At 39.8% G+C, this 115684-nt stretch overlaps 2 protein-coding genes across 9 annotated transcripts in view; both read right to left on the bottom strand.

Annotated features, from left to right (window-relative positions):
- Nucleotides 1–16790: 16790 nt before the first annotated feature.
- YAP1 (Yes1 associated transcriptional regulator) lies at nt 16791–110350 on the bottom strand. Of its 8 annotated transcripts, none has more exons than XM_054188210.1 (9): nt 109740–110348; nt 106512–106759; nt 61878–61993; nt 53535–53648; nt 40486–40679; nt 38956–39003; nt 27947–28077; nt 21551–21663; nt 16791–20955 (listed from the first exon to the last, which is right to left on the bottom strand). In XM_054188210.1, exons 1-9 carry the CDS (start codon nt 110058–110060, stop codon nt 20717–20719), a joined length of 1524 nt encoding a protein of 507 aa, XP_054044185.1. In that variant the 5' UTR covers nt 110061–110348; the 3' UTR covers nt 16791–20716. The 8 variants fall into 8 exon arrangements, with proteins under 8 accessions (XP_054044185.1, XP_054044186.1, XP_054044189.1 ...); XM_054188211.1 differs by having other exon boundaries at nt 40498–40679; XM_054188214.1 differs by lacking the exon at nt 53535–53648 and having other exon boundaries at nt 109740–110350.
- A 1008-nt stretch (nt 110351–111358) lies between these two features.
- CFAP300 (cilia and flagella associated protein 300) overlaps nt 111359–115684 on the bottom strand; it is a 21310-nt gene continuing 16984 nt past the window's right edge. Inside the window, exon 7 of the mRNA XM_054187862.1 lies at nt 111359–111496. Within this exon, the coding sequence (XP_054043837.1) occupies nt 111359–111496 (138 nt within the window). The remainder of the gene's footprint in view (nt 111497–115684) is intronic.

Below are 115684 nucleotides of genomic sequence, written 5' to 3'. Positions count from 1 at the left end.
CTAGCAAAGAGCCCAGGACCTGAAGTAGGCTGACTGGTAGGACAAGAGGAGCAGGGTGGTCAGGAGGAGATGGAGGGGAAAACGGAAGGGAGAGGGAAGGAAAACATCTTGGTAATAGCTACCACCTCCTTTCCAGAGCCCAGAGCAGAGCTGAGGTCACCCCCTTCCCCTTTTACCAGCAGAAATCTGGAAGTCGACTGGCACTTGTGGTTCATCCTGCTTGCAGGGCTTCCTGCCCTGGTGGAAAACCTGTTACTCCTGTTCCTTGATTAGGTGTAACGCTTCGATTCTCCAGCAGGGAGACGCGTTAGCGCTTCTCCTTGGTGGAGCACCTCAGCTTGGGATCAGGGCAGACTTCTCTGCCATCTGTCACGCCTGGTCTCCCCTGGTGCTGCGGGGGAGATGGAGTGAGACGTGGTGCTCAACCAGACTAGCTGTCTGTGCTCCCTTCCTTGCTGCTTGGGGGGGAAGAAAGAGCAGCTGTCGCCAGCCTGGGCTGCAGAGGGATGATAAAAGGCCCTAATACCACGTGTTGCTGCAGGCCCTGAAGCATAACACAGAGCAGCTACGGAGGAAGAACTTGAAGAAAGGCGAGAGGCAATGGCCAGTAACTGTATCCTTACTCATATGTCCTAATGACCTCTTTCTTCCCCAGCCAAGTTAACAGCCAGTCTCCCCTCACACCCCCACCAGCTCCTCACCCCAATATTTTCAATCCCCATAAAACTAAACCTCTGCTCCAGTCATGCCAGCATGTCCTTGTTCTAAACATCAGCATCTTCCAAATACCATTGCCCCCAGCCGTTGTTATCCCTCAGGCCTCTTAGCCCCAGCATCTTCTGAATGCTCCATCATCTTCTGAATACCCCAGCATCCTCCCAACTCAACCCCAGTGGCACCACCCTGGAGCCCTTCTAGCTCACGCGTTAACCTTGTTATTCTGTAACCTCTATACCCTCACGTCGCAGTCATCTCCGTATCGCCTGTGACCCTGCTCACCTTCAGATTTAGCCGCTTCATCCCAAATGACTATTTCTACAACTCCCTTATCCCTGGTGCTGCCCAAGTCTCCAAGATCTAGTTCCCAGTGCCACCCTGAGCCCCTTCTTCCAGCTGCCTCCTCCTCTCCACACGAGGGGAGCTGGATGCAGAGACCTCACCAGCAAAGCAGCACAACGCTTCCTTGTCTTTTCTAGGCAGAGTCAACTCCATGCCAAGGGCTGGGGTTCCTCCCAGCTGACCTCCCACATCCAACCAAGCGAGCATCACTTTCCTTTACAGTGAATGGAGATAACTGGATACCTTTAGGGCACTATTGATCTAACTCAGCTTAGACATATACTTTGGCTGCCCCAAAAGCACCATTAGGTCTCTAATCACCGTAAGTGGAGACAAGGATTTAGCTCAGTTTAGATCTCTCCGTTGTTGACTTATAAAGTTTGTTGAGATGATTGCACCTCAAACAACCTTGCATATCTACCCTTGTTATTTTTTAATTCATGCTCAGTGATGATCTTTATTTTCCTTCAAATCAGCGTTGCAATTTTCCAGGGGAGTGTCCTGCCTCATGAGCTCGCCCAGCGAGGGGTGGCTCAGCAGCAGCACCCTTGGCTGATGGATGTTTTCAGCACACAACGGTCCATACAGTACAATAAAGTAAAATAGAATACAATACCACCTAGTGGTAAGAGCTTGGATCTCAAAGCATGGTGTAGAAAAAAAATTCATAGCGCAGCTGGGCACAGAAATGCCCCAGCAGTAACCATTATTGAAAAGCAGGAATAAGGGAAAGCTCCAGGAATGATTTTTCCACCATTTCCATCCTTGTTCCTAGAAAGTGCTGTTCTCAGCTAGGCGTTGTTTAGAATACATTTAAGTGATATCTTTTGTTAAGGTCAGTATGTTCCAGTTTGATCAGCTTGACCAGAATGGGTTGAAAGTTACAGAGACTGGAGAACGGAGGAGAAGACAACATTACGCGCTGGAGAAATCCAGGATGGGCTCATGCCTGGAAATCTTGGGCCAGTTTTTGCCATTGAAAATGGTAGTGTTGAAACCCAAAGGTTCAAAGAAGGGGCTACAAGGGCATGGAGGTTTGGGACCAATTTCACAAGCTACAGTTTTTCACCTCAAAACCAGAGAGGACTAAGAAGAAAAAGATTAAATATTAAAACAGGCAGGAAGAAAGTGAACAACTCCTCCCCCTCTCTTTTGATACCAGAATTGGATGACATCAAATGAAATTAGCAGGGACCAGGTTCAAGACAAGTAAGATGCAATGGCTGTTTGCACAACAGTTAATTAGGCAAAGAAGCGTGTAACTCTTTGCCACGTGATGTAGTGAATACTGAAATGCTTACCCCCCCCTCAGGAGAGTACTCAGGGCTTCTACGCCATACTGACAGAGTGCAGTCCGTGACAATCCTTCCATGCGCTGGACTTCAAACGCTCTGTGTTTTCCTGTGCTCGCAGCCTCTCTGCTGCTGGCGATGGGGTACCTGCCTCGGCAGAGCTTTGCTCTGGGAACTGCAGCTGCTCCTAGGGGAAAAAAAATTGTGTTTAAGTATGAAAAACAAAATTCAGAAACAAAAACACAGTGTGCAAAGATATATAGATAAACATACCTAGCTACGATTTTCTTGTCAGCTGATCCTGAAGAGTTGTTTTCAATGTTTTAGAATAGGAAATCACTGGGAATTCACTGGGTAACAAAACAAGAAAATCTGAAGTAACATCATCTTGCAAAAATTAGTCTTGGCTCCAAGTTCATTTTACATAACATAGGTTGGTTGCTCATTCACTGAATATTTTCATTATGCGCTTCTGTAGGGAAGATGATTTGTAGCCATATTTATTTGAAGACTATATTACAATGAATAAGTGTAAATAATGTATATGAGAAGGCAGGGTAGGATTGCCTGGCAGCCTTCAATCTGCCATTCCCGTGACTGCTAACTTGGCAACCTTAACATGGCTCTTTGTGTGGGACAAATTATAAACCAAATAGTCCCGAGGTAAGGCTTTCATTGCCTACACAGTACTGAATCTATTTATTTTTCAATTCCATTCAAGTCCCAAGTGCTGTCAGAGTGCCAAAGTTTCAGTCAATGTGATTTTTCATACTGCAAATCTTCTATGTTTAGTTTAAAATGGAGCTGTCACAACCCTCGCAATGACTGGGGCAGTGCTTTTTACAAAGATATCAAAAACTATTAGAACTTCCCAAAGTCTCCTGAAAATTTCCGCAGGGGGATGAGGCCGTTGAGGTGCAGAGCCACATCCAGCATCAGCTTCTCTGGAGACTGACAGAGGACCTTACCATATCTTGAGCCTTTCTCCTTCAGTCTGGTGGTTTAGCAGGTGACTTGGTGCCCAACGAGAGATGCAACGAGCATGTCACGTAGCCAAGAACCTGAAGGTCCCTCTGCAAAAGCATCACCTGAAAGCAAGGGCTCTGCCGGTTCCCCTCAGCGTGCACCTTCAGCAACACCAAGCACGGTAACTCTTCATGGTGTCTCAGCATCGACTCGCTGTAATGGAGGAATATTACTCCTTAATGCACATTGTCCGCCTTCCAAGGTGCTTTCAAAGGCTTTTTCTCCCCTTTGTCTCTGGGCAGGTGGTGGTTTGCCTGGGAGTTGGGAGGGGAGCAGGTCTCCTAACGCTCTCCAGCAGTTCTTTCCCTCCTCCTTCTTCATAGACAAGTGAACAAGGGGAAGGAAGGAGGAAACAGCCCGCTGCTGGGGATGCAGCAGCTGAAGATCCAGTTTAAGCTGCCAAAGAGATTTCCTCTTTATTTACTACTGTGGAACAAAGTACAATTACCGAGGATTTGGTTAATGTATCATTAAAAAAAAAAAAAAATCTATTAACCTAGAAGTCTGATGTTTTTCTTTATATCACTACAAATGACACATCCTTTTGCTGTTCCAACACTGGTGGCATTCAAGTTTTAACAATTAAAAAAAAAAAAGAGCTAAAGTAACCACATTAATTTTATAAGTATGCACCGGGAACAAAATAAAAATAGCTTAGGATGCTAGAATCATTCCAAAGCAAACAAAACCTACAAATAGTGAAGATAAAGTTAAATTTAACAAAAAATCAAATATATTAAGATCCGGGAAATCTTAAGCTAAAAAAAAACCCGCTTTGCTCTGACTCTTTAAAAAGTTATTTCAGGATCATAAACACTATTCAGATTTATACTGAGCTGGAATTTTTTTTTGATGCCTTATCTATGTATTTTCTTCCGTTTGTAATTCCAGCCTTTACAAGTGTTTACCATTGGGCATTTATGAAGCAATTAAGCATTTTTAGAAATGGACGTTCCCAATTGACTATTATGGCTAGATTATTTTTAGGAGGCAAAGGACTGAAGACAAAGGAAATTCCTCGGTTTAAGACATAATCAGTTCAAAAGTTGAGCACTGCTCTGCATAAGTGAATTTTGAATAATGAAATCTTTAAACAAAACCGAGAAACGTTTTTACTCCATACCTGGTAAAAATATCATTCGAGCACACAATTAAATGTAATCTGGGATGAGGTTCTCTTCTGGTTTTCAAAACATCAGCAAGATATTCAGGTGGTAGATACTGGGTCCATGCTGATGCATTACCTTTTCAAAATTAGTGCAGTTGCTACTAATGCTCCTCTGAAAAGCGCTGAGGTTTCTGAATTGCTGTTGGGGTTGTCTTATTGACCTGCGGGTCCATGGTTTGGCGGATGCATTAGCCACCACCGCTATGTAGGCTACATTCCCTTTTTTACATAAGCATCTGGTGCAAACACCATTTCTTAAAAAATTAGTTGTCAAGTATTTTCTTCTTTCCTAGGAGGCAGTTTTTATTTATCTCAATTTTCCGTAAAGGTGGCTTGAGGGGGCCATTCGGTTTGGGAGAAGGAGGGGGAAGACAACTGCTTCAAATAGAACTGGCTGCATCCATTTCAAAGTCCTTTGGTTTGGAGAAAGTACCAGAGTTAGGCCAAAAGAAAAAATGGGAAGGGCCAAAAAGAACCACCACAAAAAAAAAAAAAAAAAGGCAGTTATAATTTGTAGACTGTTCATTTATTGTGAAGGAGAAAAAGAGATGAAGTCCCAGTTTCTTCTGTCCATCAGTGAGTAACTGAGATTATTCCAGCTGGTAACAGAGCAAAATTCACCCTGAGTCTGATGTTATGAACTCTCTCCCCCAGAAAAACATGAATTTAAGAGCTGCTATTCACAAAACTGCCACAAAATTATGAAAATCAGGTTCAACTGGAGAGCAACCCCTCTCAGCCGATTTCAAAGGCGCTAGCATTATAAGGACCATCTCACCAGCAGGAGTTAGTTGGCGGCTCCTCCAAACCCATCAAGCTAAATCTCTCAGCAAACACTTGTTTTCAGATATTCCTAAAGCTACATGGATATCTTAAAAACAAACAAACAAAGAATGCCCTGCCCAGGTATACCACTGTCACAGAAGACGAGCTTTTTGGGGGGATCCCTGTTGTTACTGGATTTAATGGTTTAATCCCATTGGCACAGGGCCTTTCAGATGCGTGGGCCTTTCTCAGGCAAGGATGCTGGGGCCCGAGTCACTGAATCACTGGTGGGAGAGGCGATCCCAGGCTTTTATATATAGTCCCCTGTGTTTTGGGGGGTCCCCACTGAGAGGAGCACAACGCAGGGAGGGCTGTTGGAGTACCTGGCACCCTGGCAGGAACACGGGAGGTTCAAAGCAGACCGGCATTGTAGCATTGTGGTTATTTTTTCAGTTCCTCCCAGATCTTTCAATGCAAAGGTGGAATTTACACTGCAAAGGGAAGGTTAAAAACATGGAAGTGTTCATCAAACAAAACTGGACTTTGTTGGAGGTCCCGTACTCAGATCTGTGATTTACTTTAGGCTGGAAGCAACGTTTAGAGTTCCCTGTCACGGCTCTTAATTATGTTGTGCAGAGTGCCAAGCTTATTTAAAATTGTAGCAGACAAGTATAATTTGCGTGTTTAGGATGAGGGTGATTCACTCAGCCACACAAAAACCCGTGGCCTGGCTGGCAGGGGGACAGCTCGAGGTCTGCGGGGAGGGGGCTCTGCTGGTATCCACTGCAGCTATTCTCTTACGTTATTTAAGGCCAAAACCAAGGAGCAATTTGAAAGTACTAGATGTAAATGAATTACTATTGTAAATCAGGGGGAAAAAAATCCAACTAAATGGAGAGATCGCTTTTAGAGCATGCACCTCCAACCACCCTTCAGCTGTGCTACATAGTTTTTTTCCCCAGACAGAAAAATAAAATAGGACCTAAAACAACGCTTGCATTATGAACTTGCAATTTACGGCACAGCAACAGCTATCCAAAGGACGCTGGATTAGCCGGCTTTGTGTTTGCTTTTATCTATCCACATTCTGGAAGGATGCTCTTAATTCGGTGTTCCTTAAGTTTTAGCTACAGTCATGCTTTGGTAATTGAACTAAACCCTGGGAACGGGATTTATATATATTTCTGACACCTGGCTGTCACACCCTATACTAAAGAATCACTGCAAAGGTAATTTAATGATTTATTTGTAGTTGATGTGGAGACTCCACACGCCTACTGAACGGATGGATGAATCAAGCAACTTACCTTTCAGCAAGAACATTTTAAGGTAGCTTTACAGGATTAGTAAAATTCGTGGGAAACAACAGATGAATGAGTGTGCTCTCAGTGATGTAATTGTACAGAGCATGACCGCATGTTTACTTATGCCTTTGCAACCTCTTTTTTTCAGCGCTGAGACGGACTACACGTTTCTGTTTCCCTCACCTCGCTAGCCAGGATAGCGTTTAACAGGTTTACACTGAACAGCAAATGCAGTTAGAGAATATCCTAGGGAGAATTTCCCCAGGACTGCACTACCTGTGATAATTCATTTCTACACTTGTCGTTTGATTTAGTAGCATTTTGCTCCTGCTTTTCGTAGAAGCAGCTGCGCAGTATCTGAAGCACGACGGAATCCAGGCGGCCGCTGGTACAAACAGGACGTGCCAGGCTTGCCAGGGCAGCTTTCTGGCGTGCCAGGGTTTTGTGGCAGATGCAAGCGCTGCCAAGCCTACAAAGATGACACCGTTGGCGAGCGAGGCTCCAAGAGAAGGCACTCGGAATACCTCTGGAGAACAGCAGGCCAAATGCACCTTGGCTCCCAGGGAAGCCCTTCTGGGACAGGTTTTTGCACTTTTGGGAAATATTTGAGTAGTTTTTGACTCTACTTTTCTGTGTGAATGCCTTTCAAGAATGACTTGCTAGATCAAAGGGAAAAATACCCCTTGATATTGCTTGATCAAGCAAGTGGTCTTCATAGTGGCAGATTAACTACACCCATTTCACAGGTGAGGCACGTGGAGGGAGGAGGTTTGCCAGAAGTCTGTGCTCTCTTACATCTCGGGGTTTGGCTTGTGACCCTGTGCATGACTCCTACCCGTCCACTCACCGGTGACTGACTGCCTCATAGTCAGAAGTATCGCGTTCCCGGTTTCACCGTTTGCCTTTACGCACCAAGCAAACTAGAAAAGCTTGCTCGTATAAAGTGACTGTATTTTAAATCTCCCTTCTTTTCCATATCAAGGAATGAAGAGAATCGGTACATTTGGTAGAGATCAGGCATCTTGATTGCTGGCCTCAGGTGCAGGCTGGGTATCAAGCAGTGAGCAACCTCAGAAAGATGGTGTGTTGCCATTTGTGCAGACGGAAACACAGGCTAAGGAGTTCTCTGCTAACTGAGCTCAAATACTACTTGCAGGGAACAAAGTGTTCCCATCCCTCCATCCAAAAATAGAAGAGAGAGAGACAATACTTCTTCAGTCATCTGCCAAAAAGATAAGGGAGACAAAACCACCCCCAGCTCCAAAGCTCCAGTTTAAGCTCACCAAAACGCAGCTTCCCCTACTCCGGTGCTGCCACGGCTGATCCCAAACTCCCTCAAGTCCCATCCCTTCAATGCGAGGCAGAGAGAAGCAGCAATACTGTCTGGCCTGCATTTTAAAATAAAATCATTTGAAGGAAAAAATAAATAAATAAATAAATAAATGCTAGCGAACTTCTGAAGTGACAAACGCTGTGATGGTATCACCTAAATTGGCGTGCCCGGGCTTGAAACTCCACCTCTTGCGCGTTGTTCGCTGTACATTTAGTTCACTAAAGTACATCTTCGGGGAGGGGCCGGCTCCTGAAAGCTGCAAGATATATTGCTTCCTGTCTCCCTAATCAGCTGTGCAACAGGGTAAATTTAGAAACGAAAAGGCAGCGCTGGCAAATGGGTTTTAGCGCACACTGAAACCTGTTTTGGAAAAGTCAGAACAGGTCGCGCATGTCTCCAGCTCAGGCAGAACCGGCAGGCTCCGAGCAAAATAAGAAGCGACTTGCAGCACGCACGGAGCACCTCTCATCCCGAGGGAGCCTGGAGTATTTTACGTAACGGGAGTTATCGCCCGCCCACCCACGCGTGAAACAGGCACCTGCGGGAGGCAGGCGGCTCCGGCCAGGTGGGGCACAGGCGCTTGAAGGAGGCCAGCGAAGACTATCATCTCCTCTACTCAAACACACAGGAGGAATTCAGGTGGGCATGTGAATTAGCCAGGCTGGAACTGAGCCAGGAGAACAGTCCTTGCTTGGCAATAAGTACAGTGGATTATTTAATGACCCTGAGCCAAATGCAGCGCATTTCATCTCAACTTACTGAAATTGCTCCAGAGTCCCAAACAGGTTTACATTCCAGAAAAATGCCCTTTCAAGTCTCATGAAGCTTGTTTACTCAAGGGCAGAATTGCAAACAGCAGAAAGTCAACTACAAGGAAGACCTTCCTCAGCAGGGAAAAAAAAAAAAAAAAAAAGATATCGTAAAGAGAAAGTTTTGAGGTGAAGGGGGTGGGAAATATGCCACTCCCTTCAGGGAGATATATACCAGTAAACAAATGATGTATAAGTCTGCAGGCCATCATTTTTACCACACAGTTCTGCACCGGAGAATGTGCAAATGACTCTTCCATTAGAAAAGACCACACACTTCTTCTGCTGGATTTTTTCCCCTCTTACCCAGTTTGATGCTTTTGTTTTTGCTGAGACTGGTATCTGGGCTTAGCTTCAAGCTCATCAGTAGTTCCCTTAGAGTTTCAGCCAAAAATACATCTTTTCCACAAAGGCTGGATGATTTTCAGGATGATTTTACTTCTCCGCAGGAGGTTTTTCTCCTACTAAGTGGGAGCTGTGCTCAATCTATTGTATCTTGGCCACACTCAGACTTGACTAGCTGGGTTAATTCGCAGACAAATTGAACACATGCAGTACGTTTAGTCAGAAGACAGATAGCACTAAAGCACCCTTTACCACAGTGGAAACATTTTTGTCCAGTTTATTAAAGCATTCGAGCTTAATTAAAGCACGAACATATTTTCAATAGAAGAAAAGAGCAGGTACTAAAGGACTTCTTAAGCAGAGAAAAAAACCCCAATGTTTGGAAACCAAAACTGGACAAATGTAAATAGCAAGTAAGGTTTTTTTCCATTTTTACACCATCGGTGTGATCATCCATTGGGAAGAATTACCAGAGGGAGTGGTAGACCTTGTTAGAGTCAAAACTGCGTGTTTCTGAGGTGTTTACCTTAGCTAACAACAAATAACCGGAGCAACGGGGGTTACCAGTTGAACCAAAGATGGAAGGGGCCTGCTGATCTGAAACGCCAGGAACCTGCATTTTCTAACTCGGTGCTCGAGCTCTAACAGTGACCCCAGTTCTTTGAGGTGGTGCCCAGGAGTGGACCTCAGAGGTCAGGGAGCCCACCCAGCTCTATCCCATTTCTGAGAGATGCTCGTCTGACTTGTTCTTGGAATTCTCCCCCGATGGAGCTATTACAGTCTCCTCAGGCACCCCAACGAGGCACCCAGAAGAGTAAAACCTTACTGCAATGTAACCCGATGACTTCTTGTCCCGTGCACCACGGACAACAGATTCTTAGTAGCAGTTGCTTTTTACATGAAGACCATCTTTAACTATTTAATCTGCTTTTTTCTTGATAAACGGCCCAACTACTGTACTCTTCCTCTCTCACATTTTCCTCATGATCACCGCTCTCCTCTGGACCATCTTCGGGCCATGTCTTTCACCAAAGGCCGGACCCAAAAGGCTGGCCGGCACTCCAGCTGCTCACCGATACGAAACAGTGTAGAATCACTTTGTGCCTGTTGTATTTGCATTCGTGCACCTCAGGAGAGCATATGCTTTTTTGTAACAGCAAAACACTGACAGATAAATGAATTTTGTGATGTTTTCCTGAGTCATAAAAGCAATTTTATCTACCGAGCTACCAGGTCCTAATCTTCAGTTCCTGTAGCTGACTATTTCTGAGCACATACTGGTGTATCCGTCTTTATCGGTTTGCCTCCGTTTTTTCTCCAAACACTTCGCTGTCTGATCTTGTCTTATAGCATGCTCGCAGCCCCTCCAAATTTTGTGTGTGTGTTTCTAAATACAGTTCACGGATCCATGCACGTGTATTAATACAGATAAATGCATAAAATGCAAACATCCTTGCTGAGATCCGAGTATTTGAGTAACGCAGAAAGTATAGCATACGTTTTTACAGATGACACAATGGAAAAAAAAAAAAAAAGACAAGACTGAGAGAGTGGCCACTGGAGTCAGTGCTAGGAGCAGTCAGAGCACTCAGTTTGCCTATTATGGGATATAAAAATCTCCTCTCTGTTCCAGTAGCAGACTATGTCCTGGGCAAGCACAGCACACGATCCAAAGGGCTGATTCAAAACCCAAGGTCAAAGACTTCCAACTTCAAAAAGCACCCGGAGTCAGCTTCAAATGGCCAGTCATCAGCTTGTCATCTTACATCCCACTGCTACTGTTCTACCAAAGAAATACCTAGCAACAAATGTCACAGCACAGAAATAGTTATACTCAATCCACACGATAATACATTTTAAAATAGTCTAGGCCCACCCATGGAGGCAGCTTAAATCTTCAAAAAACAAAAGAAACCCCAGCAACTGTCACGGGATCTTGAGGATGGGGAAGTAATCCAAAACCATCTTAATCTCTATTTAAAACGAATAACTCAAGCAAGCGTGTGCTATGTACCAGTGGAACATGGTACTCGGTTGTACTAGGCACTCATTAGGGGTTTAATCCCTGCCATGAGTAAACATTTAGCTCCATAACGTACCAGTTCTCCAGCTCCTCAGCCACACATACACAGCTCTGCGTTTGTGTATGCACGAATACGACCAGGCGGTTCAGAATGTGCATATAGCAAGACATGTCGCGTGGGTTACGTATTAAACTTGAAGGTAATCTTCAGCATAGACAAATCCTATCTGAAGCCAACTGCCCTCCTGTCCCAGACTGAAAGCGACAGATGCACTCGCACAGGAGGGGAGCGACCGGCACCCGTCCTCTTTTACCCCACCCCTTTGGGTTTGGGATTTGGTTTGGTTTGGTTTGTTTATTTCACAGTGCCTTCAAGTCCCAAAAAGCTACACTAACGTATGGGGGCTGAAACTACTTGAGACTGGTTTCTTGGGAGGCAGCATAGCTGAGGAACGTGTGCATTCATGTTCCCCCCTCATTATTCATTTTGGGTTTGTGATTGAAATGCTCCTACGTCACACCTAAAAACCTGGAGATTTAAAAATAAGCAACAACCGTACAGACTTCTATAACTGGGATGGCACTTCTATTGGTTTTTTTTCCTTATGAGCCTGGATCGAATATCACAATGCTCATGAGAACCTGAGTTGTCTTTAGGCAAGAAATTCATGTTTATATATAGTGTGTCTATACATAGATACATAACCAAATGCATGCAACATTACTCTATGCGTATATATGTGTAATGATGTGAGATTTCCCTCCCCCCCGCCATGCTCATAATTAATCAATGTACTTTTACACTTAAAAGATTACTTTGGTTTCCCAGGAAGACGACCAGATAAAGCTCAACGGGAAAGCTGAATCTGAAAAATAGCTAAACCCCTATGGCCTCAGGCAGAAATGTTTCCAGAGAAGGACAAACGGGTGCACATTAATCTGTCAGTGGTAAATGTTTGTGCACTCCCGTCTTCCAGCAAAGACAAGGTAACTTAAGTTAACTTTGGTGAGCAGCAGAGGAGGGCTAACTTCAGTCAGCTCATCCTTCCGGCCGAGTATCCACACACCAGTGAAAACTACCATTCGATATACACTAACACATCACCTTTCTGTGATTTGTGGGTTTAAGCCAGTAGAATCAGGTACGTACCTTGTACTGCGTTGCAAAAATGACACTTCTTGGTGACGCCACTCAGCAAAAGACCCCCAAAATAGCACGGTTTGGAGAATAAACAAACAGGAAGCTCTTAAATACGGATTTACCCTCTAAAGCATTTTGCAGCCACTAACATCTCAATGCTCCCTAGGCAAGTAAACCCCCCCCTACATTTTTGTAGGGAAAAATGGTAGGTAAAATGCCTCACTGAAAAGCTCAGCAGAGTCAGATGGGGCACTGCAAGGTGGGAGCCCTCTTTATCCAGGGCAATGCCTACCCAGCTCCAGCGCATCTTAGAAAAACCATCTTTATCCTTTGTTTCAGTCATCACCAATGCACTCACTTCAATAACGTGACCATATGTTAGAAGTTAGTGTCATTAAAAATAAAAGCCAGTTGCCACAGAGAGACGAGTCCACCAGATGTCTTCGCTTTGTTAGAAGCGCGACATTTCTAAAAGCAGCTGAGAAACGCTGCCCTCCTGCAGCCGCGCACACCTTCCTCCCTGTTTTCATGGACCTCACCAGACTTCACCACTTTAAATTCAAGGTAAAGAAAAATCCAGGTATCACAACAGTAAGCTTCACCGGCAGAGATCACAGTTGTAAAGAACCTGAGCCTTACTGCAATCACGGATTTTCATGTAAAACCAGCTGATTTTCCAAGCCAGGGCTGGCACGCGGATGACAAACTCGGATAGCGGTATCACGGGCTGGCTGACGGGTTTCTAGCATTCTTGCCACTAAGTTGCAAAGGGAAATTTCTATTTCTCAGTGATCTGTTGGTGCATACCACATTCAGATAATTCTCAGAGGAATCTATACCCATAACAAAGGTTACCAAATTTAATTCAAGTGCCTCAAAAGACTGAGTTAAACGCCTGTGGGTCAAACTCCTTACTACTTCAGTAAGAATGCAGAGAATGCTAAGAGGAATGATCTTTGTCTCTCTTTCTATTTTGAACTGGAACCAGGTACGCGTTTCAGTGTCTAACAATAAACATGCTTTTAGGGAAAACTCTGGGGTATTTCTCCTTGTAAGCTCTGCTTTCCCGGAACATTACTGCATGCTCAAAAGGCTATTTTAATCCTGCATTCGAGCAAGATCCTGAAAGGCTGTTTACAGGAGTGAAGGCCTTTAAAAGGAGAGTCCTGTCTCAAGTGAAAAACTACAATTAAGAAAAGGAGGAGGTTGCGCAGTTTTAGATACTGGTGTATATAAATCTAAATGCCGGGGCTTTAAAGCAGTCCTTAGAATCACCCATGGGCAGAGATGAAGGTGGTGGCAGGTGACGGCAGCAGCAGAGTTGTAACAAGTTGTTATGGTTTGAGAAAACCCGTAACAATTTATTGTCGTTTAGACAATTATTCTATCACCCGATGACCCCTCCCCACCCGGAAAGGGGAATCGGGGGAAAGCAAGGAAACACAAGGGTTGAAATATAAATAGATTTAATAGGATAAGACTAAGTAATTAACAATAATACTAAAGAACCAGTATTGATCCCAATACCAATATAAAATACACAAGGATTACACTCAGCCAATTCTGTCGGCAGCAAGCCGTGCACTCCCCGCAGCGGACAGCAAATGTTGGACACTGCGAGCGCTGCGGCTTTGGGAGGAAGGGAAGTGCTCAGGGGTCCGGCACCAGGGAAAGGAGTTTCTCTGGACTGCCGCCATCAGGGGAGAGAGAAACTACACAGCAAACTTCCTAATTTGTATAGAATGTGACGTTCATGGTATGAACGAATCCTGTTGGCCAGCCTGGGTCAAACGCCCAGGCCTCGCTCCTCCTCATCCCTGCACCTGGCAAGGCTGGAAAACACCGAGACCTTGAATCCCACATAGCCTAGCTGGCTATAAAGTAAATATTTTCACAAATTCAGACACTAGAGTCTTACAAAAAGGGGGGTTTCCCCAGCGTTAGAAGAGAAATTAGTCCTGTGTTGCTCAACCCAGGACACGAGTCCAGCAGTTGTCACCTTTTGCAGGCACTGAAACTTTCCTCGGCAGCACTCCGAATGTCTCCTGTACGGAAAGCATAGGGCTGACACACCGGCTTCCCTTTTGCTGGCAACTTCGCGGTCTGAACGGCCACCCAGAGCCCACCGCAGCCTGCAGGGCACTGGTCTAACCAGGCCTCTCTCAGCTACTGCCATTTGCCGTGAGATGTCACCACCTAAGTCATGCCATTTCTTAGAAACGTGGCCCTGGGATTTTGTCGTATGCTCGCACGACCAGTACCTTGGTTTTAACTGTAGGCTTTGGAAGCCCAGAACTACAGCTGGACCTCTGGGAGGCCTCTGGGTCACACCCTTCAACAGCAGACGATGGGTATGAACGGATTATATCGCTTGGTGGAGCCTGAAAAGTGTCACTTGTCAGTCAAGAGAGCTGAGACAATTGTGTTTGCATACCTAACAATCAAACTAGGAGTGAAAGGCTGAATAAAACTGTCAGCTTTTAAAAACTAAAAATATAAGAAGAAACCGCTGTTCACACCAGGTTGAAGCGCTGGTGAGGAGTGCTCCAGCAGGCAGGGTGGCACCGGCGCCGGGAGGACTCCCTGCCCCTGGCTACAGAAATCAAAGTAACGCAAGAGGGAAGGTGAACTTCCCCAGTCCCTGGGAAGTCAAACCAGAATAGGAATCCACCATCGCTCAAAAAAAAAAAAAAAAACCCAACAAACAAAAAACAAAAAACCCCCACCATGCTCGCCAATAACCACCCCGCAACAGTGGCTGTGTAGCATGTCTGGAGCCAGGCTGTGATTTCTGCATCATACTACAGAGTTCACACAGGATGAGAGCTGGATGCTGGAGAGGAGGAACTCTCTTCTCCTTTGGGGACAGAACAGCACCAAGCGCTACAGCCCCAGCCTTTAGGTGTTAGGCAAGCAAAACTCACAGATGGTAAATACAAGAAATAATTTAAACCACACTAGAGTATCTCGGAAATAACATACATGGGAAAAGGAGAAAGAGCATTTCAGGTGAGATCTAACATGCCATTCTTACAGAGCTCTATTTTGTTGCTGCGTAACAAGAAAGAAAAAGCCTCCCGGGCTGCTCCTGGCTTCCCCCACCTTTTTAAAAAAAAAAAAAAAAAAAAAAAAAAAATCACTCACTAATAAAAAGACAGGAAAATCCAATAAAATGACTTTGCCTCTCATGTTCTAATACAAGCAACTTTAATATAGAAAATACTGTAATCAGAGTGACCAACTACATCTGCAGCATTCAGTGTTACCACCTCTGCATTAAGGAGAGGAGTACGTCAGGAAAAGTAAAAATCGTGAGTTCCACCCCCCACAAAAAAAAATAAATTAGGCAGCTTTGTTAGATGTACTGGCATTTAAACGTTTCTTATTCAACATGCTTCCTCAATTTTTTTTCTTTAGAGAAAAACATAGTGGCATTTTGATTAAGAGACATGAAGTAGTGGATGTGGTAGTTGTTACAAAGCTCTACCCTATCTTCTAAAGACAATTTGCTTCTTCAGTTAGTGTTTGTTTTACCATTTCATGTCAGCCAAGATTTGTCATGCTGTACGGATGTCTTTGACTTTGATGACATCTAAATTTAGAGGGTGCGGATAACTACTGTTAGCAATAATAAGTGGTGATGACAAAGGGCAAAAAACACATTTACTCTTCAACAGGAACATATGAGCTATGGACGCTGATGCTGTAAATAAAATCGATGGCCCCACTTAATCTCCAGATGAACCGCCAGAACAGGAGGCGCTAGACAGAGCACAGCCTGATCTCAAATAATTATTTTGTTAATGATCCTAGGTGAAAAATGCTTTTTTTGTTTTTGCTGATAACTTGCACATTAGCATAGGGAAGACTCAAGAGCTTCCTTGGAAGCATGCTATTTCTAGCTTACTGAAACCAATACTTTTTATGTTTAACTAAGCGTTGAAAATATTTCAAAAAGAATTGCCAAGTGAGCCTGGACCACCTGGACCAGATCTCCTGCTTTGCCATAGCACCGTCTATTCAGGGCTGCCTCAGAAGGTCACTCGTACTTCCACTACTGCAATATCTCACCATCTTATAAATGGGAGAGAGATATCAGCAAGTCAAATTCCGTGCCTTGCCTTGCCCTGGCACTGCCTTTCTATTCCCCAGCGCAAGGTGTGATGTGAGGTTTAAATCTACAGGATGTGAGTGAGTAATGCTACGAAATCACAAATAAAAGACAGTGATTTAGAAGCATTGAGCTCTGAACTTCTAACTAAGAAAGCACACAACTGCACTGAATTTCTCAGGGTTGAGGCATTTCAGTGCTGAACAGCAGCAACTCTGGAACTGCTAAAATGCAAATAGTGTGTGACTTCAGCCACCACGAATTGCATTACATTAAAAAGAAAAACCACCTTTCAGAATTTCTGCTTTACAGAAGGTCAGAATTAATGAATCCTGTCAAGAATTTTTTAAACTAAAATCTTCAGGCACTTTCAAGGTATGTCATTACATTATCTCACAATTCATAACTCAAAACTTGGAAATGAAAATAGTGTGTCTTTATTGATAGTCTAACACAAATTATTGTATAAACTCAAGAGTTAGCCAAAAAAAACATATCTTCTACGTGGGAAGATCCTGAACATTGCAAGTATATCTGCAAAAAGAGGATGCTTTCTTATAGTAGATAAGAGATGTTCTGTTACCGGCTCTCACTGTAGTGCCGTATCAATTAAAGTATTGCTTTACACAGACTACGAGGCTCAGCAGAGTCACTGTCTCTACGTTACTGCAAGCGCACAGAGATGGGTACGTTAATGTTAAGCCTTCTCTGGCTTCAGTGGGACTCCTCTGTCTCTTAGGTGAGCTTGTACACAATGTCTGCAGGACTGGAGTTCTACGACTACAAAAGCTGTGACAAGGGGGACGAGAACAGACATACCACAACAGGAATGCCAACAGTTCAATGCATCCATCTTACGGAAGGAAATCAGTCTCTTTACATACTATTGAGTGTTAAAAACAAACAAAGATGTTTAAGCACAAAGTATATATTTATACCAAATAAAACAACTGAAAAAGTATTACATAAAGAAAAATAATGTAACAGAATGTACTTAAGTACCTAACTTACAGTCATGCTCATATCTAAAAGTAACATTGGTAACTAATATATATAATTTTTGACAAGGGTGCATTTAAGAGTTCTCTAACATACAACATATTCTAAACGTGGAGAGTATTTTTTCCAAGATACAGAAAACAAATTATTTTACACAGGCACACCTGTTAATTTGTATAAAAAAAAAAAAAACATGCTTGTAAGTGAAAAGGTCACTTTAGTACTAATTTACCAGATGCATGAAAGCTACGTAGTGTTAATCATGTTGAAATCGTCTCTTCTCCTTTTGCATTGGTGAGCGCCAACACTGAATGGTACAATATTTGATCCGTGTGGTTTACTGACACTGCAACCTGTTTCCAGGCAGTGGCCCTGCCCGGGTGTTGAACAGCACAGTACTGTACAGCCCCTTCTGTCTGCATGTAGTGTATTTATAACTAAAAGCTATTACAATTATTACAATGATTTCTGTTTCAATATATACATCAGTATAAAATACTACGCAAAACACTTTCGCATTTCAAACAATTTTAACCACTTCATCAAACAATGCATTTGTAGAATTAAAAAAAAAAAAGTAAAATCCAAATTAATGTTGATTGCCAACAGTACAGCATCTCTATGGTACGTTTCCTAATAAATGAGAGAACGGAAATGTATTAAAATCAATTAAAATAAGTATTACAAAACAGAATTAATGTTAGAGCAGTTCAAGGATTCCCAGTTTGTCAGTATCTACCCTAAGCAGTGCTACCCAAATACAGTATAAGCCATTTAGTGTTTCTACAATGAGAAGAAAACATTCAAATATTAAAGCTGTGACAAACACACAAAAGCAAGGAAAGAAAATTTGTTCTGTACTCATCCCTGTTGTAGCAAGGTACAGCATGTCAGGAGTTCGCACTCGGTGCATCGTATGTGCTGTTATACCCGGATACAACTGTGGAAGACAACTGAAACGGAATAAACTCTGAATTTCCTTGCTGTTGTGGTTTAACGTCAGACCATTCAAGTTATAACAGCTTAGTGTCTTTTTTTCCTGAAGGGAAGGAGAGAGAAGAATTCATAATGAAATTGTAAAAATGCTACTAAAATCCCTATCTTGGACACAATATACTGCTTTAGGAGCTACTGTGTCATTGCACAATATAAGTGGCCTATTAATCGCTGAATTATTGGTGTAGCAGAATATATTTATCATTATGGATGTGTTTTGAAAAATTGGTATTTTAAAACCTGTCTGTATTCCATAACAAGCCACAAACAAATTTTGTGTATTTCAAACACTAATATCCTTACGTAAAGTAGTAAATATACATTTATAGTGGCAAATTTCAAATCTCTGCCTCTGCTGCTTCAGTTTTTAAAATGAGACTTGGTTCAGAATTTTCATTCATTACATTATCCTAAACCAGAACTATTTCTGAAGCATAAAAGAATCCAGATGATAATAACAACATGGGGGTTTTTGTTTTGTTTTGTTTTGCTGATTCATTCCTAAGTTGAAAAATAATCAATGTCTTTTAAAAAAACGACAAAACAAAAAAAAACCCAAAAATCTCTCCCAGGAGAAGTCCCTGCTAGCTGAGATTTTTTTCAAAACGGTTTCACACTTACAGTATCTTTATAGTCATGTTATACACCCTAGAAAATAAAGGCTCATGTTGAGAATGGTGACAGGCCCTTAATTATAGAGGTGTTAATGGGTGACACTATTTTTCATCATAAAAAAACCCAAAAGCCCCAGAAAACTTCATAGCTTATACTGAAAGTTTGATTCATGCTCATTTTGTTCATTTAAAAAATACTCTTTGGAAACTGTGTCAACTCCTGGAGACAACTTAGTGATACGTCTTTTCCTGTTAAAATAAAGATAATTCATACTCACCTCTACCCCATGCTAAGCTCTACTACTAATATACACTTCATTACCTGCTCATGTCACCATCTAACACATATCTTTACATTCTTCTACATATAGTGTCCAGGGCTTATTTTTCACCAAACAGAATTGGATAACTATTACACTTAACGAGTTTTTCTTCAGGATATTATTTTTTTGGTGTTCTAGCCTTTTCATTGCAACTTAGGAGTGATACTAATAGTTCAGACTTTTTCCGTACTAACTTAAGAGAAACTTTTCATAGTTTTTTTCCCCATGAAGGATTTTAAAATCTAAACTCGCTTAGATATCAAAACTGAAAAAAACAGAAGAGAGATTAGATGCATCTGTCATTTTAAAATGGCTTCTGCTACTTTAAAATCCATTTTTAAAATTGTACATAGGACACTTAGGATTCTACCTTTTACATTGCTGCAATCAGCTTCTAATTGAAAATCTTGCAAATAACCATGAAAAATAAGCCACTGGTCATGAATTCTAATGATTACATTCAAAACTAGCCTTTAAAAAAAAATAAAAAAGTTACAGGCAAAACATACTGGTTTATGTACTCACTAGCTTATCAGGCTACAATAGGCATGTTTTAAGTATAAAAAAAGCAGACAATTCAGATTTAAATAAGACTATGTGAAATCAGAAAAAACCCTTAGATTTCACTATTTTAAAAAAAAAAAAAAGAACACCTATAATTACTTCCCATCCTACAGCTACAGTTAAACCAACTAACAAAAATAATCAAAGTATTTTTGACAAAAAAAAGTTAGGCTAGAATATGTGGCAACAATCAAAGTTCATATATGTTTCTATGTAAAATGACTCATGATTTACTAATAACATAAAATATGAACAAGAGCACTTTGTGACTAATGAAAGAGCTACTAGTAGAAACACTTAATGCCAAACAGTCTTCAGCCCTCCTTTAAGTCATATCTCCAAATCAGTATTGACTTCTTTTGACCAGATACATCATTTTTGGCTTGTCACCCCAGTATGTCATGTTTTACCACTTGCCACAGGCAGCAGGAGACAACTAGCCGAGCAAACTACAAGCAGTGACATGCAGAAATTAACTCCCAAATCTGAGTACTTAGATAAAATGATATGCAAGCGCACACTAGGACAAAAGGAATGGCATTCGTCATCCAAATAGGCTCATCATCCCTCCCCACCCCCCTTGAACAGTAGTTGCAACAGCAATAGAAAAAGATCAAGAAGATGTCTGTTCTTCAGAGTCAACTGTGGAAAAAAGTCAGCAATATATAACAGCAGCGATGGACAAGGAAGAGCAAAACGAAAGAATCTTGTTGAATATTTGTTCATTTACTTTTTCTGAACACAAGCCAAAGCGTGCCACACTGGCTTGTTCTGAACTTCAGATACAGATGTCCTATTCTCCTTAGATCCTTCACAGATTTAGAATTCAGTCTCCCTGAGGCCCCTATAACCAAGTAAGAAAACTCTCTTTATCTAGCTTGGTGGCTGCCAAGACAGATTCCATGTCATTAAGGATGTCAGAGCTCAAAGCCTCTTGCAGACTTGGCATCAGTTCTTCTCCTTCTATATTCATCCCATCTCCTTCCAGTGTCCCAAGGTCCACATTTGTCCCTGGAATGGCTTCAAGGTAGTCTGGGAAACGGTTCTGATGGGACGGTATGTTACTTTGGCTGATACTGTCACCTAGTTATAACACAGAGAAGGATGGATATTAAACATACAGGAAGTACCAAACCCACAGTTTATCAGGACAACTGGTTAAAGGTCAATCCTGTATCTCTTGCATCATACAAGCAATATGATTCACAGAAATGCATCACAAAACCCAAAGATGACTTGCCTGCATGCAGGTGTACAAAGAACATGCCTTTGTTTCAACCTTTTCACCTACTGACCCAAATCTCTAAAGATCTTTGATGTCATTTAGTGTATTTTCATTTTTACGCTTAAAGGAAAGACACAATACTGAGTCAAATATTGGTTTGGAGCGGTATTAGCAACACTGGATGAGGTACTGTTCTCAGCATTAACAAACAATATTACTTAAAAAAGCAAACGGACACTCAAATTCCATATAACAGGAGCGATACTATTTATCGGCAATCCCCCATCGTCCCAGTAGAGCTGATTACAAGCATGTTTTCACAAATCTAACTACGATACTTCTATCACAGAAATAGGAGAAAGTATCACAGCTTCTCAGAGTAGGTTGTTTTCATTGTAAGTGGACACGAGCATATACAGAAAACATGCGTTAAGGATGTACAGAGAAACAGACCTGTATCCATCTCATCAACACTGTTCAGGAAGTCATCGGGGGTTCTGGGTACACTATAACTGCTCATGCTGAGTCCACTGTCCGTGCTTTCGTCTCTGGAGTGATACGTGCCACTGTAACAGAAGAAAGGGAGCAGAAAAAATGAGGGCAGTGTACTGAAGAAATTAAAATAAATGCTTGGTTTTGGCCCGATTCAAGGGCTTTGAGAAGATTGCTGTCATGAGAAATGCTCTATTCCAATAAAAAACTGAAGCTTTTGTCTGTGTGAGACACCTGGGGCTTATTTTATGCAGACCTTTTCCAACTAACACTGTATTATTTAGATTCAATTTAACTTGATGAGAGCACACTTATGCAGCTTAAAAAAACTGCCTACCTGCGTTTTGCATGGTTTTAAACTTTTCACGCCCACCCACAGCCGAAAACCACTGGAAGCATATCGCAGATAGTCCCTAATGACTATAATAATGGCGTACCCTTTCACGCTTCTCCAAGGATAATAAAAATATTTCTAACTATTAATGTCCCATGTTTAATCAACCACTGAGGCGTATTTTTAGGTCACTGCTGTTATAAATAGGAGCTATAGTTGGAACTCCTTTAGTGGTTCTTCAATTGCTTCCCACTGCTGCATTACTACGAGCTCAGTCACACGTGTCACGGCACGAGAGCGCCCTAACATAAATCAAATCCTGGTACAGAAGCTGTCCTGTAAACAAACCCTGTTCAGAACAATCTTGTTGACAGAACAGTTAACAAAACAGTGAGGGCACAGGGCCTTACATGTATTCCCTTTCGCATTGCCATCTTACTGCCAGCGGAGTGAGCAAGACAAAGAAAGCTGCAGTGGGAAATTTGGGATGGGACGGAGGGCAAGTAGGCCAGTGTATTGAGTTTACACAGCAAGGTTTTGGTAGCAGGGGGGCTGCAGGGATGGCCCCTGTGAGAAGACACCAGGAGCTGAGCCCATGTCAGACACAGCTGGTTCCAGCTGGCTCCAAAATGGTCCTGCTGCTGCCCAAAGCTGGGCCCATGGGTGACAGTGGTGGCATCTCTGTGATAACATATTTAAGAAAGGGTAGAAAGCCACTGTGCAGCAGCTGGGAGAGACGAGTGAGAAAATGTGAGAGGAACAGCCCTGCAGACACCAAGGTCAGTGAAAGAGGAGGAGGAGGTGCTCCAGGTACCAAAGCAGAGATTCCCCTGCAGCCCATGGAGAAGATCATGGTGACAGAGGTTGTCTCCCTGCAGCCCACAGAGGACCACGGTGGAGCAGAGATCCACCCTACAGCCTGTGGAGGACCCCACACTGCAGCAGGTGGATATATAGAATCATATAATCATAGGGTTGGAAGGGACCTCTGGAGATCATCTAGTCCAGCCCCCCTGCCAGAGCAGGGTCACCCAGAGCAGGTTGCACAGGAACGCGTCCAGGCGGGTTTGGAATGTCTCCAGAGTTGGAGACTCCACCACCTCTCTGGGCAGCCTGTTCCAGTGCTCTGCCACCCTCAAAGGAAAGAAGTTCCTCCTCATGTTTAGGTGGAACTTCCTATGCTCAAGTTATGCCCATTACCTCTTGTCCTGTCCCCGGGCACCACTGAAAAGAGCCTGGCCCCATCCTCCTGACACCCACTCTTTCAGTCTTCCAGACTGAACAGACCCAAATCCCTCAGCCTTTCTTCATAAGAGAGGTGTTCCAGTCCCCTAATCATCTTGGTAGCTCTCTGCTGCACCCTCTCCAGCAGTTCTCTGTCCTTCTTGAACCGGGGAGCCCAGAACTGGACACGGTACTCCAGGTGTGGCCTCACCAAGGCAGAGTAGAGGGGGAGGATGACCTCCCTCCACCTGCTGGCCACACTCTTCTTGATGCACCCCAGGATGCCATTGGCCTTTTTGGTCACGAGGGCACATTGCTGGCTCATGGTCATCCTGTTGTCCACCAGGACTCCCAGGTCTCTTTCAGCTGAGCTGCTCTCCAGCAGGTCAGCCCCCAACCTGGACTGGTGCATGGGGTTATTCCTCCCCAGGTGCAGCACCCTACACGTGCCCTTATTGGATTTCATAAGGTTCCTCTTTGCCCAGATCTCCAGCCTGTCCAGGTCTCTCTGTATGGCGGCACAGCCTTCCGGTGTGTCAGCCACCCCCCCAGCTTTGTGTCATCAGCAAACGTGCTGAGGGTGCACTCTATCCCCTCATCCAGGTCATTGATGAATATATTGAAGAGGACTGGACCCAGTACTGACCCCTGGGGAACACCACTCATCACTGACCTCCAACTACACTCTGTGCCCCTAATCACTACCCTCTGAGCTCTGTCTTTCAACCAGTTATCTATGCACCTTACTGTCCATTCATCAATCCCACTCTTCCTAAGCTTCCCTATGAGGATGCTGTGGGAGACCGTGTCAAACGCTGCAGTCCATGGAGAGCCCATGCTGGAGCAGGTTCCTGGCGAGAATTAAGACCCGTGGAGAGAAGCCCAAGCAGGAGCAGGTTTGCTGGCAGGAGCTGTGGCCCGCGTAAGCAGCTGTAGAAATATACCCTCCCCCTGCATCTCCTAATATCCAAGCTTCACAACATATTTTCAAAAAAATCTGTATTTTTTCAGGTTGTGGTAGCATTCACTGAGAATCCTTACTGATTTTCCAGCTTGAATAATAAATGAAGATCAACTTGACATACTGTTCAAATTAGCATTTGAAAACATATTGATCCTTCTCATAATGTGCTCATGAAATATATAGTGTATGCCTTTTTGTCAAGTATGAAGAACCAAACAGAGGATGGTTGAACAGCTACTGAACGCTGTATCAAAGTAGAATGCCATCAGCCATGAATAAATACACATATAGATACATATAAATATAAAAGATTTCATGAAGACATCTTTGCCATACAAGAAGGAAAGCTAACATTTCTTTATAGTGAAGTCATAATTTTTTTTTTTTTTTAGATTGATTTAAAAATAGTATCCTCACACATTTGATAACAATCGTAATAATTAAGCTATTTAAAACTTCTGTGAAAAAAAATGCTGCTTTACTTTGTGGCACAAAATACTAAAAACAGAACCGAGACTATGCTGCACTAAATCACTCTAGTTGAGAAGGCTTTTTGGCTGCTGCTCTCACACTTGGAATGTCCAGCCTTTCTCTTGAAATCACTCTTTAATACACATTTCCTCTTTCTTCAACAAGGATTTCTTCATTTAGTCGTCACATCACCCAAAATTACCGCACGCAACTAAACTGCATTACCCAAAATAGAGTGGATGCTTCTTCAAGTAATATGTGTTAAAATACGTGTATACAAAAGAAGAAATCCCAAATTAGGAGAACAGAGAATTACTGTCACTACCAATATAAATCTAATAGACAAAAATATATGAACAGAGTGGGAAAACAAAAGGTGAAATAGTCTAATAGTCTGCCTCGCTGGATGTCCCGTTCAAAAAACCAAAATCTACCACAATGACAGTAGGTACCGGAGACAGCAGGCAGAAGACTGACTACAAAAATGAAAACACTACTGTGCATTTTCTCAAATTGCTCCAATATAGCAATTATTTTCTAAGATTTTTTGGATGTTCTGATTATGTAGGCAGTGGAAATTATTTAACTACCTCAACTATGGATATCCAACTTTGGTACCTAAAGTTAGGGGTATTTTCTCACCAGGAACTTATTTGTACCCCACAAAGATAGAAAGAAGCATTTCTGTGAGTCTGAACTTTAACACAAGGCACATCAAGGAGATCTTTAGGTCAAAACTATTGGACTGTTGTATCTAATTCAGAGACAGAAATGAATATCCACAAATGTCCTTTTTTAAAATCCCTTTCCCTTACCTATATGACAGAATTAAGTGCTGTGATGTACATAAAATTACCTAGAAGGAGACAATGCTCAAAACAAAATGCAAATTAAGATATTCTGAACTTGAGTCAGGTACAGATCTTCAGTATTCCGTATCAAGTAAGGGCTACCAAAAAAAGCCCACTTAAACCTATTTGCAACTAGGCAAGTAGTATCTTTGTGCACTTTACAGTAAATAGTCCTTGCTAACTATCAACCTGCCAAAAAAATTACAAACAACATGAATTGGCGCTTTCTAGCTTTTTTCCTGTTTCTAATTAAAGGTAAAGATCCATGATTTTATATGTTATGTGTGCCATTTGAAATCTGAAGATGTGTTCCTTTCGGGTCAGAAAGAAGGTTTTGAAGATGTGAGGATTCTATGTCATTTAAGAACAAATGTCAAAATATACCTGGCCTCAACGTATGATGGCAACAGCCTTCCAGAAATTCAAGCTAGTATGTTACCACACCACATCAAGGCCATCATTTATCTACAGAGCCTTCTCATAGGAAAGCAGGTCAGTTTTAAGAATTTTTTGGTCCTTTTTATTCCTTAGGACGGGGCCAGCACAGTTAAGGCTCACACCAGATCCCAGGATGAACTCCACGGAGGAGAATCCCTCCCTCTAACAAAAAAAAAAAAAAAAAAAAAAAAAAAAAAAAAAAAAAAAAACCACCACCAAAAACCAACCAAAACATGAAGTTTTCCAATCAGATTTGTCTGTGTAGGAGAAAAGCCTTCCTGAAGGGCTTACTCAAAACGTGGAAATACCACTTACTTCCTTAGGGAGTTTAATAACAACACACAACTATTCTTCTCCATGTGCAAGACCTTTTTTTTTTTTTAAACTTGTTTTTCTCCAATATATAACAAAGCACTGTGTACCTCGAGACAGAAACTCTTCTCCTGCTCTCACAGTAGCACAGACAATGCTACCACAGATAATACTTCATGCAGTAGGAAAGAAGCCTAAGAGCAACAGATGTTATTTACGTAACCTAAACTATATGAACGACAATGGATTTCACTGGCAAGATGGAGGGTATGTTCTTGCACCAGCTTCACTGAACTTTACTAATTTTGAGAATTAGATTGAGGATAGAGCATATGAAATGATGGAAGAGTCTCCTGGAAAAGGCAGAAAATGAAACAAACTTAAGCTAATTAGCTGCTGATAGAAAGTCAATAACTGGAAAAGTTACGTACAATGACAGTACATCTTTAGGGATGAAGAACCTAAGCGTGAGACATCAGCAACATTAAGTTATTTAAAAGAATATGGGAAGGGATTTACAACTGCAGCAAAGGTTTAAAAAAAAGATTATAACTGTTTTCAGTATCTAAAATTACGTCAGGTATTTAAGCTTGACCTACTCCAAAATCATGCCAATGCTATCGTGATGTGGACTTTTTACCTTACAAGCAGGTTTGAAACTGTATTGATGGCAAAAACCATGAAGTTAAGACTTATATTGAAAGAATCAAGATGAATTTAACGGGGTTTCCCATGAGTATAATAACGTACCATTAAACAGAAGGATGAGCATATTCTTATACTTCATGAGTATTTACAGTAAGCATCCCAAAGTTAGGCTAACATTTCAAAGTAATGCAGAAAAGCAGTAATTAACTCTGACAGAATACATAATTTTTCTCTTTTATGGTATGGGATACTGAGTCAGTATCAGTTTAGAATGCTGGCAAAATATAGTCCAATGAAGGTCTAAAAATTAACTACTCCAACTTAAGATCAACTACTTGATACCGCTGAAACGTTAGTAGATTTGTACTCTATCAATTAAAAGTTTATGTGGCTTGGAGATTTGACTATTTTACCATTTTCATCTTTTCTTTCCAGCATGCTAAGCAAAAAATACAGATACAAGTTATCTCATGTTGCAACAGTTTCTCCAAAGTTGTTAGTACGAAGCATCCGCAAGTTTTAATTAGAACAGTATTTCCAACAAAAAACACACTCCAACTCAGCAGGATTAAGGAAAAAGTTACATGAAAAAGACTTGCCTATACTGTGAAATTCTAAATCTTGAGTTAAAAGACCCACTTCAAAATAATACATCATTTAAAATGAACCATGCCACTATTTGCAGACCTAACATTAACAGAGTAAAAATACTGCTAAATTAAATACCTGAAGTGGAGGGAAGGGGTGAATGGAGAAACCTTAAAATGAACCTCAAGGTGTAGTCCTAAATGTGCCTCACGGTTCATTTGATCTCACAGCAAGCTATTCACAAATTCTTCTGAGTCAGTAATTTGAAATGACTGTTAGTCAACAGATTATGCAGAGGCAAACATGTTATGACTTTGAATAAGAAACCTTCCTACAAGTCTGAACAGACTACTTCCTCCCACAGGAGACAGCTTTTAATCCTCAACTTTTACTAGACTTGCCATTTAAGGAAAGATTCATTTACAGCTGTGGCTTTTGGCACAGACAGATGTTCAAAATAAACTATTACATGTACTAAACAGAATTTTAAATCAATTTTTTTCCCTCTAGCAGCTATTCCTACAAACCTGTTAAGAAAGGGATCAGAACTATTTGTAGTCATTGTTCTCAGTTCCTGAGACATTCCAGGAGATGACACAGGATTTTGAGATCCACCGTCTTGTTCCATCGTTGGAAGCTGGCTACGGAGAGCCAATTCCTAGAACAGGGGGAAGGGGAGAAAGAAAGATCACGTTAGGCATTTGAACGCACTTTTCAGATACATAAACACATGACATTATAGGCAATTGATGCTTTTAATGTTTTGAGTTACAAGATTTAAATGAAATTAAGTTTCTGAAGACAAATCAAGAATTTTTACTGTCTACAGTGATAATGAAAGTTCCACCAGTCAAGCCCAGTATTACAGACTTCACTGTAAATATATTTATGGATATAAATATCTGTATGTTTACATAAATCTTTTCTAGCTCATTTCAATATGCTTTTGCTAAGTCTATTCTTAAGATGAAAAATAAGAATTATTAACACTATCTGATCCCTAAGATACATCTGTCTAGCTCTGCTGACTAGCACTTTCCCTCCCATTTCTTCGAAGTTCCAATTTAGTCCCTGGTTTCCTTTTTACCTCGTTTGTTTCATTCAGCAAAAGTTTAGTCTTTACAAGTTCCCATTCACTCCTGTTTGAGGCACGCATTTAGCAATTTCTCATTGATCGTATCAGTGATTGTCCCACATGTAAATCTTAAAGCTCTTCAAATGCCTAGCAATTGCTTCGTAAAACTAAGGCACTGCACTTCTGAAGTTACAAACCAAGATTAGATATATATTTTTTACATATCTGACCATGCGCCAACTTGAACCAATCCATCCATAAAGGTTGTCATTGCTATTTAATGAAAATAAATTTTAACATAAAATACACAAGATTTAAGGTGGGTGGAGATAAGCTGCACTTTACGTAACTTCCCAGTGCCCCTTCTCTCCCTTTAAACAGGTAATCCATGAGTTACACATGTGAAAAATACAATAATTTTCTTCAAGCAACTCTCCTAAAACATCATCAATGGTTCACTGAGTCTGTGCTTTGTTAATGTAGACACTCGTAAAGAAATGTATTGACCATCTTGTTACCATTATTAACAGTATGTGATTTCCAGACTGTGCCTGGGAAAGTAATCTCAGGCAAAACCAATCTTGTCAGTCTTGACAATACTCAACATTTCTCACTTGTAATAGGAGAGGTCTTAATCCATTCTCAATTATGAGCCTAAGAACTACTGTAGACTTTTAATATGTAATCTTTCTCCAATTCTTCCTCAAAGTGATCTCTTAAAAAAAGTCTAGGTCTTAAGTCTAAAAGTCTTATTTTTCAGCAGATTGTGCCAAATATTGAATGCTTCCCTACCACCTGTTTTTTTTTTTTTTCCCTTTTCTAATGTGCGTATGCTTCACTCCCATTCCTGTGGATTATCATTCTACATATTCCTTTAATACCAAGTTTCATGTCTTGTACTAGAAGTTTTTCTCACTCCAGTTGATTAGACCTTGGCAGAAGGTGTACAAACATACCATTGGTTTCTGCGTCCGTCACACCCAATTGCCTACTCCAAGTAAATCCAGTCCTCTGCTCACCACCGCTTACTTGGCCACTGTTCTTAATAAATAGTAATAATACTCCTTCTCCTCATTTTCAGATCACAGGATGTTAGGTACCTTTTAATCATTTCTATAGGCTTATCTGTATGATTTTCATTTGCTTATGTAATAAAACCAAGTGCAAAGACTATATAATGAAGTCTTACTTCACAGCTAAATTTACAAACTTCTGCTACATCAGCCTTGATGGAAGAAGGCTGATACACAGGTGGACTCAATCTGTAAAAAAAAAAAGGTTTCCTTTCCTGGAATGCTTCCCAAATGGTGATGTGAAGAAGGTAGAAGGTCTTAGAGCAGCCACCCCAGAGATGGCTCAAGAGCTGCTCCCTCACAACACAATCTTTATGCCCTTCTCTATGCCCTTCTTCTGGAGACTAGAATTCTTCCAGATGTCACCTGAGCCTTCCCTTCTCTGAGAAGCTGACTTCGTGTGATGTAGCTACTTTTAACTAATTCTATCTTGCTATTTGTCCAATTAAAAAAGAGGAAGGGAAAATAATTATTAAAAAAAAATCAATTGATTTTGCACCGCTGCCTCTAGAATCTTTCCATTCTTGGGTTCGTAGCTGGAATACAGCGCACCTTCCTTCTGCGCTCTCATAGCAGAGCTCTGCTCTTACGTAGCTACAACCACCTGGCTATGGCAAGAACGCTCTGTCCTTCTCCCCTTCCCTCTTGCTTTGATCTGTGCGTTGCGTTTTCATTTCCTTGGGCTGCAGTCCCTGCCTGGGATGAAGAGGAGGGGCCAGAAGCACCAGCGCCTGGGGAAGAAGCTTAATCACACACCAGTGTCCCAAAGAATGATGACAAAGCAAAACCAACACGGAGTCATTTCCGTATATAAAGCACTAAAGTGACATTATATCTCATTGCATGGTAGGCTTGTCTTTCTAATCAGCACTGCCTTCTGATGCAATAGTTTAAAAAACAAAACAAAAAAAAACCCCAACCAAACAATACCCTCCCCCCCAAAAAACCCAAACCCGAGAGAGAGGAGAAATCCATACAAGTCCTGTTCTCAAGGGCTACTGACACCAGAAAAGAAAACACTCACACATTTCTCCTTCAGTACCTTAAGAAAAAAGTCATTACAAAGGAATAAGCAATTTGGAAAAAGCAGGAAAGTTACCTTTGTGTTTTCTAAATCCTTAGAGGGTAGGAGAGATTGAAGCTTCCTCAATATATGAATTTAAATAGTATGGTAAAAATTACCTTAACTCAGATACTATTCAGCTAAAAAAGAAAAATTACATTTCACTGAAGGCCCAACTAAAAAGAGATGTATTAAACCACAGGAGAGAACTGTATTTTGCCTATTCTTTGGCATGTACAACATATTGAAATAAGTCTTTTAAGTATTAGTACTACTTTTATCCTTGTTTCAACAACACTGCTAAAAAGTGCAAACCTACAACTCTTTTTAACTATTTATAAGTAGCATTACTGCTAATTATTCAGGAGGCAGAAGTACAGCACTTCACCCTAGAAAGAATGTTATTCCATTACGCATTCAAGTAATAAATTTATGTCAATCTGGGAGTCAGAAAGAGAGAGAAAGGAATTACCAAAAAAAGACGAGCTGCTCAGAAACAAATACAGAGTGATTTTTTATCATTCCATAAGATAACCCATGTTTTTTTACAAGCCCTACAGAGTGTATTAAGACTAGTTTTAATTAAAGGTGCACGTAATGGAAGCTAAAGCTGTGTCGCTTGAAGAACAGTCTTCTTCCTTATAAAACTGGCTTTCAATAAAAAAAGTTACGTGTTTCCTATACCTAAAAAAAATGCGTGGGAGTGTACAAGCCTCTCCCAGCTCCAAACAGAGCAATGTGAACTCTAGGCTTTTAGTTCATCCTTTAAAATATATCCTTTATTAGAAGCACTTAAAGTCTGGAGGCAAAAATAAAACCATGACAAAATCCTGGCTTAGACTTCTATAACTTGATCTCATCTTATTTTTGTAAGTATGTCAAACTTTTTTGAAGTACCTCTGGGAAAATAAAAGCTTAGCATTCCTGTTGTTAACACAAAAGCTGAATTTTGGTTATTACATAAAGACCAAAATGATCTGTCATCTCCTTAAGCAAAGTAATTTTAAAAACAAGGTCAGCATTGTATGCTTTATCTGGCTGACCTTATCCATTTTTTGTTCATAATTGCACACAGATTAAGTTTTACATGAATTTTGTGGTCATTCACACCATGTCCAAATTAACTTTATAAAATTACTCTTTTCTGAGCATTTTTATTTTTATCTTCATTGTGCTTTTGAGGAAAAAGCGTAAAAAAAAAAAGAAAGTAAAAAGAAAGGTAAACAGAAAGGTAAAAGACTCCCTCATGCAACTCACATATCATGTTCTTATTGTATTAAACATATGATATGCTACTCGACTTGAATTGATATATCGTTATAACTGGGGATTTTTGGTAAATTTCCTTTAAAAGGGCCAATTGTAACACTTCTGCCCTCAAACACTGCTCAACTATCAAACAATCCACAGGCTCCACTGGGATGGGAGAGAACTGCTTGGGGAAAGGGAGGACCACAAGACTTATGGGCAGACTTGCAGCACCAGTTATCCTTCAGACTAAGTATTTACGTTCTTGTTTGAGGGCCACAAAGTTAGGACACATGTACAAAAGAAACAGAAAACACATGGACAGATGAAGACGAATTCTGCAATGAGGAGTTACACAATTAGTGAAGAGTAAGGGGGAAACATAAATCATTCAGTGTTGCAATCATGAAAACCAGAAAAAATTAATTTAAGAGGTGATACTGATAGGGCGATAATTAATTGTGTTGTATACACTTGGCAAAGAACTCAATGCTACGCAGAGCACTGTAAGCACAGGTAAGGCCACATAAATTGGAACAGATATTCGTAAATAAAAGCCTGGCTTCTCGTCTGGCTTCGCAGTCCTTTGCTGTGCCACTGCTTCATATTCCTCTTGGTATCTGCCTGCCCCGTGGCTCCAGCACTGCCCCTGCCCAGCCAGGATGTCCTGGAGCACTAGCGAGGCAGGTACCTGCCAGCATGAAGGACACACAGAGCTCTACCCATTTTTGTTTGCTTCTAGCAAAAGCTGTTATTCACGGCCATCTTGTACTCAGGTCAACATGGCTTATATCTTCTTCTGACCGACTGCTCAGCAGCACTTCTGAGATTAAGTTTTGCAACTGCAAGCAGCACCAGCAACGCCAGGAAACCCACTGCAGGGGGCTACAACTCCCACACAGACACAAGTGTGTCCTGAAGCAATTAGGGGCATAAAAAAACCCCAAACAGACAAAGGCAACGAATGCAGATCTGATTTACTCTATAGGCTTTTAGACAGGGTATTTATCCATAAAGATCTACGTTCACAAGCTAGCAGTAAAATTATTTCGTTAATCTGTAAAGCTTAGGTTCTGCAAGTGGAATCGGAGATTCTGAATTTTTAAGTTACTCATATAATACAAGTATCTTTCCCACTGCGTAACTTCTAGCTACCGATGCTCAGCATTTCCCACTTAAGCTAACAGCGAGTGTGAAATTCAAATTCTACAGCTCTTGCCACACAAACGAATAAACAAAAGTTTCACTTAGATATATGGTTTTCAATAAGGAATGAAGCTATACTATTTCCGACGCCAAAGAACATTTAAAATGCTTAGTTCCCAAGACAGCTGAACAACAGCTACGTTGCCTTTGCAGTAAAACTAGCTGAATTCCACATTTTGTATATTTTGATGGCAGCCAACATACCCTCCCCCCCCAAATCCAGCCACACAGGACTCCCTTGCAATAATGCTTGCCTATTTACAGCCAGTCATGCTTGCATTTTCTAGGCAGTCTTTAAAGTAGTACCTTAGTGTACTGCTCGCTCATCACAAATAGCAAAGACTTAAGTAATAATTAGGTCAAGGAACATCTCCATAATTTCTACAGGATATCCAACTCCAAGCTGAAGTTCTCGATGCTGTGGCAAAACTTTGTTTTATTTAATAGTGTTTAGAAGAAGCAGAGTTTGTTAGTGAGGGCACAGGAAGATGTGTGTCTCGATCTCTTAATCCCTGTGGGTCTACACCTGTAGCCACACCAATGCGTTGGCTACTAGATTATGAAAAAACAATGTTAGACACATCCTGTTCTGCTGCCTTATTAAGACAACCTCTGGCAGACAGCTGAGTTTAATGGCTGCAGTTCAGTTTGCCAGAGCATGACAGACCTCTCCGTCAGAACTCATTTTATTAAGAAGCGAGCATTTTGCTTAAAAAAATAACATACAACCCCCCGGCTGCAGCCTTCAGCCCCAGTTTAGGATGGCTCTAGACAGCTGTTGAAGTCTTCTCCTGAATTAATTTCTAAAGTCACGGCACTGCACGGGTGCGCTGCCTTACCTGTAAGCCTCGTGGTACACTGTAGCAAAGCTCTGTGTAAATGACAGGTACTTGACAGATTACCTGAACTAACCTTTAGCTACCTAAAATACAAGTGCTTTCCTAGAAACAGATGCCTATATTAGGGGCAATATGCTAAGATTTGTTATTACATGCTAAATTTACTGCCGCACACTAAAGAAGTCAGTTCCTCAATTTTGGAAGATAGTCCAGTGAATAACAACAGTTTGTTACCTTATGAAGTAAAATATTCCTGCTAACAATAACATATCAATAGTTCAATGAAAACTGAGATAAACATACACAAAATTTATTTCTGCCTACTTGGAACCTTTAAGTTACTTATGATATCATACGTGCTGCTCAGCTCCCTTGTCTACACGGCAGTTCTCCAGTAATATTTTGTTACTTTGCAAAGTGAGCAATCAGTAACAATTTCTGTTCACTGTGCAAAAACACATCTAGCAGAAAACTTAAGCCACAAGGGACAAAGCAAGCCTTAGTATTAGTGAAAAGAGCTATCAAGTGAGTAAAACACAAAAACAGGAGGGATACAATATTTACTTTCACTACAATGAGAAGTTTCAGGTATTATTTGTGACTATTGATTAAAAAAGTTCATCCAGAAGCAAAAATTTTAAATGCGAAAAAAACCCCAACTTTGTTGGAAAGACTCTTCACTGAGTGTTAGCTAGCTAACTTGTCACATAATGGATTCAAAACTTTTCACATGATGGATCTCTTCAGAATAAGACACATCACAGACCATTTTCCCTACCAAATATCGAGCAGTGAGGCAAATTAAAACCGAGGGACACAATACAGCTATGAATTTTCCACAAGTGACTTGTTATTTTCTTCCTGCATCTTGTAAACGAAATTTTCAAAGATGTTTCTCTTTATCAGTGGTCATACCTTCACTGGTCAAAAAAAGCCATGTTCAAAGACCAAATGTCTGGCTTCAGTACCGTATCTCTGTTAAAAGAGCCCAACAACAACAAAAAAACCCAGCCAAAACCCAACACCCAGCCCCCCAAACCCAAACACCTTTGATGGAACCAAGACAAGTCATTTATCTTGTTGATCTGGGTTAGCTTCAGATAACACACAGAAGGATGTGCAACGAGATTCAAGGGACAACACTGTTTGGGATTCACTAAGAAACTAAAATAACTATTGCCCACCATTTCCACTGAAATTTGAACACAAGTATATCCTGTTATTTAAAAGACATATTACAGGGAAGGGGGAAAAAAAACCCGAACAAACAAACTCTAAGTCCTCAGTAAAACTTCCAGCTTCACTAACATCATGGAACTCCAAGAGTACAGAATTCAAGACTGTATTTGTTTTTAATGTCTTCCTTACTTTCTAAAAAATGTCACAAATCTGACAGTAACATAGCTTTGTACTGGTGTACATACAAAGTGACTGAAAAAAATCTTTTATTGAAATACAATAAAATTGTCCTAGGAAATTAACATTTCCCTGGAAATCTCATTGACTAAGCTGATGAAAGGCATCAAACACCAGCTAAAACGAACTCTTAAGGAATCATGGGAAACAAAAGTTGATAAGAAGTTAAGTCCAGGGCAACAGGACAGAGAACATGAGAGGCACATCATAAAATAAGAAGGACAAAAGAATGGAGACAATGAACAGAGAGCACAGAAAGAATCACTTTATCATGAAAACGGCTGTGTAGTATGCTAATCTTACTAGCAAATACTCTAATACTAGTGGCAGAAAAGTAAGAAATCTTCAGTCTTAACACAAAAAAAGTAGTCTCCACAACATCCAGGAATAATGCCATCAGTATTTCAACAGTATTTGACTCTCTTTCTTTCCATCGTATACTGGAAGGCAAGAAATCCGTTACCTAACGTCTAGCCAATTTTACAATATATATAAAAGAAGACTGATGGCTACTTTAGGTGAGACATTGTTGACAACCAGATGCTAACTGCAGTAAGTAGAAGGAGAGCTACTGGGGATGGAGAGAAAGTCAAGTCACTCAATCTCTTAACTAAGACAGGTAGACATCTTTAAGGTACTCACAGATGACTGATGATGATGATAAGTGTAAGTAACTGGTCAGATGCTTGCTGTTTTCAAATTCCCTGGATGCATCAATAGGTCTTGTTTATGCACAGTAAATATGGAAGTTATAATCTTGGCTTCAAATACCTTTGACACTGACATTTTTGGAATTATAATAAAATGCACCCTCATTCAAACAAAAAGAGTCTTTTACAGTACTTGCCAGAAAAGATGAAGCTGAGCAATTGTTTAGTTTTTCCAGGAGGTATTTAAGTGCTAAGGCCTCCACACATAACACCTTGAGTGTTAGTGTCACTACAGGATACTAAAATATCATGGCAGAGTGATAAAAACTAGCAAGGACACAATGTTCACCCAGTACCGAAAAAAAAACCTGTCCAAAGATATCAATACAACCATGGCACTGTATCCAGGCTATATGGACACAAATGTCAGGAAGGAAGAGGAGGCTGGGCTGGATGCAGGATGTTGGACTACCTGACCTCCACCAGTCCCTTCCAACCTACTTGATTCTATGATTAAGAAAAGCTCAGAGACCCAGTAAAGGAACATTTTCCAGGTATTGTTATCCGTATAGAAGAGATACTTCGTTAGAGGCAAGCTTCAAGAATGCTGGTGTAGTGTAATTTCCTCACAAAAGGAAGACCTTGACTAAAACAGACCTTCTCTAAAACAGACTTAGTCCTCCAAGAATTAAGAGCACTGAACATTAGAAGACTTTATTTTCCGTATTCCTTAAAAGAACATCTAAAATTTAGCAAAAGCAGCTATTATTCTTCCCCCAAGCAGAGCTTTATCATCATGAAAGCAGGTAATTCCTCTAAACTTAATTTTATTCACAAAGGAAAGGAAGGATCTGTCAAAAAGGAAAAGCTGACCGAAGAAACGTTTGCTCTTTCTGCAGATTTTTCAGATGCACTAGGTTGACTGTGACCTGATAGGATGTACAGATTGAGACGTCAATAATAGCATCACTAGAAAAGACAGACAACATTTGCTTCTATAGTACAAAGCCTCAAGGATTTAGACAACAATTTCCAGAAGCAGTTCTCTAAGCACCTTCTTCTACACATGGCTGCTCGCTACATTTTTGAAGTGACACATGAAAACACAGCAAATACATTTAGATGATACAACATGAATAATCTAGTATTATAGAACTTTCAAGTTAACATGATTGCCTACTTCTCTATCCACCAGATGACTCAAACACAGCTTGACTCATTAGCAAGTGCAGGCTAATAAAACTGATCCCGGGCAGGTGAGTATAGAGGTGAGCCTGGTACGAAGCCAGTTTAAATGTAAATGGAATCCTGATTTTTTGCATAAATCCTTTAAGCAGTTCCCATTCCAAACAAAGCAGAGTGACCACTACATATACACTTAATGAATTATCAATAAGGTCCCTTTGAGGTTTTTTTTCAGTGTTTTAGTGTTTTAAGCCAGAATTTCAAGAAGTTCCAAAAATCTGATCTTATTAAGTATGAAACTGATCCCAAAGTTCTCCATTTTCTGCATATTTCTGAGTTGGCAACAGGAAGAAGTTACTGTGGAAGAGTGAACAAGTGCATGACAGAGCTTCAGGCATGTAAGAATACACTTTTGGCATTCAGTAAGAAAAAAAAATCCCTTCTGAATGACCTAATTGTGGCAAAAGATAAGGTGTTTCCAACTGGTGTGGAGGAGTGTGCGTCTCTGTTTACTCCCACGTATACCCACAGTTCTTAAGGAAATTTTTTTCTCCTTCTTCATAATAGGATCCAATATTGATCAACGAGATGATTATGAGTTTAATGCTCTGTAAATGGATTAAATGATTACATCTTAATTAAAAGCCTTCTGTTTTAGAGCTGCACTGATATTGCCAAACAAGAAAGTGTTTTCTCCAGGGTGTTATAGTGCTTTCTCTAAGGTCTGAGGTTTCTACTTCGAAGATGATCTTCTTGGGAGAACTACTGACGTACAAATTTTGTGGTACTCTTCAGAATGCAATGGCACACCAGTACTCATGGCTTCCAAACACAGGATACTTTCTTTTATTCTGTTTTTCTTGCCTAGTATGCATAGTGTTTTTCTTAGAAAAACAAAGTACAATACAAGCCAATATAAATATTGTCCTAAGCACCGGTAGATTAAGAATACTGTTAGCGATAGCAAGCAAGAAGCTCTCTGAATATATCCATAAATCCACCCTTTCAGAGATTCATTCCATATTCAGCTTCTTAAGAGCCTAAAAGAAGTCCGCATTAAACTGTTTATTGTGCTTCACATTTTGACCAAATTTCTTTTGGTCTGAGCTTGGGAGGCTTTTCAGAATTGTTGCTTCCTATACAGAAAATGTATTTGTGCAGGAACCTATTAAATGTCAAAATGGAATAATTACATATCATATCCCCATAGCAATTATTTTGTTAGTCTAATCTATTAAATAATTCTGTTACGCTGTACATGCTTAAAAATCATAAATATTTCAAGTGACTTTTTATTAACTGATTACAGATATCCTTTTTTAAGATCACACCTGTTTAAACAAACTGATAAGAACATTCACATGAACAGTACTTAAAAGTCACAAAGTACTACCTTAGATATAATGGGAGGTTTGCTTTAAATACACATCTTGATGACATCAGGACTGGAACGGCAGTATCCTCAAGAATGCTAAACAAGAAGGTTGTTTTCAATGCAGAAAAACGTCCAATGAATTCCTCGTTTGCTTTTAAAAACTGATATCAAAGTTGTGTGTGATAATGCAGCACGCTTATAAACAACGTTAGGGCCACGATCAGCAAAGTGGTTCAAAAACGTGTATGGCAGAGCCTGGGCTTTTTTGGTTGGTGGGGGGCCTTTTCTATTGGGTTGGTTTTTTTCTGTTTTTAAGAATGCCTTTATATAGCAAAAAGTTCCTCAGCTAGCCTAACGTAATGCCTTCATTTTTCTAATTATGCTGAAACATCAGTTAAGAGCCTACCTGATGTTTTGGAGAATTTGCTGTGCTGGGATTGATATTCCGCAATGCCTAAGAGTAAAAATAAGATGGATAAAAATTACTTTAGCTGCATGGTTTGCTTATGCAGGCTGTCTTATAAACACCATCTTGTAGTATCAAGCCCCCAAGACAGGCCAGATGAGACAGGATAAGGGAGTTTAGAGACTATGAAAATCATGACACAGTGAAACAAAACTCACAGGTTTACCAAGGATGCATAATTGACAGATAAGCTTAACGACCAGGGAGAACAACATGAAGGGAACTGGCTGTCACCTGGTCCACAGTTAGTCAGGTTCTCAATGACAACTGAGGCAAGAAGACAATTAGAAGGCCTACCTCGAAGCATGCTAGCACAGAGTAAAATGTTTGTTGGTGGATTAATAGCAAAGCAGGAACAGCAGAAGCCCAGGTGCTTAAGCGGAGAGAAAGTCCTGATGCCACCTTTGCAGTGTATTCTTACCTAGAGTACTATAAAAAGTAACGGCTGTAAAGATGACCCCTCTTACACCAAGAGACACTGAAGATTCCTACAAAACAGGCCTTGACTACAAAGGGGATAACAGGAGTCAGATTCCAGGACAGAATACTGCAGGTGACGAAGAAAGAGAAAAGCTGTCTTTGAGGACTTTAAGACATTATCCTCTACTGATACAAGGCCCATCACCCAAAGTGAAAAGGGAACAGGGTAAGATTTTAGAAGGTTTTCCTCAAAGAAACAATTAGTGCTTTCTCTGACAGCGTCAAAAAAACAAGGAATATCCTAAGGATCTAACACAGATGGTAGTAACTCTAAAAACATTCAGATAGAAAAATCAAAGCAGAATGCTTAAAGTCAAATGGAAGTCAAGCCCGAATTCAAAATCCAGAGATTCCAATGTCCAGTCCTACACTTGAACTTTTGCTACATAGAGTAGAAAAATACTGAAAGGAATAGCTTGAAGCCTAATCACAAAGTCTGAAATTCTTCAGCATAAGAAAACCAGAGGTTCAAAACGCAGCACGAGTGATCCAGTTATTCCATGCTCCACTCCACTGTTTAACAGATAGCAACAAGGTGTCTCCTCAATTAATCTTATACAAACTTTAAAAGTACTTTGAAATCCTACAGACTGCGACAGGTTCTAAAAGTGACTTTCCTCCACTTAAAAAGGAGAGCTAAAGCAGCTGTGGGAATCAACTTTTGTATGACTCAGAACTCAATGAATACGGAAGATATTCTCATGAGGAATATCCAATCAGATCAACAGTGCGTAATGTCATCCTAATAGTAAAGAAGCCTGTTCTTGGAGAGTTTTGTTAGGGAGAGGAATGAGGGAGGAAAGCAAAATCCTTCAGTCTGTAAGTCAGATGCTTTCACTATTAAGCTGATATCGGTAACAGAATGAATTCAGACCTGTTTAGATCTCAAAGCTTTTTGTACAGTCACCGGTCTTTAAGCCTCACTGAAACAACAACTTAGCCAAAACAAAACATAATGTACAAAAGAAATAGTGGAAGTAGGTGTCTAACCTGTGGCCTCACCTGCCGAAGCAGTTCTTGATGCTTCAGTCTCAGCCTTTCCTTCTCCATCTGTAGCTGCTGAAGTCTCATCTGTTGCTGCTGATTGGAGCTACTCCCACCCATCACACCACCTTGGGGACTCTGAGGAGCCAGAGGGGGTGGCTGTTTCACTGGAGCACTTTGGCTGATTCGCTGATTCATGGCTAAGGAACCAAAACAATAAACATTTAAAAACAAAATTCAAACAGATACATGCAAGGAAAGTAGTATCCTTAGAAGGCGTGTATTAAAAACTTTATAAAATAAACCTACAAGCCATGACAATACAAAACATGCAGCTACGTCGATGTTCAGAGTCTGAAATGTATGCTCACATGTGTTATTCCTGTGAAATCAATGCAACAGTCTCGTGTTGAAGAGTACATACTTGTTCTAAAAGCTTCTGAAAACAGTTAAATGCATGAATTGGTGAAAAATTCAAAGTGGTAGTAAAATATTTCAGGTTTAGTTAGAAGGATCTCTCTCTTCTTCCTAATAAACTATTCTCAATTTAGACACAAATAATACCAAATCACTTCTCTTATTCGTGTGAAATCTCAGAATCATTAAGCTCAGGAACACAGAGAATGACAAAACAGATTATCTCACTTACATCAAACTACGTTTGCTTAAAGGCCACCATTCTTTCCAAGGTGGTGCAACAATCATTCACATCAAGTTTTGAGTGGTACAGACTCTACTTAAGGCATCTTGACATGCAAAATTAGAGCTGGTACAGAAGTGGCAGATGAATTACACAGCGAAAAATACTGCCATCATCGTAGGAAACATTTTGCCCGTGCTTATTTTTCTTTTACCCCACAGAAGTATGTGATGCATCTTCTCTGGGGCATGGAGAAGAAAGAGTGTCGTCTTGTATGGCTAATGCACAGTGAGAACCCATCTTCCCTTCCACCATAAAAGCAAGACCTAAGACAATTTTATTTTTATGAGATAATGCATGACTGGGATGCATCTACTTGACAGGCGTGATTTTCCCCCCCCACAAGACCAGTATAGTTAAAGTCAACAGCAGCACTGGAGCTCCCGTAGTGAAACAGAGGGCTGGGAAAAGCTGACTGTATTACAAGGGCACTATTTTCAAGGGCTTTCAGTTTTGGAACTAGCTCTCCCATCTTGTTGTCTGCAACAGCCTGAATCTCTTAACGTTCGCAATCTCCTGCAAAATGCATTTGCTGAAGCAGTGATGGGAGAGTGGTATGGATTTATTTTTATTTTTTTCTAGGAATGAGGATTATGGTTTATGGGAAACTAAGAGGAAAAAAAAAAAGGGAGTGCGCTTCTTTTTAGGATGACAGACTGATTTGGTGCGAAGAAAACCATCTGTTGTATTAGTCTGCATGAATGTTTTCATCATATATAGAGGATTCCTGGAACACTAACACTTCTAACCATCATAAGAAAGGAGAATTGTCTCAGAAAGAATCTGTATCGTCTTTTCTCTGAAAAGCCCTTAAGTCTCCACTGTCTTTTGAGCGTTCAACTTAAGGTGCAGCAGGCGCTTGTCTTCTGTTCCAAAAAAGCCTAAATATATTTATCTCATAATAGCAGTAAAAATGGCTGTTGCTTCACAGCCTTGCTCCCTTTTCCCACTGCCACAGCTCAGCTTTCCATTGAGAGGTAACATAGGAAGAAGAAAAGCTGTATGCTCACTGGAGTGAGAACAGAAAAGAAAAAAGTCAAAACCAGTTACAGACTCAAGTCTCTCGTCTACCCTTTTGACTATTCCTTAAGTCCAGCACAAAGTAAATAGTCTATAACAGACAGGTGGGTCACATTCTCATGAGTCAAGTCAAAATAAAATGAAGTGTCAAATAGCTTGAAGTAATTTGAAATAATCTTTGATGTAGTTGCTTGTGAGAAAGCATCATACATCTGATCACAAACAAGATAAAACTTCCTCTAAAGGTAAGTGAACAGGTAAAGTAGGAATAGAAACTGAATCCCAGTAACAAGTAGGAACAACAGAGAGAACACGAACGGCCGAAGGTTCAACTCCAACCTCCAAGTCCCATCCTAACCCAGTGGGGGAAAAAAAATAGTGGAAAGATGACACTTCTGTGGATTAAAGCTTAAAATCAAGCACTTGATCTTACAAGACATCCAGCACCATTTCACCATCAAAACCGAACCTCAGGAAGAAGGTGACCAGGATAAGCCAATCAACCAGCTTTGTGACATGAGCTGTGGTCCCTAGACCAGCAATAGAAGAGACGGGACAGCTTGTTCCTCTGCTGAACAGACACAGAAGGTCCATGCGTCCCAAGACACCAGAAAGTGTTAAGCAGAAGTTTCAACAGCACCAACAGCTGTCCTGCAAGGATGTGGGCAGTGAACGGCAACTACAAGCTCCAGGACCTCCAGTGGGCAATCTCTGCTGGAAGACTGACAGCAATTAGACTGCCTACATTTACCAAATCAGGATGAAGCTGAAGCTAGAGAGAGCAATGCAAAAGAGAGCCCGCCACCCAGCAGCTCTAGACAAGCTGGACATGACACTGCTGGAGTGGGGAACAGATCTCCTCCTTTCTCTTTCTACCCAGAATCCTATTAAGTCTGGAACCAGGACCATGCCCTTTGCTTTTTATATCTTACCCTCCTTCACCTCAAAAACAGACAATGAAGGGGTTAGTAGGGGACAACAGAAACCAGCCGTCTCTTGCTGTTAGCTATTTCTGCAACTCAAGCAGAAGTCTGTGCTACCCTTCAAGAAGTTCCAGGATTCAAACCCTGTTATTAAACAAGATGGAAGGTCAATTACAGTGGAAGGTAAAAGGGGACAAAGGTTAGAAAACTACAATCACCTGAAATAAGGACATCTAAGTTAAAAGCACACCACCTAGTTTGTAAAAATTAAATACCCAAAGCTGAAGAATGTCAATTTTCTTTTGGTTAAAAAGGCTGCTTATATGGTCTTGTCTCCAATGATATAATGACGGTTTTGGAGTCCCTGCCTCATGCAGTTCACAGTCAAGTCACGTTACAGATAACCTCGTAAGAATTTAACAGTTTCCAGCCTTAGTTAAACACTCAGGTGCAGTATCACTAACATCCCTTCAACACGTTATGAATTTGTTTTTCCTGCAGGCACCATACAAGTGTCACTCCCCTAGGTCTCTTTTCCACTACTATGCAGCTTTGGAAATAATTTACTTCTCATGCCAAGTTCTTCATATTTTATATACCTGTATCTTTCTGACAGCTGCTTGTATTATTCTATTTCTCTCTGATAACAGTTTGCTCCGTTCTTCCCATCTACTGACTTTGCAATTAAAACCATAAGAAACAAATCATGTTTGTCTGATGTTTTTCATTTTATTCCCTCATCCTACATCCCTGAAAGGCCTTCTGTTGTCCATTCTAAAGTAAGGTATATAAGTAAAGTGTATCTAAAACAGGAATATAAATAAGATATTGAGACTTTGGTGTATACTTAATATTCATCAATATTGGGGGGAAATTTAATTATATGATTTGGTAACACTTCAGAAACTAAACCTAAAAATATAGTTTCTAAGTTCTTATTTAGGTATCCATCAAAAGGATTTTTCGGAGCATGTTATTATTTCAAGAATGCAAGTGCAAAAGACTTCAAATTGACAAGATTTTAAACTGCCCAGAACAGACCGTGGACATGTTTTTCGTGTAAGGGACCTGTTTTTAACTGTGAAATTAAACTAAACGTTTGGACATTAAAAGAACGTACTGCTAACTGAATTTTAGTGCCTTAGCAACATACCCAAGAACCAGTGGAAAAAAAACAGCAGTAATAACACTGAAGGATTTTCAGCTATCTTGTCTGATTACACACGCGTGCTATCTTCAAGGGAAACAGAAAGAAGAATGTAATTTTCTATAATTTCCAACCCAATATTTAATGAAACGCAGGAAAACACATCTTGTTTCAAGTGACAGGAAAAACCAGAGGGTTTTAAAGGTTTTTTTGTTGTTGGTTTGTGGAGGGGGTTGTTTGTTTTGGGTTTAGGTTGTTTTGTGGTTTGGTTGTTTTATGGTTTGTTTTTTTTTTTTTTTTTTTTCAATTCTCAATTCTCTACTACATACCGAGGCCATGACTGCATAAATCTGCACTCTAAAGAATATGCTTATCAACGTGATCTCAGATAAGCACATTTTATTTCTTCCACACCTCACGGCTTTGTGATGATCCTGACACACACGGCCCTTTTTAAGTACTGTGAATTCAAAGGCAACGAGCTTCATTTATCTATTAGAGTTAGGACTTCTAGTTTTCTGATGCATCCTGTGCCTTACCTTCCATGGGTATGGAAAGCATTTAAATAAGGGGCTCTGCACCCACACAGCGGAGGCTGCAGAGACCTCACAGGCAGAGAAGGAACAAACAAGTCTTTGTTTCTAGGAGAGGGGGATCTGAGGGGGGAGGAGGAGGGGCAGACAAGTTAAAAAACACGGGCAACTTAAGACAATAAAAAAAACAATAATAAAAAAAAAGATCTTGCCATCCTATAAAATGGCTTAGCTTCACGATCTGCAGAATACAGTCAGTGGTAATAGCTGCAATATGCTTTTGAGAACCGAGAATTCGTGGTCTTCAAATGTTACGCATTAAGTGTTCTACTGTCCGAACTCACCAGCAAAATGCCTATTCCGTACTGCAGCAGGTAATACTTGACAGTCACCGAAAAAAGTTTACACCGCTGTCTACATGATGAATGGAGGAAAAAAAGAAAAGAAAAAAAAAACCAAACAAACTAACCAACCCCCTCCCAAAAAAAAAAAAAAAAAAAATCAACGCCAAAACAAACCAAGAGAGAGAAACAATTACCAGCCATTGATGCTAGAGAGAAAAGGCCAGCAGATTGTTAACAACTCAAACATAAAAGGCTAATTCTCTCCCAGAGGTCCCAGGGCAATGACAGTCTGCAGTAACACAGCACCTTTCCCCTATGCAGAATTATACACAAAAATTTGCTGTAGAGCACCCTTAATGCTTAATAGGCACAGCTGAATGTTTGACGTTTTCTTCTTTTGTATTTATCATATCACCCTTCAAAACTAAAACTAATTTTAATCTGCAAATGTAGAGACATTTGAACAAACAACAAGAAAAAAGCTCAGGATCTGAGCATACTACAACTTACTGTTCTTAATAATAAGAATCAATGTTTTCATTGAGGGAACTGAAAAAGAGTACTTGTCCCCTTCAGCTTAATTTGGAAACCAGTCAGTTTTTGTGCATCGTTTTTGGCTACGGCCAGGTTTTTGAATGGTGCTAGCTTGCAGCCCTGCAACAAAGGCAAAAATCCTCTTTGATTAAATTGAAAAGAGCTGTGAAGAAAAAAAACACCAAAACCCAGCAGGATTTGAAAGAATGAGTCTCGGAAGTAATAAAAACTCGTTCCAAGTGGCTTTTTTAGAGATACTTCGTACAACAATTTGTTGTTTAATCAGGATACAAGTCATGTTTCTGCACTGCATTCTTTGAAATGCATTACTAATATACTACTATAATGCATTACTATATTGCTTTAAGGAAATCCCAGTTCCAGTTTCATAATGCTGCTGTTCTAAAACAACCTAAAATTTAGCAGAATAAAAATATTCCATTGTTTTCAGTTTCCGATTAATCTGAGAATCCTGGAGTTTATACCCTGAAACAGACTCTTCTCCAGGCTCATTCTGATGTCTTAAACGTACAAACAAATCTTAGTGTCTTAGTCAGGTAAAAAGAAATATTCACACACTCCTGAGCTGGACTCTTGGTTAAAACAAGATCTATCCAATGAAAGTACTATTTATTACAGAAGTATGTCCAAACTATGGATTGACTACTCTGCATTTATCAATTACTTTAGTTCAAATTCAATTTTTTTCTTTTTGTTCTTCTATCACTACACCACCTGCTGATTAACACGATATAAATTTCTTTGTTTTCTTTGATAAAGCTGCCATTGTTTTTAAAAGTCTCTCTGTATCCTACAACGAAGGGGTAAAACAGCTGGATTGACTGACCACCACTAAGACTCTACAGCATCCACAGACAGATTCTTAACACACTGCAAAGTGAACTGGAGTAAAGTGCTGCTGCCATTGTTCATGAATCTAACTTTTTTTTTCCCCACAGAAGTCAACAGCAATATTTATAAAGCACTTTCACTCAACATATGCCAGTTTCAGAAGAACTGAAATATTCTGGCCAGCCAGAAAAGCAAATATAAATGAGATTCAGCAGTAACGTAAATAGCTGTAAGAAACTTCTGCTCAGTGCGTGCGTATAAACCAAAACATTTTCCATTCTTTAAAAATAAATAATTTTTCATTTTGAAAGCGCAAACAATTTTTAAAATATTTGACTGTATTTTTAAATCCTTATACAGAATGGAACTGACAGCGTAAGTATTAGTACTACAGGAGAACTACGTAAGGGACACTGCATAGAACAGATTATGAGAAGAAACCTCAACTAATGTCATTTAAGTTTAAAGTGCACATATGAAATACTGAAGACTACAGAAAGTTCAGGACTCTGAGCTCATCAAGGCCCCGTGTCTGTCCACCAAATAACTGGCAAAATACATTTAATCAAAGCTAGTCTGCATTTTAGACCAAAGTTTAATCACCAATGAGTCTATTAAGGGTATCAACTGCAAACGGTTTCACTGCTTCATCACCACATAATACTTCATGGGGCCAAAAGACAAGCTTCTGTATAATTTCTTATAAAATTATTATTTATTTTTTTTTAAATGCAGATTTCCTTCCATTTATTTGAGGGGAACAAACCCTGTGTATATCCATGTGCACATCTGCACTTTTTTAATCTGTCATAAACCCACTAGAAATGGTTAAACAAGAATTACAAAATCCAGTAAAAACTACTGTAATAAAAAGAAAAAAAAAATCAACAGTATAATGTCAAGAAATCGTTTTCTCTATGTAAGAAACTGAAATCATGTTTCAACATGATTGAATTCAAGGAGGAAAAAAGCAGACGCTTCTTTGAATTTTAGATTATATATGATTAGATATAGAGTACATAATTATTGTGTGTGTATATATATATATATATTTAGATTACAGATAGTGAATGATGTGTTCAAAAAGATGCACCTTCAATTTAACATAGTATGCTCAATAAAAGAGCTACACAGACTGCAGTGTTAGAAGGATAGGGTGGAAAAAACAGCCCTATCAGGAGTGCAATTTTCTTTCACCACCACAGCTGTTCTAGCACAACACTGGAAGTACGCATTATTTTTACTGGCATAAAGACACCATTACCAACAAAGCTCCTTTCTCAAACAGAATTAAATTATTCTGAAAACAAAACAAAACCCAAACCAGGTATAAACTTACATAAACCTCCTGCCCTGACAAATCCTTAATAAAAGTGGGCGGGTTTTTTTCCCTTTTTATTCCTATACACATATTCTACATAAAGTAGATAACTGCATTCTTACACAGTACTTGTGGACAGGTTTAACAATTTCTTCAGTGAACTCTGCTCAGTGAAGAGGTCTAAATAACATCCCTACTTTCGAACAAAACAAGATTTCACTTTCTGATATGATGATGAACAATTACGAAGCATTTGTTGTCACTACTGTAAGGGCAGCATCCCCTATCACAAAGGGATGCTTGACAGTGGTATTTCATGTGCCTCTGCAGGTTTGTAACAAGCTCACTAGTTCACTGAAAACTGATGCTGCTCCACCTGTACGCAATCTCTGACACACATACCAAAATACAGAAGTCTCTTCCCCATCCTAAGTGATCACCTGAAACCGTTCTTCTGGAAAAATAGAGTCAGAGAAGTGAAAAATCTAATACCAGTAGACCTTACAGAGGAGTCAAATCCAGTTTGGTTTAGAGAGCCTGTAAAGAGGATATGCCATTGCATCTGCACATCAAAACCAGCCGTGGCTCATTCTCTTCTTTTGTGCAAAACTAGAAGGCAGATCTGGAAATTAAAAAATCTGAAATGCCACTGTGACCAGACATAAGGTCTGGGCCTTTTTTTTTTTTTTTTTTGACCAGACAAAAGTCAAAAGAAAATTTTCCAGTCTAGGGTTCTAGTTCTATCTTGTCCACAAATCTGCTTCTGGCAAGGCTCCTACCAACTAATTTGAAGAGACACATATTAAACAAAGTGCTAGACAGGTAAGGAATAAGAAAGAAACACTATGGAATACTTCCTTTTAATTTCGAATACCTAAAATTAGCAGATGCTCCAAGCTTAAGCTTTTAAGCGCATTTCAAGTTTGTTGTGTGGTTGGTTGGTTGGGGTTTTTCATGGAAATGATAAATACACATTTCAATGATACCTACAGATGCATTTTACTTCGGTATTTCTGAACAAGCCCTTTTCACTGTTTCAAATGTTTCATGTTCTTACATTACAGAAAAAAGGAAGCAGAAAATCCTGATGTGCATCCTCCATGCTCCTATACTTCCCATCACTTTTACTCCTTTTCCTACTTGTGTAGTTCAAGCAGCCGCTGCACACTGAGCCCCTATGGCACTTTCCATAACGACACTAAACACTGTCTTGCCTTGCCTTCCCCCTCATCCAAAATTCATACGGAACTTCAAAATCATTAACAAAATCTCTAAATGGGAGTGATGAACATAAAGCCGTGGCGATTACTTCAATCTGAAGTCACAACTTTTGCTTCATACCCCATATGGCAGCTCCAACATTTGACAGAAGAGAAGGAAAAAGACTGGGCATATGTGTAACACTGGTATGATCACTAGTAACAAGCTATAAAACTGAAGTCTGGAATAAAATAAGAAGAAAACTGAAATGCTATCTTGTCTTACTCCAGTTCCTGCAGACTGACTTGTCTGACTACTCTACTGGAGTACTACTGTTTAAACACAAGACTTACACTAACACAACAGACACACAGAAATCAACTGCCAGTTTCCAGTATTTTCCCACTTCAAGTTCACCATCCTATCTTTGAATTTAACAAATTAAGTATCCCCAAAAGGCAAAGTATTTTTAGTCGCATTTCAAAAAACAGTCCTACCACCTGCAAACTGAAATAACAGTTGAAATCCCTGTAATGGTATTTGATACAAAAGCCAATTCTTGGAAACTTTTAGCAATAAAGTTGAATGATTCCAAACTTCAACTGGTTCTAGGAAATATAATTTTATAGAAAAAGCAGATGTTGTTCTACTTTACTGCCTCCAGACACTCAGAATGCATTACTGACCTGCTTCCTACCCAGACGTTGACTATCAAGAAAATGTATTAACTTATCTGAAGGCGTAAGAAAACCAGTAAGATCTGTGAAGAAGGACCAACAGACAAAAGCAGAAGCTAGTAAAAGACAAAACAGTCCAAAATCAAGCTGAGAGTCCAATTCCGTTAAATTTAAAATACAACAACAAAAAGTAGTCTGAAGCCCCTTACTACAAGGCCTGCAAAGGCACTGAGAAGGTAGGACAGCATGTTTGTACCAGATGCTCCACTAGACAAAGAATCCTGCTGACACAGGCCTAAGGACCCCCCCTCCTATCCCCATTCCTTTGATGCCATGTCATCTTTTATGGTTGTCCGTGCTTGGCATGAGAAGGCCCTCCTTTCATACTTAGCTCTTCCCCAGATTTTAAAGTTTGTGAATTCTCCTAACGCAAAACTGTTCTGAAGTCAAATATGTAGACTTGGAGGATCAACATCTGAGCCACAACAAGACTTTGCTGCTGCTGTTTAAGTGGTGTAGCTGAAGACCTCAAGCCCACTTCAAAGCTGTTAGATCTGAGTCTTGGAACAAAGTTCTTATCTTCAACTTGGAGCACTCAGGTTTTAGACCCAGCCTACTCCACAGCAGGGCATTCTGACAGGGACTCTTATCTGATGCATTAGTCTTAAAAGCCTGCTCCAAGAAAGAATCCATGTTAACTGCATCCTTTTATTTTCTGTATAAAAGCATGAATGCAATACCCAAATTCCCCTTACCAAGTCAGTCAGTAGGTGTGTCCGCCTAAACCCATTTTTTCAAACTGATTCTCCTGCCTCCCTCTTTTCTAGCCACATTAATGGAAAATTCCCAATACTAAATACTACTTAATGGGAGAAAAAAAGAAAGAAAGAGGTATGTGCACACCTAGTAGAGAAAATAAAGATGAATACGAAGCTTCCATCTGATGAAGAACATACAGAGACGTAAGGGCTGTCTCCCTGGAAGCTGGGAATTCAGAAGCAATAAGGGCAAAGACTCTTCAAACCTTCTGTTTCTAAATCCTGGAACAGAAGAGTATGTTTGCACATACCATTCAACAGCTTTATTGTTTTCAATGGTTCTTCAGATTGGTGAAAGTGGCAGTATCAAGGATGAAATGAATTTCTCCTTCATTTTCAATCAACATTAGTATCACTGTAATAATCACAAGCTTCAACATTACAAAGATCAAGTCACCTAGGATTGCTTCTAAAAGTGTTAGTAGCAAAAGTAGTGAAAACCAAGCCCTTATATTAGAACACAGTGATAGAAAAAAAAAGAGTATGGTGATCCTCAGGGGGAAAAAAACCAACAGGATTTTCAACTTATATTAAGCACAGAAAGGTAAACTTCTGAGTCATTCACATGCTATTTAGGGTCACAGCACATATTTGTTGAGGAACTCCACACGATAAATAAATGCAAGGCTCCGTAAGTTTGCTCTGTCAAACAGATTTTTTTCTTCTTCACTGGAGTGACTTAAGGAGGTCACAAGTGAGAAAGCAACAGGAATACGATTTTGTATTTTCTTGGCTCAAATGATAAAAACATAAACCACAATACAATGCGTACAACTGAAGATTTCAAGGAAAACTCCTTCAAGCTCAACAGCAGCTAGCAGCTTGTCTCTATTTGCCATCACTCTAGATCAGAAGAGCCCACATGCTTTTTTTTTTTCCCCCCCTTTTTTTTTCCCCCCTCTTTCCTGCCCCTTTCAGTTACACTTGAGCTCTTTGACTGAAAAGGTCTGGAACAGATTAAAAGTCCGACCACAAAATAAAGAGCCTTGGCATATACTCAAGCCTGTCTGGGATACACATACACAGTGGGCCCAAAAAGGGAAGCTATGCAGCAAGAAACCCTTATGCAGTCTTTTGGACATTTCTAACTTCTTTCAGTTTAACTGTACAGCCTTCGCATTTGATGGAGTTTCAGCGTGCACAAGACAAGTAGCTTTTGCCCTTAAAGTTAGACCATGCTATTTACAGGAGTACAAAATAGTTCTGAGAAACAAGATTCATCTTACTCTTGACCTGTCAATTAAAGCCTTTTCCCCACTCCTTTTTACTTCCAGCTCATTATTGGAAGCGATAAATACAAAGAAAAGCAAAATACATACCTTGCAAGATTACTTAAGTAAATATAATTGACCCGCCTCTTTTAACTGCAAAAGGCAACACTGATTTTCAAAATGACTGCTTCCTTCACAGCCTTATTCACATATTAAGTAATTGTAAAGTTGCCAATTACCCACACACTCCTCTTGCAACACGCAAACAGGTCTGCAACCCTGACTGGTGTTAAAGTCAGCGCGGACGTTTGCCAAAGCTGACAACCCTCAATATACGCCCCACCTTTGGGCTCAAGTTGCACAGTGGTTCAACCTGTCTACAAACTGGTGAGCAGTTTATAAACAAAGTGTGACAATCTGGTCTTGTCCATAAGAGCAAGCAGATGTTTAAAGTAAGCACTCGAGCCTACAAAACAAAAAATGCTGAAATTCCTAACAGCCAGTTCAGGAAAAAAAACCAAACAAAAAACAACAACAAAAAAAAACAAAACAGAAGAGCGACTGTTGGGTTCTGCAGCTCTGTGTTTATATGGCATTCATGGAGTTAATGCCTCTCCCAAAAGGGGCCCACAGTTGTTGTTAGGTCAACCCCTGTAAAGCTTCAAAGGCTTTGTATCCCCTCAGCCTGACCTACTCAGTGATCTGCACACTGTTTTCATTTAGTTGCACCGAGTCCAAAACTAAAGCCTGAAAAACCACAATGATCTCTTCTTTTTTTTTTTTTTTTTTTTTCCCCTCCTTACCCCTACTGTTTTTTCCATGGGTCTGGAAAAATAGCTAAAATCCAGAGCAGCTGAAAATAGTAAGTTATTGGGAAAACAAATCAAGACCAAATTAATACAGCTAATAAAGCTTACACACACAGGTCATGGCTTTATACAAAAACTGAAGTTGTAATACCACCTTAAATACATCAGAACAATCACTTGGACAACCCAACAAACTAGTTTAGAGTCTCTTAATGTTATATGCTATTGCTATTCATAGTCACCAGTGCCAGTATTTTACTGAAATGCTTGCAGCTTTGCTTTTCATAGATTGAAACCATTACAAAACGTGAGATATCAGTTCTATTTTGTGAAATTTTTACATCTAGACCTTGCAGTCCCTAACTTAAGTTACTGTTTCTATTTCCAATATTACATAGTCTTTACCCCCACAAAGAGATTATTAAAATAGAAACAACAAAACTAATAATTTCTGTCCATATTGTTTAAAACAGAAAGTTTTGTCATGATCATCACTGTGACAAGCTGGAATTATAAGCTGGTATATGTTTCAAGTGTATTTAAACAGCATATATTATTATTTGAACAATGCCCTCTTTAGGATAGCGCAAAGGAAAGTAAATATTTGTTTGGGAATTAAAAGATTCTTCTGTGGTAAAGTTTTGCAGTTTTAAAGGGAAGAGTGAGCCTGGCTGAAACTGTCTCTAGGTTTCTGAATGCCACCAATTTTGGAAACTGTATGGACCATATGGCAAAATCCCAACCCCTAGCATTAGAAACTTTGGTGACATACACTCCTACAGGATATATGCTAATCTTTTTATTCTTTTTTTTTATTTTAATATATAATGATTTAAATAAGGTATCTATAATTGAAATTAAAATATATTTTAATTGTACTATAAAAAGTTTTCAAAATATGCCTGCAAAATTAAAGCTGAGCGAACTGAAGCGAATCAAAAATTCTGAAGTGAGATGAACTTTTACCAAAGCGTGGGTCAAGCCTTGGGTCTAGCCAAGATGTGGTCTTGTTCTTATGGTTTATGTAGTAAATTTCTCCATCCTGGGTCATAGCTTGTTCCCATCCATCGGGGAGTGGGCCTGCAATATAGAAGGAAGGAGTTGATGGCGGGCTCTTGTTTGCTCCAGCTGAAATTGATCTAAAAAAAATTCCAACATTTTACATATATAACAGTACATGAAGAATTTCAAGCTCATGTCTAACGTATCTGGGATAAGGGCAAAGAAGTGGCGGGTGGGAAATCAAAGAACAGAAAGCACTTCTATCATTTTGGTTTAGGATTTGGAGTTCAATTTTTGTAACTTGTTTGCATCCTTTCGTATGCTTTTGACACTTCCTTTTGCTATAGCGTTATAATACAAAACCAGCAATAAGTCAAGCCTGCCAGAATGAAACCAGCGTGAGCACCAGGAAAAAGATGCAGCATAGAGGTATTCTACCTTTCACGGGAAAGTTCATCTAGTGATTAAGGCCCAGCAGCAGCAACAAGGTAACGCTGAAGAGATCCTGAAACATCCCTCTATCTTTCACAAATGATTAAAAAAGTGACAAAACTCATCTTCCTTTTACCTCATACCATAACTTTCTGCAAGTGCATTAAAGGCTTAAGCAAGCAAAAACACAAACCTGAAGAACAGGAGGCAAACAAGCAACGAAAAAGTGAAGGTAAGAAAACACCAGCAGCAGCTACAGACACAGTGCTACGCCTCTACGAGCAGGAAGGCACAGGCAGGGAGACCTACATTTAGGACATGGTAAAAGGGAGGTAGGTGATGGTGTTCTGGAGTCCAGAGCCAAATGTCTGAACACATGGAGTCTTGAGGTGTGTTTCCCTTGTGTTCCAAACAGCGGCTTTCAAGAAAACCACCTTTCATCACTCATCCCCATCTCTGTATGATCATGTATGTTCATCTGTATTTTGCTTAGTCTGAAAACTGTTCTTAAAGTTACATTCATCTCATCTTATCTGGCACGTGCTTTACAAATGCACGTTTTTGAATTCTTACACTCACACAGACATGGACTTTTAAAAACACCTAGATTAGATGCAAGATCTTGCCTGTATCTCTTCAGCTTTCAGTACAATCCTAAAATGATATGGCAAAAGATCCACTGCAAATGTTAAGAATGTAAAAGAAATTAGAACAAGACCTGCTGCAGGACGCCATCATATTTTCTTCTTCCACTCTTCCTCAGTGTAATATAGTAATATGCTAGCAAAAGCCCTTTGGCTGTTAGACTTGGACTGACAGACCATTCTGTACAACGTAAGATACATTAAGCATGCACAAACATCGTAATTTCACAGATGAGATTCAGATATACACACAAAAATGTATGTATCTGATAAATGCCTGAAGTACCTACTATGCCCACGATCAAATTACATTAGCTCTTTGGCTGTCATTTTGTCCTGAAGTCATGCTCCTGTTGGAGGATTCATTGTCTAAAGCTGGGGAGGGGGGAGAAGAGAGGAGGATACATTTGTTTGCTTAATCTGAAAACATGTTCTTGGAGAAATGTCAAAAAGAGTAAAATAATCATTCAGTTGCATTCCAGTAATATCCCAAGGCATAACCAAGAGAAGAATTTGTCTTTGAAGATCCCCTGCAAACAACATTTCTAATTTAAACTCTTTCATTTTGGCTCAGAAAACTATGCCTTTCTCTAGCAACCCCACTACCACACCATTAGAGCTACAGGTTTACGAGTGAGCAAAAAGAGTGATCTTAACCACTGGACATTTCCTTCCCATCCTTCATCCTCACAAGCTTTAAAAGCCACATACAAGTGACAAGAGCACCTCAGCTTTTATCAGAGGCTGGTGAACAGAACAGGCAAGAAGGAGCGACAACACTGCAAAACATTCCTCCATCCTAACATATCCACAGTATAACAGGTCTTCAATGCAGAATTGAAAGCTAAAGTGCAAAGAACCCTGTGCTTTGTTACCATACCCAAAGACCGGCCAGCTAATCAGTGACATGCTATTTTATGAAACTGGGTCACAGTAGCACACTGACGTGTCCCACATCATCCAAGCAATGAAGAACCAAAAGTGTTCCTTGACGTCTAAGCCAACACCCTAGCCATGTGGGCAGACCTTCACGCTACCGTTCTCCTCAGAGTCCTTCTACGCCACACATCCCTCGGAGATGAAACTCAGCAAGAAATTCTCTTTTGAACTGCAAAGCCAAAAAACCCAGCTGGCTCTAGGAAAAACAAAACTAGCCTTGGGGTGTCAGTCCTGCTGAACACTGAGTAAAGCATATACTGGTCCAACATGTTCCTTTGTAGCAAATAAGAACAAAATACCTTTGAAGCACGATGCCAAGAGCCCATCAGTCCACCTACCTCGTGGAAGAATACTGCTTATTAGAGTCAGTGATCTGATGAGAACTAGCGTACCAGAGAGAAACCTGGGCAAGGTTCTCTTTCTAAATAAAATACACAGCTGTGGACAGGACAGGAAAGGTCTGACTGCTCACCTTCTCACAGTAGCAAGCCTTCCTCACTAAGTGCCATCAACGGCTGCAGAAACATAACTTTTCTCTCTAGAAACTTTTGGCATTAATCACAATGTTGCTTTCTTCCTTGGCCAGTAAACCGCTCGTGTTTCTACTGTCATGCCTACATGTTGACATGGTAGTGCAAAAAATTGATTAGTACTGCTTTCTGTAATTCCTATTTGGTTTTGTGAGCAGTTGTGAAACCAGAAGACTGTCAAGTCTGATTTTGTAACTGGCTGCCTGACAAACCCTGTATTAGAGGAAAAAATGGAAAACTATGGTGAAGAATAGCAGACACATTCACTCAGAGCATCTAGGAAAATTCCTGTGCAATACATGTCCCTTCCCCCGCCACCAAAAGGCTCAATAGGAACAGAATTCCCAGCATTAGCTTATCTTTTGAAGTGATTTAAGTTATAAAAGCTCCATATTGCTGCTATTCCAACCTTCTCACTAAGATGTGGGTAGCTACTACAGCCCATGTTGTACAAAACCAGCCACGTTGGGTCTAACCAAAAGTCCATTTAGTCCGGGCACCAGACAGATCGCACTGCTGAAAGCGGCCCATTTAGTGACTGTCGCACTCGATGAACTTTTAAACAAAGCACTGAATACAATACACATATAGACCCAAAAAGCACAGTAGCTATGAATAGTTGCTTGGCCTCCAACTACGTCAGGTGATTTCTTGAGCCAGATTGTGTCTACTTACTAGGTGCCAAAGGATCTCTCTTTCAAGTACTTTTCCAGTCTTCCTTTGAACCTTTGCAAACATTTAGCACCAACACTATCACTGTGGCATGGTCTCCTACTAGTTCTGTTTGATGCCTCCTAGGTTAATTGAATACAACCACAACCATAAACTTACAATTCTATCAAATTATTGGCACTGAGAGAGACAACCTTTCTAAGGGACTGATCACTTGTTGTGGTACTTTTAAAGACAAGGTTATCCAAAAATTAGATTCCAATTTCCAAATGTAAGCCATCCTTACAGAACTACTGATCAGGCATACCTCTGTAGTAAATATTTATGTAACGTTTTAACTTAACATAAACACATGTAATTTTAAAAATCTGTGTGTGTCTCTCTCTTTGGTGCATGTCTCTATTTTTTATTTTTTTTTTTTTTTTTGAGTTTTTACTTTCTCCATATACCATTTTTGCCATGAAATGCAGATAGAAAGCAACAGAAGGAGGAACAAAAGAAACATAAAAGCAGTACAGATTTAAGCTATGCTGGTATACAAAGTTAACCTTGAAAGTCCCCACAGTTTCTGATATTTAATTGTAAAATAAATGTAAATAAAGCTGTATTTTATCACAAGGTTAATGCATATTAGAGGGCATCTGTATATTATAAGAATAGCATGGACAACCTAGGAATTGGAACACCTGTGTTCAACAGCAAGAATCACCCTACACTCCAAGAACCTTCCTAATCTTTCTCTGTGAAAGATGATATTTTTCCATCCAATCACTGTCACTCTAAAACTTTTTAAAATTATATCAAAGTCTACAAAATTTACCTCAAGTCCACCTTTATTCTGTTGAATCAGTAAAACTTACAAAAAGACACCATTTAAAAAGGGGCATTTTTAGGAGATGAAGAAACAAACGCTACTGTCATGGAGATACTTAGAAACCCCAGTTTCACAACAGATCATACGTAGTGTGAACTGTACACAAAGCAGAATTTGTAGTATGACTAGTTACATAGAAGAGAAACCTGCAACTAAAATGAGCAGGAATCTAACAGAAGAGATAGAACTTGTTTTAGTTACTGGCATATTCCTCCCTACCCTCCTGCCCCCCAAGGGGGAAAAAAAAAACCTCAAGAGTTAGGAATTCACGTATCCATTTTCCTATCAACCTCTAACATGGCACTACAGCCTTTCCCTAAGAGGCAATGAAATTACACTAGGTCTACAAACTTCCACAGGGAAGACCAATTCAAACCTGCAATGTAAGGTGGAAGACAAACGAGGACAAAGACAGGTAATCTGCTCCACAGCTAATGATCTAATGCCTATGCGCAAGCAGAAGAGGCTGAAGCAAGCAGTGCTGTCAAGCATCATTCAGGAAATAAAAGTATCTGTAGAATGGAAGTGTATAAATACAATCATTATCCCATCTCTGTTGTATCAACTGTAATTGTAGAAGAAACAGGCATTGTTTGCTTTCAAATTTATAAAACTTTACCTCAACAAGAAATGTACAGGACAGGCTCCTCACAACAACGTACCATTATTACTACCGTTTGTTGGGGGTTTTTTTTGGTTTTTTTTGTTTGTTTGTTTGGTTTTTTTTGTTTTTTTTTTTTGTTTTGTTTTGTTTTTTTTTTACTCAAGAAAGAACATTGTTTTTCATGTAATACCTTTAGGGAAAAAATGGTTACGAACACACACAAAACAGTCAAGACTAGTTTTTATATACACGTTGCATATTTAGAAGTAACAGACTTGTTTTCTTTCCATTATTGAAGATGCAATCCTATCTCACAGAAGATTAACTAACAAATGCCATCTGAAAGCGCACTGTGTTTCTTTGCAAACATACGGCCCAAATCATTTTAGTTGATTACATGTAGCAAGCGAAGTTCAGCAAGACTGAGACACAATAAAAATACCAAAGAATCAAAACAAGTGTGTGTGTGGGGGGAAATCCTCACTTTTCACATACTGACGCCCTCGTGTAAATGATGTATGCTCACACTCAAAACAGTTCATTCACAAAATCATGCCAGGAACAGATGAAGCTGGTTCAGATGCCTACTGGTTTCCTTAAAGAAGCATAATTTGCATCAAGATACCCGGATTCTCATCCAGCCTTAGCTGCACCCACAGGTGGTATTTCTTAAGAAAAACAACATAAAAACCTCAACCTCATGCTAAACTACATCTTCCCTGTTTTTATTTAAACACTGTTTTGACTTGCTTTCACCCTTACCACACCTTCCAGTTTTGCTTTCTTCCCATTCTCCCTGAGCTCCACTCATCCTATTTATCCAGAAAAGACAACAGGTTTATCTTCAATATGCAGACAGCAGCCTTCTGAGATCTGTTCTCTCTCCCTCTTCAGTTTATTTTCCTGTTCTTAATTCTAGCTAATGGCTAGAACTATAATGCTGGCTAACGGCTAAAGCTTCCAATGGCTTTCAAGACAGCTCCTAAAAATCTCCTGTCTTAGGTTTTACCACAGCAACTTTACTCACAAGCTCCTATGGCAGTCTGTAATTAAATATACTGAAACTTGGACAGTAACTTCCGATTAAGGGCTACAATTACTAAGCACAAGGACGAACAGTACAAAAGGAAAACATTCTCCCCTGCGGCATTTCGGGCATTTTTTTTGCAAGTCACTGACCTCCAGCTGTCACAATACTTACACTTGGTTTTTCCCAATATCTTTCATGAAAGGCTCTCCAAGCACAAGGGCATGTTTCATTGCCAGCAATATTTCGTAACAGGAAACTTGTGTCTTAAAGGTCTCAACTTTATTTCCCAGTTCTTGAGGATGAATATCCAAATTAGAAAATTAAGTAGTCTTATATTTATGACATTAGCACTCAGATTTAAGTTCCACTCTGCTGAAGTGGTACACAGTTACTTGATTTTTCCATTTCTCTCATTCTTTATGAGGCCACCAAAGAAGCGTAAGTTACCATGAACTGGGCAGTAAAAAGTAACAGAATCATATAACACACTTCAGAAAAACAAATATACATTCATAATTTAAAGTTAGTACATAAAGATTTGCCAAATCAGGTATCAGAAACAGAATCATATCCAATGAATGCAGGTTCAGTAGTATTTAATGCAAAACAGACTTTTGTTAAATGCAAGTAAATTAAGAGTAAGCATGTGCATCCAAAGAGCCAGTCCTGTCATACTACCTCAACTGACTTAAACTTAAAAAAAGCAATGTCACATAAACACATAACTCAATATACAGAGAAGCTCTGATTCCTTCACGCACTTTATCAACTTCAGAGCAGCGGGGAAAAAAACTTTACAAGATTTTCAGTTCATATTCAATACAGTATCATCTACGAAATTATAAATAAATGTTCAATGAACTTGCATTCAAATAAGTGCTTTCTCAAGCCACGAGACAACCCACTTAAATGCCTGAACTCTTCTTTTTTGGATGAGCAACAATATCTATGCAGGATCACTTGCTCACACACTTACATCAATTACATATAAATTCTTGTTTTTCTTTTAAAAATAATCCTCATGTACCGATTGCTGGATTCTGTTTTAAAGTTTTACTCATTACAACTAACCAGTTTTTTGTGGTTTTTTTTTTTTTTGCGCTAAGGACCCTTCATTTCTTTTTAAGTACATAAAATGAATCCTACTTTGCTATCAATATTTTTTTCCTGTTAATTCTTGGTACAACAGAAGGTTTGAGGAGTTATCTTAACACACAAATTTATGTCAATATTTAAACAGCAAGAATCTGATTTTCGCACAACTAAGATAAGGCAAAAGGCAAGACAGACCAAGGGAATTGTTTCGCTTCTCCTATTCCCTGTTCTTCACAAGTGTCCCTACAAAAACACGTCATCTCTATTGCTGCAGGTTTCCTGAGATATATTTACAGAAAAAATAACCACAGATACTATATTTTCACATCAGCGCCTGAGACCTTAATTGCTCTGAACCATGACTTCCTGAACTTGAACAGGACTCAAATTTGTTTCAGGATAATCCAACCTCCTGGCCTAGCCAGCAGAAAATTTGATGAGCTTCCCCTCTAATACTCAGTCATGAACAGCACAGTTTGGTCGTGCCCGTTGATCTTTTGGTATTGTCTGTCACACATGAATTGCAGCATGAAGCAAAGCTGTCTAAATGGACAACAAAAAGCAGCACCAGAGAATAACCTTTGTGAAATACAGAAACAGCAGACATACACAAAATACAATCAGACTGTGAGAAAATAAATAAAACATGAACCTCAGCAACAGACAGAAGGTGACAAAGCACAGGGAAAAGCGCAGCAGCCAAACTAGTATAGCACCACGTTCATCTGGTTGCTCTCTGCACCATCAGGACAAGAGAGCTCAGGAAACAGAAATCAGATTGTACAGCAAGAACAAGCACACTTTACTGCTGTCTAGTGAGGGCCCCTCCAGACTAGCTGAAAAATAATTCTATATCGCAGGAAAAGATATCAGTCTTCCTCAGATAGAGGAATAATCATCAGGATACAAGATTTTGGAAATGATGGCAAAATAAGGAAAAACATCTCTGCTTCCAAACACGATTTTCGAGGTGTTTGCTTTATTCATTTAGTGAAGTCAGAAAAAATGAGATGTTAATAACAAATGTAGGAAATGTAAATAAATGGGAGTATACCAAGTCTAGTAAGTGAGCAAGGGGGGTGGGGGTGGGGTGGGCAGAATAATACTGCAGAGGCCCAGTGGCTTTAATGTAAATTGATAATAATTTACTAGAAATTCTGGTCTTCATCCATTTAACAGCATTTTCAGTCAGAAGAAATTAGCAAAAAATCTGCTTCTTTAAATGTCTGCATCATCCATTTGAAAAAACAAAAACATAAACCAAATAACTACAGGATACTTTCTGTTGACATCATAAATATTATACAAATTCCCTTACCTCAAGCATCAGCCTTTTGCTCGATGCATCAGGCATCAACAAATTTAAAGTTTTAAACCAGGGTAACTAGAAGGACATTTTTGAGATTTGGACTACCTCACCTGCAATTAAAATGGCTATCAGTATCTTCATTCGTATGATCTTTTTCATAAATACAAGTTTTGTTTACCTGATGCCGAGTTCATGATGTTCTGCTGCACGGAAGGACTGGTGGGAGCTGTGACATTCATCTGGGAAAGCATGGCCTTCCTAGGATCTTGCCATGTTGTTGTTTGATCAATGTGACTAAGACAAAAGAAAGCGAGAGTTAGGACAGTGGTGCATTCACAACAACGACCTGCTAGCACTGAAAGTTTAACAACAAAAGCTTAAGCCCGCACCAACAGCCACATTCAAAACCAAGCAAGAACTGTTTGGATTCTTTCCAAGCACCATGTCAGATCCTTAAACCCTTAACTCTGGCCACCACCACCCTCCCAACAAACAGCTGTAGTGACCAGAGCTAGAGCAATGGTGAGGGGTAAGGCTCAACATGACTATCGTCATCTAGACCGTTGGACCGTAACTAGATGTCATACCCTTGAACTAAACACTCTCTTCCTTTCCTCGTTGATTAGTTACTTGTCATTTCTAAATGTGACTTCGGAGTCTTTCAGACCAAGCCAGTTATATGTGGAATCTCAAGCACAGTCCAGTAACTTGGCATGATGAGTTCATGTTCGGTGCCTAGGGAGTTGTAATGAACTGGCTAGCGAGTTATCACCAGTGTTGCCAAACTTTCTGTGCGTAGACCACATCCTCAGATTATTTGATGGACTACTCCCCTCACCACTGACAACTGAACAATCTCGCTGTGCTAATTTAAGTAACCAGTCACACCAGAGCAGTAACATGAAAGTGATGTGCAGCTGCCTTTCAACTTCATGCGAAAAGATGAGGACAGCTGGACTGTCCATAGCTCAAGTAGCGCTCTGCAGAACCTCGTTACAAAACTTTGGGAGCTTGGAATTATCTGTTTTGAAAAAACTGGAAAGTACATTCAGCACTGTCATTCACAAAAGTATTCAATTCAATGAAAATGCAGAAGTGTAATGAATGATTACTTCACCTTCTGAGTATGAGATAAGCATGTTTTGCTAATGAATAACAAATGCAGGCTATTCGTAATAAGCATCAACGTTATCTTGATGCCATTAAGCAATATTGCTCAAAGAAGTACACGTGGACAAAAATAAAACTAATACACCAAGCTTTGACAACAAAGTCTGTTATTGATTCATTTAGAGCTGGTATCAATTAAAACTCATCTTCAAATAGTATTGTTATCAATTAGAATCCAACACATCATTACCTTGGTACCATTCTTTTCTTACATTAATAATCCTTAAAGTTACTTTTTTCTGGATTACACGGAATGCCCATTTTCATTTATTTCAGCAAAACCACAACATTTAAAGCTGCAACACAAATTCTACTGGTGATCTCAGTTCAAAACTAGGTACTCCAATTCACGACTCTGCTTCGTATCTGTATCTCGCATTGTGTTTTTGATGTATCTTCGTGGATCAACGTCAACTATCAAACAGGCTGGACATTTCCATCTTTTTGTTGAGATTAAATAATAATTGTGCAGCAACTGTTCCTAATTCACAGTTTCTCTTATTTTAAAGCATATTCAAGTGTAAGAGTTGGTACCGTATTATTTTAGACATTCTAAAGGGATAAATAATTCCGATTTGGTCACCTCAACACTAGCATCTTTGTGGACGCTGACATCTCTGTCAACGAAAAAGGAACCTAAATAAGCACGGTTGTGATGTAAGTCATTTGATCAACTTAAGGAACACACTGAATGTGAATCAGGCCTATTTTCTCCTTCAAGAAGGGAACCTAAGTTAAGTAGGTCAAATACACTGACATTAGAAGACATGAATCCTAAACTTTATTTATGTATTTGCATGACCAAAACATCCAAGAGCTCTGATCATAAATGAAGACCTCGTCATAGGTCAAACTGGATGAACAAAACAGAACATTATTTTCTCTCTGCCCTAAGCAACTAATTGCTACGCCTAGAAACTTACTAATGAAACCCTTGACTCCAATTAATAAAAATGGGCTCTTCTGAATTGGTAAATGTTTTTAGCACGTTCTTTGATGTTCAAAAAGTTAGCATTTCCCCCCAAAATACTATTTTTTGTAACTATTTCATAATTTCAAACAAGTGAGAATGAATAGATACAAACAGAAGATCATAAAATGGAGCAGTAGTCACCAAGATAAGTAATTATGTAGAATTATTTATCATACTCCAATCATTGAAGCGAAATTCAGTTATAAGGCAGAAGGTAACATGAAGTGCCTTTTATAAGGAGTTTTGTTTTACAATATGCATATTTCACCCTCTCTAAACATGCACACAAACAATTCTAGGTCAAAGAGTTACAGACACACTGCAGCAGGGTGACAAAATAGGTAGAAATGTTATTTGTACAAAAATACAATAGTAAACAAAGCTCTACTTTGTCTGCATGTGACAACTACTGCCAGTTTTCCCTTGTGTACAGGAACCCCCTCGTTACTACAGTGTTAACTGAAATGTCGTCACTGCCACGTTAGCTTTCACGACACAGCTCATTTAATACAGGTACTACTAAGCACACTGGATCTTTCGTTGTATTTGTTTTCCAATATTCAGCTCCACAGAGAAACATGTTACACACAGCAAGACTTCTTTACTTCCTTTTTAGCCTATTTATTTATAAAACAGGGCACAACATAGTGAAGAGTGCCCTATATATATACTGGACTATACATAAATCGTCAAACTCGAGAACGTTTTTTCACTTTTCTCATGGTCAATTTTGCACAGCAGTGAAAGCAGGTAAAGACAATACAGATGTAAAAACACTGCACAGTGATGCTTCACAGACTACGTATTTAAATTACAGTACCAACATGTGCTACTCCTCCCCTCTATTTCACATTTGTTATATTTGCTCAACTCAGTTCTGGGAACGGTGGAAACTGGGAAAACACCACTGCACCCATGATTACACATTTATTTATCTCTACTTAACTTCTATAAAAATCCATGAACTTATAAAATGTCTACTGAAGGTACATACTTTATAGCCTTTGTTTTTATACGCTATTTGAGTGTAGAGTAAGAAACAGAAAGAAGAAAGTCATCTCGCTGCATTACAGAACCATTTTTGCAGTTAACTGTAAGAACACACTGAAGCAACATTGACCAGCTTTTCCAAACATATCTGAATATGGGATAGACGGATGGGCTACGGAAGAAGCAATTTTAAAAGTACCTCCAATTCTGAGCACAAGGACGGCATTATCAATTCCTCAAGACTGCTTAAGCATACCACGCAAAGTATAGTTAATGTTCATACGGAGTTGTTCACATGGATAGCTATTTTTGGCAGCAGTAGCTTCCAACTTTTCCCTAGCTGAGGATCACTTGAGAACAGTCAGAATGTTCCTTACTTCACCAACTAAACTTTAACCAGTAGTCTTCTAAGAACAAAGAGCCACAAAAGTCTCCAAGCAAGCTGACTACATTAAAGTCATACTAATCATAAGGTTGGTTCAATAAGGCAAACTTGGTCCCCTCCCACTCAGCTCTGCCCTTCCTGACCTATGTATGCATTTCTCCCTACACCTTCCCTTTCTTTTCAACCTCCTTCAAACCACAGTCCTTACATGTATCTTACTTGCTCCACGTCCTGAGTCTTTCAACGCTATATAGTAAGAAACCACCCAAAACACATCATGACAGATCAGTTCTTTTCCACAACTTCCAAATCGTGCTCATCAGCTTACGGAACAGAAAGCAGGCAAACACCCACTTACATGGATGGAACGTTTATAAATCCTCATACTACAGGAATGGATATAGGTCTTCATTTTGTTCAGTATCTGCAGCATGTGCACCAGGGCAACTTCCTATTAACGCTATATCTTTCTGATTAGCAATTTAAGTATGGAAACAGGACATTCTCCACCGGTAAAGATCTTTCCCTCTGTTTTGAATAGCAGAAAAGGTCTAAATTGACATAACAAGAACTATGACACCAACACTACATTGTTTTTCCCTGTACTAAAAAGGCTTTTTCCCATAATAGCTGCATTACACAACTGCCCCAATCCTTACATTCAGTACCTTCTATTTTACATGACCTGAGCCACATCTTGATAAAGCACTGTCAACCTCAAACTTTTTAAAAAACCCAGCAGATTATATCAAATCAATGAAACGCAGAAATCAGCCATTATATTTAGTACAGTACTATCAAATTAAATTCTACCTACTCATGAACTAGAATCACAGCTCTGTATTGTGTGCACAGAACAAAATGAGTAAACAGTCTTGGAATTAAAATCAACATCTCTAGGACAACCAAGGAACATAAGACGTTTTACTTCACAGAATAAATTCTCAAATCCAGTGTCTAGCTATCTGACACTATTACTGTTCATTTATGTCTAAGTGAAGCAAATCCTTGTTAAATCAGACTAACGTTGTATAAACTAAGGAAATCAACCTTAACTGTACCACAAATATAGGTCTACAGTAACAGGCCTTAGAAAAACAAAGCTAAAGCACCCTGAACATGCTAAGTGTTTGTTAGCTAACTTCTGTCAATTCTGGTATCAAGAGGAAGGACTGTTCCAAGCCACACCACCCCCCACCAAAAAGCACTTTCAACATGCTATGCATTATGAAGAGAATCAAGCTGCCTCTCCCAACCCATCCCCCAGTTTTACACTCATATATAAATTATTTGCCTATTGACAAGGACAACTTTAAAGAAGAGAAAAATGTTCTTATTTTATGCAAAAGAGCATTTCTGCCATTACTAAGAATTGGAATTGGTAACTGAAATAAATCTTTACTGCCATTAAACACTATCATGTGCCTTAAGATCTGTCAGACTCAATAACCTAATTTTAAAGAGCTGGTAGTTTGCAGTTGGGTTGGAGAGGAAGGGGGGAGAAAGGGCGGGGGGGGGGGCTGGTTTGCTTGGTTGTTGTTTGGGTTTTTTTAAAGTACAATGGAAAAGAAGCACGAAGTCCAGAAACAAGCAAACAAAAAATAAAATAATAAAAAAAAATAAGAATCACAGAATGGTAGGGGTTGGAAGGGACCTTCAGAGATCATCTAGTCCAACCCCCCTGCCAAAGCAAGTTCACCTAGGGCAGACTGGACAGGAACACATCCAGGTGGGTTTTTAGTATCTCCAGAGACAGAGACTCCACCACCTCTCTGGGCAGCCTGTTCCAGTGCTGTCACCCTCAAAGTAAAGAAGGTTTTCCTCATATTGAGATGGAATTGCCTGTATGCCAGTTTGTGCCTGTCACCCCTTGTCCTGTCTCTGGGCACCACTGAAAGGAACCTGGCCCCGTCTTCTTGATATCCTTCCTTTAGATATTAATAAGCATTGATGAGATCCCCTCTCACTCTTGTCTTCTCCAGACTAAACAGACCCAGGTCTCTCAGCTTCTCCTCGTAAGAGAGATGCACCATCCCTTGATCATCTTTGAAGCCCTCCACTGGACTCTCTCCAGTAGCTCCTTGTCCTTCTTGAACTGAGGAGCCCAGAACTGGACACAGTACTTCAGATCTGGCCTCACCAGGACAGAGGAGAGGGGGAGGATGATCTCCCTCGACCTGCTGGTCATGCTTTTTTTAATGCACCCAAGGATGCCATTGGCCTTCTTGACCACAAGGGTACATCGATGGCTCATGGTCAACTTGCTGTCCACCAGGACTCCCAGGTCCGTCTCCGCAGAGCTGATTTCCAGAAGGTCAACCCCTGACCTGTACCAGTGTATAGGTTTATTCCTCCCTGGGTGCAGCACCCTACATTTGCCCTTGTTGAACTTCATTAGGTTCCAACTCCACCCAACTCGCCGGCCTGTCCAGATCTCGCTGAATGGCAGCACGGCCTTCTGGTGTGTCAGCCACTCCTCACAGTTTCATGCCATCAGCAAACTTGCTGAGGGCACACTCTGTCCCCTCATCCAGGTCGCTGATGAATATGTTGGACAAGACTGGACCCAGTAGTGACCCCTGGGGAACACTGCTAGCTACAGGCCTCCAACTAGACTCTGCACTGCCGATCACAACCCTCTGAGCTCTGCCATTCAGCCAGAAAATCATATTCGTTACTTTGTATTGAAAATAACCTTTAAATACTAATAGACTAATAAAATAAAATCATTTCTAAAAAAACAGAGAACTGATCTGCCTTTCCACAAGGTGTGATATACCTTCACATTCATACTCCAGTTGCTGCACTGAAAAGACAAACTGTATTACTGAAAGCCATGCCAGAAATGAATACACAAAGGACACTGAAAAAATTACTTAAATCCTTCAAGAAAGGCTTATCTAAGAGGCCTTCAGTTTTGATATTCTGTAGTATTTATTGCAACTACAAGGTCCCTGTTGGTAGGAACACTGATCAAAGAATGCCGAGGACTTCATTCATGTAACAGAATTCTCAGTCATTACAAAACCATGATTCTTTCTTCCTCTCTTTCACCTTTATTAGTACAAACTAACCTTATATATTGTGCACATCGCTACGTCATTTGTAATGAGAACTTTCACAATAAATGATCTTCTTGGAAAAGATTATTATTACTATTATAAGCAAGTCAGAAATTGCCAGATTATTTTACTAAAATTTGTAATAGAAATGTGCCATTAGGAAGAAAAGCAAAAGGCAGCGAACAGATATTTTAAGCTTCTGTGCCAGATGATCATACTGTATGAAATTTCTGCAACAGCAAAAAAATGAAGTAGTCTGATCTACACTGAAAAAAATACAAACAAGGCAGAATAAATAATCTGTCGCTTGTCTTTGAGTTCGGACATGATTCTTCATAAAATGACATTTCAAAAAAATAGTAACAAACATTTAGAAAGACAAGTTTTTCTTCAGTATAAAAGCATCACCGTAAGAAGCTACACGAGAATCTGTCAATAAAGTAATGCTTGTGTTTTACAATGTAGACAAGACTTATATTTTACATCTGTGAGAAAATTATTTCCAGTCTGTAGTGAAGTTGAGATGACTAACTTGGATTTTGGTTTTCAGATTTTTGGGACTATTTAGGAATTCACTGGAAATCCTATTTTATTAAAAGCAAAACACAAACACACACCACTGACCACATCATGACAGACTGACCAAAACTGTTGACTTCGCGTTGTGTACTTTTTGTATTGGGGATCGATAGGAAAGTCTCCGTGTAACACAAGCAAGCGCACAAATGAAGTTAAGCCTAATTATTTCACTTGGTGTGAAATTTCAACTTTTCATTATATCCCAAACGTGAACTGCTCCATTGACAAGCGTGTCACCTATGAATCTGTTTCACCTTAAGCGACTGAGCTACAGATTCTACCTTTTCATTTTACCTTTGTCAGCCTAACCAGCTGGTTTCCTCAATCCACATAACATGTAGCTTTCTGAAAGGTTTTCCCTTTTTGTTTCTTTTCATCTAAGAACTTTAAAGATTAGATGAATCATGACCAGAGTAAGTTTGTCTTCATAAATGCCATTACTGACTTACTTCAGAGCTATCACCAGTACATTTTAGTACATCAGGACTTGATGTATATACCGAAAGTTAGTTTTCCTGGTGACGCTAGAAGAAACTGAGTATTTCTGCTCTTGAAAATACCACAAATTATGTTAAAAAAAAGTCAACTTCAAACTAACCCCTTTGCAAATCTTATATAAACTCGTCCTCTGCATAGGCAATGCAGGCTACCTGCAAGATACTCACCTACGTATCATTCTAGCAGGCAAAGAAACCTGAATATCTTCTTCTGCAGAGGCCTAATAGCTACAGGAGAATCACACATGTCATGGTCTGATCGTAGGGCAGCTGTGAGAGTATCTACTAATTCAAGAACAGCACTAGATGCAAATTCCTAAGAAGGGCAGTAATAGGTAGAAGGCGGCCAAGATCAGTCTGACACGGCAGATGGGCTAGAGGACCCCACAGGTGAATTTTCCACAGCTTGGTTTAGACATGGGATGAAAGAAAAAGTTTAGAGCAGAAACAGGCTCAGCATGAACCACTCTGATTACCACTCCCATAATCTGGAGTGGCGCACGCAGAGATTTCTGGGTTATGGCTGATGATGCTCTTAGGATATTACACACAATGGAGTGGATTCAGCTTTGCCTGAGGGTAGAAGCTGTGACATTCTTTGTGCACCCGTTTTTTTCTACCCTATTCAGGGGATTTCAAGAACTGAAAAAGATTAAAACATGAAATTAAGTCTTCAGCTATATGGGCCATGTTTAATTAGGCACTGCAGACTTAAAAGAGAAGTATGTTTCTCTGCAAATGGCATAACAAAGTTACAGATTTATACCTAAGTAGCACTAATACATTGTCTGAAATGACACAAATTTCAATTCCAAGCAGCAACAGTAAAAAGAAAAGCCTGAAGGGGAAATGAGACAGCTCTGTTAGCAATTATCTCTACCCCCAGTTCAGTCCTCCATAAACACTTCCCTAAATTTGAACCACTATTAGACAAGAAGACACACTTAAAATGGCCTAAGATCCTTTAAGTACTTTCCAACTGTCTTTGTAAATAACAAATCCAACAAGAGGAAAAACTGTTGGTCACACAACAATGGAAATCTCATCTGCTGAGAGATGATATTCCACCCATCACTTAGGAAACTGCTGTTGTTTCCACTTCTCCTCTCTACATTAACTTCCAGTATTTCCTTAGGTTTCAGGATTATTACAGCCTAATATATATAAAGCACACAGCAGTAAAATTCGTAATTTCTTAATCTGACAGGATCCCAAAAATGTCAGAAAAAAACCCCCAAACTAAAATTCATAACACAGTTTGTCTCTTAAGGACAGTAATGTGTCCAGCCTAATTGCCTCAAAGAAATAGAAACGTAGATAGAAGTTTCTGAATATTGCTGCAATACATAATATGGCTGTATTTTTGGATTTTCCACATTATTTTTTTTTTTCTGTTTGACAGGTCTTTATGCACTAAGCAAAGCCTGTGTTGGACTACTCCACCGATGCTACTGATGATGTCCTCACCAAACCATACCACAGGCATATAATGACAGAGAGCACGCTGGTGACAACAGGCAGCTCTATCCTACTTTCAACTTGCAAAAGCCTACCTTAAAAATCAACATGCAATTGTTCAGTGCGCAATCGTGTTGTGCCATTGCTGTGATTTCACTGCCTTTGAGAAAGAACACAAGCACAACGTGTGGGAACGGTGGGCACGAACATCCTGTTGACTAGGAGGGAAGAAAGACTGTCAGAGCTCCAGCCCCTTAATCAAAGTATGAAACAGAACTATATATGCTATGCTACATAATTACCATCCTAGGCAGCAGAAATTCATTCAGCAAATTAATGGTTTGAATCTGAAGCAGAACAACGCAGTAAGGGGAACTTAAATGCCTTACACGTCTCTGGCAAAAGTCTAACTGGGGCAGAAATTTTGCACGCAGTCAGTAAGAGCCAGGCAAGTTCTTCTACAAACTCTATACAAATTTATTCCTACAGTAGCTGCAGCTTGCAAGATGCTAAGAGCTACCAGAAACTCCTGAAAGCATGGCCCATAAAGCTGCGGACACCGATACATGAAACAGTTTTTACAGATAGACAAAATACAGTATTTAACATTAAGGTATTCAAAAGCAGCCTTCATGAGCACTGGCCTGCATGCAGACAGTGCACACAACACGTGCACCGAGGACTTCACGCTAAGCTTACTGTTCTGATTATAAACATCTTGCTGTTTTGGAGCTGCAGAACAGCACTGCCCTTCTCAGAAAAGCACTCAGCAAGGTCCCACTTCAGTGTGTAATGCTGAACCGGACGGCGGGCAGCAGGCAGGCTAACCATGCACGCATGACTAATCGAAGAGACGAAGGCATGACACGATGTCCAAAGGTTTGCCAAGGTGGCACCGCTTTCATTATAATATACTCTTGGAACAACTGCCATTTGTCAAAGCAGAAATGGAAGTAATAATGTGCTTATTTTTGCTTTTGTTATTACTTTTCCTTCTCTTCCTCTTCCCGCCCTGCACTCAAGGACCTCATCTAGAAAAATATCACAACACTTAGAGATAGTTTAAATGGAGTCTCAAAAATATGATTCTTGGATTCCCCTGTGGATTTCACAAATAAAATAAGATTATTTTTTGAGTTTCACGGAAAAAAAAAATAATATGAGGGCATTTTTATTTCCAGGGCTCTTTCCACTACTTTGAAAACTGTAAGAAACAGCAGTATTATAGAGACAAAGAAGAAAAGTCCCAGCTTTTACAGCCCTTGTACCGGTTCAGTCCTTTCCCAAACTCCAAAACAGACTAAATGCTGTGACCACATTCTGTATCACCAGACACATTTAGTTTTAAATTTGCCCTCTCGGTTCCACAGCAGAAAAAAAAGGCTATATTTAAAAGAAAACCTCCCTCTTCTCTCCACCCTGCCCCTAAGGGTAAGAATTTTGCTTCCCGTGGCCAGGTCACTCAGCATACTCAGAATTCATCTTTAGTTCTCTCCTTAATTTTAAATGAAAGAGAAAGACATATCACCAAGGAGGGCAAATCTAAAGGAAGAACTGTCTCCACAGCTATTTCAGATCAAATTACTGGATTCATTTGACTTCAGATACCCTCCTACGCCCCTGCTTAGCAAACACAGAGAAGACCTCAAGATGCAACCATTTTGTCTTCTGTAACACTGGAGACAAGATTACACAAATGCTAAGTTTCACATTATTAAGAGAAGGGCAGATGATTTTCAGAAGTGATGGGCTGTAGAATACGTTATCACTTTATTGTCCTTTTATCTCTGAGATTCTATCTCATTCCTCTCTCCCTAGTTAGCTCTTACAAGGAGACAAAGAGAGCAAGGGGAAAATCAAATGCCTCTCTGCAGGAATAGGAGCCAGGCAATTTTACACCCCTTTCTATATACCCTGTTTTTGGTTGCCTGAAGGTTTTCAAGTCAGAGAGGCTTGCCTAAGCATGCTGCAATAAAATCTGCTATATAGGCAGCTGCCTTCGTATCTAAAGGGGGTTCCTAGCAATCTTGTTGAATAACCCTGAGGCTAACCACCACCAAGGAAAACAAAATATTAAGATAAAAAGATTCTTTAGGTTGTTTCCTTATTGCTCTAAGTAGGAAGTCTCCGAGGGCAGTTCAAACTGGTTGCTCCAGCATTCAGACAATGATCACTCCCAGATGGCCTTGACAGGATGAGCTGACTAAGAAACCATTAGGTAGGACCTACTGGAAGCGAACGCATAGCTTTCTGCTACAAAGAATAAGTGAATCTGGTTTTCTTGCCATTAAAATCATTAGTATCGACAACTCTTTTTAATGTATGTTTCAGAACTGACACTTCACACCTTCAATCGTATCAGTTGTTTAAATGTTCTCAGTTTTAGCTATACAAATAGTCTTACGGACAACCTTTTCCCTCATCTGAGGCTGCAGTTTAGCAAAAAAAAAAAAAAAAAAAAGAAAAAAAAAGAAAAAACCCAAACCAAACCTCTATTTCCTTTCTCTATACTTACATGTTTTTATGTTTTTCCCCTTTTTATTTTTCCTTTTTCACTTCCACTTCCTGTATTACAGTTTTTTTCATCCCTTTTTGATTCTTCCTTATGGCTGTGTCTCAGCAAGAGCTTTTTACTTTTAGAGTGCAGACAGACACTACATGCTGCTGAGGTTAGAGGCAATTATTCACGTCCCTGAAGACTTTGCAGATTGCCATGTAAAACAAAGACGAAAATCTTCCAACAGCAAGTTGCTGCCTGAGTCAGTACTTGTGAGCTACCAACTCGTGAGTAGCCAACTCTCGGCAATCTTGCGCACTCTATTTTTCGCCAGCAAATTATTCTTTTTCATCCCCCACATTTCAGCTCCCCAGAGACGGATTTCCCAAGCTGCAATGCACCAGAAGCAACAGATTTCTCAGCACCCAGATACAACACATTGTCTAAAGGCTATGCTTTGAAAAGTTATTTTTATTTACCCGTGTAACCTAGGGTGGCAAAGACAATACAGAGCAAAAGCAGGAGACGAGATTAAGCTACTTAGATTATATCATTTAAAATGACAGGTATAATAATTAAATGTATAGTATAGTTAAATATAATAGCTATTGTATTTATTCTTAAAAGTGACCTAAAAAAATGTTTTCAGCCTGAGATTTTCAAGGTTCTACATTTCCCTTCACGAGTCACAAAGAGTTTAAAGATCATCAGTTTAAAAAGTATTTCAGAATCCCACTGTTAAATAAATAATGCAAAGTAAAACTAATTTTGAACTCAAACTTCACTGCAAGTTTCAGAATGGAAATTTTCATTTCTATTTTGTTTTATTATCAAGAATTTGTGGAAGTAACAAAGAAGATTAAAGTTTGACAGAGAAATCACCAGCATCAAAACAAACGCAACTTTTTTTCTAGAAACAAAAAAAAAGACCCACGTATTATTTAAGAGGTGTTAGGTTTTAATTTATGCTATTAAATCAACATGATAAATACCAATACCTTAGCTTTTAAGTATTTGATTTGCAGTAATTTGATTTGTTTTCTGAGTATCATTTGGTATAGAAGGAATTAAAAATAGTGATTAAAAAAATGTGTTAAGCACAGGACTTGGTTTAAAAGCATATCGCAAATTATTAACCATTCTTAAAGTACAAATTTCATCTAGAAATACGTAACAGTTTAGTCTGCCAAAATTAGCAGCTACCATGTTTTACCAATAAACATAGTATTTATTTAGAAACTGTTCAACCCTACCCTTAGATGCAAAACAGATCACACAAAAATAAAATATAAATGTATCAGTTCTCCAACTTTCACTAAATTTCAGCAGGAAATTCACAATAAGAGTTGAAGTTCCAATAAATCCTAAATAACTTAAAATTAACACTTTAACTTAGTGTAAGTTAACTACAAATTTAGAATCCCTGCAGTCTTCATCTACTACTTATCAAAACCAGGGTTCAGCCACTGGGGGGTGAGAGGGGGGCTGGTGCTGCTGCAGTGGGAGAAGGGGAAAGAACATTATATTTACTTATTGGCATCCATTTTTAAAACACATGTACTCATAAAATATACGTCTAGCATTTAAAAAGCACGCTTACTAGCAACAGGCCTCCCTAATACAATAAAGATAGCCTGATACAATAAAGATATGAATACATCCTACCCACGCAAGAGATCAGAATACAGGTCACACCAGAAGTTAGTTGTCTGTCTTCTTCAATGGCTAAGAACATCATTATAATCACGTTCTCCTTCCAGCATAGTCCCTCCCCACTTCCCAATAATCCAGTTTAGCAACTTCCCCAACGCAAACTTTATGCTTGAACAGTACGGGGTTTATTTTCCTTTTAGGAAGTGAGGCCAGCTCTTAACACAAGAGCTCCCTTACAGTGTTTGCCGACCATTAGTCAGCACTTCCCTACGACCCATCCCTTTCCTCCACTCCCTTTCAGCTCCAAAGCCTGCCACTATCAGCTTCCAGCTTTTCCTTTTTCACCTGCGAAATTCACAAACTGTTTTAGGACTTCCCTTGATGGTGAAGAAGCTATTTCCAATCAGTATTAAGTCACTTTGAACTCTTGGACAAACTGAGCTCCTTTAATCTCTTCTGTAAGACAGGTTTTTTTATAGTCAAGTCTTCTTACCACCATTCTACAGGGCTACTTTTGCCCACCCACCACGCAGCCAAAATTGGTTTAAACACTTCAACTCAAACACAATTGCAGGCACAAGCTCTGAAGGTTGTTTAGGTTTTTTCTATTTGCTTGGGTTTGGCTCACTCAGTAGCCAGCATATAACATTCTGGAGACAAGAGGTATTTGTTTCATAACCTGCGTTTGGAAGATGTACTCCTACTGGTCTCAGAAGTGCCAACATGTACACAGCTGAGTAAGAGGACACAACTTTTCTGAATTTTGAGCAGTAAATTAGAGAACAGAGTTAATGGAACAATATTCATCCCACTGCCACGTCAACTTCTCACAATGCGAGCCTTCATATAGGCTCCCGACATACACCTGCCAGGGCAAGCTGCGTGAACTGCAAACGAACACACAGTTACAACAGGGCTCCATCCCACAGGGACTCACTGACACTGCAAACTTTGGAATACATCCACTCTTCCCCTTTAGCTCAGTAATCTAGATCGTATTCAGAAGATATATACCAGTACCTGCAGGCAAAAAAGGAAGATACATCAAGAGAACGAAACCCCCAACATTCTTTTTAATTAATATTCCTTCATATTCATCCAGAATTAGCCTGCTAAAACCTAACACTGAGCTAATATAATCCCTTTGGTCTGCCCTGCTTCAGTAATTTTCAACATTCTTATAAAATGTCTGATTTGCATTTAGTGATCTGAATCAGTTCTTTCTAGTCACCACGTATGGAAAGCTTTTTTTAAACTGACGTCATTTTTTCACATCAATTTTGGATTCAGAATTATGGAAGAAGGAAACAAACCACTCTGCTCTTCAGTTCTCGGTTTCTTAGTTTTGAACTGAGAGGCTTGAATAAACCAAAAAAGTAAACACTCACTTGGCTAATGCTTTCTGAGCTGTGGTTTAACGCTTTATAGTTCCAGGTACTTATCCAGCAACTTCCTTTCCAAATTTATCACTCAAAGTTCAGTAGCAAACATGCACTGCTTAGTATTATCTTTAAAATTTATTCTGCAATCACTTTATATCACTGCAAAGGTCATGGTTTTAAACTTTATCTCAAAACCTTTTAAAAGTAAACTGTAAATTAAAAAGAAATAAATCCATTTCTAGATGCCGTGACTCTAGTTCTATAAATTGGCACATTATACCTTTTAGCTACTCTTCTCTGATACCTTATCATCCTTTAAATGTATTTTCAAAAGTCTCTTTCTTCAGGAAATTGTTACAAAATATTTATGTTCAAGTGAGAACTGAAAAGGACTGTTACAGATCTTACAATATCATATTCTTATCTCTAAGAAACCGACTTGCATTTTCATGTCTATCAAGAACAACATAATGTAGCACCACAATAACAAGGGCAAAGAATATTCTGCAGAAGACAGACAAAATACCCAGTATGAGACTGAGGAAGTGGACAAGGCCCTGGAGTTTCATGGCACTATTTCAGAGTCTCCATTTCTTTGTGCTCCATTTCTCATCTCCGACTTGACTACTTAATCTTCTGAGCTCTTCAGGACTGCAGTCTCACTTGCCTAACTAAACGGACCTCGACTGCAGTAGTCCTGTATCCAGCAGTCTATCCGGTAACTCACCTACCTGACTAGAGGGAACAGCTGCTTGGAGAGCAAGCACCACCCCAGCAGCCAAATACCACCTTCTGCGCTGGAGCACGCACGGACGGGCTGGAAGCTGCTGCTGCCAACGCTGCTTCCACATGAGAGAGGAGGAGGAGGAGGGGGGCCTGGAGGCACACCACTCCTGCTCACAGAGCAGGCCAGCAGCTGCTCTGTGCCCATTTCATCAATGCAATCAACAAGGGAGGCAGCAGGCAGAGGTTGGATTCGTCCCTTAAATACAATAACTGCAGTGAGACCGTATCACACTATCAATACACACACGACAAATAAATCCGCGGATGGAGTCACTCTGCTACAGTTTACTTAGAAATTCACTGGTGGTGAGGGACTTCACGCAAATCAACTCCCTGGATATCTTCATCACATGCCAAGTATCTTATCTGAAAGTCACTGTATATATTGGAGCAACAGATGTCCTGCAGGTGAAAGCTGCCGAAGAACAGTTTGCACAAAAATAAATCACATCCATGGGAAATTAATTTGCATCCTATCCAGAACTGTGCAAGGATCTAATAAACTGTTTAATTACTGAAAACCTGTAGCTATTTTGTGAGGCAATGAAACTCATTTAAACTTCTGCACTTTCACAAAATTGAAAGGCACTACACTCCAAAACAACACAGATCTGAAGACACGGTTTATCTGGCTCCATAACTGTGGAGCCGATTATTTATTTTCAGTCATGTAAGAAAGAAGAAAAACACTGTGAACCACTTCAGCACAGTACTAGGGGTGATTAATTAGGGAGTGGCAGAGGAAAGGATGAAACATCAAAAGAAAGTGAATAGTGGAAGTCTAAAAGAAGAAACATGACTTGCAGAGGAATCTGGCAATCTGGTAATATCAACATCTCCTAAGGAGCCAAGCTTCATGAAGAGAAGCTGAAGTAGCCAAGGAAGGAGGCTGAAACCTGCAAGTTTACAAACCGCAGGAAGAACCCTTGCCGAGAATGAACGAACTGTCGAGTTCACTGGACAGAAATATATTGGTCTGGGAGATTAAACAGGGAGGCAGACTCTCACTGGAATGGAAAGAAGCACTGAATAAAACCACTCTGAACCCTCTCCTACTCTCAGGCAGAGAACACCACAGAGCACTTCAGCTCTGGTGGAAGAACTAACTCAATTTGCTGAGCAGAAAACTATCACAGAGGAGGAACATAACTTACCAGAGAGACTAGGAACTGTAACAGGAGACAGTTGCATTTGAAGATCAGCAGCCAAAGAACATAATGACGGAAAAGCTAAAAGCTAATATAAAATTTTCCCAATATAAGGACAGATTTTGTTTGGTTTTAAATCTATGCAAGTCAAAAATAAAGCTTTACATACTTGCAAAGCAAACCACTGTTCCTTCTATTAAGCATCTGAAATGCATTGTAGGCATTGAGAAATTGAAAAACATCATGAAAAGCTGCAAAGCAGTAAGTTTTACAGCATAAAATATATGCCAGCTGCATAAAAGAAATGTCCACTTCTCAATGCTAGAATTATTTAAAAGTGTTGTGCAATTCCTTCCTTTTGAAAATCTTGCCCAAAAAAAAAATAAGAAAGGAAAAGTTCCCTCACTCTCCCATTGAAAATTATTAGATTAAACACTTTCACTTCGCTGTAATTGTTAACAACCAAGACTTTTGCTTAGTTTTGAAGAGACAGATTTTCTAAAACTATGCAACAAATATCCCAAGGCCCTACGGAAACGAGCATGTATTCTCTGTAAGGTGGTAACGCTGCTCTCCGCACAGAGGAAGCCAGCACTGACTTAGCAGTTTTGTGCACAAAGCTGCCCATTTGCTCCTTGCTCTCCTTGTTTTTGCTTTGCTGATCAAAGGAGTTGCCAAGTTTTTTCTTTACCATTACAAGGCAGGAAAAATGGCTCTCCTCAGAGAGGCCCCTTGTGAAGGTCACAAAGGTTAGCTCTGCAAGCCCCGGAGTCTGCTCTGATGCTGGAGTGATTGGCTGGCTTCCCTGCAGTTCCCCTGCATTTCCCCTCCTTCACAATAGCACGCTGGTTATGGAAACTAAATATGAAAGAACCTGGTGGGGGAGGAAAGAATTTCTGTGGAAACACAAGTCAAGAAAACACTCAGAAGTTCTACTCGTTCGAGCAGCCTGAAAAATCTAGCATTCTAAAACATTTGATTTCTTTCTGGAACACTCAAAACAAGAATTTCAGCATATACTCCCCCCTTAACAAAAATTCAAAAGGGGAAAAAAAAGAAGAATACAAAGGCATACTGGTCTGCCTTGGTCTGGAAAAAGTTATTTCTTAAGATGTTTACTTGCCCCATCCCTGGATTTAATCAACTGGAACCCACAGGTCACACCCTCTTAATGAAGCCTGAAATGAAGCCAACTAATCAGGACTCAGATTGGTAGCACCTTCCAGCTCCTGAGCAGTATCACACCAGAGACATATTTAAAATCTTACAGAATATATGAAAGCTTATTTATAGGCATCAGACACCAATCACGTCTAGGTTCTAAAGTTAGGTAATGAAGATATCTTGGAATATCCAGCAAAAGAATCATTACATTTCAGATGGTTGATTAGATACACTCCCCATTTTCTATAAATTCAAACCCATCAACCCACAGGCAACCAAAACTATTTAGGTTTTTCTTAAACACAAAAAATTTGACCTGCAGTGTGTACACTGAAAGCTCTAGCCTCCAAGCATCTACTCCTAGGAAACAGATTCAATGTTGGCCCAAGTAGGGGAAAGTAGCATAAATGCTGTATATTGAAGAAGGAACTTTTTGAGACTTCGTATTTTAGGGGCACAATTTCATACCACTTTATAAATAAAACTTTGATTCTCAGCATTGCTCAAAAGACTTTCTTGCCACCCTGAAAGTGAAGCCAGGTTCTTTCCCCTCTATGTAACTGTAGGTGTCAAGTTCTGCCTCCAGTGCCATCACCCATGTGTTTGGACAGGTGAAGCCAATTAAAACCCAGCCATCAGTGTGTTCGATGCTGAACCCACCTCTGCAGCTGTTTTGAGCTCATTACGTTGCCAGGAGTCAAAAGTACTTCCAGAAGCAGTCAAGCTGTACAGCCCCACTAACTACGTATTTTAATCTGTTTAAGTACTAGCATTTAACGATATCCAGTAACAGAGAGGCTGATACTACAGCTTTTTCTTCCTAGGAAGAATCAACAGGCTTCCTCTTCCTAAGCAGTCACCTTTGTTCACAAAACATCTAAGAAAACAAACCCTCTCTATTGGGAGACAGCAATAAATGACTGACAATGCCAGAATCCTAAGGAAGCAAAGCTGAAAACAATAGAATACATTATTAAAGAAGGAATACGATACTTCATATAAAAGCATAGAAGTGTAAGTGGGATTTTGACGCAGTTACTTTGATCTATTCACCTGTAAAAATACATAGCAAAAGGTACAGACACCTCAAGGGGTCTCCAGAGCTGCTTCCCCTACAAGTTCAGATTCAAATGTAGAAGCATCAGGAGAAATCTGTGCAATAGTCATACTGTAACAAAAGGCAAAAGGTACACATAGGAAATAGCTGTACCTGATCATCATTAATATTTATAGGAGAAACTTTTAAGAAAAGCACAAGAACACAGTAACAAGTTCCTCTTTTCCTGTTTTGCAGGAGAGCTTTTATGACCAACACGTGCCTTTATTTTTTTAGATGGTGTATTAAGAGATAGCAAAACCTTACCAAACTTCTCAAGCCTCTTTGGGGGTGGCTGCAAAGGCCAGCACACCTAACAGCTACCAAACTCAACCCTCCCCAGCTCCCATACAAATGCTGGGTGCCCAATGTGCTGGCCAGCAGAAGACACAGTCACCAAATTACCTGAAACATTTACAATGCCAACAGACCACTTATCTTTCAAACTTGCCATGACAATAAAAGTCAAGGGGAGACAGAATTGAGTCAGTAACACACGCTACTTTGCTAGCAGGCATATCTTTGACCACCTTGGTACGGGACAAAAATTCTTATCGTTCTGGCTGATGTTGCTATGGAGGCAGAAAGTCTCCCATGGTATACGCTGTGCCAAGATTAAGGTAATTTTGGCCCTGCCTTTGTTATTCAGATGATACAAATACAATATTTTTTATTTTTAATTTATTATTTATTATTATACAAATACTTTATTTACCATCACTTATGTAATCACATATTCTGAGAGGTACTTACTTCATAACTACATTAACCCACTCCTATCTAAGGAATCAAATTCAGTATCTGGAAAAGGTGGAGCAACATCACCTTACCGCAGCTCCCGGATTCTTAATAGACACCACAGCTAAGAGGAAGGAAAAAAACAAAACAAAAAATAGCCGAGAGTATCAAAACCAACAGAAGCCACTAGCAAATGAACAAAACCCCCTCCCTAAGCAGCAAGACCAAGACCCCACCCAAACCTGGAACACGGGAGAAGGCTAAAGTTTAGGACTATGGTTTTGTAAGTTTTTATGTTAAAGGTTCAGATTGCTGTAATTCTTCAGCGATGACACAACTGGACCAAGGAACAGACACACTGTAACCAGCCCCTTCTTTCTGCTGTATGTAATGCAGAAGGAACTTCCAAGACAGCTTGGGAAAGCATCCCCCTTCAAAACGACATTTTTAAGAAAATGCTGAGTAATTCCCTGATACAAGACTCTAGCAATACAAGAATCCGTCAAGTGGATGTAGTACCAAGTGCCTGAGATCAATCCTGAAACTGCACAGAAAGAAGATGTCCAGAGTTACTGCCTTTTTTTGAGCAAGTTAATATTACAAGAAAATTACTAGAAACAGCCTGGACACCCATCTTTCGCAAAATTTGAGTTGAAAAGAGTTTCATGTATGGCAAAAAGCTTAAACATTTCATTAGGTACCTCAGTTTCTTTTAGTTTTATGACTTAAAATGTAACCAACACGTCAATAAGCTCATAATTTCTAAATTAACCAAAAAATTACATAAATTGATCACACAGAACATGAAAGGAGAAGAATAAGGACAAAAACAAGGATGCAGATCAAAAATCAGCTAGTTTCACAATTTCTATATCAGCAATAAGAATAGCTCAACCCATCAAATATGACATCTGACCTCCAAAGTTTGGTTTTTAGGTTAAACTATGACAGGTTTTATCTTTCCTATCCAGGGTATAAACAACAGTAAACCTACCATTGTGTTGTTTAAAAGTGGCCAGTATTTCTCATAAATTTCAATTCTGACATCATCTAAAAATGCAACTCCTAAAATTTTTACACCAGAACAACTGAATCAAAGCAATCTTACCACAATTTAATTGTTCACACCAGACAACTTCACATATACCCATGCAAGTAAACCTGATCAACTGAAAACAAAACTGCAAAATGCTTTGTTCCCAATGTTTTTAATATATACAGAGGTTTTCCAATAAGGAAGAGAAGCAGGACAAAGAGCCCAAAAAAACCACACATGCCACAATAATTGCTGAGGTAGTTTAGACTAGTGGTCTCCAAACTTTTTTGACCATGAGCCCTACCACTAAAACATTTTCGAGTATGCACCCCCAATGTATGCATATTTATAAGTTATACACATGTACTACACAATATATGATGTACATTATAAAACATGCACAATAATAGAATGTAAAAAAGATGACCTAAACACTATTTTATTGATTTTATTTATTAATAGTACAAAACCCATTTTCTTCCCCCACACTCCAGTGTCTTGCACACCATCTGGGATGCATCCACCCTACACTGGAAATCACTGACTTAAGATTGTCTAAAAGGTGATTTCATCCTTACGAAATGCACTCGATTTCAGAACTTGGAATACGGTTTCCCTAAAGTAGCCAAAAATACAATTTAATTGTTTTTAAAGTAAATTACGCTGGTTGACCACACTGCTCTTGTATGTTTGTTGTACAACTACTGGAAAAGCTGATGAGAGCTATACTTTAAAGCAAGACTAAAAGCATACATGTTTTGTCTGCAACAAGACATATTTTTAACAGTCGTCATACTTGTTACGCTCCACCAAAAGCTGCTGAGACTGCTAGTGGTGTAGGGAGGAGAAAAGGCAAAACTGGCACCTCTTAACACTGCAAAATATTATTTTACAAGAGATTACATACTTTCGTCTTTCCAACTGGGAAATCCATTTAGGCACATTACAAATACTACCTGAAATTAGGAGTCTTGCACTGAAAGCTGCTGGAATGTCTGTTCCCTTTCTATTTTCATCAGTGCAGAAAGAAATCTGACCTGGAGTTCATGCTGAAGGAGATCAAGTCCTAATAATTCTTCATTCAATACAACAAGATTGGGAGAGGAGGTAAAAGGAGGGGAAAAAAAGGTTGTTCTAGGACAAAGAGAAGTCCAAATCCAGAAGACAAAACAAAATCATAGCCAGCAATGAAGCCAGGCCTGACATAAAAGGCACAAGCTACTACAAATACAAGGTTTCCCCTGTTCATTGCTTGCTGCAGAGAAGGAATCCTTTAGTTTGCCACAATTTTAGTATCACAAACTCACATCTTAAGGGCGACCAGCTCATCACTGATTGCCTTTTGAAAACTACTACCTCAGAGAACGCTGACTTTAGCCTGAAGGATGCTCTATTAAGGAAACAGAGCGATGACAATATATACAGGTATTTACTACTTCTAAATGTTACTACTTTTTGCTAGCTCAAAGGATTAGGTGTTCAGAATGTATTCAAGCTAACTAGAAGTGGGACAGGTTAGAGATTCAGCACTGCTCTCAAGGATTTTTAAGTCATTGGGCCACAAGGTTCCATTTCTACATACGGATAAACAGGAAAAAACACACATGTGCCCAGGAAACTAAGAGGAGAGACAACCCTTTGACCAACTTAGCCTTATTTTGATCCAACACTCCCTGCGCACGTAGCAGTAGTACCTCAAGACAGTCATCAGAAAGACTCCAATTGTGCATCAGTACAGTTGACTCAAAACAACCTGGTAAAGTGGCAGGGGAAATTATGGCCCACTTACTAAGCCTACATTTGTTATGTGAGAGTGCTATTTATAATGTCACATGCTGGAACTTGTTCCCAAGCTAGCTAAACCTACATGCTTAATTGACTCAATAGACAATGCTGCATTGTCAAGACTAATCTTTTCCTACAGGCTACAGTTTCTAAACCATGAAAGCTTTTATACACTTTAGTTTCCTTAGCAGTTCTGAAACAAGAAAACTTCAAAATACACACACCCGTATACACATACACACAGAGAATTTATGTGGGTAGTTACTATATTGGCTACCACTAAAATTCACATATCCATATGCAAACTGAGTCATTGGAAAGTTCAAGCATTTTAAAGAACATGGGAGCCAGACAGTTCTTTAAGTTCCTATTTCAGACATCCAAGACTAAGGAAGAAAAAGCCTGGAAACAGATTCATGTCACCATTATACCCCATGTGATGCATGGAGCAGCAGCTCTCACATTGCACTAGATTTTAAGCCACCTTATGAAGTATTTGTTTCAAGTTACTTCCCAAGAGCAAGGTTTTGGGAAGAAAGAAATCTAATTAGTTTAAAGTCTGAGAAATTGCCAATTAAGAACTAATTTAAACAAATATTACCTTGAATGCTGCAGGCAGACTGAATCACCAATTCCTGCAGACTACTTTTTATTCTTACTGATGAAAAATGCTTTCAGAAAAAAGAGAAAAAGCACATTTAGGAGAATAAAGATGTCAGAAGATACAAAGTTTTGCACAGTAAACAAGTTTCATGAAGTACTTCAACACTGAAATGGAACTTAAGTTTTTCAACATTTGCATACTGACTCTCAAAATAACAGCTGCATTTTAGGAACTGAAGTGATTCAATTATTATTTATTTAAAACAGCAAACTGGCTCAATCTCTTCTATAACTGGCTCCAGAAAGCTGAAGTTCAATATCTTAGGATCCACCAAGAAATTTTGTCTTCTTAATATTCCTTCTGCCTACCCCAAAATTGATGAAAAGAAACACCTTGGAGAACAACACTATTGAATCTCAAAAGCTCTTGAGCAGCTTTAGGAAACAATAACAAATAAAGAAGAAAAAAAACAACTAAACTATGCCTTCTCAAACTACTGCCAGATGTCAGCATTTTTAGCAGTTCTAAAGTCTTCAAAATACCACCAACTAACTCTGGTAAGGGCACTTCAGTTCTTTAAGAAGCTGAAAGTCAGTTGTGATCAGCTGGTCTAAATGCCTATAAACCACACAACTACATAGACCCAACGGTTACCAAAAATACAGAGACTAAAAGTCAAGCTAAAGACATCCATGTAGAGATGTACATATATTTTTCTGTAAGGACTGGTTGTTTAATGAGTTTACATTTCAAATTTTTGTAGTTAAAATAACGAAGATTGTATTTGAACTCACGCTTTTTGTTGCTGGTATCTCAACAAGTTAGTGCTCAACAACAGAAATGGCCTTCCCCTTTTAAATGGCAGTGTCTCACTGTAAAGACAGCTTTCAAAAGGATGTATTCGAGTACTTGCAACATTTCTTGAGTACAAGAGTCATGAATGACTGAGCAGGTTGCGTCCAGCACACAGCTGATAAAGCTTTTTTCAGATACTCTGCCATATCTCATGCTTCATTAACTCAAGTTGAAAACACCCTTCTAAAACAAAGGAGGGTTAAATTAACAACGATCAAGTCTTTCCTCTGTGATGCGTCTCCTTCTAATTTTCCATACCAAGCAGCCTTCAGGTTTATGCTGCAGAAGGATAAAACAGCTTTGCAAAACCAATTCATTACTTCCTTTAATAACATGCTGAAGGGCATCTGGTCCCACTTGTTTCACATTTTTCTGATCTTCACAAAACCACCATTTACTCAACCTGACTGAAAAATTAAAATAAGAAGCTGTAGATAGAAAACTGCTAAATTACTTAAAGCATAAAAAGTAGACTCCAAAAAGCCAAGCCATGTTGGAGAGATTTCTTTCAATTGCCACAGGGTCTAATGATATTTTGACAAGACTGCAATTATGCTTCTGTTACAAGAACAGATCTTGTTCTCCACGTCTTGCCAGGATAATACTGCTTTTAATTAATGCTTTTGTTGTGAAGTGTATCCTCAGGCAGTAATAAGTTTTACAATAATTTCAGTATGTAGCATGTATTTCCCCACACCATTTATTCAAAATTTCTCATCATTCGGCCTCACAGATAATGCCCAAGCCCTTACTTCCCAGAATGCTTCAAAACATGGCTAAACACTGTTGTGCTGAGCAAGACACTGTTAAAACATGTCTTCATATGATTGTTTTCCTCTGCTTTCTTCAAGAAGAAAGGAACATTACGTGCCTTATCAGGCTGGCACAACCACAAGAGAACCAAATTTCCTTTTGAACATCAGTCCCAGCTTCACTTTCAAGAATCAGCACACGTCTTTCTTCTTTTCAAATAGTTGATACGTGCTTTTACTCTATTATCTTTTAAATAGTTATAAGCACAGCCAAAGTGTCATAAGGTGCTGATCTTCAGTTAACGTTTACAGATTACTAAACCTGGGTAAAAAAAAACGAAAACAAAAACAAAAACAAACAAAAAGAAAAAAACAAGTGCAGCTTTTATTCTTACAATCCACGGCATAACCCACCTCTCAAATTTGAAAGGTCTCGCTAAAGGAAGTTACAAACCAGAGCTTCAGCAAACAAACAGGCAATTACTGAAGCCGCAGAAATCTAGACACATATTTATCCGAAGGCTGAGACAAGTAAAGTACTGTGTGGGAAATGTTATGAAACCCCTGTCAAGAAAACTGGGCCTCAAATTTAATCTACTGCCTCTCTCCACCACAAACAGCTGTGAACTCACTCATTTTTGGTTTAAGTGTTATTAATTAATAAAACATGACTGTCTAATTAACTTCCCAAGAAGGTGGGAAGTTTCAATTCTTCCAACCCAATTAAAAATGGCTTTACAATGTGTTTGGGTAGATTGCATTGACTTTGAAAAGTAAAGTCAATATGTAAACTGCTGCTTTCAGATTTCAAGGACCTGCTTTTATCTGCCACATTTTCTCAGACTACGTTCAAGAAAAGAAATTAAAATTTTAAATCTCACTTCCATAGGAGTATTCACAATTTTAAAAAAAAAAAGAATAAAATTAAAGTGGTGTCTATATTTTAGCAGACTCAGTTCTCCAAATTATTCTAGCACTAAAAGCAATACCATGTTTATACCTTCAACAGAGAGGAGTTAACGTTAACCATTACTTCCATTTATTTTCCATTACTAATAATAATGGAAAATTTCTCTAATAAAACAAATCCAGTATTTCTGCCTCATCTCTCAAACGATAAATTAATTTCTGAATCTTGCCCCCATTTAATGCAGAAACAATCTCCAGTTTCTCCTGCATAGTGTTTGCATGACTTCACTGAAAGTAAACGTTTAAGTAGAACAGTATTTGGTAAGAATAAGTGTGTGTACTGTCAACAGTGAAATTTATGGATTACATTATCTGGCCTTTATCAAGGTGGTCATATTAGGTGACAGCCACCTCTACCGTTTCCAAATTTTCTTGCTGTTGCTGGAAGGTGCATCTGTCTAAATAAAAGGGCACCACCTGAATGTTTTAGCCAGGTTGGACTTGTTTGTGCAGCCTAAAATCTGATGAACTAGTAAAAACAACAACAGGTTGAACTCCAGGTTGTGTGATTTTGATTTGCAAAAACAATCAGTGGAAGAGTTCTAAGGCTCGCAACATCACAGAACATGAAGTTATTTAGTATGGACTCTATTTAAACAGCTTAACAGACAGAAGACCACTCACACTCACACGCACACCCCCACACCCCAATGGAACTGTGTATTATGCAATTATTTTTAGAGTCAAACCTACCAAAACTTTGAGCTTTGTAATCTTAACTGCCAGTTTCTTCTACCCACCGACATATTTGTCCACCAAATAACCACTGACGGACTTAATCAGAGAGGTCAAAGCCAAACCAAAAATAAAGATGTTAAGCACATAGGCTTTCTTTATAAGAAGTGGATGAATTGCCACAATCGACAATCCACTGGTTGCCTCTGAACAGCATGCTATAAGTATTGATTAAAGAAATTATCCTTTTGATCCTTCCCCTTTTCTTCAAGGAGAAGCCTGACTGTCTTACACGATTCCCAGTATGTTTCTCAGAATGAAGCAAAACATAACCTTGGAACGAAAATGGATTCACCAAACAGAAGCAGATTGAATAACAGACTTCTGGTAATCAATCTTAATACCATTAATACCAAATAATTCACTGAACAAGGAAGTATTCAGTCTCTAAAACCTATAAATTGGCTTCAATTAACTGTACAATCAAAGAGCTTGTGTCTTGATATAGAGCAGTATTAAAAAAAGGAAATTGAAGTCATTAATTTTTACTGTGTCTCTGCTGTTGTTACAGGGTGACGTTACCACCAATGGCATATCTTGTGCTACTAGAATGAAAAATGAGGTCACAACCTAGAGTATAAAAAAGCACATAACTCACAAACAATATTGCTTCCCTCTCTTTTATTATTTTTGTCAAACTGGATAAGCTGCATAAAGTTACTCTGTAAAGACTGTTAAAAACACATTAAATAACTTCAAATAAAAAAAAATCCAGAATCAGAATTACAACCTTTAGATCTCGGGCACACCTGATAATTTCTACTTTAAAAGAACACAAATTTCATGCTATGCAAAGTCCTTGACTGGATTTACACAAAATATCTACTGCTATACCTTTTTCATTCCAAGGATGTGTCGATCATTGAAATTCTATATTGAACATTGAGAATTTTAATGGCATTTATTTCTTAAAACGTATTTGTATGTTGCAATTCTGACTTCTGGTTAAAATAAATTCGTATACCTTTTGATTTACGTATCCGATACGGGCAAATAAAAGGTTCACAGACGAGTTGAATACATCTTTCTGTAATGAACACATACACCAAAACTATTTGCTCTATCATCATATAGTAGGAAAGTTAATTAAAGCATTCGAAGTTTACTTTAGTTTTACAAAGCACAGCAGTTAAACCAAGCTGGTCAACTGGAAGAACAAGTCATAAATCAAAAAGAAGCTGTGCGTAGCAAGGAACAGCTTCATTTTTTATTCTGGTGTTTGAGATGAACCGTAACTACAGTAACTATTTACATAAGGAACAGAGAAGAACAGATTTTAAAAAAAGCACTGAACTTTAGAAAGTTTTTAAGATACTACCATTTATTCATGCTTTTAAACATCTAGTAGAATATCTGAAGACAGACAATGGTACAGGCTTGAATTCTTTGTTAGTATCAGTTCCTCCAAGAATAAACCCTGACAAATTCCTTTACTAGCAGACCTGCACCTACATGTTTCTTGTTTTCTTGTTTCCCCACATCAGCTCCTGTTGGTCAGACATTCAGTATTCTTCATCATCCTGCTTTGCCTCTGGCAAACAAAACAGCCACCTGTATTTCCTGAGCAAAAAAACACAGCGCAAAACAAGCCTACCCCTCCTCTTCGGTTTCTCTATCAAGCCTGACTTGACTACAGGAAATAAAGCTGTAGCGTGCTAGTTTTGTCACTGAAAAGCATAATACACCATACTGTATAGGCATGCAATTATCACTTAAAAGTGTCATCACTACTTAAAGCTAGGCTAAATCAGTACCTGTTTTATTGCTTTTGTGGAACAACTTTGCTTCAACTCAAGGGAGAAATGAAGAAATGCCAATTCTGCATTATTTTTTTGGTTCCTTTCTATCACAGTCTCCCTATAAGCTCTCCCTCACACTACCTTCTGTATGAATTTAAACCTTGCTCTACAATTTTGTTGGTAGCTGTTCAAGAACTTTCTTGCAAGTTGTTCAACAGGAAAAGAAAAAAAAACAACCAAAAAGACCCAACAAAACCAAACACCAAACCCTGAAATCAACAACAATCCCAACAAAACACGAACCCCCAAAAACCCCAAACCCTGGTGTGGATACAGTTATGAACAAAATTATGTGATTACCCTTTTCTTAATAACGCTTGCACCTTTTATGATTTATTCTACTGATGTAGAGTATCAGCACATCTGAGGTTTTCGCTTGCACAGGTGTACTTACAGAACTTTTGAGGACAGACAAGTACGTATTCTGATTTTACCTGGACCAGTAACAGAGTCGCAACATACCTACTTATTAAGAGTTGTGCTGCCTACGTATACAAGTTTCAGTATTCAATATCCCACTTAAAAATAGAACAACTCAGAATATTTATTAATACCCTACTTTAGATCTAAACCACTCTGCTTTTGTAAAAGTGGGGGTTTTTCCTCCATTTTATTTTTAGCATGCTTTAATCAAATTATTACTGAGAATGGTGCTGTGGGAGTATTAAAAAATCACTTGTAGGTCAGTCATTAGTTGAGCTCAGTAAGCTTTTCTTGTAGTAACTTTTGAACACGGAGTGTACAAAATCCACATTTTTAAGAAACTAAAATTAATATTCTGATCCCTCATTAAAGTTGTCTACACTAAGATGTTGATTTTGTGCAGATTTTAAACCCTGTTAAAGGCTTGAACAGACAGAAACTCTGTTGAGCACTCGTAGGCTTAAAAATTAAACACTTTGATACAGTGACAAAAATTCAAGCTGTCTTTCTCCCAGCACTCTTCCCAAAACTCACAGTATTTCAGATATTCCAGTTTAGCTAGAGGTTTTGCTGCTGTGATAAATCACAAGGAAAAAAAGATTCTATACAATAGGCTAACAGCTTTGTTAGCCTATTATCCACAATATGATAACACATTATACTGGCTAAAAGCTCAATTCAATGCCCAAGATTATTTTTTTTCCATTAAAAAAACTAACAAACCAAACAAACAAAAAAACCAAAACAAAACTCCAAACCAAAAAAAAAAAAAAATCCAAACACCACCAACCACAAAACCACCACACACACACACCTTGCTGACATCAGCTGAATTTAGTTCACACATCAAATTTGTAACTGCAGCAAAGCCAAGTTTACACATTTTGTTAGAACTTTTTTAAACCAAGCTCAGACCATGGAGTATCAGCTACCAAACGTGTACCAGACCACAGTCAAATATTGTACCTATCCAGCATTAAAGTATGCCTTTTTTTTTTGGTTGGTTTGTTTGTTTTTTTGTTGTTTGTTTGGTTTTTGTTTTGTTTTTTTTTTTTAATTGCCAGTCCTAAGTAACTAAGATGTGTGTTGGCAGGATTGGAAGAACCATTGTGTCACCCTAGTTCAGTTTCTGTGCAACAGGAAGGTGGTAAGTCTACACAGATGTCCAGAATAAAACTTCTTCAATTTCAGTTTACAAGCCAGACAAACACCAATGATTTTTAACTTTTTTTTCTTCCATGTGGCTCATTAAGAACTGCTTTTCCCCATTACTTTATTTGCTGGTTTTGAAGTTCATGTTAAGCTACATATTAATGCATGGTTTTATTTACTAAAAACCAAAAAGCCCAATAACCACCACCCCCCGAAAAAACCCACTCCAAGCCAACAATTTGTTACACCAACCGATCTGTACCACTTCCTCTGTCCCCCATTTATGTACCACGTATTCCTAGCAGAAGACTGACATTTTCCGTTAAAGACAATGAAATAAACCATCTTATACCATTTCAGATTACTCCCATTCAATGAAATCTGTGCTTCTATAAACAGCATGGGAACACAGAGTCCACAACAGAAGATACTGACCACGTAGCTACAGGAGCTCAAAAACAAGGGGTTTTTTTGTTTGGTTGTTTTTTTTAAAACCAAATATCTCAAAATACAATTTTTAGAGTGAAATTCTGTAGACTTTTAAAACAAACTATCCTGAGGACTGCAGTCAGTCAGCTCTCTGAATTTTAGATAAAGAATAGCCAGTTTTGTTGAGCACCACCACAGCTACTAGAATGTGGGTAGAGATTAACTGAAAACCCAAAAGGACGACTTTTCTGGAGGTTCAAAATAGAATCTGGATTTAAGGAACACAAGAATAAATGTTATGCCTTATTACTGGCTTACTCTTGGAATGACTATGTTTAATAGTCACAATTAAATTGTTTGCAACTAGGAACAGAAGAATACTGCTTAGAAACCTGAGCCAATAATAAAATAAATAAAAAACCCCAAACACATTTCAGTACCACTTTTAAAAAATATATTTACCTCATCTCTCCTGTAAATGTAGTTTTAACATTCAACTCAGCCATTTTAAGGTTTATCAAAATATTATTTGCGTAAGTCACAGGGTAAGAGTAAAAACGGGCTCCAGTTAAATCTAAAATATATTTATTGCAGACAATACAAATGGATTAAATCCTGTCTGAAGCTGCCCGGGATAAAGCAATGTAGAATCAACCTATTTGTCCACACAAAATGTTAACAATATGGTTTTGCATTGCAGAGAATTACATAATTGCAGAATTGCATAATTACAGAACACCAAGAGTACAAACATAGAGGATGATTTCACAGAAAAGCAGCAATTTCTTCTATTTTGAATAGGATTCCCTGCTATTATGACTTAACACACACCATATAGATCATTTAAGAAGCCATGTCACGTGCTAGCTGAAATGCAATTGTATTCACATCCAGTAGCCTGTCAGAGCTTCAAGCACATTGAAATGAATTGCATAAATATGATCACAACAGTAAGCAATAACCTAGAAAACTGATATACATCAACCAGGCATTCCAGGAAGACAAGTCCCTGTAAGAATTACTGAACACATACAAGACTGTAGAGTACAGCACAGTCACTTGGACAACTTATTTCATATAAGATGGGATGTAGGATGTCACCGCACATGACTACCTTAGGTATACGAAACAGATTGGGCGAGTTTCTTAATTGCTCTTTTTCTTTTCTTAATCCCAAGAAAATCCTACCAAAAGAATGACATTTCATTTTCTTGGCTAGTAGAGAAAATACAGACTATTTAAAAAGTCATGAGGTGGAAGTTGTCCATCAGGAACTGCACTAGATGTTCTGCTCTGCTGCAGAGAACCATTTTCTGAAGGAGCATATTTAAGAGAAGGAAGGGAGGTTGTGGGATCTCCATCCTTGGAGGTTTTCCAGACTTGGCTAAACAGTCACTTCTGACCTGATTTAGCATTAGCGACATTCGTGCTTTCAGCAGAAGGTTGGATGGATGACCAACCTTCACTAAATACTAGGTTGGCTAGATAATAATAAGGACACTAATGGCAGTGTTTGTGAACAAGAAAAAGAAACCAACAAAAAACAACCATGTCTAGATCACCTGGTAAATTCATGGCTCTTGGAATCTTCCAGTCAACTTAAGACCCTAAAATCCTGATTTAATACAGATTTAAACAACGCAGATTTAATCAACTTTCACTGCTGGGAAAACAAAGCTTCCATCAGAACCACTTAGGTGTTGTTTTTTTTTTTGGACTCAGACAATTGTCCCTTACCATCTGATGATTTACCGATTGCCACATTTGAAACAACATATTCAATATCACCAGTTACAGCTGGTTGACAGTCTTAAACTCAGAAATTTGGAGAGGCAAATACTTTTCTTTTGGTTACTGAACCGATATGTATAGGCATACTGCATGACACAGAAAAATATGTTGTATGCATGTGGTACTGAGACACTAGGAAGTAAGGCATGGTATTGACAAAAGCTATTTTGTAACTAAACTTAGAAGTAGAATACAAAATGACAGTTCCAAAACAAAGTTGAGATGAACATTACTTCAGCACTGCTGGAACTGAGTCTATGAGGAAACATAACCTGTCTTCCAAATACCCTGGCATTGCTTACTTCTCTAATGACATATCCATTCAATTAAAAACCCACATACATGTGTAGTATCACCCAGAAGATAAGATACTTTACTCTAAAAATAAATTTCACTTGGATTGTTTTTAGTGGCATGCACAGCATCACTTTTTTACCAGCATACTTCCATTTCATTGGAGCAGCTCCTAGACATAAGCCGTAAGGAAGCGCAGAAGACTTTTCCCTTTCAAGGTGAAGGCACCCGAAGGTGTTTGCATCCCAAAGTTCATACAGAAGACTCAACTTCAATCATAGCAGGCACTGAGTTCCAGAAACCAATAACTAAAAGATCTGATTAGGAACTGCAAGTGTTTAAAAAAAACAAACAAAAACGTGCAGCTACAGGATAACGATAGGTCCTGATATGACATGAACAAACAGTTACTGGTAAGAAATTTAAAACAAAACAAAACACAACACCAAACACCAAAACCAGGAGAGAGGAATCAGCAGGTTTTGTACCAGAGGTAGCCTCTGGTCAACTTCCACAGGGGCCTATATGCTAGATCTATGCAAGAAAAAAAACGTAGGAGCATCACAAAGTCTCCCAATGACACAAATTTACTCTTGATGCTAACTGCAAAGAACTGAAAAATAATAATACAAAAGTATATAGAATGAAAGGACAAGCAGCAGAAGGAATAAATTGATTTTTTTTTTACCTTTTTTTTTTTTTAGATGAAAGGTTCAGAATGTTGGATTATGTAAAACATTCTAAACCTTTCATCTGAAAAATAAAAAAAATTGGAAAAGGCTTACAGAAAGGCTGCAGGGATCACTGAAAAAAGCTTCTACCCCAGTAAGACCCAGCAGGTTAGGACTCTAAGTTTCAGAAGAGATTAATTTCCAAAGGAAAAGATATCCACCTAGAGCAGAACAAATATGCATCAACTGTTCATTGTCACTTCCAAAATAAGAACTAGGCACCACTGAATGAAGCTGATGGGAGCCAAGCTTCAAACAGAACAAAGGCGGTTCTTTGTGCGGTGGATGGACAACCAGTGAGACTCCTTGCCAAAGGATGCAGCAGATGCTAAAAGTTTCTATGGCCTCAAAGGGACACAGCACAAGTCTTGGTGGACAGTTGGGAGCTGGGAGACTTCTCAGTGAAAGTATCACATATGCCTTCCCTGTTCTTGGTCTTTCCAAGAAACGTGCCTATGACCACTACTGGCAACAAAATACTGATCTGGACAGACACTTGGACAGTTTTAAAAAAAAATATAAATCAATACAGGCAGTTTAAAAAGATGCTGCAAAAAAACTCTCTTAACAAGAGCAAAGCTGGCAGGTCCCAGCAGCTGCTATGTTTTAAAACTGAACGTCTTATGAAGAACAGCATATTAAGCCTTAGGAAGAACAGTATAGCTACTTCTACTGCCTCCCTACTGCCAATACTCCTAATTTTTATCTCCACTTTTACCACACATCACCTTCCGAATTTTTTCCTTCGCCTAACCATTATAAGTATACCTTAGATGTACTACACAAAAAGATACCTATATGAAGCAACATAGCATTATCATCCAATTCTGCAGTTCAGCCTTGCCATGTCCACCAAAAGCCAAATACAGGCTTGGTAGGATCCACTAGAGGGGTAACAGATAGGAAATTCTCAGCTGATTTAAAACACTGGGCAGGAGCATGCGCCAAACAGCCTGATAGCTTTGACAAATAAGTATTTTTTTCTCTAGTAGAAATACTACCTTGAACAGTATCCAAGTGATATACTAACCTAAACAAAAAGCTGCCAGTCCTAATGAAGTGCAAATGAAAAGACTGCTCGATGAAGCACAATGTGACAGCACCAGTTGCTACTGCACTGCAGTTTGTGCATCTTAGTTTAATAAAACTTTCTCTTTTGGGACTCAACAGTTTGAAAAAGTAATTCCTTACAAGAATTTGCATCTTATTTTTCTGCAGCTTCCAAAACAGACAAAAGATTTTTAGCTGGAATTCAAGAACTGAACAGCATCCTATACAATAAAAGAACGCATGCATCTACTTCTTTTACAGGTCTGTCTTGCAAAGAGAGACCAAGTACAGGCACAGCTACCTCCATATGGTAGGTGGGGCTGGAATATTTTAATCAACAGTGGGTATGTAACTGAATGGTTAGTATTCTAAGCTCCCATAACTTCATAACACAACTGCAGGTAAGGGCAATAATGATCAAATATATTTATCTGCAGAAACTGGAGAGAAGCTGGTTATTTCAGCTAGTTATGAAGTATCACGCATTAGCAAAATTCTAAGTTTGCTTATATCTTTCATATAAAGAATTCTACAAAGTTATAGGCAAATTATGTGCAGACCTTAGCAATGCAAGAAGAATCAGCACCAGAATCTCCTGTATTTCAAATAAATCCCATACAAACGAACTAGTTCTGCCTGCACAAGAGCTAAACAGCTTCTTGTGAGGATAAAAGATTTCTTTCCATATTTACATAAAATTTATCTATTCAAAAACCAGCAGTTTTCACTTCATCGCAACTCCCTCAACTATATGGTAAGTTAGCTGTTACCTTGGCTTAGAAAATCCTTAAGAAATCCTTTAAATCCTCCCCCTTTGGTTCCACAGAACAAGCATTTGAGACCATTTTAAAAGGGCAGAACTTGGCACAGACCAGGGTCTACACTCCTACTCCAATAGGACTGCAGAGGGGAGGAATCAATTAAAGTTCACACGCAATCTCCAAGTTGCTCACCATCACAGCATGAACAGGACTCAAACTGTAGCCCTGAGCAAAACCCACACAAATAGTTGCACTAGAAGAAGAAAAAAAAAAAGTTCCCCTTCTGCTTCCCCCCTCGCTATTCCAACGGAACCTTAAAACCAGAAGTTGGAAAATGGGTACCGCAACTATGAAACTGAATTAAGATTGATTTTTCCTGGAGACATTACCACATACAGATGACATTTAATTAATTAAGAAAACAATGAACTGTCCAAGTTCCTCAACAAACCTCTATAGTACAAAGCTGATCGTGTCAAGACCCACCTAACAGTGTAATAAAAAAGGGGCACAAATTTGAATTGCAAACTGTTTTTAAGAAGAATGTAATTAAGACTTCCTTTGACCTTGTTAATAGGGATGCTAAAATGTTAATTCTTAACTAACTGTTTACGCTAAGGTCTGTTTCACATTTTCTCTTCCTTATGCCTACAAAGTGACTAAATTATCAGGATATTGTGAAAAATACAATAGATTTTTTCCCAGTTATTAGTCATTACGGTTAAAAAAAAAATACAAAAAAACCCCCACAAGCATACAGATTAGAACAGTGCTTCTAATACCACAAATCTGAAAGCTCCTGTCCTCTGTTACCTAGTAATTATTTGGCCCCAATATCTTAGGTCTGCTTTAGAATAGTTTCAGAATGAGATTCCTGTAAAAAGTTAAAATCTGAAAGACCAGTTATGAAAGGGAAGGCTTACTTCAGTTCAAGTGTTAAACAAGTGACATACACAGATGGAAATTAAGTGTACATGCGTTTAGGGACAGAAGGTAGGACAATGAAATACAGCTCTACACTGATGATAAGATACATATAATTATGTCAACAGCAGCATAACAAAAAGCTCTCAAAAATCTATCCATACACAAACTAGAATGCAGGCAGTTTTAGCTTAGTCAGGCTCATGCGTACAAAGCCCTGTAACCATGGAATGTGCTATTCACTGTTTTCATGAAGACTGGAAGTATTTAAAACTTTTTATTGTTCAATGAGTCTAATTCATCCTGACCCAAAGACCAGCACAAAAGTCAATGGACACCTAAACTCCAATTAAAGCACAGTATTACTTTTTTTTTTTCCTGTAAACACATTTTTTTTCATATGTATACAAAAATGTCCTATGAAGTTGGGCATAGAACATTCTTCCAAGTCCTTTACCTTTTCCTCGTAACAGCCTTTTATACATCCGATTACACCTTTTTAAGTATATCTCATTTCATATCCTTACGTCATGCAAAGCTGGTTACTCTGACAATGACAAAGGTTTTCTAATTAAAAAAAAACAAAAATCACCACTGAGTTACATGTGCATCGGATATTTAGGTCTACCAACTCTATTAACTACACCACCAGCATAGCTAGTAAATATGGAAAGAAATGTCTCTTTTACTCTATTTCTCACCATTCTAAAAAGACTATGTAAATGTTGGAATGAAAGTAACTGCAGAGGACCTGCCAATCAAGCTTTTCAAATAGGAACAACAAATTAAAAAAAAAATTAAAAAAAAATTGAAAAGTGAGATCCTAGGAGAAAATATACCTGACTTAACATTTCTTTCCTTTACCCAAAGAATTCCATTTTGTCTATACAACCTATGCTTGTTTGCTTTCGGATAATGTTTTATTACATCATAAATGTCTAATTTTACAACATATCCAGAAAAGGCAAAAAGTTTACTTAGCATTTCAGTTACAACAGGTAATCAGAAAGGGAAAGGCACCCTTAAAGCAGTAACACTATTTAAATAACTTGCATAGTGCAGATGGACTTCTAACAAAGCTCTCCATAAATCAGAACCCATTGGAGATAAACTAGCAATAGCAAATGACCTTTAGTTGACTTTCCTATAAAACAGTTCACCAGAAAAAAACAAACAAACAAACCTGGCTTCACAACCTCAATGTAATAATCAATAACTAAACCACTAACACTGATCTAAGTTACCAAACGGCATGTCAGAGACTCAAAAAGGATCTGGTCTTTCACTATGACGCAGCAAAGTCTCATCAGTGAAATTAAAGCAAAGTCCAAGACTGTTTTCAAGACAGCTTTGTTTCCTTAGCAACTGGTGTGACTGACAGGCAGTATACTGGTAAAAGTCTTACTTTACAAGGCAGCTTTATATTGTTAGCTTGACTTAACCAGCAATTTAGAAAACATAGCTATACTTGCCTGAAACACAGCCTGAAGTAACTTAGTTAAAAGCCAAATAAAACACCAGCAGAGTGAATCCCAGAAAACAGAGTCCAAGAAGCACTTCAGGAGGTCATGAAACAGCAACACAGTTTAGTCACGCCCCTCAAAAACTCCTGTTCTCCAAATAAAACTTCAGTTTTATTTACAAAAAAATAGCTATTAGGTACCATTTTCATAATAAAGACAAGTTTCCCCCATGCTCTAGATTCCTATTTAAATGCTTAGCAAAAAAAAATATAATTTAGCTGGTAAATTTCCCAATACAGCCTTATACCAAAATGAGGTTTAGCAAGGTGTTCGCGAGAGTAGTTCCTGACACTACGTGGCTTCTATCTGTTAACATTCCAATACACAGCCTCCTCCCAAGAACTTTGTTTCACATTATGCTGACCCCCAGGCTGTCAGATTTCCCCTACAGACAATTCGGGCTTTCTCTTGGGTCAAATACATGGTATCCTGACCATGTCCTAGGGACACCTGCCAGAGGACACCCACTCACAGAAATCTCCTATAAATTCACTGCATTCAGCCAAGTGAAATTTTCTTCAGAATTTACAACAGAAACTGAGTCATTTAAATACTAGGGTTTACATAATCATGCACGGCTTTGTTTGGGGAAGAAAAGAAATTAAAAAAAAAGAAAAAAGAAAGACCCACACATTAAAAGAAGAAACAGCGTTTACAAAAATAGTGAAAAACAGTGAGTTCTACCATTAATCCATGCCTATGCATGTTTGAATTGTATAAACAAAAATGCAAATAGGTTGGAATTTATAAAAACACCAGGACACAAAATTAATAGGAGAACTCAGTAGCTATCAGTTTCAAAAGGTTAAGCTAAATCTAATTCCATCATCTGAATTTGTTCCCAGCTACGAAGATAAACACACGCAGTGGTCTGGCCCCATATAAAAAGAAGAGAAACATCTCTAGTTTTGGTTGACAGCTCGCTATAGCTGTTTACCTTGTTTTCGGGTTTGGTTTTTTCTTTGGTTGGCTGCGGGGGGGAGGTGTCTAGTTTTAATCAAGAGCCTGAAAGAAATTGCTTGTAGTTAGTATCAGACTAGTTTTAACAGTTAATCTTGTATCTCAACCCTGAGTAACGCATCTTGCTGTCCTGGGCATCATCCAGTAACTGCTTATGTCTGACACGTGGAAATGTTTCTTCAGCGGCAAACTAGGAATTCTGCTTTAATTTTACATGTGACCCAATTTAGGTCCTGCAGTTAAAAATTTCACCATTCCCAGTGCTAATAAGTGACTTTCTCTGAAAGTCTACTGTAAAAATGCATGAACTAAGTGAAAAATCTACCTCACTTGCTCTGTGTCAGCTTTTAAAAATTTGCAGCTGTTGCCACAATTGCAGAGGGAAACTGAACAAACTATAAATGGAGGTTTTACATTTGGTATTTTAAAGCTACTGTTTTGTTTTTTTCCAGAATAGGAAAGATAAGAGAGAGTAAGAGGTGAATCTTGTAAAAGTAGGTATGATTTTACCCATATATGCTACTGACCAGTTCAACTGTGTTTTACCCAACAGAAGTATTTTTTTTGCAAAAACTGGTGGGGTAGTGCCTGTCTTACTTTCATGGGAACTTTCAAATTAACATCCCCTTATTATTTTACTGCTTTCTATCGAGTAGGAATTTCCATGATGTGACTGATGGGTTACAGATCACCCTATGCTACAAACCAGATGACTACTAAAAAAACCACAACTATAATTCTTTGACATCTTCAACATACAGAAGAAAGGCAAAAGGATAAGGGAGTCCAGAAGACACTCATCTTGATTTATATCAAATCCTTGTTTGTCTTTAGAAGGGGTCAAGACCCGAGAAAACAGAAGTGGTTCCACAGCGGTGTAATTGCTCCCACAGACCTTGACGCTACTACTTTTAACCAAAAACAAACTGACAAACGTAACCTGACAAAATCTTCAATAAGCAGAATTGCAGAAGCATTATTTTTGTACACGAAATTCTGTAAACCTGTATCAGAAGCCTCCTCTTATTACTGATCGGAGAGACTCTAAGATTTCTCGTTATAAAAGACTAGTTAATGAAGATCTTGGTCACAATTATAGCTTCCAACGTAACACAAAGTTTTCAGACCACAGTAAGATAAAGCTGATCTCAAATTCGACTCAAAAGATAGGAAAGCATTGCTATAAAACAGTATTAGGCATTTAAAGCATATAAACCAAAACTACACCAGTGTTCTCGACAGCTAAACCAGAAGTAATTTTGACCAATTCCATAAGGGAAGTTGAAAGATTTAATTTTAGGTTTGCTACTTGAAACAACTGTGGTTTTCCTCCTTAATGAACATTAAGTTAAAACACCCTTATTTTTCCAAGTATGCCACTGCTTTCTCTCTCCACTGAACATATATTCAGATCCTATTTAGATTTGTAAGAATTGCATTCACATTATATTTTCTACCTCTGGCGTATGCTTCCCTACAGTATTAGGGGCTCTTAGTAGAGGTTTAATCCAGTGCTTTTTGGAGTTTATGGGAAGATTTCAATAAGCACCAAATCAGACACTACTAAGTGCAAAGATTATTTTTACGAGACATACCGAAAGGCAAAACCTGTGGGAGGAAGAAAGGTACAGATCAACAGACAATTAAAAAAAAAAAGGAAGGAAAAAAAAAAGAAAATCTTCAGAGATAACTTAATAATTAAGTTACAACTAACTGCCACAGATCCTATTTTCTTCCCCAGTTCCAGAAAATAAATGCCAATATACTTATAAATAAAAGGAAAACACATTAGTGAAAACACAGGGTATGTTTTTTGTTTACCTGAAATCACATCTATCAAACTGCTTTTGGAACAGTCTTGTAAAATCACCTTGTATGGCGAGGTATTGAATGCACGGATATCATCGTTTGCAATTTTTCTTATGCAAAACAAAACTAAACACAAGACAAGCACCGTGTGCCATTGCTTTCACCGATGCCCACCCACTAGGCTGGCTGCAAGTCCTCCGAATCCAGAGGGCTGAGATGTACTTTCATCCCCCTCCCAGCTCAGTCTCAGCGCTAACACAAATAAGGCAGCTTCCCCCTCATTCTTCCGCCGCCCTTTTAAAGATACAGAAATCTTTTAGTACAACTGCAAATTCAAAACAGTCTGTATCATTGCTCTTTCATGGGACTCTTGAAGTAAGAGGCAGAAGGAAAGATATACACTTAGTAGTACTATGACTGTCTTCCAAGATGAAAAAAATTATCTCAGGTTGCCAAAAACATACCATGGCATGGTATGTCTACTTCAAAAGCATTATAACTAGTATTTCTTTCTTCCAGCTCTGTTCTGAAACTGACAGATCATCGCTCTTATGACTATTTTCATAAACACTCAGAAATCATCAATATAAAAATGAAATTAGTTTGACGTATTATAAAAAAAATTTAGCAAACAGAAAAATATTCAACTGCTTTTTGGTATAAAAAGCATGAAAAACTGGACAAACCCATCAAAAGCAGTGGTTGCAGTTTTGGTTTCCAATAATATAGCTCTTTTAATGACAAATTAGCCTGAACTATAGAACCATAAACACAAGGACTCATGTTAACTGATGATTCTGAATATGCATTTCCACAGGAAATTAAGGTATTCAATAAAATATTCAACTGTGTGGCAGTTTTTCCAATAAACATTTTCTGTCCTGGAAGACTAAGATTAATTTGGAGGGGTGAGGAGGAGAGCAGATAATTATTAGTGTAGTGGGTGGTTCCAGCCAGGGGCAAAAAAGGGATGCAAGAGAAATTTGACACAGTTGCTGAATACTTTTCATGTGTTATATGAGAAAAGATTAAAAAAAAATAAAAGCATAGCAACAAAACTTCCCTGTTATCTTGAAACGGTTTGGTTTCATAACATCCAAAGCCATACCTCTGTATTGAGCCCATAAGAAATGTCTATCAGCAATCTATTTTTAAGGTTTCTGCCAGATGGGTGAACACCTCAAACAAACCCACAGATACTAATGAAAACCACCTTGGCCTCCTTCAGGAAGTCATTCAACACTTCACAGAAAAAAATAGGAAGTTGTTGATAAACTGCTTGCAAGAACTACTTCCTGTAGGAAAAAATAATTACAAGACTTATTTGCTGGACAATCAGTTAACTTCTCCTCACGCTACAAAACAAGAAGAGGTATTACACAAGCTTTGTAAGAATTAAAAGCTTAACACTAAGTTAGAATGATAGAAGAGTAATTCTAAGATTGAGCGAAACTTATTTTTTCCTTCTGCAAGCTGTTGCCTGCCACTCCCGTGGCATATTATCTTTTGCCTAGAGAGCGATCCCCTGTCTTTCTCCATAGTTCACCGAAATGTCAACCAGCAGCTGGCTAACAGGAAGCGGTTAAAAAGCAAGGCAGTTGACATCTCCACACAAACCACGCCAGTCTCCCTCACTGCCTCTCTCACTGCGTGTTTAAGAATGGGCTAAAGCAATGCTGAGATGACTCAGACGTGACCACTTACTAACCAGGCAAGCCTTCACTCACGAGTTCTATTTAAGCAGCAGTTTCAGTAAAAAACACTATTAGTTTTACCAGCTGTACAGCAAGCACGTCTTAACTCACTGGCCAAAGTCATCTGCATTTTCTCTTAACAGAAAGTTATGCTCCGGAGTCCTACTCCTAACAATGAGATGAACACTAATGAGTGGAATTCTGGCAAATCATATGTTGGGCATTCATACGTAAAGGGCTCTATTTATCTAGATGACAGACTGATTTACGAGAGTAGTTCTAGTTCAGACCCTACACTACCACTCTCACCTTCCTTTAATACATATGGATACGTGTGTGGTGTGTATTTAAAATACCTGGCCAAATAACTCTGTGCATATGTATCTATATCTACACACAAGTATTTTCTCTCCCGTACACACTTTTTTCATTTCTTTGCACAGACTACTACGTTTGCAGTGCTTGACCCATTGGTTAGTGGAAGTGACTATATTCCAGACTGTATTAAGTACGGTACTCAATTTAATATTATTCTGTTTGCACTGTAGTATATTATGATAACTATAACCATAAGGCTTAGTGACATCTGGAAAAAATCTAATAGTGTTACCTATTCTGCAAAGATCTTTCTAGAGCCTGATTACCAGACTGTTCATGGAGTGGCTACAGAACAGAGCAAATGGAAACAAAGAGCAATGCAGCCAATCCAACAAAAAAGCTGAATACTTGGAAGAAACACCAAAAATCTGCATACGGTAGAAGGAACCGCATTAAATGTCTTTAGCATCAGGAATCTTAGTACTCATGCTTCGAGCAAAATTTAAGGTATAGAGAAGATGTGAGTTTTAACAGGCTTGCAGGTATGAGAGAGAACTCAACACTAAGAAAAGCTTCTGAAATACAAACTTAATACTCAAAAATAATTCTTACATTTCTTTGGATTTCCTAAACATAAAATGCAAACATTTTGCTAGTACTTGAAATGTTTTTTGCTCCCCCTCCCCCCCCCCAAATCTTCATGAACTCCAATGAAGTTGGTGGATCTCACCTGTAGATAGTATTAAACCAACCTTTTAGGAACAACAGATGTTCTTCAAGTGTGAACAGAGCCTTCAGAACTGTCCTCATTAGACTCTCCCATACCACAGCATCACCCAAGGAAAGCCAAAAGAAAACAGCCCATTAAGCTGTTTAAAATCTCCCAAGGTCAGCATGTGACCCAGCAGGGAGAGGTTCAAAAAGTACAGCCTTTATTTTTCTTCCTAACAACCTGGTTTGTTTCCACTCCTTTCCCCTTCAAGACACATCCTTCACAGCTAGCAGCTCTTTCAATCATTTACTTTGGATGTCTGCTTGAGAACAAACGATCTTGCTCATGCAGATGAGTTTGCCAGACTTGTGTGTACTTTCCAGTCTCAGGCTCTTTATTGTTCTTGCTGAAACCTGACCCTTTGAAATGGATACCAGGACACCAAGAAAGGACAAAAAACTTGCAGGAAAAAAAAAAAAAGGAAAAGATTTTTTTGCGGTAATAATGAAACTGCAGAAAAGCTTTCCAAGAACAAATCTTTTGCTCTGATTTTACCTGAAGGAGCATAATTTTAAAAGAATCGATTATAAGACACTGAAGAAACTTCGCATCTCTCAGTTTTATTTTCTGTAAAATGTACAGCATTATCAAAACCAAAGGCTTGTGACAGTAAAACTTTAAAATCAAATATCCATTTTTCATGTTTCATAAGCTGCTCTTTAAGAGCTCTCACTAGTACAGTCAAAACAAAGTTTGCTTTTCATTTCAAAACTCAGTCTGTGCTTTCCTCAAGGTCCAATGAGCTACAGTTCTCAAATGGCGTAAACTTACACAGTTCCGAAAAATTTCTATTTGTGCCCACTGAAGAGCTCACATTCCAGAATATGCCGATTTGTTAAACTCCACTGAAGAAAATACCACATCTTCAAGATCTATATAGCTAATGCTCATTTTTGCATCCAGACAACTCCTGTAACTTCAGTTAAAAAAAAAGGGATGCTACTTTCTCTGTATAGAAACACCATTGCTATAGGGACAAGAAGCAGTTTTAAGAAGTTCTGCAAGTTCCATTTTCCTTGCAGATGATGTAGATTTGTTTTTGAAGCCACAAAATCAACTACTTCAATCAAACGCACATATTAGTGACAATCTTTTAGCAAGAAAGGTAGGGATAAAGATGTTTTTCTTGGCTGAAACAAGTTTTACATAAATAACACACGGTTCTGCCCCTTCCCTCTCCCAGCCCTGGAAATGACATACAATGGGTTATTTAAGAGACGTGCAGTTAAATAAAATGTTCAAAATATAGTCAAAATATTTAAGAGCCCATTATAAGTCTTGGTGGGCACACTTTCAGAAAGAAGGACAAGCTCCTGCTGTTTTAGAAAACTACGTAGCATAAAAGAAAATGCTCCCTGATGGATGAGGGGTCAGATGGCTGGCATGTGTACCCTCTCTTCAGTTATAGAAAAGGTGATACTAATTTCACTGTGTGAAAAAGCTACAGCTGCAGGAACAAGAAACAATGTTAGACTTTGTGCAATTTCCCTTTCACCGCAGGGAACGTAGAGGAGTTACGAGTTACAGACCCAAATACCACAATCAAACACATAGATTAATTTCCTCATGAGTAGAGAGTAGGCAAAAATGTTTTGATTGCATACTTACACAATCGTCCTTAGTAAAAAAATAGTAAAAAAATTACTAAAAATAGTAATATTCTCGCTACAATAGTTTCTAAATTCACTCTGTATCATAAAAATGAGGTAAAACATATTTCGACCTGCATGAGAACTCTGGCAAGATTCAGCAAATCCAAAAGTCACGTTGTTTAAAAATCACTATGCGCATTTCACTGATCTTTAGTATACAATATAACAGACAACATTCTTCAGCTAAGATTAAGACAGGATAAACATTCAGAGTACCACACAGTTTTCAGAAACAGCAGAGAGTTGATACAGGAGAAATACCGAAGTGGAGCATGTTTTTAAAAATATGTACACACGTATTTTAAACACAATGAAATTTACTAAAAATCAAAGACTGAAAAAAAAAAAAAACCCAAACCAACCAACAAACAAAAACTCACCAGAAATACAGCTAACTGAAAATAAGTTTTACTTACTTAAGAAAGTATCTCTGTCCAGATGGTGTCTTCGCCATCTCCCAACCTGGTGGCAAAGGTACATCGTCAGGGATCTCAAATGAAGACTGGCGGAGATGCTGAGAAGATGGAGCTCCGGGTCCAGTCACTACTCCAGAGGGTGTAAGTGTCCCTGGAGAAACTGCTCCCAGCTGCAGTGATGCTGGAGAGGAATGAGCTCGGACATGCTGAGGGGTCAGGGCGCCTGCTGTCCCTGCATCAGTGCTGGCCTGCCAGGAATGAAATTATTCCCATTAAGATTCTTATATTTCAGTAGGAATGCAGCTGTCAGACGACATTTCACTTTAAATGAATCGTTCAGAAGAAATTCTAAAGTTCTGCTTATTTTCCAGTAGTTACTGTGCAAGAGAGCCTCCAAGTTGGTTGGTTAATTAGCATCACAAAAGCCCTTGTGTAAGTCAAGAAATATTAACTGTAAGTATGTGCTAAGTGCCTTTAGTTTTATTTTAGTTTTTATTTTAGTTCTTACGCCTTGGTACAGGGTTAAGAAAAAAAACATGCCAGCCATCAGCAGACCTCATAGAGCATACTGCATGGCTCGTTACCGGATGGCACCCACCCACTCCCATCGCACCCACTTTCTGTTGGGGGAGTTTATTTCCCACTCTCCTTTGGGAACAGGGGTATGGGGGTGCAAGGACACCCAAACATACACCCTCTGCAGGGGCTCAAATGACTACACAAGGAGAAAAGCAACAAAGAAATGCCAACTGACAGCAGTGCGCTCCAACAGAGGAAGACTCCTGAAATCAACCATAAAAAACCCTATACAACACTGAACACAAAATTTCCTAACCCGCACACAAACTGCACTTTAAGGGTATTGGAAGCGTATAAAGAGTCTTGCCCACGCTCTACACAAAGCAAAGCTGCAGCAAACTGTTGAACCGGTCAATCAGAAGTGACTCACAAAACCATTCACCAGAGTCACCAGTCGTAACTACACAGAACTTCTTTGCCAGTAGCAAATGCGTGTCCACCGTGAACAGAAAAAGCAGCTCTGAAAACTAGATTAAAATAATATTGACCTTTTTTTACATAATTACCGATTAATTGATTTTGTAGATACACCAGAACAACACAGGCACCTGTAATAAGATGCACGTATCAGCCCTTGCCACACCTCCCTACACAAGGTATTGCACCACACGAGGCCCCATTTATATACTCTTACGGAGACTGACAATTCTGTTTCACTATATCTGTGTGCAAGCACGCGTGAAGTTTAATGTATTAAATTGGAAACGAATTAGCTTACATTTACACAAAATACACAAGCTGCAAATCAACTGAGTCTGCGGCATTTTAATTCTTGAGAAACAGGGAGAATTATAGAAACTTACAGACCTTTCCTGTTGAACAGAATATTTTTGTGGGACAGCTAAACAAAAAGGAAAATGAAAACAGTCTTATTTTAAAAGGCAGTCCGCAATGAAGCAAATTATTTGGCTAGATTTCGAGTTTATGTTTTAGGAGGCACCGACTGCCACAAGGAGCGGTGACCCAATCAAATATGCATTACAGATGGAGAGTAACATACACAAGCGAGATAACGCTAAGCTTAAAAGTACAAGTTGCATGAACGTCACACACGTTAAGCGCATTTCAAACACGATAGCTATTTAACCGCAGATACTGCGTTTAACAGGACACAGCACCAAGTGTTAGCTGGATGTATCCCAGTTCACAGGGGTGCACAGCGGAACTGCGATAAGATTTGCACGGCCATACGTAATAACCCAGTTCCTCGCTGGATTTCAGTACGTTATTAAAGGTCTGCAAGCCAGAAGCCAGCAGAACTACAGAAGCAGCTCAGCCCCACCCCTTTCTATTTTCTTTTCAGTCTTGCAAAATGAAGGCCAGACTGATTTTTTCGAGTATTTGGAAAATGAATTAACTCCTAGGCTGAGAGGGTCTATGCCAAGGTTCAGCCTGGAGTAAACCTCCGAGGCCAAGTTATAAATCCTTCAAAACAGAAGTTTAATAATGGAAATGTTGACAGACCCTTAACAACAAGGGTACCAGGCACCAGTACACAGAGCGAGTTTCACTCCTACTGGCTGCACAGATAAAAGTGACAATTGCCAATAATAAAACCTCTTTTACAGCTTAGCAACAAAGTTCATTACTTAATAAAACACTCAGGGTCGGCACAGCCTCCTTCCAAAAAAAGTTGGGAGCAGCAGCCTAAACATTAACTTTCCGTCGTATTCGCACCGGCGCTTCGCTTTGGCACAAAAGTCACCCTGCTCCGAGACCAAACGCTGCCGGAGGCCCAGGGCCGGCCCTGCCCCGCATCCCCCCCGCCCCGGGCCGGCCCTGATCCGCATTCCCCCCCCTCCCCGGGCCCAGCCCCGCATCCCCCCGCCCCATCCCCGGGCCCAGCCCCGCATCCCCCCGCCCCATCCCCGGGCCGGCCCTGCCCCTCATCCCCCCCTTCTCCCCGGCCCCAGCCCCGCATCCCCCGGCCCCGGGAGGTCCCGCCTCGCACCGGCCCTGCCCCCGCTGCCCGGCGGACCCCCGGCGCCCTCAGAGCCGGAGGGCGGCTCGGGAATTAACTTCTGGAGACAGACTCTGTGTGTGTGTGTGTGTGTGTGTGTGTGTGGGGGTGTCATCCCACAGCCCAGCGCCGCGATGAAATGGTGGAAGAGCTACATCCATGTTGTTTGATGCGGGGGGGTAGAGTTTGGCACAACCTCGTTACCCCCCTCAGCACACGGGATGAGACCCCAAAGCGAAATCCGCCCGGTTTTCACCTAAGTTTTTTGAGCCCCCACCACCACCCCGGCCCCGGCGAGGCCGAGCGAGCGGCCGCGGGTCCCGCCGCGGAGCGGATGTGGAGACCGAGGCCCCGCCGGGGACCGGGCCGGAGCCAACGGCCGCCGCGGCGCCGGCTCCCCCTCAGCGCCCCGGGGCGAGGAGCCACGCAGCGCCCGCCCCCGGGGGAAGCGGGGGGGAGGGGGGGGGGCGGAGGAGGGGAAGGAAGCCATCGAGCACCCTGGCCGGGCGCCCCCCGCCCCGCTCAGCCCCGCGGAGGGCGGATTCCCGCCCCGGCCCCTTCCCCCACACGCCTCCCCCGGGAGGAGCTCGACGGCGGCGGGGAGGGAGGAATGGGGGAGCGCCGGGCCGGGCCGCCCCCCGCCTCCCCCTCTCCCGGGCCGGGTCGCCCCCCGCCCTCTCCCCCCTCACCTGGCGGGAGTGGGCCTTGGGCTCGGGCGGCTTGAAGAAGGAGTCGGGCAGTTTCCGAAGCCGCATGGGCAGCGTGTGGGGCACGTTGGCGCCCTTGGGGTTCATCACGGCGTTGAACAGCGCCTCCAAGTCGGTCTCCGAGTCGCCCCGCACATGGACGATCTGGTGCCCCGCCGGAGGGGGCCCCGCACCGGGGGGCTGCGCCGCGCCGGCCGGGGCCCCCGACACGGAGCCCGGGGGCTGCGGCGGCGGCGGCTGCTGCGAGGCCGGGGGCTGCGTCGCCTGCTGCGGCTGCTGGGGTTGAGGCTGCCCGGGATCCATGGCTCCGTCGGGACCCCCCGGCGCTTCCCTGGCGGGGCTCGGCGGCTCAGAGCCCGGATTCCCAGCCCCGCATGCCCCGCTCCCCGGGCCGCGGCTCGTCCTGCTGTCGCCGGTGCTTCTCGCCCCTCGGCGGGGAAACCGACCCGGCCGCAGCAACTGGCAAAACAACTCTGACCGTGCGGCGCTTCCCTGAGCCCGGCCCAGCCCGGCCGGCGCCTCTGTCCCGGCGGCGGAAACTAACTCACACAACACTCCAAACAAAAGTTCGCAGTTACGCCCGCCCGAATCACTCTCCGCCGCCGGCCCCGCCCCTCCTGAGCCCGCCCGCACCGTATCCGACACAGCCAGCCTGCGCCGCGCAGCTCTCCTGCCTGCGCCCGCCCGCACCGCCTCCCGCTCCAGGGGCGCCCGGGGGGGCGCTGCGCGACCCCCCCGGCCCAACACCGCGCGCGGCCCGCAGTCGCCTCACGCCTCGGTTCGCCGCCCCCCCTCCCCCCGCTACTTCTTTGCTCGCTCGCCCGCCCGCCCCTCTCCCGACTCCCGCCCGCCCGCCCGCCCTCAGCCGCAACGGAGCGGTGTCGCCAACCAGAACTTTTATTTTTCCCTCCCGAACTTGTATCCCGACTTCCAGGCGGCCGCGGGGCCGGGGGGGTGGCTGCGCTCCCCCCTCTCCCCCGCCGGGCAGCGGCTGGGCCCCTCCCGCCCGCGGGGCCTGGGGTGGCTTGGCCTGGGACCCCCTTGGGGCGCCGTTAGGGCAGCTGCCGGGCTGAGGCCGTGGGGCCCGGCCCTTCCCGGGGCCAGCAGGAGGCCGGGCCTGGCCCGCCGGCCCTCGGCCCCCGCCTCACCTGGCGGTGTCGGGGCGGCCGCGGCCTGCGGGGCTGGGGGCGAGGGGCGATAGAGGGGAAAGCTGGAGGTCGGTCGGTGCAGGCCGGGGCGCCTGACGCACTTTTTTCCCCATCCCGCAGAGAGTTCACTGAGTCCAGAGCCTCCCCTGGCATTTACACGTCGTGGATCTGAAAAGCTGGTTCATAACGAGACATTCGGAGAAATACCTTTTATTAGATAAAACGGGTGAGGGAAGGGGGGGACAAAACTGCCAAGATAAGAGATTCAAGAAGCGTGCCTTTTAAATACAGAAGAACTTTTTAAAAAAACACCCAGAAATATGTACGTGAGCGTGGAGCCATGCGGAGGCTGTCATGGAGGTGCACCTTCCTCACAAGAAATCTCGGCAGCTTCTGCCTGAATCGGTGCCATGAGGAGGCCGCCCCGGTGATAAAGTCGGAGGATGGCCAAGTTTATAACGAGCTGGTAGATACACTTGTGCCAAAACAGTGGTACAGAACGTGGACGTGTCGCCTGCAGGGATCCACGGTCAAGTAGGCAAAAGTCTGCTGGTGGCTTTGGCTGGAAGGGTAACACAGGCCATGGGCATCCTGAGAAGAAATAAAATCAAACAACCAGTATTAGTGACAGCACGGATACCCATGAAAGAATTCGTAAAAAACTGAGCAAAATGTATCATTTTGTTCCAGTTGTAACAGTTTATTTCATGGCAAAAGATAGAATAGATACACCATAGTTTATTTAAGCAGCGTTACGTCTCTGTGAGGATCCTGACGCCACAAAACGCACCAGTTCTGTCGGAATAGTTCCAATAACCTTGAGGTAAATGGAATATTAATATAAAATGTAAAATTAACCATGTAAGCGTGTGTTTACACAATTAGAGCCTAAAATACAGATGATTAAACATACAATGGTCCGATCATGTTTCATTTGAAACAGAAAAAAATTAGAGATTATATTTATCAGTAATTCTTTTTCACTTAACATTTGCTAATGCGTCTGTTCAGTTTCAAATATTTGCATTTAAGGAAAACCCTCCTTACAGCTCTCGTTAACAACTTCGAACTGTTAGCGAAAACATGTTGTGTGCCGGTCCTCAGAAGGGGTTTGAAGGGAGTGCAGGCACCGAGCTCCAAAATCCTCATTCTGGAAACACAGGTTCAGGTGACAGCCAGCTCCAGAACCGGGCTCTGCCATTAACGCCCTCCCTCTGCCTGCTTCAAGAAAAGCTTCAGCGCTGATGAGGCGGCACAGCCTGACACGCGCTTCAAATCCAGCAGGGATCCAGAAACCAGGTGGGGGGATTTTTGGAGGGTTGATTTTTTTTAATTCATTTAGTCTAATAATTGAACATCTAAAAGATAACAAATATTTAGCTGACACCTCCTTTCCTTTCAATCACAGTACAGTTTCCTCCTGCTCCCGAACACCTTTATACAAGAGTTGAAGAGATGTAGGTTCTGTTCCACTTTTTTACCTGAAGGAAATTGCTATATTGCATTTTTTGTCAATTTTCTCCAAGAAAATTTTAAACTCCTGGACTACAGACTATTCCAGATTAGAGGCACATCTCTCACATTCCTTTGTTGAAGCTGTCTTCCTTTGCACAAAATAATCCACCTCTTTTTGGACCAAGAAAACATGAAAACTGTAACCTCCCTCAGTGGTTAGGGCAGTCAGCTTAGAAGGAAAAAGTCTGGGTTGTGAATTTTATCCAGTAGCTGTTACTGGCATCCCATTTTCTCTCCTGCTATTTCAAACAGGAGGAACTATATCCTCTTTGGATACTATGTGTTCTGGTGTCTTCTTTTGGTGCACTATTCCAAACCATAAATCTTAAATTAAGATAAGCACCACCATAAAAGCATGTCTACGACAGGTAGACATTTGATAATGTTTATTCACAGCATTTTCCAATGGTAGTCAAATGCCACAAGCTAAAAATAGCATTCTATTTTTAAGCAACGCAGCATACAAGCTCCATAGCTCCAATTTTAAGAAGCCTAGCCCTCTCCGGGTGGTTTTGAGGTATGCATGTGTATCAAACACTGGATTCTCAATAGCAGTAAGGAGAGCAAGCTTTAAGATTTTACAGTACGTAGCATCACAATGCCTTTGGAGTTTGATCCAAAGATAACCTAAACTCATGCACAAAACCAAAGAAAAGCAAGAGAAGACCAGCATCAAGATGTGATTGCTAGTTAAACTTTTTTCCCATTGCTACTGAAGATCCCATTCCTGCAGTCCTTATGGAACTGACCAATGTCAGTTGAGGTTTTGAGTGTTTAAAGGCAGCATTGGCACACTAAAAATTTGTTCAACAATTCAAGAAGAAAAGTTAAGTTTTGGTGATGAGGGATTTCAAGAAACTCCAGAATACACCAAACCTGGTACCAGGAAAATAATAAATAAAATTTAATTAAATTAAAAGGGATCTTAAATTTATTTTAATTAGTAAAAGAGGTCATAAAAACCCTGAAATACTTGAGCATAAAGCCTCTGGAATTTACACAGACTTGCTCTGGTTTTTAGAGCAACAGGGTGCACGGACACGAATTCAGAATCATACCAATTCCATCTGCAGTGTGGACTTCGGTTCAGACGTGCAGGGGATGTAACGATTGATTTACTGATGTTAGAGTAGGATCATTTTATTTTTTCCTTGTAGGAACGCACATAATCAGCTGATGATTTAAGAGTACATATGCATAGCATAATACAGAAATAAAGATACCACTGAACATCTCTCAGAACTGCATCATTTAATAAACAATTTTTTTAGAAATACTTTTTGAATAAACTGTGCATTACACAGATGTCTGACACTGCCACGATTCAGGTTCAGGTAAAGAAAGTTCTAAAATGCCAGTTGGCATCCAAATACTTCAGCTGTAACAATGTTTCATTATGTGCAAGCCCCAAAGCTCTCAAGGGTATTTGTGATGCCCAGGTCTATGGAGTTTTGGTGCTGAACAGATATACAGATGTGTATAACTACACCTTAATGCCTTGAAATATTTACATCTCTAATAGTGTGCTTTTTTAGATATTGTTTCCAAAATAAGGGCTTCTTAGCCACAGCTTAAAAACCAATGGATGGTGTCAGTATGGTGTTACATAAAGTTCTTAATTCCTGATTCCATTTGTACTTGTGGAAATATACAAGTATATTTATTTGTCCACTTACTAATACAGCTTGAAGAAATGTGTGTTCTTCTAACTTCTCAGATGCTCTTCAAGTCACTTTTACCAGAACAGCTTTTTTTTCACTTATATCAGGCTAAGAGAGTATGTCCGTTTCTTTCAGATATAAACCAAGAAAACATGGCTTAAAAATTGTCAGCTCAACGTTAAGATTATAATAACACACTCTATGGTTATTTACCACATGAGCTCAGAAACTAAATCTACTGCAGAAATGTAGTTATCTCCTTGAGAGAAACTTTTCGTCACAAGCACAAGACATTTGTGCTCCAGTAGGAGCCCTTCCTGTAATTTCCAAGTAGAGTTCAAAGAGTTTTGATCCACATAGCTACCAAACGATCTAGACAGACACGTTTAAGGCTTTCTCTATTCCAAGAGAAAATTCTTCAGGACGTTCTTTAATGGAATCCAGAATTTAGGAATTCTCCTTCACTTCACAAATTTTCAGAATGTGCAGTAAAGCCCAATTTCCCCCCAAAGCTACAGGGAGGATAGCCTGCTCTGTATTTACACTGGATTTTCTTTCATCCATCCACTTTTTTTTTGTTTTCAAAAGGTTGACAAGTTTTGTCTTTTTTTTTTTTAAATACTAATGATATTTAACGTATGGCAAAGACAGTTAGGGGAACTCTTAAATATCATGCATCTACCTAAACACAGAAATGTGCAAAGTTCACATCAATACACTTGATTCGGAGATGGGGAGGACCCATTAATAACAGTAGAACATCAAGTTAACAGGGTTTTTCTTTTTTATTTTATTTGTATTACAGTCCACAGTCTAGTAGAAAGCTGCATTTTGATACACCCATAAAGCGCTTATTTTCAAAAACCTTCCAAAAGCCTTTTATGAATCACACATAGTACTTAAAAGATGATGATCCACAGATGAACAGCTGGGCTATTGGCAGCTTACAGGGAAGCTTGTGCAGTCTGAAATGACATCAGCTAGTTCTTTTGAAAGTGGGTACATTATCTGACATTTAATTATTACATATTCTGGTTACTCAAGAAGAATTTGGAGTAGTTCATCCTAGTGTAACAATTAAATGACAGATATGCTGAATCTAGTAAACATGCAGCCAGTTCTCAAACTTATCTTGATGGTAAATGTATGATTTTGCAAGAGAAACAGATAGGAATGAGACTTGACAAGGGAGGGGAAAAGAGGTGAGCAGTCATCTCACCACCCCAACTTTCTGCGTACTAAACTTGCAGTCTTTACAGAAAACAGATGCAATACAAGCTATTTGGAAAGCTCTAGCAACGTTTCTAAAACCAGAACTATACAAAGTCAAGAGTGGATTCTTAATCCTTAACTGCTATCTCAAGTAGATCTAAAAGCAGAATTACTCAGACCTAAAGATATGTTTTTTTCATAAACTAGTTTCTGGATGGCTATTATGACTTCAAGTGTAATCCAGTAAACCTATTTTTAGTGAGCTACCAAATAAAACTTTAGTTGGTCGTTGTTGATGAAGAGTCAGTAAAGAGGACAAGAAAGCAGGGTGAGATCAGGGAAAGAGTTCATGAATACAAAATGACAACAACTATGGAAAAATAAACCCTTA

The sequence above is a fragment of the Rissa tridactyla genome, chromosome 1, assembly GCF_028500815.1.
Source record: "Rissa tridactyla isolate bRisTri1 chromosome 1, bRisTri1.patW.cur.20221130, whole genome shotgun sequence".
NCBI classification, from domain to species: domain Eukaryota; kingdom Metazoa; phylum Chordata; class Aves; order Charadriiformes; family Laridae; genus Rissa; species Rissa tridactyla.
This window is presented reverse-complemented; position numbering and strand designations above follow the sequence as displayed.

Coding starts and splice junctions, on each gene's coding strand:
- YAP1 (XM_054188210.1), bottom strand. CDS start 110,060: ATGGATCCCGGGCAGCCTCAACCCCAGCAGCCGCAGCAGGCGACGCAG. Junction 61,994..106,511: donor GGACAGAGATACTTTCTTAA/GTAAGTAAAACT, acceptor CTTTTGTCTTAG/TCACATTGATCAAACAACAA. Junction 40,680..53,534: donor AAGGCTTGACCCACGCTTTG/GTAAAAGTTCAT, acceptor TTGGTTCCTTAG/CCATGAATCAGCGAATCAGC.